At 44.8% G+C, this 144179-nt stretch overlaps 5 protein-coding genes across 6 annotated transcripts in view; 4 read left to right on the forward strand and 1 right to left on the reverse strand.

The window, feature by feature from the left end:
* Positions 1-29983: 29983 nt before the first annotated feature.
* On the forward strand, positions 29984-40177 carry LOC136580388 (ribose-phosphate pyrophosphokinase 1). The gene is made up of 7 exons (XM_066580928.1): positions 29984-30225; positions 34322-34505; positions 34626-34724; positions 37451-37575; positions 37738-37911; positions 38130-38289; positions 39709-40177. The coding sequence occupies exons 1-7, from the start codon at positions 30104-30106 to the stop codon at positions 39799-39801; spliced, it is 957 nt and encodes a 318-aa protein (XP_066437025.1). The 5' UTR covers positions 29984-30103; the 3' UTR covers positions 39802-40177.
* Positions 40178-64663: 24486 nt separating this feature from the next.
* SLC25A53 (solute carrier family 25 member 53) lies at positions 64664-75910 on the forward strand. Its single transcript, XM_066579792.1, has 2 exons — positions 64664-64845; positions 74588-75910. The coding sequence occupies exon 2, from the start codon at positions 74698-74700 to the stop codon at positions 75547-75549; it is 852 nt and encodes a 283-aa protein (XP_066435889.1). The 5' UTR covers positions 64664-64845; positions 74588-74697; the 3' UTR covers positions 75550-75910.
* An 11892-nt stretch (positions 75911-87802) lies between these two features.
* Positions 87803-92816, forward strand: LOC136580389 (thymosin beta-15A homolog). Its single transcript, XM_066580929.1, has 3 exons — positions 87803-87892; positions 90205-90309; positions 92630-92816. The coding sequence occupies exons 2-3, from the start codon at positions 90210-90212 to the stop codon at positions 92665-92667; spliced, it is 138 nt and encodes a 45-aa protein (XP_066437026.1). The 5' UTR covers positions 87803-87892; positions 90205-90209; the 3' UTR covers positions 92668-92816.
* A 16211-nt stretch (positions 92817-109027) lies between these two features.
* Positions 109028-116830, forward strand: RAB9B (RAB9B, member RAS oncogene family). The gene is made up of 2 exons (XM_066580931.1): positions 109028-109192; positions 114393-116830. Exon 2 carries the CDS (start codon positions 114472-114474, stop codon positions 115075-115077), a length of 606 nt encoding a protein of 201 aa, XP_066437028.1. The 5' UTR covers positions 109028-109192; positions 114393-114471; the 3' UTR covers positions 115078-116830.
* Positions 116831-131566: 14736 nt separating this feature from the next.
* PLP1 (proteolipid protein 1) overlaps positions 131567-144179 on the reverse strand; it is a 21462-nt gene continuing 8849 nt past the window's right edge. The window contains exons 3-7 of one of the 2 annotated variants that reach the window (XM_066580932.1): positions 142597-142861; positions 142254-142422; positions 140041-140114; positions 138180-138245; positions 131567-132159 (exon numbers count right to left, since the gene is read on the reverse strand). In XM_066580932.1, the coding sequence (XP_066437029.1) occupies positions 132013-132159; positions 138180-138245; positions 140041-140114; positions 142254-142422; positions 142597-142861 (721 nt within the window). In that variant the 3' untranslated portion in view covers positions 131567-132012. Of the gene's footprint in view, positions 132160-135371; positions 137601-138179; positions 138246-140040; positions 140115-142253; positions 142423-142596; positions 142862-144179 lie in introns of those variants that run through there. The other variant, XM_066580933.1, reaches the window with a different exon arrangement.

The following is a 144179-nucleotide window of genomic DNA, read 5'->3' on the forward strand; positions in this document are numbered from 1 at the left end:
CCGGTTTGCAGAGGTGGATTCGCTGTCCCGTTTCTGAAAATCTTGTCTACATGGCTGGCTAATCCCGGGAATAGTGTCCGCAGGCGGATTTGCCGCTGCGAAATTTCGGACGGAATTTCCGCGGCAAATCCGCCCCGTGTGAACCCAGCCTAAGACTACCAATGCACTATGCCTGTTCTCTGATTGGTCATAGCTGCTCATGTGATCAGCATCGGCAAATCAGAGAGCACTGTAAAGACTGTATTAGGTACAGTAGTTAGAAAATTTCTGCAGCTATCTGGGACAAGTGAAAATAGGGCCTGAAATCAGCAGATCAGAGGGGTGTCGGAGAAGAACAACTCCAGATATTATACCCCCCTCCCACCCCGGGACAGAATTTTGTCCTAAAACCGGAGAGTTGCTTTAATGTTCTTTATACCTGCTACCTTTAGGGGGTACATGAGTGAGCTTAGCTGTTGAAACGGAGAGGATGTTGGAGAACATCTGACTTCTGAACTCCTGGTAAATAACGTCTTGTAGTAAGCTTACATTCCTTCTCACAGTCATTTATTTCCATCTGTATGCAATATGTGTTGTGTATGTTGTACTCACAATGCATTGCGAAGGAAGTCACACTTCATGGACACATGTCATTTGGAAACTAATCATACAAGTGTTCAGGAACTAAATTGGTCCTAGAAGAGTCTTAGAAGTTCTAAAACAAAATATATCTATTTGCTCAAACATCATAGACAACTTGTCTTAATGAAAAAAGTTTGGTGCTGTGTTGGCCAGTAGAGCAAAGTGTGAGAACTTGTCTTCACCCAATTCTAGTGATGCTGGATAAACTCTAATGTAGATGAGATATGTATATGTTCTTGAAGGACGTGTCCTGGCTATAGACTCTACATATGTGGATGTAACACATGTAAGCAGAGAGCACATCCACCTTTCCTTCATGTAGGTCAACACAAAGGATATGGCCAGATGGGGTGGAATTCTGCAGCAAAATCGATAATGAACCAGACTGTGCTGTGGATTTGCCACGGAATTCAACTTTGCTTATTGAAACAGGTGAATTCCAATTGACATGCTGTAAATTTGAAAATATGCAAATAAGGCAGATGGAACAATACCTCTGCAGCGCCACCTATTGGAAAGCAGCATTCCTGCAAGTCAATGTTAGACTCTTTATTATCTAAAAAAGATAATTCCTGACCCACGTAAATTTAAACTCTGCACAATTGGTCAGTTCCACTATGGATTCTGCAAGGATTTTTTATACACAGCATGCGGATGAGATTTGTTAAAATCTCAATCACTTTGCTGCAACTGTAAAAAACATAGATTTTCTATTTGCAATTCTATTGTGGCAAATCCGCTGTGTTTACACCCTCTGTGGCCATATCCTAACTGTAGTACCACTTGTACTACATCATCATGCTATTATAAAAAGTAAGAAAAAACTTTTTAAAAACAGTTTAATAGGACTAATGAGAACTTGTTACTTCTAGTATTGCTCTTCTCTTTATTGTTCAATAGGAAGCTAATATTAAAGGGGTTGTCCCATTTCTTGCTGTTTTGCTGCATGAAGCAGACAGCTCCATACATTGGGTATAGGCTTGGGTTGGTACTGCAGGCTGGATTTTATTGAACTAAATGGGACTCAGCCTGCAGTACCAACCTAGGCCACTGCTCAATGTACAGCTGCAAAACAGCTAGAAGTGGAATGTATTTGATTATGATACTTGAGGCCTAGGATTGTAAGATACTCCACATCACTCTAGCAGTCATGGTCTGGCACATAAGAGCTTTCAATATAAGACATGCTTTACAGCTTTTAGCCCCGTAACGACTAATGTCTTTGTAGAGCCTCACCTTTTAAAGCTGACCAACAATGGTCGTGATTTCTCACCTACACCTAAACAGTAGCTGGTGAGACATCTTCCACTCTCACATCACCCACTGTGCTAGTGGCGACACCATCACAGTAGGGGGTTCAATGCTAACTCTTTCTAGGAGCAAGGTAAAGGACTGCGTGATTGCAGGATTTCCCAGTAGTGTACAGTATTTCTAACTACCTGAAAGCTCCTGATTCATATTCTAAGATTCTCCTAGATTCCCAACTGTATTACTGCTTTGACTTGACACATAGCACTATGATATATGCTGTAGGCTACAATATTTTATTAATTGATCTATCAGGTGCATGATTGTAACATACTAATAAGGGCACATTCACATGTGCAGAGAAAATACAACCCATTATTTATTATGGGTGTATGCGCATGAGTAATTTTTCTCCCTCAACGACGCTGCGAGATGGAAAAATTGCTGCATGTTCTATTTTTATGCGATGTCATTGTTCTGTGCGATGCAAAATGCGCCTAAGAATGTTGGGTGAAACTCGCTGCCGCCCATGTGAATGCACTCTGAGGCTTCATGCCCACGACGGACCGGGATACGCTCGCTGATTTCCGCCGCAGGGGTACGGCGTTTAAAAATGCAAGTGCCCGCAAGCAATCATGTAACTCCACCGCGGAAATCCCTAGGTCTCCATTAATACTATATTAGTGGAGACCTTCCGCGACGGAAAAACAGGGTAAATTACAACATGTCGTGGCGGAAGTGTGCGGCAGAATCTCGCATGTGAGCATTGAGCTATTAGGTTCAATAGAACCTAATTGCAGCGGAATTCCGTTGCGGATTTACGCTGCGGGAACCACGGGGAAAATCAGTTTGTGGCATTAGCTCTAATACAAGTGTGATCCAGTTCATGGATGACACTACACTGCTGGGAGACGTTGCAATCATTTTCCAGTAGTCACGCATTGATCCAGTCTGATATTTTGGATCCATTGTCTTTAGTGAGCAGCATGTTACACACTTATCTCATGGTCAGGCCAGTGATAACACAGATAGTTTACAGGGACTTGAAAGAGAGACAATCAGATGCTGATAAAATGGGGACTTCTCTACAAAAGTTTTGTTTATCTCAGGAATGTCAAAGGTTCAGTAATGATCCAATATCATGTCTGGTTTGTATTTGAATAGGTTATAAGGATATCCCTGGCTGCATGTCTTTACATTATGTGGTCGGCCAAGGAAACTAAGTGCAGCAGATGAAAGACACAACCTTTGAAATCCGAAGATGTCCAGCATGTCCATCAGCTCAGAAAGCAGTGTGATCCAGGTACACCCATCTACTGGTTGGAGACGTCTGGTCAGACGTGTTCTTTATGGAAGAACCGCGGCCAAAAAGTCATACCTTTGACATAGAAAACAAGGCCAAGCAACTCAACTATCCACAAAAACATAAGAAGCAGGGTGCAGAAAAATGGTAGCAGGTGCTCTGGACTGATGAGCCAAAATTTGGAACATTTGGCTGTAATAGAAGGCAGTTTCTTCACTGAAGGGCTGGAGAGCGGTACAATAATGAGCGTCTGCATGCAGCAGTAAAGCATGGTGGAGAGCCATACAATAATAAGTGTCTGGAGGCAGCAGTGAAGCATGGTGGAGAGTGGTATAATAATGAGTGTCTGCAGATAGCAGTGAAGCAAGGTGGAGAGCGGTACAATAATGAGTGTCTGCAGCCAGCAGTAATGCAAGGTGGAAAGTGGTACAATAATGAGTGTCTGCAGGCAGCAGTGAAGCATGGAGGAGAGTGGTACAATAATGAGTGTCTGCAGGCAGTAGTGAAGCATGGTGGAGAGCGGTACAATAATGAGTGTCTACAGGCAGTAGTGAAGCATGGTGGAGAGCGGTACATTAATGAGTGTTTCACTGTAGATCTTGGCCTAGGAGACAGCGGGGATTAGAGTAGGGCCTTGTCACGGTGGCACTACCGTCTCCCACCCGGAGGGTAACTGGAGAACAAGTCCCAGGGACTGAGGGCAGGCTATTAAATTGGGTTGGTTGCTTATTTGCTTCTGGGGTTGTCACGGGTGATGCCACCGTTCCTTCCTCCATGGTGAAACTGACGGTGTAATAGAGTCCACACACACGGGTAGTAGTGAAAAACATACAATTGCCGTGAACGGTCGACAACTGGAACTTTACTTGAACAACTCACAAAAATTACAGTATAATGGATGGAAGTCGTTGTAATAAACATGTCAGTGCAGGCAGAATTAGTGATCATGGGAGGCAGAAACAGGATGATACCAGGCCCACAGTCCAAGTTATCTGTGCGGCACCACTCCTGGAAAAATATACTCCGTAGGAGAACACGAACTCTCTACCGGTCACTCACTCGTTTAGCCAGACTTGAACTCTGCACGGCGGACTCCACAATTCAGACACACTCCTTAAGTCGGGATCCTAGGGAAAACCTTCTAGGCCAGCTCTCTGCTTCTTCCATCTTCTCCAAATGCAGGTTAAAGGTACCTGCATGTAGCCAGCACTCCACAGCAAGCTCTCTTGTCACACTCCACTCCAAACTCCAGGCAAAAGACAAAAGACCCAATCATTCAGCTTGCAAAGACATATATGAAGCATGGCCACATGACTTACAAAAGATACATTTCCAGACATGACCCAGACAGTAACCCATTCAGTGCTGCAGCTAGGCAATACACTCCATATGCATGCAACATAAAATGTATTGACAATACACATAAGCACAAGACTACATAGACTACCCTGCAGCTTCCAGAAACTTCCATACATGAACTTCTGTACACTACACAAGTGCACCTCCAAGAATTGAAGGCAAAGGCTGGTCACACCAAATATTGATTTGATTTAGATTTTTCATTTGTTCATTCACTTTGTGTTTTGTTAATTGACCAAAACAATTTATGCGGAAAAAAAACAAAAACTAGTATCTTGGCACTACTCTCCAATGAAAGTCGTAAGACAATATGATGAAAAATCCAACTTCTCTTTTATTAAATGGATTTAAAAGCTAGACGATATGTGTTTTAGGGTGAACCCTTCATCAGTCATCTGGGTAGTACATCACTCTTGGGACTACAGCGATATGGAACCAAAAGTGCTGGTGTCACCAGAATCAGAGAGGACCGGTGCTTTGACACCAGGAGAAGCCAAGATACCAGTTTTTTGTTTTCACATATCTAGTCCGCCCACCATAGGTGGGTCCACCTGGTTGGTAGCACATCCATTGTCTATTTTTATAACCCTTTTCAAGGCTTTCTGATCCCGGGTCACATATCTGGGACTCAGGACTCTGACATATTGGGTTTGCTCCACCCCTTTCCTTTCTCTCTCTCAAAAACTAACTATTAACACTTCTATTCTTGAAAGCATTCCTACTTTGCAGCATTTTTCTGACATCTACCTAAAACTTTTGCACAGTACTATGTATTTGTTTGGTTTTGTTAGTGTGACAGCTGTGATTAAGGACGGTCGTCCAAATCACGTCAGCAGTCACGGTGAGTATTTTATGTGGTTCCACTTTTTAATGCTTTAATAGAGGTTTAACATTTTTCTCCATCTCGGTGGTATGCCGGATCACCTGTATTCTGTTACAACCTCTGAACTTACTATGAACTGAAGAAAACATATTCTGAAAGTTACGTTAAACAGGCAGCAATTGTACATTTTAATAACTAACAAACAAGGAAAATCTTGGTGTATGTCTAATGTTCTGGAAGAGAAGTGCCTGTCTTGGACCCACAGATGTAAGGAGGACCTTTAGTCATTTCTTTAACTACTTGTATTAGGTACTTTGTTACTCCATATTTACACAGACACCATCTGAAGCTGCTTAAAACACCTAAGGGCTCCTTGTGAACCTGACCTGCGTGCGCAAAACGTACAGTACTATGCGCCGATACGCACACAAATCTACCTCATTCACTGCACAAATCTGCGGCGCATAACTGCACATACGATCGTCTAAAGCCGCCTCAAGAGACATTGGGAAGACAGAGGGAAGACCAAGGGGCTTTGGGATTATGGGGATTATTAGCTCTATTAGTTATAGTTGTGTGATATGCTGCTTGTCAATGTACAAAGACGACTTTTTGTGTTGTAAAAGTGAAGCCATGATCCATGAGAAATCACCCTCCATTTCATCCACATTCTATAGTACATCTAACATGTGGAGACTGAGACAAAAGATAATAAACCGTATTATTAAAAGGGTGGTCCAGTTGAAAACTTTGGATGACCTATCATCAGGTCATCAGGACTCCATGTGCAGGCGGTCTTAGGCTTCTTTCACACGAGCGCATATCGGGTGGCCCTCTTACAGCTGGCTGATATACGCTGTGATCTGATGCATTGAATTCCAATGCATCAGATCACATGGGCGTATTACTGAGACATAAAAGCACCTGGCAAGGCCAATATAGCGCCGGGCATTTTTACGTCAGGCTCAAAAGATGAAGTCCTGGAATTATCTTTTGGGCCGGAATCTGTCTGCTGCTGCATAGGCTCCTATGGGAGCCCATAGCAGCGCCCCCCCCCCCCCCCCCCGTGCAGGCTCACCTCTTGTCTCCTCCCCGTTTGTTCTGCACAATAAAAATGGGGCAGTGGTGGAGCTAGGCACCAGCCCATCCCGCCTCTTCCCATTGATGGCTATGGACAAGAGGCAGGATGTGGGCGGAGCTAAGCGGACGCCACTTGGCTCCGCCACCACCCCGCCCCCTCCCATTGCAAAGAACAAGCGGGGAGGAGACGAGAGGTGAGCCTGCAATGGGGAGGGAGGGGAAATGGGTGACGGCATGGTGAGCTCGGCACATATGCACCGGACCCCTGCCGTGTGAACGGGCGCACAAACGTTAGATTTGTGCGCCTGTTCACAAGCTTTTACGCCCCAGATGGAAGTGTATATTAGCCGGCCATGAAAACGCCGGCCAATATTCGTTCGTGTGAAAGAAGCCAATGTGACAAAAAATTCACACACACACACACACATATATATATAATATGTGTGTGTGAAATAATGATGTATCGTGCAAAAGTAAACAAATAGAATTCTAAAAGTAAAAACTGTAAAGAAATAAAAAACAATGGGGGAAAATCATGTCTGTCATCTTCAAATTAGACACCACAATGTCTTCCAATTTACATACACCAAATAATAAATCTTCTCCATTGGATTAGCGTCTTTTTCTGTGACATCCATTGTTATGCTTTCAAATGATGATTTAATAAAGATTTTTGATTTCACTATAAGGTGATCTTGCATCGGTGTTTTTGTAGGTTAATACAAATATTGTTATGATGCAGTAGTTACAATATATGGCATATGTAGCCAGTAATGTCCCCTGCAGTCTGCATATCCATAGGCTCTTTTGGTTTCTCATCAACATGAATATGCAGGCTCAGATTTTCCTTTTTATTTGGATAGGGAGAGGGCAATGACTATTGTCCTGGGCAGATTAAGAATTGGATATGTTGAAATCCAGATGTTGGTGGTCAGTCTTGTTGCCTTCAACAGATCCAGACATTTATCTAATGTGTACGGCCAGTGTTGTTGAAAATGGAAGTTGGAAGCCAGACCAAGCTGGACATCTGTGAAGAAGGTGGCTCTGAGAGGTCGGAGTTGTGGTAGCCACTGCTGAAGATAAATAATTGTATTTTCTTTACAATCACTCTCCTCCCCCACTCAATCCTTCAAGTCATCTCCAAGACAGTCAGCAAAACTGAAAGGAGGAGAAGGCTTTATAAGAAGCTGTCAGCCCAGGAGCCACTGGAGGCAGGATAAGACAGCAACTCACTATTGTGTGAGTTTAATGAGTGACTAAATTGACAGCCAGCATAGTAAAAACTCACATTCCTATACGCCCCTGACACTATCCCTATTACCTCTTTCATTGCGTCACCCTCCCCCTGTCTGTCAAATTCTTGCAGATACTTTGTGCAGTACCCTGTGCCTACATACCTTCTACTACATAAGACGTGCCGCCACACCTTGTCTTGACACGGTGCCTACAGGTCACATGAAATGCACCTTTCCTATTTGGAAGGTATTTATTAAAGCAGAAGTCCATTTTAAACATTCAGTGATCAAACAATTATTTCATTACCTCCAATTCCAGTGATTGGTTTAATTTCATCCCTTAATGCTTCCATGAAAATCACAGCCACAAAATAGGCCGAAATGAAATCATTGATTTCAATGAATGGCTGTGATTGGTTCATCAAGTGCCACAGTGATTGGCTGGGAACCAATTAGAGCAATCGCTTGCTGGGGGCGGGGTTTACAAACCCCTTTACCAGCAAGCAATATTCTGTCGGCACTGAGAACTGCATGGAAGCCTGCAGAACTGCGGAGAATAGTGGGAGGGACCCAGACTGCGCCTGCTAGGTAAGTATATAAGACATCGCCCCAAAAGAAGACCCTGTGCCTCTTTTGGGGCAAAAATTAATATAAGACAGGGTCTTTTTTTCTGGGAAACATGGTAGGACTTGCCCTATCTTTTTCACACTTAGTTTTTCTATCCTCATGCTTTTTTTTTTCAAACTCACGCACAATAGCGTGGAGTTTGAATAGTCAAACAAAAACCCCAGTTCATGCGCTAATACACTGCGTACTGGCGAGCGTTTTAGCACATGTACCCATCAGTTTAAGGCCTAAGAGTCTATTTCTACAGGCTGATTCCCAGACCAATGTAACAAGTGTTGATGGGCAAGACATGTCGATTGGTGATTGTTCACATTTATTTTCCATGGGCCAAGAACTGCTCACATGGGGAGGAAGATCATTACTGCACTCGATCATAGTAACATAGTTTGTAAGGCCGAATGAAGACAATGTCCATCTAGTTCAGCCTGTTTATCCTCCTGTGTTGTTGATCCAGAGGAATGCAAAAAACCCCAAGAGCAGAAGCCAAATAGCCCTTTTGGGGAAAAAATTCCTTCCCGACTCCCTAATGGCGATCAGACTAATCCCTGGATCAACCCCTAATAGTTCCTACCTGCCTGTATACCCGGATTAACAATTAACCTAAGATTTATATCCTGTAATATCCTTCCGCTCCAGAAAGACATCAAGTCCTCTTTTAAACTCCTCTATGAATTTTGCCATCACCACATCCTCAGGCAGAGAGTTCCACAGTCTAACTGCTCTTACAGTAAAGAATCCCCTTTCTGTGTTGGTGATGAAACCTGCTTTCCTCCAATCATTTGTCTCCATAGAACAGGCTGCTCACACAGGGAGATGTACATAAGGCCAGCAATCATTTTTATGCTTGCTAAAAGGCAAGAATTAGCTGACAAATGAGCATTCGCTTACTCATCAACTGATTGCCGTCCATTTTACATAGCCTAATGATCTGGCGAACTTTCATGTCTGATCAGGCTGTGCGCAAAGGTCTTAAAAGAGCCAGAAAATTTGTAGATATTAAGCCAGTATGTTGGGAATGTGTTGGAAAATTTCAGCTCTGAAGCCAGTGGTGTTCTGGACTATATTACATGCTGTAACTCCAAATCAGTACAACACACGGCAAAGTTCAGACTTGCGAAATTTGGGCAATACAGTGATATAGGATTGTACTAGGTTCTATACAAACCTAGTAATACAAATATAATCCATTGTAACACAAATTCTATTTGTATTACAATGAATTATATTTGGTTGAATTGTTTGTACTGTCTTTACTTATATGGTCAGCTATGCAAACAGCATTGAGTAAATGGTTTTCAGAAAACAATTTATGGGTAACTTTTATAGGTAGAAGTCACAAGGAACCCTGGTACATCGGAGACATTCTTGAAGTAGCAGTAGGGGCTTAAATTATACCCTATAATACTTGCCCTCCTATTTAATGGATTAGCTCACCAGTATTTAGTTGCCCGAGGGTTTGCAATGCCTTAAAATAACTGTCTGTAGCACCTAAATCAAATGTCACAGAATCAGGTCTAGGTAACTAATAGGTAAAGTCCCCTGGTGTAAGTACTGAGTCATGACCGACGTTTTCTTGGCAGACTGTATTTGCAGGGTGGTTTGCTATTGCCATCCATGACCAACTTTTTATCTTTTACCCCCAGCAAGCTTGAAAGGTCCTCTTTTTCCACTCATCTTTTACCCCCAGCAAGCTTGGTACTCATTTTACCGACCTCAGAAGGATGGAAGGTTGAGTCAACCTTGAGTCAGCTACCTGAACCATTGAACCTACAACCTTAGGACTGGGTTTCTGCTGCCTTAACACTCTGTGTCACATGAGGCCCTAGGAACTAATTTGGGAAACAGTAACAGAAGAGTTTGCTTGGTATTTTCAATCTTGTTATGGTGGTTGCGGCTCTCAACTTTAACTAATAGGAAAGAATCCAAATGACGGACCTCACTTTAATAGCTCAACATGGCGTAATAGGGGTTGCTAAAAAATATCCTACATATTGTTGTGGCCTCATATGCCTAATTAATTAAAAGGATAACTTGTCATTGCTTATTCTACACTATTCTAATGCTAACATGTTGATGTGTGCTGACAAGTACTCCACCCAACGGTTTAAAATACACCCCAAATGTGACATTCTCTTCATACGTAAAGGTCACCACATTTTATTTTTAAGGACTTTCTTTTTGGTTTCTACACAGCACCTGTTGGTCATCACAGAACCAAGTGAACCTCTCCAGCCTTTGATCTAACAAGCCTCTCAGCTTTCAAGCGCCAAGGCTAGTGGTAGTCAGGACTGTAGGAGGCCAGAAGGGCTAAGCTCAAGTGACCATCCTAGCACGGCCAGGGGTCTGACATCAGAGGGAATCTGAAGGCCGAAAGATTCAGACGAAGTGACAAACATATGTCAAAAAATACAGTAGCAAATAGCTGGTCAAGACAAGATGCCCTGCACTATCTATTAGGGAAGGCCATCTTTAAAGTGCTTCATCCATAACAAAACTATGCCTCTCATCCTAGTTGTGTCATGCTGGGTGGTTTCTCATGTTCCTCTCCAACAAGAACAGTGACCAATCACAATTCTGACTTTCGTGACCTTGCTCTTAGTGTGGTCTTCATAGTCATGGGAGGCCATAACTTTTACCACTGAGAGGGGAGAGATCCTATTTATGTATCTGAACAACAAAGTACATTCAACAATTCAGTTGAGTTCTTATGAACAAAAAAAGTCTTCAAAGGTTTGGCTTTTATGTTAATGTGTAATAACAGTAATTAGCAAAATAAACTGGAAATCGGTTCAAGGATACCTCCTGTTATAATGATCTGTGAAGGAAGCAGCCGGAGATATCATTAGAAGCCTTTCCCAAAATACTTCATAAGCCTTCAGTCAAGAGCATAGCTATAGGGGGTGTAGAGGGAGCAGTTGCACCTGGACCCTGGTGACTGAGGAGGTCCAGATGCCCTTCTGCTACAAAAGAAGACATCAATATAATAAAGGGCACATGGTAGGTAGGGGCACTGTTAGAGATTCTGCATTGGCATACAGAAGCTTCACACTATGTTGCTGCCTTCAGTAATACTTCACTCACCAATCCTCAGTTTTCCAAACAGGCTTATCTTAAAAGGGTTGTCCAGCCAATAATTGTTACAGTACTAGTGGGGTGCATAGGTACGCACGGCGTGAGGCTCCCTGACTCTCACCCACGCCCAATGTCCCTTCCTGGAGATAGCCCTGAAGGTGGACACGTCCAGGCTGCCAACTCTGACCCTACTCTGCCTAAAGGCAGGACAGGCAGGAACCACTGTACCTATGCAGGTGACTACTCACTAGTAGTGACAGGCTAGGCAGATGGAATAACCAACAAGAACAACACCACAGAACAGGCAGAGCTGGATCAGGACTGGGTAACTTCCACCCGAGAAGGACTGAGGTCGAACACACAGAGAATGGAACCAATAACTGACAACTGCTATCAGCAACTGCCAGACTATATTCAGGAGTCTCTGCCCTTAGGGCGGAGACCAATCAAGCCGGCCGACCGCAGCTCCCAGCCAGCCACTATAACTCACAGAGATAGGACAGCAGGTGTGGCCGCGTGCGACATGCCACACATGCACACCGGAGCACGGCACCGCCGCTCGCCAACCCGAACACGGCCGCAACGTCATCCCAAGATAATGCTTAAACCTTGGCAGCAGGGTTCTTTTACCAGTGTTGTACACTGGATAACTCCCTTCCCCTCCCTTTTTTCCAGCTTCCATTGAAGTATATGGGAGCTTGCTGCGTATTTCGGCAATAGATAGGGCAAGACCTATCTTTTCCCACTACGTATAAAATCAGCGACCGAAACTGTTCACGTGGGTGCTATTTTTCCATGCGCGTTTTTTTTTATGCACCCAAAAATCATTCCTCTGAATGAATGCATTGGAATCCATTGCTTTACATGGTCGCAATGTTTGGGTGATTTTGTTTTTTAACACGGCTAAACACCTGCATAAATACGATTGTGTGAATAAGGTCTAAGGCTGATATTACACAAATACTAGTGGCAGCCGCTAACGCTTGTGTTTTCCCGATAATTGCTGGGTTGCACTTAGCACTTTTACATGAGCGTTAATAGCATGTAAAAGCACTAGCAATTGTTCAGAAAATCCAAGCGCTAGTGGCAGCCACTGGCGCTCGTGTAATAGCACCCTTACACAACTTAATTAAGTAATTATGAGAAATTGTGTAATAAAGTCAGGATATTTAAATAAAATTAACCATGCTTAATCCACTATACGGCCCCCTCTGACTTTCCACTCCTTACTTACTGCTTATCATTTTTTCTTCTGTATAGCTACTCGCCTAGCCAAATACCCTGTTTCCCTGAAAATAAGACATACCCTGAAAATAAGACATATCATGGTTTTCCAGAATTTTTGAGGATGCAAAATGATTTTTCAGGCTTTTTGAGGATGCTTGAAATATAAGCCCTACTCCAAAATTAAGCCCTGCTAACAGTTAATTAAAAAAGTCAATTTAAATAGTGTCCAGGCAGCTATACATGTAAAAAAGTTAAAAACTTTTGAACAAAAATTAATATAAGACACTGACTTATTTTTGGGGAAACACGGTAGTAGTTCTGTAAAATTTCCAAGTTGTATGAAACTAATTCTGCACCCGTAGAAGAATATAGGGCTTTACTCCACCTCTTCAATTTCATATGAAAGATTTTCCTCTTGGATTCCGTATGACTCAGACAGAAACAAAACTGGCCATGCTCCACTGTTTTAGAAAGGTGTTGTTGCAATCAGCAGGAATTTTCCTGCTGTTTTCTCATCTCCTGTCTTCTAGTTTGTTGTTTGAGCAATTGCTCTATAATTGTCGGATAGTTGATGCATTAGAGTGGGTCAGCTGACCACATTGCTGCAACTCAGGCTTCTTTGGAGAAAAGTTCCTCATTGGTTAGTCTCTCTTTAAATATTTCTGTATTCTGCAGTATGTTGCTGGTTATAGTGTAAACTATATTCATTTCAACCCAGTATTCCTTTCATCCTATTAGTACCTTGTTCCTAGTTTGGCATTTGTTTCTTGTCAGTGTAGTTTTGTTTTTGTTGTTATTCCTAGTCTAGTTATTGCTTCTTAGCCTAGTAGTTTGCCTTTTTTCCCTGTTTTAATCTGTCTTGCCTTGCTTTCTAGTTACACTCTATTCAGTTTGGTTTTCTTGTGTGAGTCTTAGTGCCCTCTCATTATTTGTCAGGGTCAGTATTTCAGAAAGTGTTTCCATTAAGCACATCTTTAGGGTTACTCAGAGACAGTTGTGTCTGGTGTTAGGGTAAGCATCAGGGATAGATTAGGGGAAGACTTGGGGTAATTTACAGTTAGGGTAATGTTAGACCAATGACAGGTCGCCATTGTCTTTAATGTTTTCGTCTGATAGTCGTTGGTACTTAACTGTATAGGGTGTAGTCAGCTACTACATAAATGATCGTTCTGTGGAAAAACATTTCACAATGACAGATTTTTGGGCCTTTGCGCAATGTAATTGGACATGCAAGGCCAGTCTGAAGGATTGAATCAGCCAAAGTAGACTCAAATGTTTATAACTGCATCTGCACTGGTTTGTTCAATAGCTGCTTAAACGAATATTCCGGCTATAGGATGGTTTTTTTTTCAGGTCTTCACCCATGCACGGGGAACCCCACTGATCCCGAAAATTAGGGACCAGTATTCCCCCTATCTCACAGTTAAAGATGCAATCTTCTATTTCTGTAGTTTAATGGGGAATGGTCGCACATGCAGTGCAGCATCTCCATTCCTCTTAATGGTGCAGACGCATAGCCAAGCGATCTATTAATTTTCTCCCATCCAGTGCATGAGTGAAAACTTGAAAAAAAGTGACCTATAGCCGGAATACCCCCTGAACTATCAACCTACAGTACTTCTGTCAAATATGTATGGCCACCTTAACAGTTGTTGCCTCCTTCTTGGATTAATCATCTGAAAAGTAATGTATATTCTATAACCGCCCTTGTAGTATAAAGCATTTTTCTGTCTGGGTTTCTTCATTCCTCTCTTGCACCTGTCCATGCCATACTGCAGTAAAATACGCCTGTTGTTAAATGGAGTTTATGATTGTGAGAGTTGCGGCACGGATCTTCATCATACTGTAGGCTGACTAGTTTGCAGGCCATGTGGCCAGTGTTTTGCTTCCATGTAAAGTGGTCTTTTCTTTTTTATAAATGTACAAATGCATTAGTTAGAAGTGCGATTGTAATTGGTAACATCTGGGGGGATTCATTCTGAACCCCTTCTGTAATCTAAACCCTTCCCTAAAAATATAAATATTGAAAACAAAAAGAAGTTACACATATGTTTGGAAGAAAACATGTAACACATGCAAGTAAAAGTTTTTAAAGAAGTTTACATGCATTAGCAGAGCCCAGAACTCTGAAATTGCCATGAGTGTAATGTTATTGTCATCCAAGTTCCCCACTGGCGATTTTTTTTCCCTGCGAAATTCGCAGCATTTTTTTCTCTGCAGGGGTCTATGGGACTTGTAATGTTAAAATCGCGATCGCGCAAAATCGCGATTTCGCGGTAAATTGCAATTTTGCGCGATCGCGATTTTAACATTACAAGTCCCATAGACCCCTGCAGAGAAAAAAATGCTGCGAATTTCGCAGGGAAAAAAAATCGCCAGTGGGTGGGCGCCCTAATCGGGTGGGCGCCCTAATCCCTTGAGGACTGCCCCATTTTTTTCATTTTTGACGTTCCCTCTCTATTTTTAAAAAAATTATAACTTTTAATTATCCATCTACGTAGCTGTCAGAGGGCTTGTTTTTTTTTTGCGGGACGAGTTGTATTATTCACTGGTACTATTTATTGTACCATGAAATCTACCGAAAAACTTTAAAAAAATTCTAAGTGGAGTGAAATGGCAAAAAAAGTGCAATTCCGCCATCTTTGGGGGGAGGGAGTGGGTCTTGTTTCTCCGGTGTACACACTGCAGCAAAAATGAGGTGATAACTTTATTTTATGGGTCAGTATTAGAGATGAGCGAGCACGCTCGTTTAAGGCTGATGCTCGAGCGAGCATCGGTTTTCTAGAGTAACTGAATACTCGTCCGAGCAAATGCGGGGGGGGTGGGGGTGGCGGGGGGGAGCGGGGAAGAGCGGAGGGGAGGGAAGGGGAGAGTGAGAGAGATCTCTCCCCCCCCCCCCCCCCCCCCACCTGCATTTGCTCGGACGAGTATTCAGTTACTCGAGAAGACCGATGCTCGCTCGAGCATCAGCCTTAAACGAGCATGCTTGCTCATCTCTAGTCAGTATGATTACTAAGATACCAAATTAATATCATTTTTTTTGCTATACTGCTTTTAAGAAATAAAATATCTTCGGACAAAAATGTAATTATTTTCTGCTGCCATCTTCTGACATCCATAACTTTTTTATTTCTCTCTTGACATAATTGTTCGATGGCTCATTGTTTGCGGGGCGTCCAGTAGTTTCTGTTGGTACCGTATTGGAGTACATATGACTTTTTGATCGCTTTTTATTACATTTTTTCTTGGAGATGGGGTGACCAAAAAAGCGGAATTCAGGTGTTGTTTATTTTTTTCTGATAACGTTAACCTTTGCAGGGTGAATAATGCGTTACTTTGATAGATCGGACTTTTATGGATGCAGAGATACATATTTTTTATTTAGATTCTTTATTTTAAATATGGCAAAAGGGTTTCCTTTTAAATTTTTATTGCCTTTAATTTTTTTTAATAATTAATAAAACTTTTTAAAATTGATCTTTACATTTTTTTATTTAGTCCCCATACAGAACAGGAACTTGCGATGGTTTGATCGCTTCTGCAGTATGATGTAATACCCAAGTATTAAATTATACTGCAATCTGACAGGAAATCAATCAAGCCACACCACAGGAATGGCTTGATGTGCAATCTGCAATGGCAGCCCTGGGAGCTTTCAGAAGGCCCCTCCCCCCCAGCTGCCATAGCAACAGCATCAGTCAGGGTATTTAAATAGTTAATATCTACAATCACTGGTGGTACTGATCTGAGCAGTTATGGCAGGTGTCAGCTGAAAGAAACACCCTGCACTCGAATTGTATGGAGCGGGATCAATCCCTGATACCCCTCCATACAAACCCCAAACCTCCAGGATATAAGTGTACAGGTGTGTCGTTAAGGGGTTAAATACTGTTGGTTAAACATATAATCTGATAGCAAATCACAATCTGAAATTAGTGAATGCAGTTAGTTCTATTTAAGAAGTTTATTTAACATTTTCCTGATGATGCGACTGTAAGTTGTGATTAAAGAGGTTTTCTGGGCATAAACTATTGATGACCTATCCTGATGTTTTTAAACGCTGTGTGTCACCCATTGAAATGAATGGGCAGCGTTTTCAGCGCTGGTACCACCTTTTTGACAGTGCTAAACACCCTAGTTACACTACGTGAAAAAAAAAGAAAAGCACTACTCAGCTAGCAGGCGCCGTCCGGGTCCCTCCCGCTGTTCTCCGGTGTTTCTGCAGGCTTGCTTGCAGTTGTCAGGGCTGACAGAGCATCTCCTGCTAGTAACGGGGATTGAAAACCCTGCCGCCAGCAAAAGATTGCTCTGATTGGTTCTCGAGCGCTGGCTCATCCAATCAGAGCCAGAGTTCGGTGCACCAATCACAGCCATTCAATGAATGGATGCATGTACAAGCCACCAAAGAGTACGCTCCCAGGCATCAGATCTATCCCAATTATCTAGAATTCATATACCTGCGGCTGAAACAACCATATTCATATGTATGGAAGAGATTTTCATTTGCACAACTATGGGATTAGGGTTAAGGATGGGATTAGGGTGATTTCACATCTGCGTTGGAACCTCCAGTCAGAGGTTCTGCCACAGCTCTGGCTCAAAATACTGGAAGAAAAAGCACTGGAGACGGAGCGGGCGGGGGATCGTTTCAGGCAACCCTCCTTGATTCACAGTAAACAGGCAGTGGTTCATAGATGAATGACTGCCTGTTTACATGCATGCAGAAACTGAACGACGAACAAATTTATTGTTCAGGCATGACCAATCACAGAGTAGAACCTAAGACATAACTTTTATTTCAAATATAGATAGAAACAGAGCAAGTAACCAAAAAGATACATAATGATACTTTCAACCTGAAAACACAACTGTTCCTACCATAAAGAATAAGGTGGCAACAGTGTGTTTTCCCAAAAGGGGATTACAAGGAGGTAAGATGAGTATATATGTAAAGGAGGGAAGATATGAGTCCACAAAGCACCTCATCGCCACCACACTGATAGTAACTCTCCAAGCTGAAGGATGCATTCTTAAAAATTATTCCACAGCCCAATATATTGGCCAATGTGCAATATGAAGTCCTGCCTAGCAAAAATGAAGACCTCCAAAAAAAGGATAATAAACACTAGAGGAAAACAGAATCTAAAGGAACCACCCAGGCAATTCTAGCCCAATGGCGTATCACTACCCTGTTTCCCGGAAAATAAGACATACCCTGAAAATAAGACATAGCATGATTTTCCAGAATTTTTGAGGATGCAAAATGATTTTTCAGGCTTTTTGAGGATGCTTGAAATATAAGCCCTACTCCAAAATTAAGCCCTGCTAACAGTTAATTTAAAAAGTCAATTTAAATAGTGTCCAGGCAGCTATACATGTAAAAAAGTTAAACCTTTTTGAACAAAAATTAATATAAGACACTGTCTTATTTTGGGGAAACAAGGATATATCCGTGGTTCTATATATAATCCTATACATCGGAACGGAGCCTGTTGCCCCACCGGCCAGAATAAAACTGGCTTGGTATGCTGAGAATGGCCCTAAATGTCTATTAACACATGCATTTAGGCTGAACGATAATCATTCAGGTTCTCACTGATCTCTAAGTAGTAAAGCAAAGCGACTTCACAGACAGCAATCGGCTCCGCAAAAGTGCAGCAATGACTCATTTCCACTGATACTGAAAATGTTTAGTAGTTATTGCTAGCGGAAATTTAGAAGGTTTCTCCAAAAGTAGAGAGAAGCATAAAAATAATATGTGAAGGCGTGAGACGTCAGACTAAACAAACAATGGGGATGATACATTGCTCTAAAGAAGGCGACTGCGAGTGTGGGGAAGTGAGTAATGCTACATTGTTTGCGGACAACCTGTTAGGGTTTTACAATGTATCAGAGGAAATGTCAGCAAAGTGTGAAGGTTTGTAAATACACTGTGTGATGTCAGGTGCAGGAAAGAGGGGGTCGGGGACGGTAACAGGTGACTAGGACAGGTTACTTCCTATAGCCTATACCGCAGAGCTGAGGTGTCAGTTCCCCTGCTGCTTTGTTGCTGGTGTCATGTAATTACTCTACAACCTGCTCCTCTTAAATTCCCAAATTTCTTTATGCTGGATGTTTTGGGTACAGGACGCTCACTGTCACTTATCTAATAGTTTCTGCTCAGTTTCTATTTTGGTTGTGGATCTTATGCATCTCCGAAGAACAGCCATGGAGGACGCTGGGATCTATGGGATAATGTTTTCTTAGGGCCCACACTATGTAACTAGGCTTATAATGGAGTGAGATGATAATATACATATAATGTGCACATTGACAAATCCAAAGAGTAATTCAGTGTGCAAGGATGGTTCAAGGGAATTTTCAATTTCTTTTACTTTTCTATCACAAGATTCAGTCAACTTTCCCAGAGTCCTGAATGGTCAATCTGTATTTTTGATAGACAGTAGAAACGGGAAACATGCTGTAAGTTGGCAGAGTTGTGATTCAGGAGTCCAAAAGTTGAGTGACAACTTTTATTGGAACTTTATAGATAATTCCCAGAATAGAGTATAACCAAGAAACCACAATTACAAACCACTTCACAGAGAACGCAAGATTCTATTTCTATATTTAAAGGGCTTGTTCCACTACAGTAAGTAATCCATAGGATAGTGGATAATTTGTTTATTGATGGGGGATCAACCACTGGGGATGAAGCCCCGGCACCCTCTGAAGTATGGGCAGCAGAAGACACGCATGCAGACCTCGGCTCCATTCACTTTAATGGGACTACTGGAGATAGCCAAGTTCAAGCACTAAGGTATCTCTAGTGGCTTTACTGAAGTAAATGGAGAGCATTTGTGCATGTGCATCCTCCACTGCCCACACTTCAGGACATTCCAGGGCTGCTTTCTCAGGATCAGTGGTGGGGTATTAGTGTAATATGTCTCCACTAGGGATGAGCGAACGTGTCCGTTACGGACACATCCGCACCCGGACACCGGCTTTGCCGAACACTGCAGTGTTCGCGCGTAAGTGTCCGGGTGCCGCCGGGGGGCGGGGAGATGCGCGGCGGCACGGGCGGCAGTAGCGGGGAACAGGGGGGAGCCCTCTCTCTCTCCCTCTGCCCCCCACTCCCCGCCGCACCCCCCCGCGCTGCCACGGCGGCCCCCGAACTTTTTCGCCCGAACACTGAAGTGTTCGCAAAGTTCGGTGTTCGGGCGAAAAAGGGGCGGAGCCGAACGTGTTCGCTCATCTCTAGTCTCCACCAGATGTATGGGTGGAGACATGGGTTGGCTGGGCTTACTGTCTGGTAATGGACAGGTCACGCCCACAGCTTCCTATTGGGTAGCACACACATCAATCAATGTAGACATACTGCACTGCACACAGGAGCTGCGCATCGGGGATGGGAGAGCAGGGGTAGAAGCAGTATCAACCCCATCATCTACTGCACCTTCGGGGATTACTGAGTAGAAGATGGGGAGTCTGTTCTAGCTCTTCCTGTGCATTGTGCCAGCCCTCTTAATCTGCTCTACGTTATATGAGCCATGTGCTGCAGCTGCCCTCCCTGTGTCTTTGGTGCCAGCTCTCGTCATCTGCCCTGTGCTAGGTGAGCCATGTGCTGCTGGTGCACTCCTGCTGTGTCCAGTGCTTGCGGTCGTCATCTGCTGCCGGCTCTCTTCATTTTTGTGCTGCCGCTGCCCTTCCATTGTGTCCGCTGCCGGCGCTCGTGATCTGCTGTCAGCGCTCTTCATCTGCCATGCCCATTGGATGAGCCATGTGCTGCCGCTGCCCTCCTGGTGTCTCCAGCATCAGGACAAAAGTTTCCACTGATACAGTACATCTCCATTGATTGATATGTGCAGGAGCCACAGCCAATTGGGAGCTTTGGGCGAGACCAGGGCTGAGCCCAGCCATGGCCGCACTTCCGGTGGCGACATATTACACTAATACCCAGTGGTGGTCCCAGCAGCCTGAGACCCCTACTTGCTGCGTTGCGAATGACAGACAGACTGACTGACTAGCTGGATTTTAAAGGGGTCTTCCCATTTCTGCCAAACACCTCTGATTATGTGGTGGCTTGGAAACAACCAAGCTAATCTACATTGTTTCTGCACCTCTCAAGTTACAGAAATAGCATAGCTCACAGTGCTAGGCTGTTTTTGTAACTCCCATTGACTTCTATGCACTTGTCTATTTCCATCCTGCTAATATAAAATTCAGAGTCACCAGAGGCGGTGGGGCCCTAACCTATCAGACTTTTCTTGGCACTTATCAGACAGGTAATGGGCGCCGTGAGACCAAATATCCTTCAGCCAAGCAAATTTCGTAAAAAAAACTTTGCAGTCAGAATGCTCACTACACACTTAGATAAATGGGCTGAGGGGTCTAGATTTCAAAATGGGGTCACTTGTGGGGGATGTTCTATCATTTTGGCAGCTTGATGGCTCAACAAGTGAGCAATGGGGCCTGGAATTTATTCAGTTGGGCCCTGAAAGCCAAAGGGACTTTCCTCCATTACAGGCCTAGCCATGTGTCCTGTAAGCAGATAGGGGCTACAATCGGTATATTTCTGCACACAGGACAAACAGGGGTATCCATTTTGGGGTGCAAGTCTTCATTCATATGTGTGCCGTACAAAAAAAACTGTTTTTAAAATGACACAATGCCCAAAAAAATGAAGAGCCCACGGGATTTCCGCCCCATTGGAATGCAGCCTGATGGCACCTTTAGGCCTTCTGCACACGGGCGAATTTGCATTGCGAAATCCGGAGCGGGATTTCGCCTTCGGATTCTGCAGCAAATCCAGCCCATAGCATGCTATGAAAATACGCGATTTCCTGCCCACAAGCAGAAATCGATTGCGATTTTCTGCTCGCGGGTGAGCAATCGCAGTGTGCTGTGATTTTGTGTGGGATACGCACGATCGGTTCCTGTTGAAGTCAATATAAGCCGTCCGGCTCTCGGCCATTCTGCAATCATCATTGCAGAACGGCTGCAGGAGCCGCATCATCGCCATAGTGACAGCGCGGCGTCCTCTGTGCTCTGCATGTGCCGGCCGGCTGATTCGCAGTAGAGGAGAAGACGCCGGACAGGTAAGCTGGGGTCACCGGCCAGGCACTGGGCCGAACTCCGCTGTGGGAATCCTGCATCTGGGGTCCGACCCACCCGTGTGCAGGCGGCCTTACATGGAGCAACTATTGTTCAGCTAGTTGCTCATAAAAGTCATTGAAGCGTGTGAATAACAGGCGTTTATCTGCTTCTACGGAAAGCGATGCTTTTTCCTTCGTTGTTTGCCAAGATATTGTTCATAGAGTGATCTCTGTGCGAATTCATTTGCAAGTCGTTCAAATACAAACCACTGGGACTTTATACTAGGCAGCTTTTGATCAACCAGCGACTAATATCTTGGTAAGCCGAAATGAAACTTGTAACTTTTTGCCTTGTGTGGCGCAAAGTGTCAAGGCAGCAGAGAACGGTCCTAAGCTCTCCTCCCGACCTGAAGGTTGTGGATTCAATCCCTGCATGGTTCAGGTAGTCGGCTCAAGGTAGACTCATCCTTCTGAGGTCGGTAAAATGAGTACCCAGCTGGGAGGAGGCCCCGGTGGTGGTAATAAATTACCTGAAAACGCTGCAGAATAAGTTGGCACTGTACAAATAACAAGTCCCTTCCCCTTTTGGTGGCCATGTTTACACTGAACGACTATCATCTGAATATTATAGTCATCCCATGTAGAGGAACTTAGAGTGATTAAGCATATTTGATACAGTGGCCTGAAATGTAGCTGTAGGTGCTCTTTTTGAATAGTGTTAGGCCTCCTATCCACGAATGTATTGGTATTTTTCTCCTGCCCAAGCTTTTCAAACTCCACACCATAGTGCAGGAGTTTGATAAAAAAAAACACAGTGGGAGGATCGTAGCTCATCTTTTGCATCCGTTGGTGCACATGTGCAGATTTTCCTGTGCGTTTCAGTTGTGCAAAAAAAAAAAAAGCAGCACGTTCTATTTTCCTGCACATTTGCGCACCCAAAGTCCCATAGAAGTCAATGAAGATGCGTAAATGCCTGCACTACACTAGGAGAGAGAGAAACACTACAAAATTGCGCAGGAAAAATAACTCAAGTTTGTGCTTTCCGATTTTTGTGCGATGCATTTTTAACATTAGAAAGTCCTATTGACATTTGCATTAAAAAAACGCAGCGATATCACGATCGCAATTGTGAAGCCACCCTTAGGCAGGCAATGGTCTCATCAGCATTCGGGGCATTATTCAGAGCCTCTGTTGCTGATTTCCATTTAAACTCTTAGGCTGTTTTCGCACGACCGAGGAAGTTGCGCAAGATTTGTGCGTTGAGAGGCGCACGAATATGAAACCGGTTTGAATGGGATCACACACATGATTGATTTTATGAATCATCGCAGTGCAATGTGATGCGGGAAACAAATTGCAGCACGTCTTATCTTTGGGCGTGCCCTTGCATCGCCCATTGTTTTCAATCGGGCCGGCGGCAGTATCGCACCACATGCTAGGTGCACACGGTGCGATGTGATATCCCCCCATTGAAAACAATGGGCATGCGAGGGTACGCCCAAATATAGAACGTGCTGTCTTTCATGACGGAGGATCGCTAATTTCCCGATATAAAAATGCCTTGCATCTGCAGGGAAATCGCATGTTGACGAGCGCGATATTGGGACCAATCGGTAAAAATAACATGACAACCTATTTATGTAGATCAACACGATTACTGCATGCCAAGTTTATAGAGATTTTATTTTGGTTTTTACTATTTTTGCAAAATAAAAACACATTTAAAAAAACAAAACAATTGAATCTGCATCACAGATTCTAAAACCTGTAGCATTTTTATTTTTCCGGTAACAGAGCCGTGTGAGGACTTGTTTTTTGCAGGAAGAGTTGTAGTTTTTATTGGTACCATTTTGAGGTACTTGTGAGTTTGAGGCTGCATTCACACGAACGTATATCGGCTCGGTTTTCACGCTGAGCCGATATACGTCGTCCTCATCTGCAGGGGGGGAGGATGGAAGAACCAGGAGCAGGAACTGAGCTCCCGCCTCCTCTCTACCCCCTCTTCGCCCCTCTGCACTATTTGCAATGAAAGGAGGCGGGACGGGGCGGGGCTAAATTCTGAGAATTAGCCATGCCCCCGTTCCATTTCTCGCCATTGCAAATAGTGCAGAGGGGTGGAGAGGAGACAGAGAGGGGGCGGGAGCTCAGTTCCTGCTCCTGGCTCTTCCATCCCCCCCCCCTGCAGATGAGGACGACGTATATCGGCTCAGTGTGAAAACTGCCATGGGTGCCTATTGGTACTTTGCGATCACATTGCAGGGTGCTGATGGGTGACAAAAGAAACCGTCTCCCACTGTCATCTACTTGCATGCTGCAGTTGCTATTGATTGTGACATGTAAGGGGTTAAGCTGCCAGGATCTGAAGTTTCTCCACTACTGACTGTTAGAGCAGGAGCCTGGCTGTCAGTATTCAGCCAAGACACTGTCTTAAAAAGACATATGTTCAGGTTTAAGGCCTATTTGTGAGGTCAGTAAAAAGGTGTATTGCGGTCTCTAACGGGTTAAACCCCAAGTTAAATTGTGCAACACGCTATGTTATTGCGTGTGGTAAACTACTGGACAACTAGGCAGAAACTGAAGTGACCCGTTATAATCATTGGGGTCTGCGCAGTACCACTTCATTCCGTCATACGATGGATCCTTTCAGCCGGGGGATTCTGTTATCCTTGTCTCATAATGGAGCAGAAAAACGGAACCCACAACAGTTATATGAACGCAGCCGTAATATATTCGGAAGGTCACATATTCACGTGTGTCCCTTTTATCTTATATTCAGGATTCAGGAACCTTATTTGTGCCAGCTCCAGGGAAAGTCATGGAGTGAGTCTGGCTGGAATAGTGTGTGTCATAATAAAGCAAAGCTGCCCTCTACTGGACAAAACCTGCACAAAACCCCGGCTTCTGCACATTACTGCTGGATGCTGAATTTATAAACAATAGCACTGTCGTGGGAAATAAATATTTTTCATACAATAACCATGTGGGAAACAATGATGTCCTGTGCCCCTGCAGTGGGGGGATGTGAGCTGTGCCCCTGCAGTGACCACTGCGGCTCACCTGCTCTGCCCGCTCCTCCACTCTGCTATGTGCTGGCTGCCACCCAGCCGGCGCATGCGCAGAGCGGAGCCGGCGTTTCCCTAGTGATGTTCTTTATGGGCCTCTGCGAGCCTCGAACAGAAATAGGACATGCCGCGATTTGTTTACCGCGCAAGTTTTCGCACGGTCAAATCGTGGCTGCCTGCAAAGGATTGCATTATTTAATGCAATCCTATGGCAGGGGGCACGGGTAGAAATTCTGCGGGAAATCCTGCCGCGGAACTTCCGCCCGTGTGCATTTGGCCTTAGGTCGCCTGCACATGGCAGAGCTGGAGTCTGCATGCGGGTTCCCACAGCGGATTCAAGCTCTGACCCTGCCCGGCGACCCTGCATATCTGTATTTTCTCTTCGTTTTCTGTACTGCAGATGGTCGCGGCGAACGGCCGTCAGACGTGCGCAGTACAAATTTTTTTTTCAAACTGTTTATTTTTCCCGCAACATGTCTGCAGGTCAGATGGTTTCTATTGACTACAATGGAAGCCATCCGCACGGAATCCGCACAAAAAAGGAGCATGCTGTGATTTTTCCTCCGCGAGCAGAAATCGCAATTGATTTCCATTCGTGTGCAGGAAGAATTGATTTCCCATAGCATTCTATGGACTGTATTTGCTGCGGATCCGCGGTGCGGACACCTGCTACAGGTAGTGCAGCAAAAATCTGTCTGTGCCTTAGGCTGCTTTTATACCTGCATTAGGGCTCAGTTTATGGGAGGGGGCGCACATGGGAACCTGAACAGAATAACTTTTTTATCTGGCAAGTGGACTTCAGTGGTGGGCACCGCAGTTACCAGGAAGTGGGTGAGTATAAAAAAAATATATCAGCCGACTGACTCCCTGTCATCGCACCTAACTCCACCATAAGGGCTTATTCTGCAAGAGGAGGAGGCGGGATGGGGCGGGAGCTAGTGTGCTGAGCTCCCATCCCCTGCCGCTGTTTGCAATGAGATTGGGCCGGTGGAGCTTAGCTCCGCCCCATACCCCCCCTCCCATTGCAAGGGGCGGAGAGGAGAAGGGGGAGGGAGTTTAGCAGTCACATTGCTAAACTCCCTTCCACCTCCCTTCTCCGGGCGCTGTCATTGGCTCCCATAGGAGTCTATAGCAGCGGCCATTGTCCAGCCAGGAAAATAGTTCAAGGACTACCTTTCCTGCCCAGCGTACAAGCGCCCGGCCGGGCACATTTACTTTGCGGGAATACGCCTGTGTGATCTGCTGCATTGGAATCCAATGCATCAGATGGTAGCGTATTTCGGCCGTCCGTGAAAACGCCGGCTGATATATGCTCGTGTGAATAAGCCCTAAGGCTAGCTTCACTCGGCTGGATTGCAAATAGACCTCAAAATCAACCAGGAGACAGTCCCAGCAAGTTGTTGTATCATGACATGTCAGCAAATGTTGAAATCTCTGAACCCGAAAACATACCGAATAACGTGTGCAGAAAGTGAAAGGCAAAGCTAAACACATAAATGACTGTATGTGGTTGCTGACTATGATTGCCCAACGGACTTTTGGACCTATTGTTGTACTTTATGACAAACAAAGCGTGGTTTTATGTATCAGGTCACATGAATTCACGGAACACGAAATACTGGTCTACTGGAAACCCCACCTGACTCACGAAACACCGCTGCTCAACCAGAAAATTGGCATTTGGTGCACCATGTCAGGAACACGAATAGAGGGCCTAATTTTCTTCAAATCAACTATGAATACCGCATTTTTTCTGGACGTGTATGAACAGTTTTATGACCAACTAACACCAGAAGCATGTACTGCTTTTTCCATCAAGATGGGCCAACATGTCAAACCTCCCGCGACTTACTGACATAGGTTCATGAACTGTTTACGGAAGAGTGAACAGTGAGCAAAGGGTTACTTATGACTGCATGCATTTTTATCTGTGAGGAATTTCTAAAGCAGAAAGTGTATGCCAATAACCCACATACCCTGGCTGCTCTCAAGGAAAACATCATCAACACTATCTGCAGCATCACCATTGAAGAGCTGCAGGCAGTATCAGCCAACATGTAGCGATGTGCCCAGGGGTACATAGATGTAAATGGACACCACCATCTTTTGTTAACATGGCTAAATCAATAGAAAGTTGGAAAAAACAATCCAGTTGATTGTTCTACCTGTTGCAGTATTATCTAAGGTAGGCTACTTTTCTGTGGCCCACCCTGCATAATATATATTTTTTTCCTATTGGGTGAGTGGGGGGGCCAAATCCGAGATTTGCTATGGGACCTTGAGAGTTCTATGTACACTCCTAGCTGGCACTGCTGAGGCATTACATCATCTTTCATTTGCATACAAAATTTCCCAGAGTATTGCATGACCTCCTGAAGCCTACTTGGCTCTCTCCACAAGGAGAAACAGTTCCCATCCAGACCCACATCACAAACCTCTCACCCAACCAGCCTACACTGATGAAGAGCAAAAAACCCTGAAACAGCTGTCTGTACATGAGGATCTTTTCCTTCTGGAAAATAATCTGGTTTACCTTATATTCGCAGTGGCGATACAAAGCCTGTTAGAAAGACAGACATGGACTTACAAGATAGTTACCTTTACAAGGGAAAAGTGCATAAGTATGTGAGAGCTGTTCCAATGATTATCACTTCTGTGCTTTAACATAGAATGACACTCATTCAATGAATGGCGGCGGAGTACGCTGGAAATCTCAGCCTATTTGCCAGAAGAGCAGAATGATAAGCCCAAAGTGAACCACAGTTGCTGTCATATGAGAGGTCAAACAGCTTTCCTAGATTCCAGTAGAGGCTGGGATGGTCTCAGAAGGGTTTTGGTGAATCCACCGATAGGCTGTGAACCTGCAGGGGGCGCTCACACCTTGTACAAGCAGTGCATAGTGCAGCGTCCTGTAGGGTGACTCCGGACACAGGGCATACGTTAAGGAGCTGAGAGGGTAGAGTGGTCACTTGTCACGGTGGCACTTACCAGGCTCCCTCCTGGAGGTACAAACGTAGCCTCGGCCAGAGCAGTGCTGGGCCTCTTCCGGACACCCCTAGGAGAGGAATGGCCAATAAACATATGAACGGGAGACAAGGTTGTCACAGGTGACGCCACCATTCCGTTACCCACTGGAATGACTCTCGGCGGTAAATAAATGAGCCGCAGACTGTGTAACGTACCTCAGGTCCCTGAGAACGGTCAGGGCCTGGCAAAACTTTACTTGCAACTTTATCAGGATACACTTAAGAATACACTGGTGCAGGTAAACAGAAGATTAGAGGTCAGAGAGGAAACTCAGGATGAAACCGGTCCTGCAGTCTCAGTTATCTGACAGGAACCGCTCCTAGAAGGGGAACTCTCCAGAGGATAGGGGTAGGGTCACTCCATAGACACTCTCATGGAACAGTACAAGATTCAGATGCAGAGGGACCAGCTTTCCACTTTCACCGGTGGACGCAGCCGGAGCTTGGAAGAGGAGGCTTCATCAGCAGAAGGAACGTGGGCCATCTTGGATTGTGAATTCCAGCAAACACCTCCACACTGCTCTATGCAGTGACTCACAGGTGGTGGCACAGCTCTGCCAGATCTACCCGGGCACCCTAGCCACCCTCCAAGGTAGGAAGCTCAGGGGTACAGAGCTGGAAGGGAAGAAACGCCATCATAGTGCATACACTCTTAACCCCTTGCCACTATATGACATATATTTATGTCCTGCAGCGTCGAGGTATGTATGAAGAGAGATGGCGGGGCGACCTCTCTTTATACAGTGCAGGCATCAGCTGTTTATTACAGCTGATACCCACGGGCAATAGTCGCAATCGGACGCTCGGCCAACTGTGGCTGTTAACCCTTTAAATGCTGCTGTAAATTCTGACAGCGGCATTTAAATCCCCCGTACAGGTCCTGTACATTTCCCCCACAAGGACATCGCAGGGAGCTGTGCGGGTGTCATGGCAGCCGGGGCCCAGGGCTGCCTTAGCAGACTGCCTATCAAGCTGTCCCTGCTATGGCATAACATCACACTGCAGGAGCGATCAAAGCATCACAAATTGGGGTCCCCCAGCGGGGCTAAAAAAAAAAAGTAAAAATAAGATCAATAAAGTTTTATTAATTGTAAAAGAAAAAAGTAATAAAAGTTTAAATTACCCCCTTTTGCCATATCTATAATAAAAAAATCTAAAAAATACATGTTTGGTATCGCCGCATCCGTAAAAGTCCAATCTATCAAAGTAATGCATCATTTGGGGCTCATCCACACAGGCGAGAATGTGCGCGCACTCCGTATTTGGACCATTTTGTTTTGTTTTTTTTGCACACGAATTCACTGTTTTTCAGGTGCGCAAAAAACGCAAGAAGGTCCCTAAGATTTCACTTGCCTTTGTACGTATTTATATGATACCCCAACATGGACCAAAAGCGAACATCCTGCGATTTTTTTAATGTGCGTAAAATACGCATGTTTGAACACCCCAATGCTAAATCAATGGCATCCAGGTTACCCACATAATACAGAGCACAAATACGCCCGTGTGAGTAAGCCCTCATGAACGGTCTTTTTGAAGGCAACCATTAGGCTAGATTTGCACGGACATATTTGCACGCACAAAATTTACACGCGCCATACCCGTTGAATAGAACCCATTTATTTCAATGGGTTCGTTCACGTTTATTTGTCAAGCGAAAGAAAAAAATGCAACACGCTCTATTTTCCTGCGAATTTGCGCAGCAAAGATCCCCATAGAAGTTAGTGGGGGATGCGCAAATGCAGTATGCTAGGTGATGCGCGATACGCTACGTAATTCCACTGAAAAAAAGAACACATCTGTGTTCTAACAACGGCTTGCAATAATACTGTCTTCCAATAGGTGGCGCTGCAGAGGTATTGTTCTATCTTTCCATTTGCAACTCTCGCTCGGGAGGCAAGCGTCTTCAGCCCACGTGACTTTGGGGCGTCACCTGATGTAGTGACGTCATGCAACGCTTATAGAGAACGTCACTGCTAGCAGGAGATCTGTCCCCCATAGCGCCCCTCGCCCCGTGATGTTACTTATAACAAGCACTGCGTACATATGATTCCAGCGTGGCCACGAAGGGGGAAACTCATTTACCATTTTACCGTGCCCTGACCAACACCCTAAGGTCTGATGTTATTCGCCAGAACTCAACATGGCGGACACAGCCTCATGTAAGAAAGCATCCAATCAGAGAGCCAGGGGGTGTGTTCGGACGGTTCCTCATTGGTTGAACACAGGAATAGGCGGGGCAAAGAGTTTCGTCTCCGTTAAGCAACAGGACATCGTCCAGGCTCCCCCCTTGCCCTGCATCCTCCGTTCCAACGTCTTAGCTGCTCAAGGACCACCAGAGAGAAGATGCCGAACATCAAGATCTTCAGCGGGAGCTCCCACCAGGACTTGTCCCAGAAAATCGCTGACCGCCTGGGGTTGGAACTGGGGCGAGTGGTCACCAAAAAGTTCAGCAACCAGGAGACGTGGTAAGAGGGCTGAGACTGCGTAATCCCGGGCTGGCGGCTCCCAATAACGGCGGCCGTGACCCTGTAATGTGGGGGTGGAAGTCGCACTTCGCAAATAGATTGTAGAGCGTGACTATCTAAAATGGAAAAGCCGGGCGTGAGGGATGCCGGGAATTGTAGTTCTATTGACCTTCGTCTGATCGTGGAAGAAGGCTGCTGAGAACTACCAATCCCGGCATGCAATTGTGTAGGCAGCAGAGAATAAGCTGGAAGCACGTGGGAACTAATAGCCCAAAATGATGTGATGCCGGGAACAGCGCCCTCCGGAGCTCAGAGCGGACATGGCAGCCACGGCCTATAGGGGGCCTCATGTTATATAGCTCTATATGTCCGAGCACGTGTGCGGGAGGGCGTGGGGGTCCACATGGCTGCAGTGCAGAGGGGGGTCGTGCATATTGTAGTTAGGACCACCTTCATGTATGTTACCCCTCCTTGCAGATCTAGAAGGATTCTTCCGCTCACCCTTTCTGCGTATTTTAGTGCCGCATCTGGTCCGTATTTTAGGAGCCGCGATAAAAGCGTTAATCATGCATTCGCATGGCTGTATTTTTTACGCCTTTTTTAATTAAACGCAGCATGGCCTATATTTTGTGGTTTTTGCCTTAGTTTTCGGGGTGTTTGACTATTTTTGTTATGTCTATGTTGCTGCGTTTTTCGTGCATGCTGAAAAACCAAGGAGGACCAATTTGGTGTATTTTCTTTTCCTCGCGGTCTCCCGCAGCGTGCCTGGGCTCCGCACGGAACGTCACCTTTTTACACTTCCGTAGACAATGTTTATTTACTATGATACGGACCAAAATAGGACCCGCTGCGAAATCCTCTGTGCGTAAAACCTGCACGCCTGAATAGAGCCATTTAATCCGATCGTTCGGTTTTGTGAGCACAGACTGCCCACGCTGATCATGTCCGGGCGCCAGCGGGATCCTCTGCTTTATTTGCTACTGAGCCGGTGTCATGTCTTCTCTGCGGGGCGTACTGGTTGCCCCTTGGAGGTGGTGATTATTTCGGGACTGATTGTGTATCACAATGGTGGCTGGCAGCGAGATTTCTTTCGAACTGTGCCAGTGGTGGTGAGGCGGGGGGCTCCCTACCCTGCTCACCCTGGCTATGTAGGGGGTTATAAGTGCAGAGGTGGTCCGTTCTTCTATATTACCAGAAGGCCTCATGCACACTGATTCCATGTGGGGAATCTGGTGGTGACTGCTGTGGGTGACCCTGTGTGCGGGCCACGGTGACCATGCGGACCTATTCTCTCGGGTTGTCTGTACTGTGGATGGGCCGCACGGCTCGCCGTCGGACTTGCCTTGCGTGGTACAGATTTTTTTTCTTTTAGGCCTCATGTCCACGGGCAAAAGATTATTTTAAATCCGCAGTGGATCACCCGCATGCGGATCCGCGCCCCATAGATAAATACCCGCGGATGGTCAATAAAAGTGATTATTTTTTTTAAATGGAGCATGAAAAAATCCGGACCATGCTCCATTTAGGTGCGGGTCTCCCGCAGGCTTCTATTGAAGCCTATGGAAGCCGTCCGGATCCGCGGGAGACCAAAATCAGAATTTACTCACCTGCTCCGGATCTTCCCTTCGCGGCTTCATCTTCTCTCCGTCGCGGCCGGATCTTTTTTCTTCGGTCTGGCGCATGCGCGCGGCATGCAACCGATGTGCCATGCACATCCGCCGGGCCGAAGAAAGATCCGGCCGCGACGGAGAGAAGATGAAGAAAGGAAGATCTGGAGCGTGCGGAGAGGTGAGTAATTGCTATTTTCAGCCCTCATGTCCGCAGGGCAGGAGGGACCTGCTGCGGATTCTCTGTAGCGGGCCTGATTTTCCCCATGGATATGAGGCCTAAAACTTCTGCTTTTCCCGCTGATTCTGTGGCCCATCTGCAATGTCAATTGCGGATCGGACGGCTTCCATTGACTTCCTGGGGGTACCGCAGGAAGATGGAGCAGGCTGCAATTTTCTTTTTTTCATCTGTGGGCGGAAACCGCAATTGGTTCCCGCTCGTGTGCATGAAGAATCTTTTTGGGTGTTTGCTGCAGAATCTGGAGGCGAACGCCCGCGTGCGTGAGGCCTAAGGAAGAATAAAGCATTTCAGGAGAACGGGGCGTTTCTGTGAATTGTCACCCCGGCTGTCGGTGCAGAAACCCATGTCCACCCCTTCTCTGTAGGCTGGACCACCTGCTTCAGACTTGATGCCCAAGAAGAGCCCGTATGCCAACATAATGGAGGATCTATTGATGGCGCTCACTATGCCTACATCTATGCCACCTTATGGCTTTGCAGTTAAACCTGACAAGGATGTTCCTTGCTGGGAAGAGCTAAGCCTCAGATGCCTACAGACAGCCAGGCTCCTGCTCCAACGGCCAGGAGCGGGGAAACCTGCGATCCATCCGTTAACCCCTTCCATATGGTGATCGGTAGCTCTGGCTGCATGGAAGCGGATGAAAGGGAGCGAGTTCCCCTGTCAGACATGTGCAGTAAAGTTTTTGTTTTTTTTTTGTTTTGGGGGGGGGGGGGGGGGGGGTTGGGGCTGGGGGAAAGGTTCTTCTAAGACAGACACATACCCCAAATTTCTTAAGAAATGTGGCACATTTTAGCCCAACAAATTTCAGTTTTGCTGACTTATGAAGTTCCTGTCTTAAAGGGGTGGTCCTGCGAAAAGACCTTATCCCCTATCCACAAGATACAAAGGTGATGAAGTACAGTATAGAGGAAAGGCTGAACCTTCTTAGCTTTCTATCCACCCTTACATGCGTGTTAGATTCCAGTCAGGAGAGGTATCAGCACCAAGAAGACGAGTGAGGAGACTTATAAGGCCATCCATGCTCCTGCAGTCAGAAATGACCAGCCGCAGAACTGGCTGTTTGAAGTAGTGGGCACAGAGGTGCAGTACCTGGGTACTGCAGTGTACATCTGTGCTTGACGCCCTACTGTACACTAATACCCTGTACTCCTGTATGTATGAAGCTTAGACATTCTCTGAGACTTTTACTATTGATGACCTGTCCTTGCGATCAGTCATCAATAATTAATCAGCGGGGGTTGCTGCCAATTAGCTGATCGTCATTACAGACAGCGCTGTTAATGTTGCCTTGATCCAGATTGCTACTACAGACAAGATATCTAACTCTCAGCTGGGACCAGCTGTGACGTGACGCCATTAACAAATACCAAATGCAACATTGCATGTGACATGTCTCCGTGTAGCCTTAAGCCTAAATCAATGTTGCGGGTACCTGTCCAGTTTGTAGGGGCTCTCCGCTATCTCTGGACCCGAGCGACTCGCTGTATATGGTGGGTGGCAGTAGGGAGCAGGCTCTCTCATGTTGTTGCTGTGACTTCCATAGAAGAGCTACGACTGCTGCATAACTCGCCGCGCTGCTTCCGTATCTCCCATGTGCAGCTGTGGAAATTCTGCAAAACAACATAAGACAGGTCGGCTGTTTCCATCCACCTAGCCATAGCTTACAGAGAGGTATTTGTCATCTGAGCTGCCATGGGAATACGTCTTTAAGGTCCAATCACACGTGGGGGATTTGCTGCAGCGAAAAAATCTGTACTAAATCCTGGGCATTTTGGTGCAGATCCACAACAGGTTTCAACTCCTTCAATTGGAGCAGTGAAATCCTCTGCGCCAAATATCTTACTTTTCTGCTGCAGCAAATCTGCCACCCCTGAACCCATCCTTGGGGTACGTTCACATGTAGCAAAGCTGCTGCAGATCTCCCGCATCACAATCCACACCAATGGTGTGGATTTTAATGCCAAAATGTGCATTTTGCCACGGAAAATCCTCATGATTTCCGCTACGTGTGAACATACCCTAATGAGCGGTTAAGAACGCCATTCACATTTCGAAAACAAGTGCAGATTTGCAAACCCCATCTTGGCCCTTCAGCAGTGTAAGCACGGAGCGGTGGGGGTTGTCCGGGCTGACCGACTAGATTCTCCACTGACGGTCGCCGCTGTCCTCGGCCCTCGTTATTGGCAAGAGATGAAGACGCAGAGGAGCTGCGGGTGTCGTACTAATATTGTGTTTCACTGACTTGCAGTGTTGAGATCGGAGAGAGCGTGCGAGGAGAAGATGTCTACATCGTCCAGAGTGGCTGTGGGGAGATAAACGACAACTTGATGGAACTTCTCATCATGATAAACGCCTGCAAGATAGCGTCCGCCTGCCGGGTCACTGCGGTCATACCTTGCTTCCCATACGCACGACAGGACAAGAAGGACAAGGTAAGAACTTGTGTGCTTCCTGCAGAAACTTAGCAATGATTCAGTATGTGTTTGCTGCATGTAAGGCCTTGTGAGTAGTTTAATAACTCTTTTATGTTTTTTGGTTTTTTTTCTCCCTAGTCAAGAGCTCCAATCTCTGCTAAGCTTGTTGCTAATATGCTGTCTGTAGCTGGGGCTGACCATATCATCACCATGGACCTTCATGCCTCCCAGATCCAGGTATTTCACTTCTTGTCTTATTAGGGCCGCTAATATTGTTGCAGTCTTAGGCCAGCTGCACACGACAGGGTCGGGTTCTGCATGGCCAGCTGGCATGTGCTCGTACCTCACATTCTTCTTTTTCTGTACTACGGATTGTCTGCGCAGTACGGGGTTTTTTCTTTCTTAAATCCCTGCTTTTTCTGCGTAGGTGTGTGGGTACCTGTGACCTTTCAGCAATATCATTGCGAAAGGCTGCGTGTCGAATGGCTTCCATTAACTTCAATGGAAGCCATCCGTGTGGAATCCGCACTGAAATAGTCTTTTGGGAAAACTTGGGTCCCTCTGACTTCACTGCCTTTTCCAAATTAGTTATTGAGAAGTGCATGCACACTGATATAGCCAAGGTCACACAGCTGTATCAAAAGCAATATGCTTCTAATTTATTAATAGCATCATGTTACATATATATTCCAAATGACGTAGCAATAGAGATACATGCCCTTAAAGTCCTAAGAATTCATAATAGGCTAAAGGCCCATTTCGACACAACGATGATCGTTCAAAGCCATCTTTTGAGGGATAATCGTTGTGCTTAAATGCACTGACATCGTGCAGTTTTCATTAAACCATCGCTCATCGTTGTCTTTCAGTGTGTTGAAAGACAACATTGAGTCTTATCAGGGATACAGCTGATACTATTGTTTCAGCTGTATCCCGCTCCCTGATGACTGGCTAGGTATGAAGAGCACAGCTGTCCAGCTGCGTTCTCTATGCCCCGCACGGAGTGCTCTGCTGTATAACAGCCGGGCGCTCTGTGCAGAAAACAGCTGGATGCAGAAGACAAGCGAGGGCACCCCACTTGTCTTGTGCATCCTCTGCTCAGAGCGTTCAGCTGTATGACAGCCGGGCCCTCGGAGCGGGGAACAGCTGGATGCAGAAAGCAAGCGGGGACGCCCCGCTTGTCTTCTGCATCCTATGCTGGGAGCGCTCTGCTGTATGAGCGCAAGGCGACTGCTCAATGTTTAAGCGGTCATCTTGCAATGTAAATGACACAACTATTATCACTCAAAAGACCTGTTTTGAGCGATAATCGCTGTCTAAATGTGCCTTTAGTTTCCAGTGATTAACATGTTAATGTCTCAGGGTGTGTTACTACTAAAACACATTATTTCCGAGAAACAGAGAAAAGTGAAACTTAACAGGGAAATAACTTATTGCTTGTCCTGAGGAGTGCAAAGGGAGGGGGGAAATAAGGAGCTTCTCTTATCAGAATGTAAGTCTCATGAGAAAAGCCTGTAGGAGGGCAGCCTGAACCTGAGACTTACCTGCTGCCTATTATAATAGGAGGCTATAGATCTAGCTAGAGAGATGGCTATATCCTTACCATAATATGCAGCTATTTTTTTTTTCTCTCCCCCTCTGCGAGTTGAAACTGCAATTTATTTCCGCTCGTGTATAGGAAAAAACGCTTTTCCATACACGAGCGGAATCCGGAGGTGAACGCCCGCTCCGCAATGCAAATGCAATTGTGTGCAGCTGGCCTTAGGCCTCATCCATACAACTAAGTAACTGTCTGATCCACATCGGATCTTCCTGATGAATCTGACAAATTGAGCCTTGGAGTTCTAATACAGATCCGCACACAGATGTGGCCCCAGTCAATGGTGCAAATGTGGTTACTGCTGCCCGATGGGAATTGCGTTTGATAAGCGCATAAAGAGGACGTATCGCTAAAGCATCGGCGCTCCATTCACTGCAGCTGGTAGTGGCGGCATTGAGTATATCACTGCCGTTTGTGGTTGGGGATTGTGCTGCGGTCAGCAGAGACAGTCATATGATCGGTAGCAGTGATGTTTGTCACAACTGGCAGTGATGCACTCAATGCCGTCACCATCGGCTTGGTGAGACTGACTGTAGCAGAGTGCCAGGGCTCCGCTACCTCTGGCAGTCACATTAAGTATGATTGTTGCAGTACTGCGCATGTGTGAGCACCGCTTCATTCCCTGCAGGGGTTGCAGTCTCAGCGGTGAGACCCCCAACCAATCAAAAACTTTTATCACCTATCCAATGAATAGGTGATAAAAGTAGATTCTCATACAACCCCTCTAAAGGAGTTTTCCAGTAAGAATACTACTGATGACCTTTCCTCATGATAGGTAATCAATAGTTGACCAGCTGGGGTCTGTCACTGAAGCCACCAACTGATCAGCTGAGCGGGCGCATGCAGTCAGCGCTACAATAACAGAGGTCAGGACCGAAGCCTGCGCATTAATTTCAATGAAAGCCGTGCTTGCAGTTACAAGCGCCGGCCACTACACAGCAGTCAGCGCCAAGGCTTCCGCTCCGACCTCTGTGTTACTGCGCCATTGACATGCGCCCGGGGCTTGTCATGAGGGCGAGTGACCACCCAGACCAATGCATTTATGCATAATTTATGCCAGAAACGGGGTGTAAACTATACCAGAAATCTACGCCAGCTTCTAGCTGGTGTCATTTCTGTCATCGGAGTTGAGATGCAGCGATTAATCTATAAAGATTGCGTTCCTTGTCTTAGAGGGAAACGTGGCATACTACTCTGTTCTACACGGCGGGCCACCACAAAAAGGCATACCCCATGCAGTACATGGAGGGGGGGTTTAGGTTTAACAGAAGGCTTAAATGCTGTGTGCACAGAGCCTTGTTACAGCCAGCATAGACTTTGGACCTGCTCAGAAGGTGCTCAATAACTACTTTATCTATTCTAGGGTTTCTTTGATATTCCTGTGGATAACTTATACGCTGAACCTGCTGTCTTAAAGTGGATTCGAGAAAACATTGCAGAATGGAAAACCTGCACCATAGTGTCACCAGACGCCGGCGGTGCCAAGAGGTAAGACAAGTATCCTAATGACACTGCTTACCATGGGGAGATAGAAATATATTAGAAAAAAGGGAAATAGTTGAAACTTCTCTCTTGCGTTACAGATGTGACTCGTCTGCGGCTGTATGCACTCGCGGGTGGTCAGTTACTATGTGTGTTCTTTCCATTTAGAGTTACATCAATCGCTGACCGACTGAATGTTGACTTTGCGTTAATACACAAGGAAAGGAAAAAGGCCAACGAGGTGGACCGCATGGTTCTGGTGGGGGATGTGAAGGATAAAGTGGCGATTCTAGTTGATGACATGGCCGACACCTGTGGAACCATCTGTCATGCAGCAGATAAGTGAGTGGCATTAATATGGAATACCTAAAGTTGTGTAGGTCCAACCCCTCCTGCGCCCGATCAGAATTCGTGCTATATGATAGAAGTTCATTTTAGTTATTTATCTTTCGTACCATTTTCTGAGCGATAAGAATGGTAAGGCTTGAAATGTAACTTTTTTTCTTTTTGGCTTATGGTTTTATGCTCAAATGATTTACAGTTAGCTTTTCTCTTCGTAGACTTCTGTCTGCTGGAGCCACTAAAGTCTATGCAATACTGACACATGGTATATTTTCTGGCCCTGCCATCTCTCGGATCAACAACGCATGTTTTGAAGCTGTGGTGGTGACAAATACTATACCTCAAGAGGAGAAGATCAGACATTGTTCTAAAATTCAGGTATTGACACCTAAATGTAGAAGGTCCTTGTATAGGAAGCCATCCTCTAGTTCACTCTGTTATTCCCTTTACTTTCTGCTTCTAATGACAAACCACAGCAGTTTTCTTCTTACCAGAGTAGTGTAAAGGCCCATTTACACGCAACAATTATTGCTCAAAATTTGTTCTAACTGCCGTAAATGAGCAGTAATCATTGGGTGTAAATGCTGCTATCGTGCACTTCTCATCTGAATGATTATTTTAAGGTGAAGTTTAAATCCATTGTTCAGCTGCAGAGAGGTAAAGTAACTCTCGACAGACCATATGCTGTCTTCTCAGGCGCCGGAGATTACTTTGTATTCTGCTGGCAGCCCCTGAGAGAACAATAGAGCTATGTGCAGAGCCCAGCCCACATGACGTGCTCCGCAAACCGTGCCCAGAGGCCCTTTTACATGCAAATGAAGATAGTGTTAATGGACATTAGTGTCCATTAACACTTTATGCGAAATGATCATTAAAACTTTCAATTTTCAATAGTTTGAAAAGTTGCGTGTAAATGGGCCTTTAGAAAAAGAAATCTTTCAGGGGATTTTAGAGGTCAGTTTGGGCAGATATGCACAAACTACCCACAACAGGTTTTTATAAAAAGTAAAAATGACTTTCCCATCAGGTTTTTGTTGCCCCTGATAAATGGTAATCTGCTTCACTGTTCTTCCAAGAGCCCTATTATAACTTAACATGATTCCACTAACTGAATATCTCCTTCATAGGCCATCAGTTCTTTACTTTATGGGGTATGAGTAGTCAACTGATTAATAACTCCTTTATGTAGTCATCAGTTTTGTGTAGAGATTGGTCTCACTTACGATGGGGCCTGTCTCCACTGGGGCTCACAATCTGAATTCACCTATTGCGGTACGTTCACACGTAGCGGAAATAGTATGGATTTCCCACAGTGTAAAATGTGCATCATTTCCACTTCAAAATTCGTATCATGAGTGCTGATTCACAGAAGACTTCACACCTTCTATTGAAAGAGTGAAATCAGCAGTGGATCCACACCTTTTGTGTGGATTTTTGACACTACAGAAAAATCGCAGCATGTTCCATCTTTTGGCGCTCGCCTCGCCCATTGATTTCAATGGGACCTTAAAAGACATTGCATGACACTTGCATGCCGTGCAATGTTTCTTATTGATATCAATGAGAAACACTTGTGATCCTCTGAGGATAGCAATTTCACAAAAGCGATGAAGTATTTTTGAATGAAAAACTCCCTGCATCGGCGCGACAAACGCACGTTGGCAAGCGTGATATCTGGGTGAGATTCGCATCCCAACATCGCACTCGTCCGTGTGACTGTTGCCTTACTCTTTGTCTTAGTCCTATAACATGTCTGTAGATCTGACTACTTTCCATGTTGCCCGCTTCTCCCAACAGGTCATCGACATCTCTATGATCTTGGCAGAAGCCATTCGACGAACACACAATGGGGAGTCTGTCTCTTACCTGTTCAGCCATGTTCCTTTATAGCACCCTCACTTGCTAATGAGGTGTTCCCTTTCCTGTGGTCCCATATGTACACCTACCGGGGGCACGATGTAGTCGGCTGTTTTTATTTTGCATTCCCACTTTGCAATGAAGCCTGTTGTGAAAGACATGGGAATGGTATTCACTCTGCTGAAGAGGCCCATCTATCAACTGTAGCTGCATCGGAAGGCATGAAGAATCCGTCCGTCATTTTATTTGTTGTGTGTTTTAATGAACTTTCTGAATGAAGATGGAAAGACGACCATTCGGATGTCTTTAATGTTTTCGTTTTTTTTTTCTTTTTAATAAGAGGCCATTTCGCAGTGATTCTACTGGGGATGAATGACCTCAATGCTAATAAAGCAGGCGTTTATTTACATTTTTTTTTGTACCTTTTAGTAATTGACAAAATGCTTCTCCAGACAAGCCGAATATAGTCTATATATTAACCAAAAATCTACCTTCAAACCAAGTCATCAATATGTATAGACATTCGACTTTAAACAATTTGTGCCATGATGCACCGCCCCTATGAGAACATGGGGAAAACAGGAGCCACTATGGGACATGGAGAAGGGGGGTATATAATCAGGGGGTGCCATCTTGGCGCAACCCCTTTTAAGGAAGGGGCTTAACAAAGAAATTGCTGTAAAAGTTGAACTGCAGCCATATTTTACAAAGTTCCTCAATTTTCACATGATCAGCACTAATTGGCTGATAAGAAATGACATGTTCTGGGGTGCCCTTTATTTCATGACAAATTAAAAGGGAATTTCTGGGTTTTAAAAAAATTTGCTGGGCAGAAAATAATTGGATAAAATAAAAAAAAATATATATGACAGCCATGTGCCATTAATGTGACCACTGTAATCATCGGCCCAAGCAGCCATGTGCGTGTCAACAGCACATGAACACTGAGCCCAGTGATTGGCTGCAGTGGTCACATGACTGCTGTAGAAACTTCAAGGGGACTTCTTTTTTTTTTTCTCCTTCTTCTAAACTTTGAAAAGACTCTAGACTTGTGTCATTGAGGGCTTATTCAGATGACTGTATATCGGCCGGGTATTTACGCCGGCCGATATACGGCATCCCTCTCTGCAGGGGGAGGAGGCTGGAAGATCTGGGAGCAGTGCTCTGAGCTCCCACCCCTTGGCACGATTTGCAATGAGAGGGGCAAGGCTAAGTTTCTGCAACTCAGCTCCGCCCCTGTCCCGACCCTCCCACTGCAAATAGTAGCGAAGGGGCGGGAGCTCAGAGCACTGCTCCCGGATCTTCCAGCCTCCTTCCCCTGCAGAGAGGGACACCGTATATCAGCCGACGTGAATACCCGGCCGATATACGGTCGTCTGATAAGCCCTAAGGGTGTGTTCACACGTCACTGACTTGCCATAGATTTTGATACAGGTCTGTAGCTGATTTCATTCCTTTAATTTGAATTCTATTGCAAGGATGAAAGCTGCAGATCTGCACCAAAATCCATGCTAAAATTTGCAGTAAATTGGTAATGTGAATGTAACCTAAAAGGATCTTCCAAGTGTCGAATTTGCACTTGAAATGTGTGTCCAAGGGAGTGTCAATGGAAGTGAAGGAGGCCGTCCAGCAACCAGAGGGAGAGCAGACAGTTTAGGAATGACCAAATGAACAATTTAACACAATAAAACTTTGTTTTAAAAACCTTTTTAAAGGGAAAAATAAAAGTTCACTTCTGAAGCAAGAACCTTTTAGACAGATGAATTAAAGGTTAACTGGTATAAGAACGATAGAGCAAAATGGTCTTCAGTGTATGTCCTCCGTCAAGCATGGTGCAGGGCAATATTGGGTCATGGACACGCATGGCTGCAAGTTGAACTGGGTCATTGGCGCTGATACTACTGCGTATAACTCTAGCAGGATGAATGTTGGAGGGGTGTAGAGGGAAACTTTCTGCTCAGATGCTGCAAAAAAAAGGATAGGATGCTGTTTAATAGTATAGATGGATGATGCCCCATAACATAAAGGCAACACAAGAAATTAGGATGTTCTTGGATGGCTGAGCGTGCCTTTCACTTAAGGCAAAAGATCCGCAAGCAAGCAGCACCTGAAGGCAGATGCAGTAAGGACCTGGCAACACAATCTTGAGGGAGGACGCTTATTTGGTGACGTCTGTGTGTTTAAGACTTCAGGCAGTCATTGTCTACAAGGTATTTGTAGCCAGAAATTGCAAATTTGGCCAAACTATAAATCTAATGAATATTTTAAGTCTGTGAAAATGGAGGGACTATGTAAACAGTGGCTGATATTCCTAAATGGTTAAAATATATATATATATATATATGGTATCAAGTGGAAAGTCTTCATTTCAATCATTGATGACTGTTTGAAATCCGATGTGGTGTATAGAGGCTACAGTATGGGAACTGTCTCATTTCTGGGTCCGACTGTATACATTTCTTAGGCAGAATAAACTATGAAAAATTAAATGGGTTGTCCAGCTTTTATACTGTTGACAGCATATTCCCAGGTTGGGTCATCAACTTGTCCAGGCATGGGGTGGGGATGCTGTTTAGGACCTCTGTTCACCAGGTTGATGCACGGAGCTGATGTGTACCGGAAACAGGCGGCTCTGTTCCATTGTAGAGGCCTGGCTGTGCTTTACTGGCACTATTCACAACTTTGCATGTAATACCAAGCCAGGCCACTATGGTAGAAATGGAGCTGTCTGCTTACTGCAGATATCTGCTCCGTGCCTCGCCTGTCCAACAGCTTGTGGGCAGTGGACCCTGCCGAACTAATGTTGATGGCTGATCCTTTGGATTGACTGTCAATTGTTCAAAGCTGGATGGCCCCTGTAAATTTTCAGCCCACTCTTATGCATTGTTTACACGTGACAAATCTTCCAGGACTCTATCTTTTTAACTACTGTTGTAGTTGTTCCATGTTATAACGAATAAAATCCTGGTGGTAACGTGAAGATATACTGCTGTCTGACTGCAGGGGCAATGGATGGCAGCGATTTAAACTAAATAAAAATAAAAAAAATGGCAAAATGGATTCCGTTGTGCTTTATCCTTATAAAGGCTCAGTTCCTCCATAAAGCTACCATTTCGACAAGTTCCCTGGCTTTGTAGCTCTTGATCACTTTTTTCTACTTTCATGTTAACCCATGACAGTCTGTGACCATGGAAGGCAGTAATATCCTTTGCCTGATAAATGCAAACAGGAGGTGCTAATTAGTAGCAGAAGGGATTATTACATGTCAAGTAGAAAAACTGCCCTCCAGAGTCATTTACATGGGCAAACGCAGCATCTCGCTTGTAAAGCTGTGATTTTTCTACACTAAGGGCTTATTCAGATGACTGTATATTGGCCGGGTATTCACGCCGGCCGATATACGGCGTCTCTCTCTGCAGGGGGAGGAGGCTAGAAGAGCCGGGGGCAGTGCACTGAGCTCCCGCCCCCTCTGCCCCCTCTCTGCCTCTTCTCTGCTCCTTGGCACTATTTGCAATTGGAGAGGGCTGGATGGGGTGGAGCTAAGTCTTGAAATTTAGCTCCGCCCCTGCCTTTTCTCATTGCAAATAGTGGAGAGGGGGCGGGAGCTCAGTGCACTGCTCCTGGCTCTTCCAGCCTCCTCCTGCAGAGAGGGACGCCATATATTGCCCGGCGTAAATACCCAGCCGATATACAATCGTCTGAATAAGCCTGCAACCGCTAATTCCAGGATTAGCCAGCCATGTGGATGAGATTTCTCAGAAATCTTGTCCACATGGGACGGCAAAGCAGGCGTTGCGGCGCGGATTCACGGCCGCAGCATGTCCTTTCTTTTTTTTTTTTTTTTTTTCGCTGCTGCCGCGCTCTCCTCTATGGGCGCGCCGGCCACAGCGGAAAAGCGTGCAGCCAAGCAGCTCTTCTACTGGTGGAAATCTCATGGTTTTTTGTTGCGGACAAACTGCGAGATTTCCGCCGGGAATACGTCTCGTGTGACCCCCAGCCTAATTGTGAGAATATCAAATGTATTTGCAGTAGGAAAATTTAAATCCCACTCGCATGTGTATGTGAGTGCGAGGTGCTTCCCCTCACCCATTGGAAACAATGGTTGAGATTTCTTGGGACTTGCAGGAAAAATCGAACATGTTACCATCTTGCAGCGTCGCTTTTAAAAAAGAATCACACACGTAAATAGATACCGTGAAAACAATTGCTTCTATTTTCGTGCGCCTTGAAAGGTGCAAAACTCGCACAGGAAACATGCCTGTATAAATGCACCCTAAGGGCTTATTCACATGGGCGTATATCAGCCGTGTTTTCACGCCCCGGCCAATGTACGCTGCCCCTCTGATGCATTGGTTTACAATGCATCAGTGCACAGGAGCGTATTTCTGTGGCGTAAGAACTCCTGGTCGGGCGTTTATATGTTGGCGGCAGCTGCGTGGATTCCTATGGGAGCCTATGACAGCTGCAGGAGAAAGGAGGGGGGAGGGAGTTGAGCAGTGTAATTGCTAAACTCACTCCCCTCTTCTCTTTGCCCCTTGCTGCTGTCTTGACCCTCCCATTGCAAACAGCAGCAGGGGGTGGAAGCTCAGCACAGTAGCTCCTGCCCCGTCCAGCCTCTTCCCCTTTGCAGAGAGACGGGAAGGGTTAGCTTAGCAGATGGCACTGGATGGTGTATACTCTGCCCTGTGTATCACACAGTAGCGTTTTCACAGCCTGGCTGATATACGCTAGTGTGAATAAGCCCTAAGGCCTTATCAATGCACCCATGTATATGCAGGTAATTTAGCTGCGTCAAAAAAATGCAACCATCTGAAGCATTGTATTTCAGTGTATTCTTTCAGGTGAATGATAATTTTTGGCGCAGGGAAATAGCACATCAGCGACTGTTTTCGGTTGCTGATTTTAATGCGCAGCGTCAAAAGATAGGTCTTACCCTATCTTTCGCCAAGATACACTGGAAGCTCCCATAGACTTGAATGGAAGCGGAAAAGAAACGGGGAGGGAGTTTACCTGCATCCAACGCTGGGCAAGCACAGTTGGCCCTGTTTAACCATGAGTAGCCAGTCCTAGGATTTCTGCAGTTGGATGGGTTTCCGCTCTGCAGCGTATTATTTTGCCAATACGCTGCAGTCGCCTGTACGAATGGACCATAATTCGCTAGTTAAGATCAGGACTCGATCGTGGCAAATGTTAAAATGCATCCAGTTGTGTGAAAGAGCTCTAAGGTTGCCTCCACACGGCCAGCAAAAGACTGGACTCATGCATCTCACAGCACAGATCTTGAACGATTTTCTCGGCCATGTGCAAGCGGGCTTAGTCTACCATTGCGCTATACTTGCTCTCTGATTGGCTAGGGCTGATCATGTGATCACAGCAGTGCGCTTGAGAGTAGTTAGAAACAAAAATGCTGTGGCTATCTTGCACAGGACCAAATACTGCCTAAAGAGCTAGGTAAAGTAAAGTCCAAGTCATGACTACTAGAGTGATGTCACATTATGGCACCTTCTTGCTGTTGCCTTCCCTAGTCATGTTTTACCCCCCAGCAAGCTGGGTACTCATTTTACCAACCTCAGAAGGATGGAAGGCTGAGTCAACCTTGTGCTGACAATCTGAACTAAGTAGGGATTGAACTTGCAACCTTCAGGTCATGAGTAAGAGTTTAGGACTGCTTTAACATTCTGTGCCACATGAAGTACACCTAAGGAGGTACTACATATAAACTTAAAACAATAGGAGCAGCTTGTGCTTAGTTACGGATCACAATCCCTAGTGTGAATTATAACGCTGACAGGTTTCGGATTGATGATGTGGGATATTGGTACTAAGCTGGACATTCGTTATCCAAATATTAGCTAGTGATGATATCAGATTATAGAGGAAGCTGTAAAGTAAAGGGATATTCCGGGCAAATCCTATTGATGACTGTGAATCTCCAGCGATCAGCTAAGCGCATGAGCCACTGCAGAGGTCATCATCAGGGTCATAAAGCGTCATTCAGGGCTTCACTCCCTTTTAAAGCAACGGGGGCCGTTGCCTCCTCTTCCTTCTCCAATACCAGGGTTGGAAGTATAAGTGTCACCAGTGAAACATTATTTCAATGGGAGTAAAGCCCCCTATGATGCTCCCACCTCCACACTGACAGCAGGCCGGGTGATCAGCTGATCGCCGGTGCTCAACAGGATTTGCCTGGAAAATGCCTTTAAGGGCTTATTCACACGGGCGTATATCGGCCGGGTTTTTCACACCCCCGGACGATATACGCTGCCCCTCTGATGCATTGGGTTACAATGCATCAGTGCACAGTAGCGTATCTCAGCGGCAGCAGCTGCATTGACTCCTATGGGAGCCAATGACAGCTGCAGGAGAAGGGAGGTGGGAGGGAGTTAGCAGCGTGACTACTAAGCTCTGTCCCCCTTCTCTTCTCCTCTCCGCCCTTCACGGCTGACCAATATACGCTCGTGAATAAGCCCTAATACCCACTGAAACTGAGGAGGTATGAGAAGTACTGAAACCAATCCACCTTATATATTGTAAATCCTGACCAAACACACAGATGTAGCTGCATCTAATAACAGTTTAACTGAAGGATACCCCATTCTACGGGAAGTTCTTTGTGAACAGAACCTTAGTTTTTCCTTGTTTGGGGTCTTTGGGCCCACATATAATAACAGTGTTAAGGACCGTTACACATGACCGGTCACATTAACCTTTCAAGCCTTGGGTTCCAAATTAGTTCATACCTGGATGCATCAGAGAGGACAAAAACTATATGATTTATAGTAATTAGCTCTCACAGATTTGTAGAGATGAGCCGCGGCAGGTATTCAGCCCACCCTGCTTAAGGCGCGTACACACTGAATCTTTATTGACTGAGAATATTTCTTAATACAGGAAAGCAATACGTCATTAGTCACGAGGTTAATCTTATTGGGTTAGAAAAAACATCAAGAATTGTGCTTTGTTGAACAATCAGCGCAGTGAGAATAAATATGTGAAATGTCCTTCAAATGATTATTCTCTCTTGTGAGTTTGGATGATCGCAGCGTCTTATCAGCACGATTTGCTCTTTTCCAGAGCTCAGCACATGGGGGAGGTTTTTCTGATAGCGGCTGTACCAGGCAAATGTTCTCGGATGAATAGAAAGGAAAGAAAAAACAAACAAATCATTAGACAATGCACCGAATACCCTGCTGTAAAGTTATTTTTGCAAATTTATTGTTTCACTACACACAAGCTTATTTACATCTTATAATGCTCCATTTTGAATCTAGCGGCCATTTTGAGACAGATTCTTCCATTTTATGGACCTGTACCTTCTCAAATCCCCCTAGAAACTGTCTCAAAATAAACAATACCTTATAACTTCTACTGGGCGGGGTAAGGTTTGCTTTCCCTATCTCTAGTTTATTATCTATGTCCTACCTATCATTGTTGGTCAGCTGTCCAAGGGCTAATCCCTTCCCCGACAACTAATCCTAGCTAACTAAACGCGAAGACCTGATGGACACAGAAGGGATCTACAACATACATACTACTCTATTCTAATGGCTGGGAGACTAGAGTGGTCACCCCTGTTTCTGCTGAGACAGATCCATAAGGGGACAAATCGCTCTGTTGTATCATAGGCATATAGCCATCGCCTGGGGTCTCTACATTTACATATACGGGGGCGACAGGTACCATCTGATCTGTAAGCTTAGCACAGGAGCGTTTTATGCAGGGCACAATACAGACAGAAAGTAGCAGGAGTATGATAAGAGTAACCAGAATCCCTATACCTATCTGCACCAAGAATTGTTTCCATTGTCCGGTCCATACAAACCACTCATCCCAGGGGTTAGTTATCCCAGAATTACGCTTCAGCTCTTCTGACAATGTGGCCAATTTCTTTATTGCGATAGTCACTTTACCTGTGGGGCCCTGTGTTATCTGGAATATATGTACAGCAAGTTTTCACCAATCATTTTACAAACACCACCGTTCTCGGCTAGCATCATATCCAGAGCCACTCGGTTCCGGAAAGCCATGGTGGCTGTGGGGCCCAACTGATCAGCAAGCCCCTAAAGTGCATCTCTTGTATAGCTCACGAACCCCTGCTGGTTGTAATATATATACAAACATTCTTATTGATGGTTACTATTCCAAACAGGGACTCAAATCCGGCCTTAACTTGATCCCTGGCCTCAAACCCATCCGGCACCCCCCTTGGCACTCCGATTGCATCTATATATATATACACATGTGGATCAAACCTGCCACCTGGTTTCAGATTGTGACGCTCGTCTGTAGGACCTGAGAGAGAAGCAGAGACCACAGAATGCGTTATTGACAATTCCTTGGAGAGACCTATGACAAAATTAACAAGAGAATCATTTCCCAAACATGGCTACTATGGCATGTATCCTCTGGAGAAAAAGAAAAACTAATGGAAGACACTCAGTTCAAGATTTACCCGTTTCATTCATTGCCCATGGATCTACTTTCCCACTACTCCGTGGACGGTAGGGTGTGTGAAAAGCCTGGAATATACCCAAAGCAGACATGATGTATTGCATTATTTCACCTGTGAAGTGTGTACCTTTGTTTACTTCCGGTACCCCATATCTGAAGGTTACCTCATTCATGAGCTTCTGTGCGGTTACCTGCTTATTTACTTTGGTAACAGAGTAGGTCTCCAACCTGAAAAGAAATCAACAACAAGCACATATTTATGCTTCCCAACAAGTGGGAGCTGAATGTAGCCAATTTGCAATCCCTGAAATGGGTAGCGTGGCCCCGGCAAGCGTTATGTGGCAAATTTACTTCTGCCCTGTTGCTTACGGCAAAGATCATGCAAAATTGGACAAATGATGCAGCAGCTGCAGAAAACCCAGGAGCCACCTGTCCTTGTTCAAGCGCCGAAATCATTGCTGCTTTGAACGGGGGGCTGGATGAGGCAAGCATCGCCACCATGCTGAAGGAGGTGCTAGAAGGCCTGGAGTACCTGCATAAGAACGGCCAGATCCACAGGGATGTTAAGGCTGGAAACATCCCCCTGGGTGAAGACGGCTCAGTGCAGATCGCAGATTTTGGCGTCAGCGCGTTTCTAGCCACAGGAGGCAACATTATCAGGAATAAAGTCAGAAAGACCTTTGTGGGCACGCCATGTCGGACGGCACCGGAGGCGGCGGAGCAGGCCAGAGGACACGACCTCAAGGCAGACTTCTGGACCCCCGGTAGGTGTGTCTTTCCGTGCATTCGCTGGGCCATCATGGGGCACAGGGACCGTGGTGGGCAAGTTCTGTTGACTGTTCGCCATTCACCGTCCCATTTCTGCTGCTCCCCTATTTAGTCCATTTGTCTTTTTCTTCATTGCTGGCTTGTAACTGTAAAGTCTTTAGCATATCAAAGTCCAAGTTTGTATTAAAGTCCAAGTTCATATCAAAGTAGTCAAAGTCCAAGGTTTATATCAAAGTCCAAAGTTATTGTCAAATTCTTCTTTTCTTCCACGGCTTCAGGTTTGTGATGGCGTTGCCTCTTGCTTCTCCGGTGTAGGAATTGGTGTGAGCTTTCCACTTTGTCAGGTAGCAGTAGGGCTTCCATGAGACTTTGCACCGCTGCACCATTCTTAATTGGCTGTCCTGCTGAGGTAACAAGCTGTCTGGCCTTCCATGTTAGGCCGTACTCATGAGCTATGCCAAATGCATACCGGGAGTCAGTGTAAATGTTTGCCGTCTTACCTTCTACCACTCCACACGCCTCAGTGAGGGCCTGGAATTCCGCTTCCTGTCCTGGGACATGCGGAGGCATTCTGCTTTTAGGACATCTTGTTGCGTGACCACTGCATATCCAGCGTGGAATCGTCAATTACCCTGGTACCATCTACAAAAACAACTCAGAATATACATTATTAACAAGGGCTTTCAGTTAACATTTATTATGGCCACCTGTTCTGGCAACATGATGGCTTCCATTAGTAAACTTACAGCTTTTCTATTCTTGATGGAGGAAACACAAAAGGCTTAGTGATACATTGAGGTAACTATTTGGGTCAGGAGTACATAAAAAAAAGTAAATCATCAACATATTACAAGAGGGTGGTGCCCTCGGAAATTGGCCAGGCGTCTAATATCAGCTTCATGCATCTGGTAAACTGGTTTTGGGCTATTCTGTGCCCCTTATGGCAGCACTGTCCAACAGTACTGCTTTCCTCTGAAAATAAATGCAAACAAATACTGACAGTCTGGCTGGCCCTTTAAACTCTTTCTGTTAATGTGGAACAAAAAGGGGTATTGGCTGGGAAGACACATTTCTTAAGGGCTTTAAGTTAACATAAAGAAGAGACAGTGTCTGCAATTGCATCTTCCTGGACATGTGCCAGGGGGTACTGACGGACCAAGGGGGCTAAGAGCTTGGTCCTCTGCGTACGTAAGAGTGAGGACAGGGAGAGGTGTCGCTTGGTCTGCTGCCATCCGACATAAGGTCGGGTGACTTTCAGACCCGGGGTGTATACGAGCCTCACCAGACGGGTGAAGTTTGATACAACATCCCAAGGGTCCCATCACGCAATTCTCAATACGCTTTCAGGACCTTCCAGCATAAGGAAGCGAGTGAGGTACCATGACCCTTAAAACATTACCTCAAGCGGTTCAGTTTCTGCCAGCTGAATTGGCACTTCTGAAACCCCTTGCACCGATTACCGCTAGACAATCAGGCTGGTATTCTATTTCAAATAGATCATAACCTTGTTGTAAAAAGGAAAAAGAAAAAATTAAAAATTTAAAAATAGCTGACCTGCAATACCTAGATCACCTATATCTTCTCTCCCCCCCCCCCCCTTTGAACTAGGGTACTTAATTGGGAGAGTAACCGAGTTCAAGGTAGTAGCAACAGTGAGAAGAATGACAAGAGCACATTGTAGCTGGATTTGACAGGCCAGAGATAAGTGCTTGGGTTGCACTTGCGTGAGTATGCTCCGAATGACATGAGGGGTGAGGACCACTAAGGAATGGGGATGGGGGGGTATAGTCCAATACCAACTCAGAAGGTTTGTTAACCATTGCCTGTACTGCTGCCACCGCACAAACACATGAGGGAGCTCCTCGAGCCACTGGATCCACCCTCATTGAGTAGTATCCAAGTGGCCGTGGTTGTCCTCCGTGCTTTTGTGTCAACACTGCCGTCACATGGCTGGAAAGTTCAGTACAGAAAAAGGGTAAAGGGTAAAGAGTAGTTGGGAATACCCAAGACTAGAGGGCTGCTTCAGAGGTGAGAGAGAAAAGAATAATTGGAAGACAGTCATAGAGTAGTTGCATAAGAGAGGAAACCGAGTGGATTCATGGGCAGCAGTATGAAACAAGGCCCAGAAAGGTGCGGAGTTTGGCAACACATATAGGTACAGGTATGGCCTGGAGAACAGCCTTTTGTTCCTCTGTCAGATGTCCAGTTCCTTGGCCTGACCAATGACCCAGGAAAACAACCTTTATTTTGCAGGACTGGAGTTTGTCATTTCTGCAAGAAAAATTAACAGTGAAATTGTGGCCTGTTGGCAGGCTTCCAAATTATCAGCACACAGCACCGACATGCCGTAGGTGGCTGACTGACACCTCATCAGCACACAGTGCCTACATCACACAGCGCCGACAGCACACAGCGCCTACATGCGGTAGGTATCTGGCTGACCCTTCAGCGTCTTTTCTGGACTGGAAAAAGAGGGGTGTTTGTTGGAGCAGTTAGTTTACAAAACTCTTCTGAACCGGCACCTGAGGTCTCAACCCGTACTGATCCATCTGGTGAGAATTTGATGGATGCAGATAAGGCCTGTAAGATATCAGTGCCAATAATAGAGACATGAATATTCTACAAACATCTATCCACATTGGAAATTTACAGTCTGCATATGCAGGGGGGAGGAGGGGAAATTGTATTCCCAGTCAATATCTGCATCGTCTGAACACGGGTCATTAACTCTCATCCATCCATGCGGTCAAGTCTGTCTCTCTCATTCAAATGCCTATGATTCACCACACACACAATGTTTGTGCCGTTAGAGTTCAGGAAATTGTGGATACATTGCACTAGGATGCACACCATTCACACCAGGAGATAACGCGTATGATGCAACTGTCCTCATCTTGCAAACAAATGCATTCAATCACTACCACCTCTCCCTGGAATCAGTCAAACTTTAACTGTCTGTAATACTAGAGATGTACAACAGATCCCACAACACTAATATTTCCCACAAAAGGAGCACACATCTAGCAATTATGCACACGTCCAACCAAAGCAAACTTCTCTAATCTTTGGCCTTGAGAGTTAGATGAAGAAAACCAAAGGGAGGGGGGGGGGAGATCCTGCTCCGGTCTAGCTGCGGCTTCTAATAGATCAAGCATTAAAGGGGTGGTCTCGCGAAACAAAGTGGGGTTATACACTTCCGTATGGCCATATTAATGCACTTTGTAATATACATCGTGCATTAAATATGAGCCATACAGAAGTTATTCCACTTACCTGCTCCGTTGCTAGCGTCCTCGTCTCCATGGTTCCGTCTAAATTCGCCGGCAGCTTGCTTTTTTAGACGCGCTTGCGCAGTCCGGTCTTCTCCATTCAGCACGAGCCGCTTCAGTGTGCTCCCCCTCTACAGCTCTTCTGCGCATGCGCAGACGAGCTGTCACTGCTCGAGAGCGCGCTGGAGCGGCCATTCTGTACCTTCCTCTGTTAGAGGAAGGTGCAGAGCTGCCGAGCTGTCCGGAGAAGCCGCCCAGCTGTCCCGCCGTCCAGCTGTCCTGGTAAGTGATGAGCCGGGGGGGCTGCCACTGCGCTGGGCTGCGCCGGGGGGGGGGGCTGCCGCTGCGATGGGGGGGGGGGCTGTCGCTGCGCCGGGGGAAATAGCGCTGGGCCGGGGGGGGGCTGTCGCTGCGATGGGGGGGGCTGTCGCTGCGCCGGGGGAACTAGCGCTGGGCCGGGGGGGGGGCTGCCGCTGTGATGGGGGAACTAGCGCTAGGCCGGGGGGGGCTGTCGCTGGGCCGGGGGGGCTGCCGCTGTGATGGGGGAACTAGCGCTAGGCCGGGGGGGCTGCCGCTGTGATGGGGGGGGCTGTCGCTGCGCCGGGGGAACTAGCGCTGGGCCGGGGGGGGCTGTCGCTGGGCCGGGGGGGGCTGTCGCTGGGCCGGGGGGCTGCCGCTGTGATGGGGGGGGGGGGGCTGCGCCGGTTACCTTCTGCCTGGCGGTGGGTGACAGGTCGGCCGTGTTCACTCCAGGGGTCCGGTCGGCGGCTGCGGGGCGTCTGGTTGCCATGGAGACACAGCTGGTAGCGTCTCGGGAGTGCGCACGTCGGGCTACAGCAAGCGATGCGAAAAGAGCTGGCGGCCATCTTGGGAAAAAGTTTTATAAGTTGCTGAAACGCTGGAACGGTAAGTAGAAACCAGCTAGGAAAGTAATTTACAGGGGTAATTAGTAATGTATGTTTAATTAGGGGGACTGGGCAAAAAAAAAAATTCACTGCTTCCTCGAGACATCTCCTTTAACCCTCTATGTACTTCTATATATATTATCCCATATTAACCCTCTCCTTCGTTCTGTAAGCTTTCCTACTGCCGTCTGCGATCCTAGCACCTATAGTGACCTTTCTTCTCAGCAGTATCTGACTTATGAGGAATGGACAACACGTACAGCAATGACACAATGTTATGACATTAAAACATACAGGACAGACAGCACGGTGGTTAATTGTCACATAATTGTCTGCAGACTCTGCATGAACTTGCTTCATGTCATAGGGGGACACAGACTAGAGGATTCCCTTTCTCCTCCATTTTTCCCCCTTGCAAAGTGGAAAAGATTTTTCCAGCAACAACTACATTTATGGGAAATTTTAAGCACAAACCTACTTGGGATGGGGGTGCTAAACACAGACTGCAGAACAGATAATCGGGAGGAGGCTGTTTGCAGGTGGGATGAGGGGACTTGAATGTTTCTATGCAAAATTCAGAAAAGGCACTCGTCATTGCAGTTCAAAGAATTGGCATGCCAGGTAAAAACATACATAGATGGGAGTTCAGAGGCCAGCTCATTTCTGCTGCGGAGCTAAGATGACGTCTGAGCGGCAGCTGAAGGTATTGTTACAACAGATGCTAAAATGGCCGCTGGGCCATGGCTGGCACTGAAATGGCCACCGAAGGCGTGGCCTAACTGGGCGATGGTGACGGGAGGGTCCAGGAATACTACATACTAGACACGTATCAAGATATATCGACTGGTATTGGCCCCAATAACAACACGGCCATCTAGGGGCAGGACAAAGGGAGAAAAACATCGTCCATGACACGGCCGGGGCGGTGCTCTCAGATGGTGAAGGACTGCCTTCCTTTGTCTTCAACTCAAAGCATATGAATAATCGCCATCTTGAATCTGCACCTTCTTACTTCAACTTTACGTTACTTACTGAAACATCTTTCTCTGCAAACCTGAGCAATCGTCTATTAACTACAATTCCTTCATTATCAGCTAACACACTTTCCAAGCCTTCTCTGACAGCCCCCACCTTTGTAAAACGGCTGTCCGCTCTCTGCGAATATGAACTATTCCCTGCATTTAGACTCATAGATAAACACATATGCTGGGTTTTGAATTCCACACCTTGTGCACATCCAATGTGGAACATCATCAGTCTTATCAGAGCCCTCGTATGGAGGCGGTCTGACAGGCTTAGGGTACTTGTAAGACTTTACATGTTCTTCAATCCATTCAACTTCCTCATAACCTTCAGCTTTCAACTGTACAGAAACCTTATGCCACATTTCAGTGTCTTTCAATAAACCAGCATCATTCAGTGACCCTCTACACTTACATTTCTGACCACAATCCAGGTTGTAGCCTGCCACCAGACGGCATACCCACTATCTCACATAACTTCTTAACCTTCTTCACATACTCCTTCCCTCCTCTACATGACACCAAGTGGACAGGATCCAGGAGACCAGTAACACTGGACTTCTTCTTAAAGAACTTCAACATGTTTCTAATATCCGAGCCCTTTTTCCACTGGAGGTCTGACGCCCTATGCTCAATCACGTGATGTTCAAAGACTTTCACGTCTGATGCCCTATGCTCAATCACCCCCTGGAACCTATACTCATGGATATCTTTAAATACACCTAATATCCGAGCCCTTTTTCCAATGGAGGTCAGAATCGCCCCCTGGAACCTATACTCATGGATATCTTTAAATACACAATAAATTTGCAACAACAACTTAGGTACCTATATCTATTGATTCTGTCCCTTGGTGTCACTTAAGATTACCCAAGACCTGAGGTAACAATGTCTATTGATGACAGCTTAACAATTGTACATTGAAATAACGACTGACCGCAGGACAGACTACAATCAAACGTACCAAAACAGACCACGGTAGACATCATATATATGTATATATGAGACTTACCGCGCTGTATGGGGTTGATCAGTCCCCGGACTTTGGCACGGCTGATATCATCAATCCAGGTCTGTGTCGCAGTCCAATGGTTATCATCAGCGCCAATCAATAATCCTGCGGACTACGCCAGTTGTTAAGGACCGTTACACATGACCGGTCACATTAACCTTTCAAGCCTTGGGTTCCAAATTAGTTCATACCTGGATGCATCAGAGAGGACAAAAACTATATGATTTATAGTAATTAGCTCTCACAGATATGTAGAGATGAGCCGCGGCAGGTATTCAGCCCACCCTGCTTAAGGCGCGTACACACTGAATCTTTATTGACTGAGAATATTTCTTAATACAGGAAAGCAATACGTCATTAGTCACGAGGTTAATCTTATTGGGTTAGAAAAAACATCAAGAATAGAGATGAGTGAACATCAAAATGTTCGGGTGTTCGTTATTCGAAACGAACTTCCCGCGATGTTCGAGGGTTCGTTTCGAATAACGAACCCCATTGAAGTCAATGGGCGACCCGAGCATTTTTGTATTTCGCCGATGCTCGCTAAGGTTTTCATGTGTGAAAATCTGGGCAATTCAAGAAAGTGATGGGAACGACACAGCAACGGATAGGGCAGGCGAGGGGCTACATGTTGGGCTGCATCTCAAGTTCACAGGTCCCACTATTAAGCCACAATACCGGCAAGAGTGGGCCCCCCCCCCCTCCCAACAACTTTTACTTCTGAAAAGCCATCATTAGCATGGCATACCTTTGCTAAGCACCACACTACCTCCAACAAAGCACAATCACCGCCTGCATGACACTCCACTGCCACTTCTACTGGGTTACATGCTGCCCAACCGCCCCCCCTCCCCCCACAGCGCACACCAAAGTGTCCCTGCGCAGCCTTCAGCTGCCCTCATGCCACACCACCCTCATGTCTATTTAGAAGTGCGTCTGCCATGACGAGGGACCGCAGGCACACACTGCACAGGGTTGGCACGGCTAGGCAGCGACCCTCTTTAAAAGGGGCGGGGCGATAGCCCACAATGCTGTACAGAAGCAATGAGAAATAGAATCCTGTGCCACCGCCATCAGGAGCTGCACACGTGGGCATAGCAATGGAGAACCTATGTGCCACACACTATTCATTCTGTCAAGGTGTCTGCATGCCCCAGTTAGACCGGGCTTTTTAATTCATAGACACAGGCAGGTACAACTCCCTATTGTGAAGTCCCTGTCGACCGACAGCATGGGTGGCTCCCTGGAACCCACCGGCGGTACACAAAAATATCCCATTGCATTGCCCAACACAGCTGAGGTAGTAATGTCGTGCGTAATACAGATGGGCTTCGGCCCACACTGCATGCCCCAGTCAGACTGGGGTTCTTTACAAGTGGACACATGTAGGTTACACTCCGTGTGCATCTACAGCATGGGTGGCTCCCTGGAACCCACCGGCGGTACACAAAAATATCCCATTGCATTGCCCAACACAGCTGAGGTAGTAATGTCGTGCGTAATACAGGTGGGCTTCGGCCCACACTGCATGCCCCAGTCTGACTGGGGTTCTTTAGAAGTGGACACATGTAGGTTAAACTCCCTGTGGACCCACAGCATGGGTGGGTGCCAGGAAGCCACCGGCGGTACATAGAAATATCCCATTGCATTGCCCAACACAGCTGAGGTAGTAATGTCGTGCTTAATGCAGGTGGGCTAAAAATTTATTTGATTACACTGTAGGCGAGGGCCCACAAAAATTGCTGTATCAACAGTACTAATGTACATCCCAAAAATTGGCCATGGCCAGCCAAGAGGGCAGGTGAAACCCATTAATCGCTTTGGTTAATGTGGCTTAAGTGGTAACTAGGCCTGGAGGCAGCCCAGTGTAACGAAAAATTGGTTCAAGTTACAGATCCAACGCTTTTAAGCGCATTGAAACTTTTAAAAATTGTTTAGAAAAATTATTTGAGTGAGCCTTGTGGCCCTAAGAAAAATTGCCCGTTCAGCGTGATTACGTGAGGTTTCAGGAGGAGTAGCAGGAGGAGGAGGAGGAGGAATATTAGACACAGATTGATGAAGCAGAAATGTCCCCGTTTTGGATGGTGAGAGAGAACGTAGCTTCCATCCGCGGGTGCAGCCTACGTATTGCTTACGTATCGCTGCTGTCCGCTGGTGGAGAAGAGAAGTCTGGCGAAATCCAGCCTTTGTTCATCTTGATGAGTGTTAGCCTGTCGGCACTGTCGGTTGACAGGCGGGTACGCTTATCTGTGATGATTCCCCCAGCCGCACTAAACACCCTCTCCGACAAGACGCTAGCCGCAGGACAAGCAAGCACCTCCAGGGCATACAGCGCTAGTTCAGGCCATGTGTCCAGCTTCGACACCCAGTAGTTGTAGGTGGCAGAGGCGTCACGGAGGACGGTCGTGCGATCGGCTACGTACTCCCTCACCATCCTTTTACAGTGCTCCCACCGACTCAGCCTTGACTGGGGAGCGGTGACACAGTCTTGGTGGGGAGCCATAAAGCTGTCCAGGCCCTTAAAGACTGTTGCACTGCCTGGGATGTACATGCTGCTCGATCTCCGCACCTCCCCTGCTACCTTGCCCTCGGTACTGCGCCTTCTGCCACTAGCGCTGTCGGCTGGGAATTTTACCATCAGCTTGTCCGCAAGGGTCCTGTGGTATAGCAACACTCTCGAACCCCTTTCCTCTTCGGGAATGAGAGTGGGCAGGTTCTCCTTATAGCGTGGGTCGAGCAGTGTGTACACCCAGTATTCCGTTGTGGCCAGAATGCGTGCAACGCGAGGGTCACGAGAAAGGCATCCTAACATGAAGTCAGCCATGTGTGCCAGGGTACCAGTACGCAACACATGGCTGTCTTCACTAGGAAGATCACTTTTAGGATCCTCCTCCTCCTCCTCCTCCTCCTCAGGCCATACACGCTGAAAGGATGACAGGCAATCAGCCGGTGTACCGTCAGCAGCGGGCCAAGCTGTCTCTTCCCCCTCCTCCTCATCCTCCTCATGCTCCTCCTCCTCCTCCTGTACGCGCTGAGAAATAGACAGGAGGGTGCCCTGACTATCCAGCGGCATACTGTCTTCCCCCGCCCCCGTTTCCGAGCGCAAAGCAGCTGCCTTTATGCTTTGCAGGGAATTTCTCAAGATGCATAGCAGAGGAATGGTGACGCTAATGATTGTAGCATCGCCGCTCACCACCTGGGTAGACTGCTCAAAATTACCAAGGACATGGCAGATGTCTGCCAACCAGGCCCACTCTTCTGAAAGGAATTGAGGAGGCTGACTCCCACTGCGCCGCCCATGTTGGAGTTGGTATTCGACTATAGCTCTACGTTGTTCATAGAGCCTGGCCAACATGTGGAGCGTAGAGTTCCACCGTGTGGGCACGTCGCACAGCAGTCGGTGCACTGGCAGCTTAAAGTGATGTTGCAGGGTGCGCAGGGTGGCAGCGTCCGTGTGGGACTTGCGGAAATGTGCGCAGAGCCGGCGCGCCTTTACGAGCAGGTCTGACAAGCGTGGGTAGCTTTTCAGAAAGCGCTGAACCACCAAATTAAAGACATGGGCCAGGCATGGCACGTGCGTGAGGCTGCCGAGCTGCAGAGCCGCCACCAGGTTACGGCCGTTGTCACACACGACCATGCCCGGTTGGAGGCTCAGCGGTGCAAGCCAGCGGTCGGTCTGCTCTGTCAGACCCTGCAGCAGTTCGTGGGCCGTGTGCCTCTTATCGCCTAAGCTGAGTAGTTTCAGCACGGCCTGCTGACGCTTGCCCACCGCGGTGCTGCCACACCGCGCGACACCGACTGCTGGCAACATGCTGCTGCTAACACATCTTGATTGTGAGACAGAGGAGAAGGAGGAGGAGGAGGAGGGTGGTTTAGTGGAGGAAGCATACACCTCCGCAGATACAACCACCGAGCTGGTGCCCGCAATTCTGGGGGTGGGTAGGACGTGAGCGGTCCCAGGCTCTGACTCTGTCCCAGCCTCCACTAAATTCACCCAATGTGCCGTCAGGGAGATGTAGTGGCCCTGCCCGCCTGTGCTTGTCCACGTGTCCGTTGTTAAGTGGACCGTGGCAGTAACCGCGTTGGTGAGGGCGCGTACAATGTTGCGGGAGATGTGGTCGTGCAGGGCTGGGACGGCACATCGGGAAAAGTAGTGGCGACTGGGAACTGAGTAGCGCGGGGCCGCCGCCTCCATGATACTTTTGAAGGACTCCGTTTCCACAACCCTATACGGCAGCATCTCAAGGCTGATGAATTTTGCTATGCGGACGGTTAACGCTTGAGCGTGCGGGTGCGTGGCGGCGTACTTGCGCTTGCGCTCAAACATTTGCGCAAGCGACGGCTGGACGGTGCGCTGAACTACACTGGTGGATGGGGCTGAGGACAGCGGAGGTGAGGGTGTGGGTGCAGGCCATGAGGCGGTAGTGCCTGTGTCCTGAGAGGGGGGTTGGATAGCAGTGTCAGGTTGGGGCACAGGGGGAGAGGCAGCGGTGCAAACCGGAGGTGGTGAACGGCCTTCGTCCCACCTTGTGGGGTGCTTGGCCATCATATGTCTGCGCATGCTGGTGGTGCTGAGGCTGTTGGTGTTGGCTCCCCGGCTGAGCTTTGCGCGACAAAGGTTGCACACCACTGCTCGTCGGTCGTCAGGCGTCTCTGTGAAAAACTCCCAGACCTTAGAGCACCTCGGCCTCTGCAGGGTGGCATGGCGCGAGGGTGCGCTTTGGGAAACAGTTGGTGGATTATTCGGTCTGGCCCTGCCTCTACCCCTGGACACCGCACTGCCTCTTGCAACCTGCCCTGCTGCTGCCCCTGCCTCCCCCTCTGAAGACCTGTCCTGAGTAGGCGTTGCAAACCAGGTGGGGTCAGTCACCTCATCGTCCTGCTGCTCTTCCTCAGAATCCTCTGTGCGCTCCTCCCTCGCACTTACTGCCCTCACTACTACCTGACTGCAAGACAACTGTGTCTCATCGTCATCGTCCTGCTCACCCACAGAAAGTTCTTGAGACAGTTTGCGGAAGTCCCCAGCCTCATCCCCCGGACCCTGGGAACTTTGCAATGGTTGGGCATCAGTGACGATAAACTCCTCTGGTGGGAGAGGAACCACTGCTGCCCAATCTGAGCAGGGGCCAGAGAACAGTTCCTGGGAGTCTTCACGCAGCTGAGCAGGTGTCATTGTAGTGGAGTGAGGAGGCTGGGAGGAAGGAGGAGCAGCAGACAGAGGATTCTGATTTGCAGCAGTGGACGGCGCAGAACTGCGGTTGGACGATAGGTTGCTCGAAGCACTTTCTGCCATCCAGGACAGGACCTGCTCACACTGCTCATTTTCTAATAACCGTCCCCCGCTACCCCTCAGCATGCTGTATTACCAGTGATTTGATTTCACAGGCAGGAAATAAATTGGCGCAAGACTGCAGGCCAAATATAATTTTTTCCCTTTTTTGAAAACGAAAGGCCCCACTGCCTCTAGTGAATGAATAATCTAAGTTTAATAACTGTGCTGTGGCCCTGCTAATGTGTCACAGAACTTGAGGGTAGCAGAGTTATTATAACGCTGGCAGAGCAGGTATTTTTTTCCCAATTAAGGAAAGCAAATGGCGAAGCCAGGAGTAAAACGTAGCTGGGTGCGTCTGATTTTTAAACGTTGCACACGCAGCCAACACGTGTCCACCGCCCTTAGGACGGACAGAGGCAGGACAAATAGAATTTTTTTCAGTTTTTTTCCACCAAAAGGCAGCACTGCGTATATTCAATGAACATGAGAAGTTTAATAACTGTGCTGTGGCCCTGCTAATGTGTCACAGAACTTGAGGGTAGCAGAGTTATTATAACTCTGGCAGAGCAGGTATTTTTTTCCCAATTAAGGAAAGCAAATGGCGAAGCCAGGAGTAAACCGTAGCTGGGTGCGTCTGATTTTTAAACGTTGCACACGCAGCCGACACGTGTCCACCGCCGCCCTTAGGACGGACAGAGGCAGGACAAATAGAATTTTTTTCAGTTTTTTTCCACCAAAAGGCAGCACTACGTATATTCAATGAACATGAGAAGTTTAATAACTGTGCTGTGGCCCTGCTAATGTGGCACAGAACTTGAGGGTAGCAGAGTTATTATAACTCTGGCAGAGCAGGTATTTTTTTCCCAATTAAGGAAAGCAAATGGCGAAGCCAGGAGTAAACCGTAGCTGGGTGCGTCTGATTTTTAAACGTTGCACACGCAGCCGACACGTGTCCACCGCCCTTAGGACGGACAGAGGCAGGACAAAAAAAAAATTTTTCAGTTTTTTTCCACCAAAAGGCAGCACTGCGTATATTCAATGAACATGAGAAGTTTAATAACTGTGCTGTGGCCCTGCTAATGTGGCACAGAACTTGAGGGTAGCAGAGTTATTATAACTCTGGCAGAGCAGGTATTTTTTTCCCAATTAAGGAAAGCAAATGGCGAAGCCAGGAGTAAAACGTAGCTGGGTGCGTCTGATTTTTAAACGTTGCACACACAGCCGACACGTGTCCACAGCCCTTAGGACGGACAGAGGCAGGTCAAATAGAATTTTTTTCACTTGTTTTACAAGCAAAAGGCCGCACTGCGTATATTCAATGAATAATAACTGTGTTGTGGCCCTGCCTACACAATTCTGTCCCTGTAGTATCAATAGAGGGTGCAATGCTCTGCAGAGGCGATTTTGAGAAGAAAAAAAATATGCAGCACAGCTAACAGCAGCCTGGACAGTACTGCACACGGTTAAATATGGCCCTAGAAAGGACCGTTGAGGTTCTTGAAGGCTACACTCACTCCTAACACTCTCCCTGCCTATGCAGCACTTCTGTCCCTAATGCCGGGTGCAACGCTCTGCAGAGGCGATTTTGAGAAGAAAAAAAAATTGCCACTGCTAACAGCAGCCAACACACAGCTATCAGTGGCCCTAATAAGGACCTTTGGGGGTCTTGAAGCCTACACTAACTACCAATTCTTTCCCTACAGCAGCTCCGGTACAAACAGCACTGTCCCTCATCTAACTCACAAGGCATCTGAGGCGAGCCGCGGGAGGGGCCGACTTTTATATTAGGCGGACACCTGATCACCCCAGCCACTCACAGCAGGGGGGTGGTATAGGGCTGGAACAACACAGGAGGAAGTTGTAATGCCTTCCCTGTCTTTCAATTGGCCAGAAAAGCGCGCTAACGTCTCAGGGAAGGAAGTGAAAGTAACCCGAACACCGCATGGTGTTCGTTACGAATAACGAACATCCCGAACACCCTAATATTCGCACGAATATCAAGTTCGGACGAACACGTTCGCTCATCTCTAATCAAGAATTGTGCTTTGTTGAACAATCAGCGCAGTGAGAATAAATATGTGAAATGTCCTTCAAATGATTATTCTCTCTTGTGAGTTTGGATGATCGCAGCGTCTTATCAGCACGATTTGCTCTTTTCCAGAGCTCAGGACATGGGGGAGGTTTTTCTGATAGCGGCTGTACCAGGCAAATGTTCTCGGATGAATAGAAAGGAAAGAAAAAACAAACAAATCATTAGACAATGCACCGAATACCCTGCTGTAAAGTTATTTTTGCAAATTTATTGTTTCACTACACACAAGCTTATTTACATCTTATAATGCTCCATTTTGAATCTAGCGGCCATTTTGAGACAGATTCTTCCATTTTATGGACCTGTACCTTCTCAACAGCACATGTTGCATGGCATGTATATTTGTTGTACATCACCTTTGGCACTGTAATTGGGATTTAATCGTTTGACTTCCAGCGCGATTTCCACACTTTTGTCGCACAAAATCTGAATAGTAAAGCAAAAAGAAAATCCTATTATAAACCAAAGATTTTCTAAAAGTAGACCCAAGCGCATTAAGATGGGGTTCACACGGGGTGGAATTTCCCCCCAAAATTGTGGCATTTCCCATCTTTGCGCGCTCCCTTGGAATGCCTCGCTACGCCCATTGTTTTCAATGAGGCTTGCAAAGCATCGCACGGTCTGCGAGGTGCACCGAGTGCGATCATCCCCATTGACAACAAGGGGAAACACTCCGCAATGATCCGCTACGGAGGATCGCTACTACCCCGAAGTGGTGCAAGGCGGTTTTAACACAAAAGCACCTCGCATCTTGCAGGGACGTCGCGTGTTGGCGAGCGCAATATTGGGCAGAGTTTCACGGCCGGAGTATTTTGCAGTGTTGTAGCATCGCAGACCATTTGCTCTGCCGGCAGAGATGGCGTACAGGATGTGATTGGCACTGTGCGTGCCGTCACGGACATGCGCAGTGTGATTTTTTTTCCTAATTCCCCGCTCTGTGCAGAATAAAGAGCATTTAATACGAAGCCCTTCAAGGACTGCGAGTGATACACGGAGAAATAGAGCATGCTGCGACTTATTTCTCCTGCGCATTATACGCAAAGCCCTTCGCAGCTCCAACGCAGGTGTAAATGGAGGAATGAAAGTCCACAGATTTTCATTGCCTCCATCGACGGCGTGTTACGCATGTGAAATACGTGTGCATAATACCCCGTGACTATACGCCCGTGCGAATGAGCCCTTAGACTGCATGATTAACGCGGTAAAAAAACAAAACAATGGCAGAATTCATGTGTTTTCTCTCCCTGCCCTCCAAAAAAAATAATAAAAGTTTTACAATACGTTATATGGACCCAATAAAAACTACAAACACCAGCCCCCCATACCGCTATGGCGACAGAAAGATAAATAAGTCATGGCTTCTGAAAAGTGAAGGTGAAAATCCCCCAAATAATCCTTGTCCAAATGGCCAAAATAAGCTGTGTCCTTAAGGCCGCCTGCAGACGAGCGTGTCGGATCCGGCAGCGAGAAATCTCGCCGTGCGATCCGACCCCAGAGCCTGCAGGGACGAGCGTGTACTCACCCGCGCCTGGCGGCCCCGGCTCTTTCATGTGCCGGCTGCCGCGCAGCCAGCGCATGCGCAGACCGGAGCCGGCGGCCAGGTGAGTGCGTGCCCCGCAGAAAATTAGAACATGCCGCGGTTTGTTTGCCGCGCGAGATTTCGCGCGGCCAAACCGCGGCCGTCTGCATAGGAGTGCGTATTGTAATGCACTCCTATGCAGACTTTCAGCGGCGGAAATCCCGCGGGAAATCCCGCGGCGGGATTTCCGCTCGTCTGCAGGCGGCCTAAGGGGTTAATCGGACATAAACCCCCATTGTCCGGTTAGAAATTCCAACCCTGACAGCATCCATACAGTGTGAACATATCCCCATGGGGTCACACAGATCACATAGCCGGGGGTGAGGGGAGAAGAGCTGGTCAGCACCATGGAGCGGCGCAGGGCTTCAGGAATGCCCGGACCCCCCTGACCGGCTCATCTGCACACAACAAAGGATACATAGAGGAAGTGATGCCGAGCGGCTCAGCCAATCAGCGCGCGGCTCCGGGTGTGTCCTGCGCTCCAGCTGTGGACCAGAGGAGACAGGTGACGCCTGACATCGTGCATCCTCACCCGGTATGTACAGCGCGGGCGGCCGCTCATCTGCTGCATGCTGTGCTCATCCTGCCGCTCTTGTTCCCGGACTGCAGGCTGCAACGGACCGTAACGTCCCCCTCAGCTCTCGCCTGTCTTTAACCCCTTAAGGAGCAGAGTCTTTCGGTCTTCCAGGAGAAAAGAGCTCTAGATGGTAAAAAGTCTTTACTTCTTTGCTTTAACCCCTTAAGGACCAAAGTATTTCAGTCCTAAAGGACCAGACACCTTTTAAGTATGTTTTTTTTTTTTACCCATGTGTTGGTGTTAAAGACCTATTTTATTTCCTGGCCTGCCCAAATTATTTTTACTGCGCCCCCTTCTCCTCCCCCATCACCTATAGGGCTATTTTTAATACCTTTATTTTATTAGAGATAATGCATAGAAAAAAGTTTTCAAATTTCTAGTTTTTTATTTTTAAAATGATTATAGCTATGTAAAAATAAAGTTCAGGAATGGCTGCGCCATTTTGTTTCAGACGTTTTGATACGTAATTTGTATCATCTCAGATGACGGGGTGGATATTGTGATGTTTATGTTGGCGTTGGGTCGGGGGGGGTTTTTTGCTTTTTTTAAATATATTTTTTTGCATTTTGTTCTGTGATTTATTTTTAACTTATTTTTGTAACTTTTTTATGTTTTCACATGACATGATAGAAGACCTCTGGGGGCATTCACGCTGTATTTTAACCAGAAGCCCTAGTTACATGAGAAATTATTTTTCTAGTGCGACAGCAGTCGCTGTCAGACTTGGTCAGGGGTCTGGCAAGACCCCACAGCTCTGATATGCTGGGTGTCGCCGTCAGTCACATGATTGTTGGGTTGCATGCAGGAAACGGCAGTGCTGCTTTCTGCATTCTCTATATAGCGCCTATTTAGTTCTATGTAGCCTGAAAATAAGAAGGCATAAGTAGTTACAAACCGGTTCTTCCTTCTCCTCCGGGTCTTGGCTGTGTCTGACAGCCGAGGCCCCGACCTGCTGCTGCTAGATTGCAGTAGCAGGGGCTTTAATCCCGTGCTGTATATTTACAATTGGCCTGGAATAAAGCCCAGGACCAAGCATAGTATATTTACAGCACTTGGTCCTTAATGGGTTAAAGGGGTTTTCCGGGAATTTATTATTAATGATATCCTGAATAGTTGATCGGCCGTCCTCCAACGCTCAGATCCCCACTGATCATCTGCTCCGACGACCCGCTGTGAGTGCAGTGGAGCCGGACATCTGCACTAGATCGCCTCTTGGAATCCCGATCAGCTGGTATTGGGCTGACTGTTATTACCGATAGAGCTGGAAACAGAAAGTTCTGTCCATAGTGCAGCGGCTCGGGTTGCTACCTGCTTCCGGCTCCGCCTGTAATGACAACTGGCCCAATGTCAGCAGATTGGCAGGGATCCCAAACAATGAACCTCAACCAATCAACTACTCTAAGGATAGGTGATCAATAGTAAAGTCCTGGACAACCCCTTTAAAAACGATTCTATTCGGGCTTAGGCTGCTTTCACATCTGCATCAGGGGTTTGTTGTCCTGTTGTGTTCGGGGAACAGTAAAGGGGAATCCCCTGGCCAAATGGATCCGTCCTATGATGGAATATAATAGCAACAAGCGGTTTTCGCTCAGCTGCCCGGCATTTTACCGGAAGAAAAAGTGCTGCATGTAGCACAATCTTTCCAGGGTTTTGTGCCAAATCTGCGATGGAACCTCTAAGCAGCCTTATACATATATTATTACTATAAGTGCTTCATGAAAGCAGTGACCGGCCGGCTACAGAGTACAAACTATCTCCTCATTTCAACTACATTTCTGGTCTTGTAGTTAGAGGCTCAGTATTTGGCTTCTAACTGTTCATTTCCTGCAGCTACATAGTCATTACAAATGCAGTTGTGGTTTTCTGCATAGAAGACGGAACCAGCCCTAGATTGTAAAAACGAGGTGTATCTTTTCTGTAGCAGAGAGCGCCCCCTATGCGTTTGGTCCTCTGTGCAGTTGGTATGTCTGCCACTGCTACAGGTTCTACAATAGTGCCTGTACACTCTCATAACAAATCCGCTCTCCGCTATGCGCACAGATGGTGATTACTGTACACATAAAATTTGTGCAGCATCATTGGACTTCAACGATACGAGGAGGGAAGGCTGTGAGTTATTGTAAAGTTCTAATGACTGGTTAGTAAACTGCACTTAGAATCATAGAATGGTAGAGTTGGAAGGAACCTCCAGGGTCATCTGGTCCAATCACCAGCTCAGTGCAGGATTTACTAAATCATCCCAGGCTATTGTCTGTCCAGCCTTTGTTTGAAGAATTCCATTGAAGGAGAACTCACCACCTCCCGTGGTAACCTGTTCCACTCATTGATCACCCTCACTGTCAGAAAGTTATTTTTTCCATTGTCTAATCTGTGTCTCCTCCCTTTCAGTTTCATCCCATTGCTTCTAGTCTTTCCTTGTACAAATGAGAATAGGGCTGATCCCTTTGCACTGTGACAGCCCTTCAGATATTTGTAGACAGCTATTAAGTCTCCTCTCAGCCTTCTTTCTTATAAGCTAAACATTCCCAGATCCTTTTACCATTCCTCATAGTACATAATTTGCAGACCACTCACCATCCTGGTAGCTCTTCTCTGAACTTGCTTCAGTTTGTCTGTCTTTTTAAAATTGGGGTGTCCAGAATTGGACACAGTACTCTAGATGAGGGGGAGGGTGATAATTACTTCATGTGATCCAGACTCTATTCTACTTTTAATACATCCTAGGATTGTGTTTGCCTTTTTTGCTATTGCATCACTCTGTTGACTCATGTTCAGTCTATGATCTATTCGTCCTTTTCACATGTGCTGCTGTTTAACCCAATTCCTCCCATTCAGTATGTGCTTTTTTCATTTTTCAGGCTCAGATGTAGGACCTTGCATTTCCCCTTGTTAAATACCATTTTGTTAGTTGCACTCACTCTTCTTTAGTGTTCGCTATCCCTCCTAGCTTTGTATCGTCGGCAAACCTAATCATTTTCCCTCAATTTACACTTGGATGTGCAGCCATTTATGACCACTTTTTGAGTACGATCACTCATCCAGTTGTGAATCCACCTAACTGTTGCCTTGTCAATTCTATATTTGGTCATTTTTCAATAAGTATGATACGAAATATTTTGTCAAATGCTTTACTAAAGTCAAGATAAACTATATCCACCGCATCTCCCTGATCAACCCAGTCAGTGATACTGTCATAGAAGGAAATTAGATTAGTCTGACATGACTTCTTTGTTACAAACCCATGCTGGCTCTGGTTAATTACTTCATTCTCACCCAAATTCTTGCATACATGCTGTTTAATAATATGTTCAAAGATCTTTCCCGGTATAGAAGTCAGACTCACAGGCCTGTAGTTTCCTGGATCCACCTTCTTCCCTTTTTTGAAGATGGACACAAAATTTGCCCTTTTCCAATCTTCTGGGACTTCTGTTCTCCAGGAATTTTCAAAGATTATGGCGAGTGGCTCAGCAATTACCTCTGCTGCTTCCTTTAGTATCCTAGAATGTAACTCTTTATAGTAACAGGATTTCATTAAGGCCGGGCTCAAGCAGCCGTAAGCGTAAAACACTGTAGGCCTCCCACAGTGTTTTACAGTTGTGGAGCCGGCCGTAACCCTGCGTACGAATGCGAAATTATACTTCACATGATCATGTACTTGTGCATGCTGTTATATGCAGTACACCTGTTTTTTTATTCTTGTTTATATTTTCCACGCCGTTGCTTAGCAATGACACGTATACCCGTCATCCATACGTAATGTAATTGTGTAATGGCATGTGTATATACATGACAGTAGAGCAATGGGCTCTATCTCACATATATCTATTTTGCGCTCGTATACTACACAATTCTGACACGCTAATGTGAGTGGAACAGCATAAGGCAATGTAATTGATTGCCTGCGAGTAATAGGTGGTAATCATACGGTCTTGTGAGCCGGGCCCTAAAGGTAATCCTTATATAGCACCAACATATTACACAGCAATTTATTATTCAGAGGGAACATGGACAAAATAAGACGTAACGTACAGTATTACACCAATAGACAATTCTCACAAGAGGAGTGAGGGTCCCACTCGCGAGAGCTTCCAAACAGCAAGGAAACAGGGATGACACAAGAGGTAAAAGGGCTTGTTCTGTACAGTGGTCCAGCCATCTGTTATATAAATAGGGTACAATACATAAGGGCAGGCTCACACGATCATAATTTAATTGCGTATTACACGCGGGATGTACACGCGCATAATACGTGATGAATGAAGTCAGCGAAAGTACATTGATTTTCATATATCCATTTACATGTGTATATATATATATATATAGTGTCTAATCCGCGTGTAAAAAAGAACACAGCATGTACTATTTTACAGCGTATTACACGCGATAGCGATGTATTGTTCTCTATGGGTGCATATTAAATGCTGTAGATACGCAATTACATATTGTGCGGCATCTATACGCAGCGTCGCTACGTGACAAAGCAGGAAACTTTAAAAAAATTAAACAAGGAATATTCTGCATATTCTATGCTGCCATGCGTGGTCAAAAACCGCTGCCATACGTGGTAAAAAACACTGCATGATATCACATGCTTGTATGCGCCCGTGTGACCACTGCTATGACTGGCGAAAGGAAAGCGTACTCGAAGTACTCCATCTGCTACAGTAAGAGATCATCCAGGATGTCATCCATGATCGCCTACGGGGAATGAGCGCAGGTCCAGCAACGGCTCCATGTATGCATCGTCTGTGTGAATGGATACATAGATCTATATTATCTCTGTATTACGGTCCTTAAAACACGGGCAAAATCTGGAGTAAAAATACGCTTGTCTGAAAGCAGCTAACTTCACACGGGCGAGCGCGAAATGGGGCCGTGAATCCCGCACGCATATTGCGGTCCCCACAATGTAAAATCCCCGTGGATGCGAGGCGTTTTCATGGCAAAACAGCCATGGGGATATAGGAAACCTCCACCGCGGCTGTGACAGGTTCGCAGAGCTTCTCCTATTGCTTTCATCAGGTCAGTTCTGCTGCTGCCGCCCCCATTGGAAGCAATGGGGCGGCGATGCAAGATCACGCAGACAGATAGAACATGCTGTGATTTGTTTCTCGCATCGCAGTACATGCCAGATAAATATTGCTCATGTTTTATACTTGTGCGAGGTTTCTGCCGGCCTGACATGTGCCTAAGTGTATTTATGCATGCATCTGTGCTGCATATTTGCGCGATCGACGTTGCCTTTTTGGGTGCATTTGTGCGTATTTTATTATGTTTTTTTGCGTGCGCATGCCCTGCATATTTTCGCGCACAATTAAACATGCAAGCATGCTCCCATTGATTTCAATGGGCAATTAAATTTAACCCCTTAGTCACCACCCTATCGTGTTTTTACGTCCTGCCATTGCAGGTGTCAGCTGTTTATTACAGCTGACACCTGCAGGCAACAGCCCCGTTCGGATGCGCGGCTCATCGGGACTGTTAAGCTTTTAAATGCCTCTGTCAAGTCTGACAGCGGCATTTAAATCCCCCGAACGATGTTCTGGGGTCCTGTACGAAGCCCCCCCCCCCCCCCGTGGTGAGATCTGGAGAGCCGTGTGGGTGTCATGGCAGCTGGGTGCCTTCTGAAAGATCCCAGGACTGTCATGGCAGAGTGCATATTAAGCCATCCCCGTGGAATGGCTTGGTAGGCTACCTGTCAGAATGCAGTATGCTGTAATGCTATGGCATTACATCATACAGCATAAGTGATCTAAGCATCGCTAGTTGTTGTCCCCCAGGAGGACTTAAAGAAAAAGTAAAAATAAGAACAATAAAGTTTATTATGTAAAATAACAAAAAAAAACACCTTTTGCTATATTTACAATAAAATAATAATAAAGTAATTAAACAAAAATACATAATTGGTATCACTGCATCCATAAAAGTCCGATCTATCAAAGTAACACATTATTTATCGCGCAAAGTGAACGTCGTCCAAAAAAATATTTTTAAAAATGCCGGAAATGCGCTTTTTTGGTCACCCTGTTGTCAAGAAAAAAATCTAATAAAAAGCAATCAAAAAGTCCTATTTATTCTAAAATGCTAATAACGAAAATGTCAGGATGTACCACACAAAATGAGCCCTCACACAACTATATTGACGGAAAAATTAAAAAGTTATTGCGTGCAGAAGATAGAGACGGAAAATAATTTTAAAAAATTACATTTAAAAAAAAAAAATATATAAGTAGTACAGCAAAAAAACCTATACGTATGGTATCATAGTAATCGTATTGACCCATAGAATAAAGTTATCATGTCATTTTTGTTGCATTTTATGCGCCGTAGAAACAAGAGGCACTGAAAGATGGCGGAATGTCATTTTTTTTTTTCATTTCTCTCCACTTAGAATTTTTTTTAAGTTTTTCAGTACATTATAAGGTACAATAAATAGTACCATTGAAAAATACAACTCATCCCACAAAAAAGAAGCCCTCATACAGTGATGTTGATGGATAAATAAAGGAGTTATGATTTTTTAAAAGGGAGGAGGAAAAAACGAACATGGAAAAAAAGCAAAAACGAGTGGTCACTAAGGGGTTAATTAGTTTAATATGCGCTAGATTAATGCACAATACAAACAAAAAATAGGACATGCTGCGCTGGGGGGGGGAGTTGTGCAATCAAAATCCGCGAGCAAAAAATGCATATGTGACCAAACCCATTGAAATGAGTTCTATCACTGCGTATTGCGAACGCAAATTTTGCATACGTAATACACAGCGCAAACGTAGTAGTGTGAATAAGCCCTCAGGGTGCATTCACGCAGGTGTTGTCAGGGTGTGGTAAGAACTGCACAAAAAAAACGCATCAGCAAAACCCACATGCTGTTTTAATGTGTTTACAGTTTTTACAGCAATCGTGGCAAAACTATGAAAAAACATGGGTTTGCAAATGCAGTTTTCATGGAAGTAAGCATGTAGAAACAATTTTGTTATTTCCTTAGTTTTTTCATTTCTTTTTCACAGAATTTTTTGAGTCTGCAGTTTGTCATTACTCACATCCAGCTCTGTCCACATTCCTTCTCCACACACTTGGGTCAGCCTCTACATACAGGGTTCTGACTCTATTAGTGGCTTTCCACTGTTTGCTGTAGATTATGTGACCTTCAACATGTTGCATTTTAGTTTCCTTTTGAGAATGTGTCAGATTATCACTTGTGTAAGACTGTTCATACAATATTGTCATACTGTGTTCTCTGATGCAAGAAAAATGAAGAAAATACATGCAGAATGGGAGGAATTGAGCTAAGCTGCAGCACATGTGAAAAAGACTTGGGTATATTAATGCCGTAGATCATAGACTGATCATGAGTCAACAATGTGATGCAGCAGCCAAAAAGCCAAACACAATTCTTGGATGTATTAAGAGAAGCATAGAGTCTAGATCACGTGAGGTAATTATCCCCCTCTACTCTCCCTTAGTCAGACCTCATCTGGAATACTGTGTCCAGTTCTGGGCACCCCATTTTAAAAAAGACATAGACAAACTGGAGCAAGTTCAGAGAAGAGTTACCAAGATGGTGAGTGGTCTGCAAATCATGTCCTATGAGGAACGATTAAAGGATTTGGGAATGTTTAGCTTGCAAAAAGGAAGGCTGAGAGGAGACTTAAAGGGGTTGTCCCGAGGCAGCAAGTGGGTCTATACACTTCTGTATGGCCATATTAATGCACTTTGTAATGTACATTGTGCATTAATTATGAGCCATACAGAAGTTATAAAAAGTTTTATACTTACCTGCTCCGTTGCTGGCGTCCTCGTCTCCATGGAGCCGACTAATTTTTGGCCTCCGATGGCCAAATTAGCCGCGCTTGCGCAGTCCGGGTCTTCAGCAGTCTTCTATGGAGCCGCTCGTGCCAGAGAGCGGCTCCGTGTAGCTCCGCCCCGTCACGTGCCGATTCCAGCCAATCAGGAGGCTGGAATCGGCAGTGGACCGCACAGAAGAGCTGCGGTCCACGAAGGTAGAAGATCCCGGCGGCCATCTTCAGCAGGTGAGTATGAAGACGCCGGACCGCCGGGATTCAGGTAAGCGCTGTGCGGGTGGTTTTTTTAACCCCTGCATCGGGGTTGTCTCGCGCCGAACGGGGGGGGGGTTAAAAAAAAAAAAAACCCGTTTCGGCGCGGGACATCTCCTTTAATAGCTGTCTACAAATATCTGAAGGGCTGTCACAGTGCAGAGGGATCAGCCCTATTCTCATTTGCACAAGGAAAGACTAGAAGCAATGGGATGAAACTGAAAGGGAGGAGACACAGATTAGATATTAGAAAAAACTTTCTGACAGTGAGGGTGATCAATGAGTGGAACAGGTTACCACGGAAAGTGGTGAGTTCTCCTTCAATGGAAGCGTTCAAACAAAGGCTGGACAAATATCTGTCTGGGATGATTTAGTGATCCTGCACTGAGCAGGGGGTTGGACCCGATGACCCTGGAGGTCCCTTCCAACTCTACCAGTCTATGATTCTATGCGAAGTTCAGGCCGGTTTCACATCTACATCGGAACCTCCAACACAGATCCAGCTCAAAGTACTGCATGCAGTGCTTTTTCTTCCATCCAAAACCTAGGCAGCTGAGTGGAAAGTGGGCAGATCCCATTATAGTCAATGAGGTATGTCCGGCACTGTTTGGTTCTGTCCGGAGACGGAGACATTCAGCCGTGGGGATTCCCCTTTCCTGCTCTCCAAATTGAGCAGAAAAACAGAACCCCAAGCGCAGATGTGAAACCACCTTTACTTACCCTATTATACATATTATTAAAAGTGCTTCCTGAAAACAGGGCAGTTGCCTCCTCACTCCAACTTCACTACTGGTTTACCAGTTATAGAGTAACAGAACTTTTGTGAAACTTTTGACATGTCAGAGAGATATGTCAAAAGTTTTGATCAGTGGCAGTCCCATTGCTGAGGGGTCCCTGCTGCTGATCGCTAGAATGAAGCACTGCAGCACTCCACCCAAGGGCTGTGCCCTTTCCATTGACTTTGCTGCTTTTTGGCTTTTCACGGCGGCACAAGTGTCATCTGTTCAGAGCATAAAATCATCCAAATCTTTATTCTTCCATAATTTAAAATGTTACATTTCGACCTAAAAAGGTCTTTATCGGGTCTTTTTAGGTCGAAACGTCGCTTTTTAAATTATGTAGGAATAAAGATTTGGATGATTTTATGCACCACAACTATGCTGCCGCTGCACCTTCTTTATATTGGCTGTTGATGTGGAATTTTGGTTTATAATTCTGCAGTGGCTGTCCATGGACTCTGCCTCGCCTGAAAAGGCTTATCATTGAGTGCTGTTGGTAAGCCTATTACCTATCTGTTCAGAGCATGTCAGTACCTCCTTATGATTTCTGGCAAGTACAAGAAGCTATCTTGTTCAAATGGGCCAATATTCCTACAGAACGATTTCAACATCTAGACGAATCTATGCTATAATGAATTGCTTTGGTCTTGAAGTCCAAAGGAGGCCCAGTGTGCTACTAGATGGGGGTCTCTAAGGCTAGGTCCACATCTGTCTCAGAACCTCCGGTTGGAGATTCCAGCACATAATACCGGTAGAAGAAGTGCTGCCAGGCAGCTGAGTGGAAACCAAACTGACCGAATTAGGGGTCCTTTCGGTGCTGTTCGGTTCAGTCATAAGACAGACCCATTCAGGCAAGGAATTTCCCTTTACTGTTCTCCAAACAGAGCAGGAAAACGGAACCCCCGCCGCAGATGTGAAACCATCCTATTACAGTGGTCATTCAGTGTATATTAGTTTTATGTGTCTGTTGTGTTACTTTAGTATATGATATCAGTGGAACTTCTATTTTGATTATTTTTAACTATGCTTTTTGCAGCGTTCCATAGAACAGAATTCCCACATATTACATAGAGGATGGACAACGCTGATCTCTAACTCCGAAGTTCTCCGGGGAAAATATATGTCAACATTTTATAAGTAGACACGATGGAAAGCAAAGATGCTCCAAGATGGGGCAGCTGGAGTAGTAGTTACTTTGTGGGAGCAGCCTCAAGCTTTCTATCCACTGTTCTTACCTTTCCTATCTACAAGACAATATTTCGACAGCAGCTTCACACATTGACCATCCGAGCTGCCACACGTCAGTTGGGCAAAGAAGGCGTCAGACATCTCTATCGCGGCTTGGCACCACCTCTCATGGCAAAAACAGTTCAAGGGACCTTACTTTTTGGAGCCCAAGGAAGCCTCCAGCATCTGTTTTCTACGGGAGGTACACCGGGGGCGAAATCTCGTGCCCTTTCTGGGTGTTTATCTGGGGCAATAGAAGCTGTTCTATTAGTACCATTCGAAAGAGTTCAGAACATTCTGCAGGATGGTCGCAATAATGTACATTTTCCTAACGCACGTTCAATCGTACAGGAGTTCCAGACCTACAATAAGAGAGACTGGCTATCATGTGGAATGTACAGAGGGTTCAGTATAATACTTGTTAGAAACATGGTAGGCAGCGCCATCTTTCTTTCTTGCAAAGAGCCATTGAGAGATTTATTGACGTATCCGGGTCTCCCTGCCTGGGCGCCTTCTTTAGGCTCTGGAGCAGTTAATGGTGCCTTTACCTCACTGGTACTTTATCCATTGAGTGTTATACTAGCTAATATGCAGGCAGAAGTTAGTAACCAACTACCTCATGTACGGAAAGTAGCGCAGCGAGTTTGGATGAAATGTGGAGGAAGAGTCTCCCTGCTGTACCGCGGAGCATCGCTCATTATCCTGCGCTCTTGCATTACTTGGGGAGCTACAAACTGCATTCATGATACTTTGAGCAAGCAGCTTCTATAAAACAGAATGCATGGACCATAGATATGTTATACTATGCCACAGTAATCATTCCCTTCCTGCAGGTCAGGTGCCTCTGCTATTTACTACGACCTGACGACATACCTGTCAGGAAGCCAATCATGACGTATTAATTGTTTTACGGATAAACTATGTTACAGGCAATATGTTAAAAGCAGGCATTGTGTAGAATGCCTAGGAAATATATAGGGTTTGTGGGGTTTTTAGGCAAAGTACAAAATGTTTGCTTAATTTAACCCCTTAAAAACCTCAGTGTTTCAGTTCCAACGGACTAGAATCATTAAGTGATTTGACTCATAGTGGTTTCGTGGCCCTATTTTATTTCCTGGTCAGTAAAAATTATTTTTGCTGTGGTTTTCATGATATATAGGGCTATTTTTTATAGCTTTTTTCACGGAACATTTTTTCCATTTTTTTATCTTATCGGGGATAATGTGTACAAAAAGTAAAAGAGATTTTTTTTTTTAAATGTATAGTTCTTTATTTTTAAAATTATTATAGTTACGTTAAAGTAAATCATGGGAATGGGTTCCCCGTTTTGTTTCAGACCTTTTGATATATAATTTGTATAGTCTCGGATTATATGGTGACGGTTTAGATTGGCATCGGCACCGAGTCATTTTTTTTATATATATATTTTTTATTTTATTTTACAATTTTTTAAACTTTTGTAGCAATTTTTTACCATTTCGGGGACATTTACACTATTTTTGTTTTATTTCACCCTTTTCCACTGTAACTTGGGCATCCATAGGAGCCGCAGTTACAAGGGAAAACATCCTCTATCGTGACAGTAGTCACTGTCAGAGACTGCTAAGACCTAGCAGCTCAAACATTCTGGGGGGCACTGGCGATCATGTGATCTTCAGGTCCTATGCAGGAAATGGCACTGCCACTTCCTGCATTCTCTACATAGTGCTCATTGAGTGCTATGTAGCCTGTAAAAGAGAAGACTGAAGTGGTTAAAAAACTGCTTCTGTCATCTCCCTCAGGTCCTCGGCTGTCTGTTGTGAACCCAAGCTGCACCTGCTAGATTGCAGAAGTTTTAATTCCACGTCATATTTTTACTATGGTGCAGGATTAAAGCCCAGGACCAGGACTATTTATGGAGTTTGGACCTTTTGGGGTTAAATATGTTACATACTTTTCCTAGGCATTGTATAGAATACCTAGGCATCATACAGAAAGACAAGTAGTATTTTAAGCAAAGTATGAAAGGAAAGTCATGAAAAAGCCTTTATTGCAAAAAAAAGAGATATATGGAAATACAAAAACAAAACTAAAGTATAGGACTTTTACAGAAAAAAAAACAAAACAGTATTGACCTAGCGACACTTAGTGCCTGCACCTCCGAGTCCTACAGGGCCGCGCAGCAGGGGTATGGGAGCCCTCCTCTGACCTCCTCTCTCTATTTCTAAGTGAAGTCAGATTTTCAAAGCAGTTGCAGCCAAGGGAGAGTGAGAAGCTGGATGAGTCCTGACTTCTGTCCTAACGAGCCCCAGCAGCAGATGCGGCACCACCGAAGAGACAGGTCCCTGTATTGGCATAACTTGCAGAAGCACATAGGGCACCGAGTTAGGAAAGCCCAATAGAACCCGTGTTGCGACACCATGCAGGCGACAGCATCACGCTGACAGATCGAGAGCCAGACCTGTCCATGCTAGCATGCAAGCCTGCCGGCGCTGTGGTCTCTGGAGGATGGACTTTCTAACAGTGTGGGTGCAGTGGAGGAGCGAGATAGCAGGGGGTCCGGCTGGCTCTGTCAGTGGTCACTAGCTGTGGGACTGTAGTACTACACCTTAGAGGAGGAGGAGGGTTGGATTGTAGGACACTGCAAGTAGACCATGGGGGTTGGATTGTGTAAACTGGAATGTTTTAGCCCTTTAACGTTGTGTACATTTATATCCTGAGCGTGCGGGGTTTGTATTGAGTGGGATCGGGAGCTGTGTTCCTATAATGGGGGATGGCCAGGAACCAGGTGACTGCTACCAAAGGGGCTCTGATGACTCGGGGGCGGCCAAAGATGACAGCGATGACTTTGCACCTCATGGAAGGAGAGGGAGACTCCTTTCCCGTATGGGACTTGGTCCTGGAAGAAGTGACAGCTCCTTGGAACCCAATACAGGTCAAGCTGCTATACACATGAGACCGGTCTCTATTGTATTAGTGTGCACACACTAGTGGGGCAGTGACGGACATGCATTAACTGGGGGAGTATCTCCCCAAAGGAACTGCAGTTAAGCGTGGATTGTGATGTAATGTTTAGAGTTAAATAAGCTAGTAAGTGATGCTATGTGTAGCTGAGTACGTAAATGATGCTGTGTATATGTATTATTGTAATGGGGTGTTAAGTTATGTTAAAAACTCTTAAAGTTTAAGTCACTTGGGCGCTCCTATCGAATGAAACCAAGCATGTCAGTAAAGTTGATTTGTTTGAGAAAATTCTGCCTCTGTCTCTGTCAGCCGCTGCGCCATCATGAACCTGCAACTCAGATGCCCAACCTGCCACCCGTTTCATAATGCTGCTCTGCCTTTAAGTGGATCAGAAGTTCTTAATAAACTGAAAATTTTAACTTATTACTTTTATTAATTACATTTTAGATTCATCCAACTCTTCTATTTGCAGCAACTATAGCTTTGCCTCAACTACTACTATTTTATTCTACAACTACGGCAGCTCAGAGGTATGACTTTTACTTTCTCCTAAGGGTATGTTCAGATTTCACCCTTTGCTGATCACTGGTCAGCTGCTGCTTCAGAAGTTTTAAATTCTTCTCTGCTTATGAGAAGAGATGCTGCATGCATGATGAGCATTTCTTCTGACAAGCAGAGCAGATGCTGCAGCTTCAGAAGCGGCTGACTCTCCAATAGAAACAGCAGGTGGCGCTATTCTAACATTATTTCTGAAATATCTGGAGATAGAAGCATTTTTTTATAAGTGTAAGTACAAGAAAATGTTAATAATTAACAGACGGATTTAACTATATATTTTTTGTGGGACAGCCAACTTAACCCCCTCACGCCCCAGGACATACATGTATATCCTAGATGCACAGGCTCAGAACCCGAACCCACTCCATACAAGACCGGTGGGGACTGTCTTTGACAGCTGACACCCAGCCATAATCAATGTTCCCACCGATCGCGGCTGGTACACTTTAAATTCTGCTATCAATTCTGAGAGCTGCATTTAAATCCCTTGATCAGCAGTCAAAGATCCCAAGTGCCCCCCAATTATGCTCTCTGCAACAAGATCAGAAGATGACATCCGTGTCATGTCAGTCAGGGCACTTTTGAGGGTCCCCAGGGCTGCCATGTATTTCTGTCTATTAAGTCTTGCCTGCGGCACATCTTAATACAATGCCAGCAGAAGTATAGCAATATATGATAAAAACAATCAAACAATGGCAAGTCCCCATAAGGAACTTAAAAATAAAGTGAAAAAAGTTTCATTATTGTTGTAAAACATAAAGGATACTAAAAGTTTTAAACTCATCCTTTTTGCCTATTTGTAAAAAAAATATAACAAAAAATATAAAACAAGAAACAAACAAACATGTTTGGTATCTCCACAGTCCGATCTATCAAAGGCCACCTGCTGACGGCCGAGTCGTATTCTCGCAGCGGAATCCGACCCGCACCCCTGCAGTGACCAGTGCGGCTCACCGTCTTCCGCATCTGCTGTATGATGTGATGTGCCGGCTGCCACCCAGCCGGCGCCTGTGCAGATCGGAGCAGGCGCGTCGGGAGTGGCATTTCTGTGCGGGCCTCTGCGAGACCCGCACAGAAATAGAACATGCCACGATTTATTTTCCACGTGTGTTTTCACGTGGACAAATCACAGCCGTCTGCAAAGGATTGCATTTTGTAATGCAATCCTATGCAGGCGGGCACGGGCAGAAATTCTGCGGGAAATTCCGCTGTGGAATTTCTGCCCGTGTGCAGGGGGCCAAAATAATGCATTGTCCCACATGGAAGAAGCTGTCAGGAAAAAAAAGCACAGTGCCAGAATTGCACGCCATTTCCAAAAAAAAAAATTAAAAAGCGATAAAGTTTAAAGCACTCCGAAAATGGTAGCAATAGACAAAAAGTAGTATAGCTAAATGAATTTGATATTGTAAGTGCACTGACCCACAGAATAAGGTTATGTTACTTTTGCTACAGTGTACACACTATCGTTAAAACAAGACCCCCCACCCCCACCAAAAATGGCGCAATTGCATTTTTTTCCATTTCACTCTACTCTTTTTTTTTAAATGTCAGCATATTATATGGTGCATTAAGGGTGCTTTCCTACAGGACGGGATTATTCCACAACCTAAATCCTCAGCTCATTCCGTTGCTGCGAATTTCGCACCAAAGCCCACAAATCTCAATGCGGATTTGATGCAGAGTTAGAGTCTGATTTATGCCATTTTAGTTCTGCATCAAAATCTGCACTGTTTTTGATTTGTTAAGTATGAATGAAGTGGGGGCATTGTGTAACACTAGGGGCATGACCACAGACTGGAACCAGGAGCACAGATATCGGCGCCACGGACAGGATCTGGAATTTGGTTACAAGAACATAATCATCACATAAGAACATGGGTAAGGAACATAACCACAGCACAGGAACAAATGCAGACTTGAATATGCCATCAGAATCCAATGGCACCATCGTCGGAATCGGAGCTTATGAGAAATTGCAGCCTTCAAACTGTAAGGAAGTGCTAGTGCTTCTTCTTCCCCTGAGAGCACATTGAAAGTTATATGAGCAGGAGGAGAGGAAGCCCAGGCCCTTTAGATGACATGGACAACGATGCGATTAGCAGAAGAGATGCTAAGCAGGTACAATTGCAGTAATGCTATACCGGTCTCGTATCACTCGCTCAGCATTTAGTCACCCCTATGCAATTGGTTGATATTATTTTTAAAAAATATGTCAATGCAAAATGCATTGGATATTCAAATTCAACTGCCTTTCACCATTTGGTCTAAATGAAAGTTTGGAACATTCAAATTATTGAAATTATTTCACATTTAATATATTTTTATCAACTTTTGACCTCTTTATAAACATACATATGGATTAATAGAGATGAAGACACAGATGTCTGTAGAAGCATGAAGAATGTTACTATTGGAGGCTTATTTGGATTTAGTGTGGTACCATCAAGGCCACACACCCGATGGCTTTGATTCTATTTCTTACCCTGTTGTTATCCACCATCACAGGTGGTGCTATTAACCCTTTCCAATCCAATTTTGGATTCAGGGTTTCCTAAAAGGCTTTCTCTTTTTGCTGTTATACAACGGTGCCATCTGCTGGCTAAAGCCAGTGTGTGTGCGCCAGAGAGGCTCTGACAGTGGAGTGGCTGGCAATAAACGGTAAGAATACTCTGTCGGACTTCTTTTGACATTGGAACTGTACAAGCTTCAATCAGAACGTAGGAAGATGTCAGACAGTGGATTGGAAAGGGTTAATATTCTTGCTATATGTCTTCAAAACTGTAAGGGAGTTATAGTGGTTCTTCCCACCATGAGAGCACATTGGTAGATATATGAGCAGGAGGAGAGGAAACCTGGCCCCCTTAGATGACCCAGGCAATGATGTCATTAGCAGAAGAGATGCCAAGCAGGTATCATGACAGTAATGCTATACCGGTCTCTTACTTGCTTAGCATTTACTTTTACAAGCAGAGAAGACGCTGAAGCTTCAGAAGCAGCCGCTCACCTCACCAGAAGATCCCTCATTCCCAGTGGAGCAAAAGCGAGACTAAGCATGTGTGATGACCTTGGAACATTTAACGAGGTGAACACAGAAGGGTTATATAATGCAAACAGCAGGTGGCACTATTCTAATGTTAGTCCCGGAATAGCTGGGGATATAAGCATTTTTTGCAGTAAATGTAAATACAAAAAAATGTTTATATTACTGGGCTGCATGAAACTATAAAGAATATTTTTTGTGGGACAACCCCTTTAAGAAGATTACTTTGCAGGATTTGCATTACTTGCTTGGTTACTGCCGGAGTGATTTATTGTTTTGTACTCGAGCAGTAACTGAAGGAGTATTAAGAAGTCTGGGTGTCCTTTCCGGACCATTATAAGGCTTGCGAAGCAGGTGGTGGTGAGACTTTTCTAGTTGCCATTTTCATTGGCCTTTTAGGGCAGTAAGGTTAGGTGAGTTAGTGAACCCTAGCACAAAAAGGGCAGGTGTCTTATGTAGAGAAGTTGTGGCTCTCTAGATAGGGTGGAGTTTTGGATACTCATTCAAAAATAGATTAAGAAGGTCATATAGCTGTTTTTGAAGTGCCTGGTTTTGGTTTGTGATGTTCATAATGAGAATATTGTATTTTTGTTAGCCATTAAAAGGTATCATATCTACAATATTATTTGGTTTCTCATACTGAGAACAATCACATAAAGAGAATATCGAAAAGGATGTGAAAAGAACTGGTATGGAGGCGCAACACTCTAAGCTACTAGAAGATGTAGATCAAAGTCCAATGTGTGATGGTGAAAGCACTTCTTTTTTATTATTTTTTCAGAAATAAAAAACCAGCAATGGAATACGCGTTTCGGGGAAGAACCCCTTCGTCAGTTCGGCTGGATAGGACAACAGGATGCCTAGGGGTGACACGATTCCAAAGATGTATAGAATGTGTCGGAGGTCCTGTGTGCAGGAGGACAGGGGAGAGAAATATGGCACTGATGAGTTAGGTCTTGGCCCACGCTGTTGGGTTGTATTTTTTGTATTTAAAAATTTTGGCAATATCTTTTAACGTGTTTCCCCAAAAATAAGCCCTACCCTGAAAATAAACCCTAGCTACACTACAGGAAAAAAATAAAAAAGCAATACTCACCTAGCAGGTGTCGGTTGGGTCCCTTCTGCTGGGCCACGGCGCTCCGCTTGGCTTCCGTGCCGACGGGGCATCTCTTGCTGGTGATGGGCTTGAATACCCCTGCCTCCAGCGAGCGATTGCTCTGATTGGTTCAGGAGCACTGCCTCAGGCAATCAGAGCGCTCGATGAATTAATCACAGCCATTCATTAAATTACATAATTGTCATTGTCCGTCTTTTTACAGGCTCAAATATTTTGCACCTGTAAAAGATGTTTTTTTTTTTTAAAAAACCTCTTTTTTATTGGCATTTCAAGGAAAACATGCATGAGTAAATTGCAATTGTTACACAAGGTTTTGGTCATATCTTAACAGTTTCTGTATACAAAGTATTGCCAATCTCATATATATATCTTCCCTTTTTTCTTTATTTATTCCCCCAAATTCCCAAAGTCCTAATACCTTATTAGAAAAACAGAAACCTATAACTGGTAACTTGCTAAACGAACCCGCGATGCATCCTCCAGCGATCACCTCCCCTCCTTAATGTGTCATGTGATCTTTAGAATTCCCAGCTGGTTCATATCTTTTGTCCGTAGTACCATGTCATATTAGTGAATTGGTGCATGCACTCCTTAATTTCGTTAGGGTCAAGAAATTTTTCTAGAAACTTTCTCCATTTTTTAAAGGATTTTGGGGCTTGGGTCTCCGCACGTCTTTCTATCTCCACTCACTCCATTTTCATCAGGTATTTTAATTGTTGGATAATATCTTTTACTCCCGGGGGTTTGGCTAGCAACCAGCTGTTCAAAAGACACCTCTTGCTGATTAATAAAATATTGTGAATCATTTTGGCTTTTCTTGTGTTGTCTGGTAATTGGTTGAGTATGACAATTTGTGGAGTCAGTTGCAAGGTCTGTCCCCCTATATCTTGAATCAGTTTATGAGCCCCCTCTCAGTATTTTTTAATTTTGGGGCATTGCCAGATGCCATGAAGAAAATCAGAGTTTGGTAGGGAGCATTTGGGGCAGCACTGACTGATCAGCTCCCCTTTTGCCTATTCCTCTGCTACTGTGACAAGACCTCCTGATATCGGCTTCTGGCTTTCCATCTGACTATGTTACCCGCCTCATCCTTTGCTCTGCAAACCGAGACTTCCTGTTGCAGACTCCTGTCTTTTCACCAACTACTCTTCAGACCTGGGTCTGGGTGTAGATATATACCCCAGCCCTTCTGCAATGAGGAAGCTGTATTTCCTAAGTCTTGTCTGCTGTGTGAGTAGTGTCTGGTCAGCTTGCTGTGTGTGTAGTGTCCTGTGCTGCCTGTTTAGTGTCTTGCTAGAGTAGAAACTGCAAGACACAAGGAGCCTTGTCGGGGCCTTGCAGCTTAAGTTCATTGGCCAATGTACGAACTAATCTCTTGCTTTTATATTCAGCTTTACCATCTGCTTTAGTGTGTGAGGTTGTGTGGTAAGTGGGTTTGTGCATTTAATGAGTCAGCTCCGCCTGGTTGCGAGTGTCACCCTTTCAGGGAGAGGAGGGTCGAGGTTCCAGCGTGGGGCCGCCTTTATTGAGGTGATTGCTCTGCTTGTAGGTAGGGCCAAGTCATCTTCCCTGCAGCACAGGGTCAGTTTCCCCTAACCCATGTTTTTTCGGTCATGTTCGTGTGGCCCTGGTGCTTAGTTGCCCACACAAACGTAACACCATAAGCTTGAAGCTAATTTTCATTATTTTAGGGGAAAAGTTCCTTTATGACTCCAAATGTGGCAATCAAAATAAACCTTTTGACCGACAAACCTTCAGAGGCAAGCTAGTGATTACAATGTAATCATCTGCTGAACCATCCTGCGTAGGCTGGTAAAAGGTGCTGCATCAAGCCTAGAAAGAGTTCTATCTCATCTAACAAATACGTTTATACTTTGCTTGCCGTGGATCATTCTATGGGCTTTCCCCAGGTCGAAATGTTCATTTCACTGAGCAAATACACAGGCTGCGTGCGACAAGGTCATGGTGTGGGCCAAGCCTTACTGCCATTCCATGCTCCACCAGTCAGGCATAAAGCCTCGCCCATAAGTATTCACCATCCTGGAAGAACTTAACCTTTCCATTCCCCTATCTGGAAGAATTGAACCTACCTCGAAAAGTGTTAGCAACAGCAACCAATTAGACTTTTGTAGGCTGCTATCTTCCCCTTGTGAGCTGAATGAAAAAGTTGTTCCGTCAAACACACAAATGATCCGGCTTCTGCAGCTTCTCTATCTCCTGAACAGCCCCCTGCAGTGAGATCACAGGGTGCCATTTGGGTGTCATGGCAGCCTAGGGAACTGAGAAGGCCCAGAGGGCTGGCATGTATTTCTACCTATTAAGATGTGCCCGTGCCAGAACTTAAAAGGCATCTGTCATCAGCTTGGGGCTCCATAAACTGTTATGGGGGAGGCTCAAAGGTGAGGGAACATGGAGTCTTTGGGGCCCTTTTCAGTCGGCTCTATGCGCCTCTCTCATAGAGATGAATGTAAGAGTGCTTGCACAGAATCAGCTGAAAAAAGTCCCACTGTGTGCACACCAACTTTGCTGGGACACAGCATAGGAATGTGGACTTGGGTGAGTATGAAGCACTCCAGTACACCCCCTGATCTCCTGCACACTCTGTACTGCAGGGAAGGAGTCGTTGTGTAACAGTAACATAGTATGTATGGCCGAAAAAAGACACATGTCCGTCCAGTTCAGCGTATTACCCCCCCCCCCCCCAAATGTTGATCCAGAGGAAGGCAAAAAAAGCCCAATGAGGTAGAAGCCAATTTTCCCCATTTAAGGGGAAAAAAATCCTTCCTGACTCCAGGAGAGGCAGTATTGGAGAGCTCATAGGATGTTTGGCTATTATTGGTTGTGTCTGGAAGTGTGAAATACCTCCTCCTACTGCCAGAGATTTACCAGCATGGTGCTATAACTGAGGGGGGCTACAACAGAGGGGGGTACTGTATCTAAGGGGGTTACACAGTGGGAACAAAGGGTGAAAGTGTATCGTAAAGGGGGCACAGAAGTGGGAAAATATCTAATGAGGGGCCACTGAGGGGTGAACTTCAACTTACGGGGACCAAAGAAGGGGAAGTACATCTAAGTGGTGATACAGAAGGGAGAACTATATCTAAAGAGAGGCAATAGGGGTTATGGGGGGCACAAAGTAGGGAAGGATATCAAAGTGGGGCCAGTGAGGAGGAACTATATCTGAAGGAGAGCCACGGAACTATTAGTTTGTAAGGCCACACAAAGGATGCTATTATTAAAGTTTGTGAAGTCGCAGAAGAAGACACTATTACTATGGGGTATATTGAGGGGTAGGGTCAGGATGCAGAGAGTGTATAGAAATGAGTTTTTACTGGAAAAAGTCTTCATGGCAGTCTGGCCCTGAATAGACAAGGAAACGTGAAAGTGAAGAATGCCAATCATTGAAGACATTACCTGCGATCACTGGCGGTAATTGCACTGTAATCACTATCACAGTGTAGAGCTGGTATTGGACTATTATATTGGGACTACATTATAGAAATCTACCTTTATATTTGATTGGTGCAGGGGTCTGGGAGGCTCCAATTCTGAGTTATGCTAAGGGGCCTCTGAGTTCTATGTATATCCCTTACTATAGCAAGTCATGAATAGCCCCTGAACACCCCATGCATTTTTTTGAGGGCATCACAACCCCAAAATGGAAGAATTAAAAAAATTATGGTAGCCTGAAGATGGCAGTTTTAAAAAAAATATATTTTATTTTTCAAAGTAGTATAGCAAAAAAACTGTATGAATTTGGTATCATATGGCTATGTTCATGGAAAAATAACAACTATTTATGATTTTTTAAGAGTGAAGAGCAGAAAACACAGATGAAAAAAGCGGAAATGATCGTGTTCTGAAGAGGTTATTAACCCAATAAGGACCAAGTGCCATAAATTTTTACGGCAATTGGCCCTGGGCCTTAGGCTTGTGAGAGCGCAATATTAGGGCTTTTTTAGACGTCCGTATATCGGCCGGGTTTTCACGCCCGGCCGATATACGCTGTCCCTCTCTGCAGGGGTAGGAGGCGGGACGGGAGCAGTGCAATGAGCTCCCAGCCCCTCTATGGCCCTCACCACTGTTTGCAAAGGGGCGGATAGGAGGCGGAGAGGGGGCGGGAGCTCAGTTCACTGCTCCCGTCCCGCCTCATCCCCCTGCAGAGAGGGACAGCATATATCAGATGGGCGTGAAAACCTGGCTGATATACGGATGTCTGAATAAGCCCTCAGTCTGAGAAACTGTCTGATATCGCGCTTGCCAACATGTATTTTCCACACCAATAGAAGACGTTTTTATTCAAAAACGCCTTGCATTGGTTCTGTGAAATTGCGATCCTCAGGCACGTATTTCATGCACGTCAGAAGATCGCATATGTTTTCCATTGACTTCAGTGGGAAACTTCGCACTTGCATGTACATCGCACGTCATGCGAGTGCCATGTGATGCCTATTAATGGGCGAAGCCTTCTGAGGGAACGCCAAAAGATAGAATGTGCTTTGATTATTTTTCCTCATGTGAACAGGTCCATTCACAGAATGGATTTCCTATTTGTGTGAGATTCTTGCCTGTGTGAAGAAGCCCTAATTTCGGTTGATAGTACAAATACGGTGCATGTTTACTTCCAATGTAGCAGAGGATCCAGAGGAGATGGTAGAAGCGTTTTTGGAGTGCCACTTCTGCTATTCGAACTGGCGAACACATGAACGCCGGGTGCCCCCTGGCAAAGCAGAACTGCAGTGCTTTGGCAGACCCAAACATAAACCATTGCACCATGTGCTCCCTGTTATCCGAATCTATACAAATTATATATCAAAACATCCAAAACAAAATGAGGAATCCATTCGTGTACTTTAATTTAGCGCAAATATAGTGATTTTAAAAATAAACAACTATAAATGTAAAAGAATCTTTTTTTATTTTTTTACTAAAAAGCTGAAAAAATTTCAGTGAAAACAAATATGAAAAAATAGCCCTATATGTCACGGGTAGAAAAAAACGCAGCAAAAATACTTTTGGTAGCTAAGGACAAAAAAATATAAGGCCGTAAAACCACCACATGGGTAAAACCCTAAAAAGTGTCTGGTGCTTTAGGACTGAAACGACCTGGTCCTTAAGGGGTTAAAGTCAAGAAATAAACGCTTTTTACATCTATGGCTCTTTTCTCCTGTGAAAATATATGGCTTCAGGCTCTGTTGTGTAAAAATGGAAGCCGTGATACTACTGAATATATTATTGCCCTATGCTCCCTTTATGCCGGTGTCTGCAGATGTGAAGCAAGCCTTCTAGATCTAACCAGTCTGCAGACAGAATGTGATAAGTCTATGAGGGCGGGCTTTACTTGGGTGTGTAAGTGTGATCCAATGAACATTGGAAGGTGTGTATTAAGCACTGTATATAAAAGTGACGCCCAGCACTCGGTGTGCATTTGGGCTGGGCACTGAAGGTAGCACTGGGTAAGTTGCTCTATGCCACTCTTTCAGTAATAGACTCCTTCTACCTGCTGGCATCTGCATTCAGTCTGAGGGCACCGGCTGTATTTATCGTGATAGTGTTATTATTGCATATGTCCAGAAAGACGTTATTATCTGCAGTTACTGTAGACTTGTCATCCAGCAGGGAGATATATGCGCAGCAGTAGGGTGCGGCCGCCACGTGATTCTGGATCTGTCCGTGCAGGCGATTGTAGTCAGGTTTCCAAATACCTGGAGCAGTTCGCATATGTACGGGCACATTACAGTGAGGCAGGTTTGCCAGAATGACCCGCAGACTCATTATTTCCTGGCTTTAGATTATTTCTTCTGCAGTGCTGTGATGATTGTACATGATGGGTGTTGTAGTTAAGGATACAGAAGCTGCAGAGTACAGTTTTCTGAGTTTGTAATAAGCTGTTTTTACTTACGGTTAGAACTTCACTGATATTCTAGATATTTGTCAACAATAATTGCTTATTCTATAAACAAACTTTTTGGGGGCTGATATCACCTGTCGTGTATACGCTTCATTGCTATAACACAGAATGTTCTCTTTACACGTGACGATGAATGTTACATAGTTGCACAAACATTGTCTTGTAATGTTGCATCTGTTTGATAAATATGGAGTTTAGTTTTTGGAAACATTTTGCAACAGTTCTTCATATTGATAAATCTGCCCTTGTGTTACAATGTTTCTTTCAATGTCTGCTATTGCGTGATCCTGTACAGAACGGATTTCAGAAGGGCGTAGTACAGCACCGTGAGAAGACAGGGTTCAATTCCTTCCACATAAGGGTGTGTTCACACGTCGCTGTGGATGTTGGCACAGATCTGCAACAGATTTCACCCCTTTAATTTGAATGCAGTTGAAAGGGGGAATTCTGCTGCAGATCTGCACCAAACTTCATGGCAAAATCTGCACCAATTCAACCATGTGTGAACACACCCCAAGGGCTTAAACAGAGGACCGTGATTTCATCATGTTTTAGGGGGTGTGGAATCACACCCACAAAATGGAATGAAACAAAGCCATTGATTTTAATGGTTTCGTTTTCATGGCCGTATTTCTCGCGTGATATAATTTTTCTCGCACGTAGTTTTTCTATGTGCGAGAAAAGATAACGCAGGACTTATCTCACGTGCAATAGTACTGTAAAAAAAAAAGACTTTTGACAGGTTCATGCACTAATACGCTCCATAGCACTGAGTGTATTTGCGCATATGCCCATATGAAGAAGTCCTAAGGCTGCGTTTACATGTTGTTGATTTGCTGTGGATTTTGGTGCAGATCTGCAGCAAGTTTCATCTTTTCAACTGAATTCGGATGAAATGGTTTTCCAGCCAAAGGGAGGAAAAATGCTGCAAAAGAAATTGTACTGTTTGTAGTGAACTTCAAGTTTCTCTACTGACTTACAACTTATATCTGGCTGAGGAGTTTTACTAAAAACATATGTGAATCCAGGCTCCAGCATTTTCAAGGTAGTGCGACACTATGGTCTTCAGTTGCGTGTATTGCATACAAAGTCTCCATATGGTCCTTGCGTTCTTCTAATAGGATCCGATCCCATGTTCGCCACTGTACTACGCCTGTCTAGTAGCATCCTAGCCTCCTAGGCATCTTTCAGGGCCCTTTCACACGTGTGGAATATTTCTGCAGGATGCAGCTAAAGATGCAGAAAATTCTGTACTAAAATCTGTATGTATGCATTGCGGGTTAGGGTGGCTTCACACGGACATAGGCGTTTTTGTGCATAACTCAGTGCAACGTACTTGTGCTATGAACAAGTCTTTATTTCGGGCATACCTGTGTATTTTACTGTTCTTTTTGGTTCACATGGCATGTTTTTTGTGCACAGGACACTACCACACCCCGATTTTAAAGCTTAATGAGTTCCAGATGTGTTCTATTTCTCACGGAATTGCGCATCGTATTGCACACTCTATTTCACATTGCGTGAACATTTGTGCACCCAGCAAAGACTTCTATGGGGACCTTCAGTGCGCAAATATGCAGAAAGATAGAGCATGATCAATTTTTTTGTGGGATGGATGGATTATATAGATAGAGAGATAGATAAATAGATAGCAAGATATGAGAGAGATAGATAAATGTAAAAAAGAGGCTCAAGCAGATGTGGTCGCTCTCTGTTCTGCCAGTTTCAATCATTTTGCCCATAGGCACAAATAAAATACTGTATGTGCCTTTTCTGTCCTTATTTTATTAGATGGTACAAAATCTCTACACAAACCAAACCGCGCCATGTGACTTCTTGTGTTTTCTTCTTCTACAGTCACAATGGCTGATAAACCTGATCTGTCAGAGGTGGAGCAATTTGATCATCGGAAACTCCGCAAAACTAACACGGAGGAAAAGAATACACTTCCATCCAAAGAGAGTGAGTATATCTGCATGCAAATTCTCTTCACCAGGACTAAAATACTGATTTATTTATCCCATAGTGGAGAACAAAAAAGGCTACTGGATGGACATTTGTCTTTTTTCAGCCCAGCCTACAGCATAGCATACTATGTTACAACATTTTTGGCTTTTAACTTATACAAAGAATTTAAGTGTGTCCCTAAGCAGAAGCCATGGGGCTTGGGGCTGTGTGAGCAGCATGGGGTCTGCCAGTGTCGCTCTGTGGTCACGCACTTAATACTACATACATAAACCTCACCTAATGTGTTCCAGCCATACACCAGTGTTGTTGTACACCCAGCTAATGCTATGTTCAAACTTGTTGTTGCTTCTGTTCATGCTTTAAACCATGTTATATAAACATTGGTCGCCCTATGGGATCCCCGACTATGCATCACACCCAATAGCATCATCTTGGTCACATGCTGTCAGAGACGTAGCAAGATTTTCCTTCGTTTGGGGTATTGATTCCGGTCACTGCCCTAGCCCTGTGTCTATATACCCTTCTGCCCCGTATAAGCTCCACTATGCAGTTAGGTTTATTGGAAAATTTGATCAAAAGTAATATTTTGTTAAACTGGGAAAAGAAGACAAAAACAAATATTCTCGTGCTGTAAACTAAAATCCCATGGAGAACATATACTAAGACTCGCGTTGCATTCACCAATCTTAATCTGAAGTATGTTGGAGTAAAATGTGCATCTTGAGCTGTTTTAAAGAGCGAAAATGATGTTTAATATAAGCAGGCGTAATTATGCACAAATTTTTTGTGCCATTTTCTGTCTTCAAGGCGTATTCCGGTTGTAGAATGTTTATTCAACTTTTCAGCCATTTACTGGATAGGTGAAAACTGATAGATCGGGGGGTTGCAACCACTGGGATCCTGGAGGATCCCCAGAATGGGCACCCATGTACTCCCTATTTCACACTTGAAGATGCAATATCCCATTGCAGCTCCATTCATTTCTATGGGGCAGACAGAGATAGCCCAGTGCAATGCTATGTGTCTGCGCCATTGTGAGGAATGGAGCCACTGCTCCAGCATCTCCATTCCTCACTACACTACAGAAATGGGAGCCTGCATCTTCAACTGTGAAGTAGGGGGGGCACGGGTCCCCCATTCTCGGGATCAGTGGGGGTCCCAACGGTCAGACACCCATCAATCTATCTGTTTTCCCCCATCGAGTGGATGGGCGAAAACTTGAAAAGAACGACCTATGACCAGAATACCCCTTTAATACATGTATGAGATTGCTGTTAGCCACTCCCCTCCGAGTAAAACTTGACCACCTTTGGCACATTTTATGACAAGGTCACATTAATAAATATGCCCCAATATGATATGCCTATAACAAGAACTGAGTGGACATGATACAGGGCTTCTTTCTTTGGGTCTCTCTCTATCCCTGCGTCTTGCACCATCCTCCACTGTCTTGCGCTGTTTCTCTGTCTTGCACCATCCCCTCAATTCCTGTATTAGGAATAACAAAGTTGATCATATTTGTTTCTTTAAAGGGTTTTTTTGAGATTTGAAAAAATATATACAGGGCAGATAACAGTGGAGGATAAAGAAGAAAAAAAACCATGCTCACCTTTTAAAACACCCCCCACTCCCCAATCCCCCCGAACAAGCACTCTTGCTGCAGACTCTGCCAGCTCAATCCCAGAAGCAACTGCAACAGTCATCTACCTGTCACCACTCACCTGACTGCACAACCAATCACTGACCTCAGGGGGCATCTGTGCATGAACTGCCGTTGCCTAAAGGAATGGTCTGGAGCAGCAGTGCTGGATATGGTGCCATGCACACATGCCGCACGGCAACTACCCACACTGGCCGTGCGGTGGCAACATCCACAGGCCCTGGTGGCATCAAGCCCATAGAGAGCGAATTGACTTTCGCCAAACGAGACACTAGAGGATGCATTACATCCCAACTCAGAGTATATGTTAGTCCCAACAACAGACTGGGTGGGTGCTGTGTCCCCCCATGGGTGGGTGCTGTTTCCCCACCGAGATTTTACAGTAATTCCCTATAGAGTTACAAGCTCTCCCGAATGATCTGGTGTGCATTCGCTGCATATTGCACGTACAAATTTTGCATGCGCAATACACTGCACAAATGCATCTGTGTGAATAAGCCCTTAGTTTGTGATGTAGTATATGTCATTGCTACCCCCGTCAGGCTGCTTAGCTTTATTTGGAGACCTTTCACTTGCATTGTGTTGATGGAGACCTGTATTGTGTCCTATTCGTATTTTACCAAACTTCTAATATATTATTTCATATGTTTACAGCTATTGACCAGGAAAAAGAAGCATGTAAGAAGAACTAAAAACCAAGTGGCTGCACCGCTTATGATCGCCTCCCTACTGGCTGTAGAAAGAATTGCTGAGCAACATGATTTTCTATTCCTGCCGCCTGCCAGGATTGATTACTATGTAAAGTTTAAACCTTTTTGTGATTAAAATGTTTTATATCCAACTTATTTTTTGTTTGCTTTTCCTTTAGTGGTATTATTATACTTAGGCCCAATGTCCACTTGCATGCGCAAATTCCATCTGCTGAATCTCGCAGCAGGATCCAGCCATGCCCACGGACATGGACAGGAAAATACAATTTCTTACCTGTCCAGATCCATCGCAGGTCTCCTCCGTGCCGGACGGATCTTCTTTCTTCAGCACGGTGGATGCGTCCGGACACTCTGGCGACATGCTGGACGCATGCGGAGTGCAATTGTTTATTTTTTTTAATCTCCTGCTTTCTCGTGGATCCGCGGCACGTCCACAGGCAGAGCTATGGCGGTGCCGCGGATCGGACGGCTTTCATTGACTTCAATAAAAGCTGTCCCGCAGGATCTGCAGAAAAATGGAGCATGCTGTGATTTCTTCCCACGCGTGCGTACCACACGCTGGGGAAAAAAAATCAAATCCCCATGCTTTAAATTGCCTTGGGCAGCTAGAGGTGCCGATCTCCCGTGCAGGAGACTCGCGCGGATTTTATAATTAAAATCCACCCGTGGACATTGGGCCTTAGGCCTCATGCAAACAGATGGATTTTTGCTGCAGAATCCGAAGTGCACGTCCACCTCCGGATTCCACAGCAATAACCCTCCACTGGACGCTATGGAGAAACGGTTCTTCATTTACACAAAAACCATATGTTCCATTTTACTGCGGCTCCCACACGGACGTCTTCCATTGCAGTCAATTATGTTGTGGAAGGGCCGCAGATTCCGCAGGAACATGTACTGTGGACATGACGCCTAAGGGTGCATTCACAATTGCGATCGCCATATCGTTGCGTTTTTTTAACGCAAATGTCAATAGGACTTACTAATGTTAAAAACGCATCGCACAAAAATCGCAAAGCACAAACTTGCGATTTTTGTGCGATGCGTTTTTAACATTAGTAAGTCCTATTGACATTCACACAAAAAAAAAATGCAGAGATCTCATGATCGCAAGTGTGAAGGCACCCTTAGGCCAGTTTCACATCTACGTCGGAACCTCCAGCCGGAGATTCCGTTGCAGATCCAGCTGGAAGTACTGGAAGAAAAAAACATGCATGTAGCACTTTCTATTCCGTCCCAAAACCGGGCAGCTGGACAAAAACTTGGTTGACCCCATTAGGGTGCCTTCACACTTGCAATAAAATCACGCGATGCGAGAGTGATTGAAAACGCAGCATTATGAAACCAATGATTGTCAATGGTTTAATTAATTCCCATTTGCGATGTTTTCACTTATGCGATGTGGAGTAAAAAATAAAATTCGCGGCATACTCTATCTTTTGGCATTTTGCTTTTTTTTTATCTCCCGTGTTTCCCTATGGAGCCTCCTTTTTATGGCATCGCAAAGCACAAACTTGCGATTTTCGTGCGATGCGATTTTAACATTAGAAACTTCTATTGTCTATCGCGGGAAAATTGTGCGCGGCATAGATATTTTTGCAAAAAAAAGCATCGCTAGTGCTCTGATATCTCCAGCAAAATCGTGATCACGAGTGTGAAGGAGCCCTTATAGTCAATGGAGTCCGGCCAGCGCTGTTCGGTTCCATCTAGAGACGGCGCCATTTGGCCACGGGCTTTCCTTTTCCCGCTCCTCGAATGGAGCACGAAAGCGTAATTCCTGCTACAGAGGGGAAACACCTTAATACAGTTTGTAACCCGCTGTTCCCTTACATTAGTGAGGGTGAAAATACTCTTAAATTTCACAAAACTCAAGTATCAACACTAGTTGACCGTCTTCTGCAGGAAGTTGACAGTTTGTGGTTAGAAGAGGAACTACTGTAATTTCTATCTCTACAAAGAGGTCACTGAAGAACAGATCAAACATATATAAAAATGACTGCGAAAGGCCATTCCTACTGATACAAACACCCGTGCCCAACAGCATGCAGAAAGGCAAAATGCTATATGGGGGAGGTAGCAAAAGTGCAAAACAGTGCTGAACAACCACTCATACTCCCACTATACATTGGGGAGGGCGGCTGCTCAGTTTTATACTTGCACATAGATAAAGCTTGCCTAGGGTGCCAGTCACACAGATACATGTAGTGCACCGTGCAGGCTTGCAGCCTACTAGTGATGCCCATACTATTAAATCAGTCTTGCTGCCCTGTACCATACAAAACACTCAGTTCCCCATCCTCTCAGGACCAGACTACTTCTAATAAATATAAGATATTACTGTGTTTCCCTGAAAATAAGCCTTACCCTCATTTTCGGAGGAGTGGGGGTGCTTGAAATATAAACCTTACCCCGAAAATAAGCCCCAGCTACACTACATAAAAAAAGTAATACTTACCTAGCATGCGCAGTCCGGGTCCCTCACGCCGCTCTGCGGAGTACCAGCATCTTGCTTGCAGTCCTCAGCAGCCGACAGAAGATTGTTTTCTGGTAGCGGGTTTCGTTAATCCCGCCTCTAGGAAACAATGGCTCTGATTGGATCTAAAGCGCCACGGCTGAGCTAATCAATGCAGCGCTCGATGAACCAATCACAGCCATTCAATGCGATGGCTGTGATTGGTTCATCGAGCGCTGCATTGATTGGCTGAGCCGCGGCACTCGAGAGCCAATCAGAGCCATCGCTTCCTTCGATATGTTTCTATAGGAGGAGTCTTGGCTCTATGGTTCCCATAACCTATTCCTACAAAAGATTCATTGGTATGGGATATATCTAGACAACCTCTTCCTTATTTAACAGGATTCCCCCCTTTGGTTTCTGATTTGGTTTCCTATCTCAATAATAATAGTTTTGGTCTCTTTTACTTTTCAACAGCATCCTGTCTCTCTCTTTTCTTGATGTCTTCTTTATTGGAGACCCTTTATCAAAGAACATTAATACTAAATTATAGAGGAAGCCTCCTCTGGCAACTCCTTATTACATGCACCCCCATCATTCAGTAAAAACTCTCCCAGTAGGAGAGTTTATTAGAGCCAAAGGGGAAAGGACTATAATCGAGAGTGTGGTGTTATTTCTGACAGATTACGCCATTGTGGTTACTGCCATTATAAAGGGGGTCAAAAATAAAGCAGCATCAAAAACGAGATGTGACTATTTGGCACAATCTAAACTACAATCCAACTGTTTGACACCGCTTAGACAACACCAGATACACCCTGATGCCGTATCCAATCTTGTTTTTTTATCTACAAGCTTTAGTATGGATTTTTTTTACATTAAATAAATCATACAAAAAATCCACCTATTCTTCTGCAGGCTGATATCGCCCAAATACCAAACTTTTCACCAAGAACATGCGTACAATAGGCAACATGATAGCTCCTAGCTTATACAACAATATTTTACTGCCCTTCCCCACTAGCTCATACAACAATACTGTTTTGACATCTCAAAAACAGCTTATGACAAAGACGGGATCCAGATGGGGTGGATTTGCCACAGAATTTACATTATCCGGGAAGGCCAGAGTACCCTTTGCTGCAGCTACCCCCACCAATAATGACAGACTCAAATACTTTGGATAAAATGACCACAGCAGCCAATTTATTAACATACTTAACATAAAATTAAGTAACAGAAAAACAAACATACGAGGGGGAGTCCTTGGAGCCACAAAATCTGGTGCTAAACATAATTAACCAATGTACCTTGCCCCCAACAGTACCAACAGGCTCAGGGGCACCACAAGCCGCCCTTGGGTGGCTAATAACTGTAACTCGCGGACGGAAGGGATTTACTGCCCCTCCCCACTAGCCAACTCACACAGCACCAGACACTAATCAAATTACACCAAGGAGGGAGTCTTAACAGGTGAGAACGTGCCCACCCAACTCCCCCCTAACCAATTGAAACCGACTCCAAGGACCCCTCAGCCACCAACGCTGCCATGACAATACAAATTCTTCTCCCCTACTAACTCCCCATTCTCCTTGCTTCCTAACCTTCCCTAAAAGATGGCGTTCCTGCTCTTTTCTCCCTCTTTTATATCTCCCCACCTATTCTACTCCCCACCAATCCGATCTATCCCTACTCCTACCTTCCAGTATCTTCCTAACCTCTCTCCCTTTCATTAACCCCTTCACTGCCAATCTCCCAGCTACCTGACCCCTCGTGTCATGCGGGGCTTTCTCTTAAAGGGGCCCCTGTGGACCCTTTGCTCGAGCCCCATACTGTAGCAGTAAAGTGGATGAGATTTTGAAAATCTTATCCACAAACTGCGTAAATAATCTGCACAAAACTTGTGCAGAAATTGACATGTGGTGCGGAATTGCATTCCACAGAATGTCAATTTTATTGCTGTTTCCGATGCAGAATTCACCTCTTCTCAATGAGGGGGTGAATTCGGCACACGAATACGCGATAAAACCGGCTTCAAAATCAGCACCAAGGGCAGTGATGGCGAACCTTTTAGAGACCGAATGCCAAAACTGCAACCCAAAACCGACACATTTATGGCCAAGTGCCAAAATGTCAGGGGCGGAGCTTATCACGACATATGTTTCTAACCCGCTCGTTCTAAAAACAACAGGGCCGCTTCAAAATAGACAGGGTGTAGATTTTAACTGCTTTTTGGATGCAGAAATGTTGCAGAATGTCCTAAGCAGAAATTTCTGTGGAAAATTCTGCAGCAATTCCGCATCCAAAAGCAGTCAAAATCTGCACCCGTTCTATTTTGAAACAGCCCTGCTCATTGCTGCCACATGTAAACATACCCCAGCAGTAATAATGACCCCCTCCACAGCGGCTCCAGCGATAATAGTGACCCCCCCACAGCGGCCCCAGCGGTAATAGTGACCTCCCACAGCGACCCCAGCGATAAGTGACCCCCCACAGCGGCCCCAACATGACAGTGACTTCCCACAGCGGCCCCCAGCGTGACAGCGACACCCCAAAGCGGCCCCCAGCGTGACAGCAACACCCCACAGTGTACCCTAGCGTAATAGCGACACCCCACAGCGTACCCCAGCATAACAGCGACACCCCACAGCGTACCCCAGCGTAACAGTGACACCCCACAGCGGCCCTCCAGCGTAACAGCAACACCCCACAGTGGCCCCCAGCGTACTAGCGACACCCCACAGTGGCCCCTAGCGTAATAGCGACACCCCACTGTGGCCCCCAGCGTAATAGTGACACCCCCTCCCGCCTTCCCTGAGACCCATATATCTACCGGCTCCTCCTCTGCTCGGCGTTGCTTCTGGCACTGATCCCGGTGCACACTGTGACATCGGTGTGCTGCCGGACGCCTCCTCCCCTGCTCTCGCGAAACTAAGTAGTAGGAGACGTCGGGGGAGAGGGGAGGAGGATCCCGGCTGCACACTGACGTCACAGTGTGCGCTGGGATCAGCGCTGCTAGCAGTGCAGCTGAGTAAATTCCGGCAGGGGAACCGCGGCCCCTGCCAGTATTTACAATTGGTGAGCGGCAGATGGCGGTGCGTGCCAGCAGGGAGGGCCCTGTGTGCCGCCTCTGGCACGCGCACCATAGGTTCGCCACCACTGCTATAGGGGATGCAGAGGATGCAGTTGCACCCGGCCCAGGAGCCTTATGGGGCCCATAAGGCCTCACTTCTCCATAAAGGGAGCCCAGTACTATGAATAAAGCATTATAGTTGGGGGCCCTATTACAGGTTTTGCATTGGGGCACAGGAGCTTCAAGTTATGCCTCTGAGGTTAAGAGAAGATAAACTTTTGCACCCGGGCACATGAGCCTTTAGCTACGCGCCTGCTTCCCACTGTTGGTCTGTAGCTGCCGACATTCAGCCTAACGATTGTTTCAGATGTGCCCAATCAGGATGTGGTCTGTGCTCTTTATTAAAACAAACCAAAATATTTTCCTCCCCAGACTTTGCATATTAATTAGTTATGTCATAGCCTGTCACCTTTAAATTACTTGCTTCATATCCAAGCTATATGCTATTATTAAGGCTTCATTTTTTGCCGAAACGCGTAGGTCCTTGTTCGCACATGTGAGCGTTTTTACCTTTCTATGGATATATTCTAATAAAGATTGGTTTTTATGAGAAGCGCTGGAGCTATATACATCGTTTTTTCCACATTGCACCCTTAAGATCCGGCTTGGCGTTGTTCTTCGTGTTCTCCTATCGGAGGTTGGCTGTTTGGCATAATACTGTGGAGCAAGATTTTGGGTGAGCTGTATTTTACCTTTTCACTGTTTCTATATAGAGGCAAAATAACTGTGATTAAAGAAACATGTTGGTGCATATTTCAACACGTCCCACAGAACATGCCATTACCAGTCCAAGTTACCTGAGAAACAAAATATCGAATGCACAGTAACACCGTTCAGTTCTGATACATATCTTGTAAAGCAAGTTGTACTACTAGTAAAGGCAGCTCTCAAAACCCATCCCCTTACATCCCAAGCACCATGCCTCACCGGCACTAATCACTATGGATGCTGAAGAAGCCTTTGACTATATATATTGAAGCTGACTAGGCATGGTGCTGGACAGGAAGAAAATCATTGGTAGCTTTGGACGGTTTTAAACCACCTTTACTTCATGCCCAAGGCAATGAGCTATAGTTCTGGGCATTTGTCTCCCCCTATCTTGTGAAAAAAGGGAACACGCCAAGGGTGTCCCCAATTTCCACTGCTCTTTAACCCTTTCCAATCCAATTTGTATCCTGGTTTTTCTAAGGGGTTTACTCTTTTTCTGCTGTTATACAATGGCGCTATATGCTGGCTAAAGCCAGTACTGCATGAGGTGACACGTTGGATAGGCTCCGACAGCAGAGAGGCTGGCAATATACAGTAAGAGAACCCCGACGGACGTCTTCCAACATCGGGGCTGTACAGCCTTAAATCAGAATGTCTTCCGACATTAGACAGTGGATTCGAAAGGGTCAATATTGCCCTGGAGTCCCCTGCCCGACTACTAGATACTGAAAATTTCTTTCAGGGCATTCACATGAGAAACTAAGTAGTGTGGCAAGGTAGTTCACAGAAGGGCCTGTAGAGGGCGTAAAAGCAGACCTTCTGTGTACCAATCAGCTGGGACAGCTGTAGGGGTGTGGTTGGAGGAGATAAAACTTCCAGGCATACTCCTGCAAAGGGGAAAGATAGCTGAAAACCAGAGTCGTAGGCTTTTTTACATGGTCCCGCCGCGGCCGTAAAAACGCCAGAACGGGCACACAAATCTAATGTTTGTGCACCCGTTCAGACGGCACGGGCCCCGGTGCATACACGCCAAGCCCGCAATGCCATTGGTCCTCCCACCTCGCCGGCTTACCTCCTCTCTCCTCCCGTCCGGCTGTGTGCGATGGGATGGGACGGTGGCGGAGCTAAGCTCCCACCCCTGTCCACAGCCAGCAATGAGAGGGGACAGGGCAGGGCGGAGCTTAGCTCTGCCCCCTCCCATTGCAAACAGCGAAAGGGGAGGAGGAGAGAAGAGGGAGGGAGTTTAGCAGTCACGCTGCTAAACACCCTCCCACCTCCCTTCTACGGCCGCTGTCATTGGTTCCCATAGGAGCCCATGCAGCAGTCGAAGTATTCCAGCCGGAAAGATAGTTACAGGACTATCTTTGCAGGCCGGCATGAAAGCACTCAGCGCTATATTGGCCCGGCTGGGCACTTTCACGCTGCGGGAATACGGCCATGTGATCTGATGCATTGGAATCTGTGTATCCGTGAAAAGGACGGCCGATATACTTTAGTGTGAAAGAAGCCTCTGTCTGTTTGTTACAATACTGTAGTAAAAATGGCTGACTGAGAACAATATGGCTAATTCAGGCCAAGCCTGATTCTCCTACAGATCTATTGGTTTATTTTACTAGGTGGCTAGTTATGTGTTATTAGAACAGACTTCTCAAACAATATACTGGGAATGAGTGACCACATGAGGAGATGCTGAAGTTCCACAAAAGGTAATCCAAGGCTTGTGAAAAGTTAAAAGAGCCTCACAGAGTATTAAAGCAGCAGAAATGCAGTCCTAAGCTCTCGCTCACGACCTGAAGGTTGCGGGTTCAATCCCCATGTGGATCAGATAGTCAAGGTTGACTCAGCCTTCCATCCTTCCAAGATCGGTAAAATTGAGTATCCAGCTTGCTGGGGGATAAAAAAGATGACTGGGGTGGGCAATTGCAAGCCACCCTGCAAAACAGTCTGCCAAGAAAGCATCATGATGTGACCTCAGTCATAAATCGTTGCTTGCACCAGGGGACTTTACCTTTAAAAGTCAACTGTGATGAACTGTGGGGAAAATCCATATTCAATTCATAGACAAGGTAATCTATGCTTTCATCCATCCAAACATCTCATCAATCCTAAACGCTTGCCCAAAGTGCAATACGCCTAAGATGGATACTTTTTACTGTATGTGGACCTGCAACCACGTGAAGCTCTTTTAGAAATCAGTCCCCGATAAGTGTAGTAATTGTGTTTGGGCAGCTGGACAGCCTGAAAGGATCCATATCTGGCCAGTGAGCAGAACCTAGGTGGCTGACCTACCTGACAGTAAACGGTCAGTGATGCAATGAAATGTTTTCAGGGCATGCAAGACCGTATCTGGGTATGATTTAGGCTTCATCATGCAGGATCCAGGAATAAGTCAACCTTGTGGTCTGCCCCTGTGCCATGTGTCACACAATATGCTACTTATAGAGTGAATTGTATTATGCCTGACGGTCTCTGTAACCAAACATATTCCAGGATCACCATTAATGCAGTTTCTAGTATTTTTATTGAGAGCATCTCCAAACATGGTTACACTTAAATTAGGAATTAGAGATGAGCGAGTATACTCGCTAAGGCACATTACTCGAGCGAGTAGTGCCTTAGCCGAGTATCTCCCCATTCGTCTCTAAAGATTCGGGGGCCGGCAGGGGGCGGGGAGGAACGGAGGGGAGATCTCTCTCTCCCTCTCTCCCCCCCTGCAACTCACCTGTCACCCGCGCCGGCCCCCGAATCTTTAGAGACGAACGGGAAGATACTCGTATAAGGCACTACTCGCTCGAGTAATGTGCCTTACCGAGTATACTCGCTCATCTCTATTAGGAATACTTCTTTCTTCTGCATCCTGGCTCCTTGAGATTTTCTTCTTCTTTTCCCTGCCACTTTTTTCTTTATCATTTTGTAATGGGGTGAGGTTAGTATTGTAATTGCTTTTTTCCCTACATATATATAATTACACATACGTGTTAGCACAGGTTTTATTATCAAATCTTCGTGTTGCCTAGAAGTTGCTAACTCCTCAAGTAATAGGGTGTAATAAATAATCTTTTGGTAATTTAGGTGAATAGCAGCTTGTGGCAAGTTTCCGACGGAGTTCTGATATAAAAATATCCTACGGTGGCAGATAGAATAATACAAATGAGAATTTCTTCAAACGTTCACTTTAAGGGTGTGTCTATCAATATTTGCCAGAGAAGGGCGCACCTGAACGTTTCATTGTTCCATATTAAGGCAATGCTACAATAAACCACGATAAAAACTGCAGCTCAGTTCTTAATCAAATACGGTATATTTGTTGTACTTTTTTTGCAAACCGGATAATGTAAAAAAAAATACCAGGATCACTTATGTCCATTTTTGTAAGAAGCAGGAAAGCGCGGCACAGTTTTGCCTCTCCATGACACTAAAAAAGCAGAATTACTTTCTCTTATCTCTCTGGGCATTCTTTTTGTCCTCATCAACGCACCTTCCAAAGGAATGTAAGTTTTGACAGAAGATACCGCGCCTTTAATTTCTACCTGCTCCTACAAGAAATTGCCTTAGGGATAAAAAGTATATCATCACCAAGTTGTGTTCTGGATACATCTGCTCTGCTTAGGAATGCCTTGTAGGCTTGGTTAGAGCAGGAGACAAGTTGCAGCATTGACTTTGGGAGTTTTTTTTCTTTCTATTACCGAACGCACTAATTTATGACACTGCAATACGTGAGCTCTTCGTGCGTCGAGATGACTTCTCCTCTGAGTTTTATGATTTTTTTATGGTATGATATCTGATAAGGTGGTTAATGTTTACAGTCAAGGAAACAGTTGGACAGACTGCAAGATTCCTTTTATCAGGCACAGACAGAGCACTTTGCCCTAAAACAAAAAGTAATGCAATATGTTCTTTCAGCACATGAGAGTCTGAAAAAATAACTCTTTAACATGAAAAAAAAAATTCTAATGTTGTAAACTCGGACAACCCCTTTAACTAGGACCAACTTTCAGTTTTAGAACATGTCTGATAAACTTTCTGATTAGTTACATTGCAAAAAAAAAAGGTTTCTTGGTCTTTAGGTACGTCTTGCAAAGCTCCAGCTTGTGTTTTAGGCATTATCCTTCAACAGAGGGTATTGCATGCCTTTGATGTCTGAAGCGCCACTCTTCCTGAGGCCGGTTGCACACTAGCGGGGCAGATTCCGGGATCTCCAAGCAGAATCTTCCTGTGCCCGGCTGGTGACTTCACGTACCTGTCTTCTTTTCTTCTTATCTGTACAGCGTATGGTCCGGACAGCTTGCCGCCAGACATGGGTAGCACAGATTTTCCCACGCCGTCACTAGGCGATGATGTAGAATCTGGGACCTGTCTGCAATGTTAATTGCGGGTGGCCTGCGGGTCGGACGGCTTCCATTGACTTCAATGGAAGCCCTCTGTGTGGACACTGCATAAAAATAGAGCATGCTGTCATTTTTCCTCCACAAGCGGAAAATCACAATTGATTTCCGCTTGTGTGCAGGAAAAAGCGCTTTTCCATAGCATGCTATGGAAAATATTTGCTGCGGAGGCAGACGGCCGCTCTGGATTTCGCAATGCAAATATGCCCGTGTGCAGCCGGCCTTAGTCAGGGTGTAGTCGACTTAGTGATTGCAGTAGATAAAATCTGTGTTGAAGATCCAAGGTCTTTCCACAACAGATAAAGCAGACTGCAGATTTGATCATCCTCATCATGCCAACAATATGCTGCAGACGGTCTACTCTGAATGAATGGAGTTTGTTAAAACTGTGCTTTATTGTGGAACTTTAATGTGGAGGCCAGCTTCACACGAGCACGAGTGCAATTGCGCACGCCTTAGCGCGTCTTTCTTGAGCAATGAATGAGGCTTCTTTACTCGTCTCAGCGTATTTTACTCAACTTTTTTTGCTCATTTGCGTGCAGGATGCAAAAACACACCGATTGAAATGGCTAATTTGTCTAGTGAGTTCCAGATGTGTTCTTTTTCCAACGGCATTATGCAGTGTTTCATGTATCTCCTTGCGTATTGTCTGCACATTTGCGTCCCCACCCATTGACTTCTATGGGGACCATTGATGTGCAAATATGCAGAAAGATAGAATATGATCAAAATGAGCAAACTAAAATACGGTAATGTGAGCAAACCCATTGACATAAATGGGTTCTATTTACTGCGTATTGTACATTCAAGTACACACGCAAATACGTCTTTGTGTAGCCAGCCTAAAAATCTGCAAGGCCGGCACTTGAACGGATTTGCATTGTGGAATCCGCAGTTGGAATCCACACTGCAGATCCGCAGCAAATGCTGTTCCTAACATGCAATGCAAAAGTGCTTTTTCTTACACACTCAAAGAAACGAATTGGGATTTCCGTGAGCGGAGGAAAAATTGCAGCACGTTCTATTTTAGTGTGGATTCCACACAGACAGCTTCCCTTGAAGTCAATGGAAGCCATCCGATCCGCGGCTCATCTGCAATTGACATTGCGTATAGGTCGGGGCACCCGCGTCATCGCCAACGACGGTGCGGGAAACACAAACATTTTTAAAAAAATCTGTGCTGCACATGTCCGATGACAGCTTGCTGCAGCCATCCACAATACAGATTCAGAAGAAAAGAGACATGTATGCGCGGACGCTGGACGCGATCAGGGACAGATTCCACTGTGGACTCCCGTATACAGAATCCGACTCAGTCGTGTGCAGCCGGCAATATGTAAGTCTGCATGAACATTACACACATAGCCTTTATGAATGCACAGTACACACAGGTCTGTTACTTACACACATGCTGCATAGATGTCTCATACACATAAACCTCTACTTCATGCACATTAAGCCACCTGCACAGAATACCGCAGCGGAATCCAACCCTGTGCACAACCAGTGACTCCGGCATCAGTGCAGATGGCCTTCTGTACTGCCGATGTTCCGGACGGCAAGCCGTCGGACATGCGCAGTACAGATTCTCCCGCACCATCGCTAGACAATGACAAGGATCCCGCGACCCTTTTGCAATGCTCATTGTGGAAAAGCCGCAGCACAGACGACTTCAATGGAAGCTGTCCGTGCATAGCCGGCACTAAAATAGACCATGCTGTGATATTTCCCCCACAAGCAGAAAATCACAATTGGTTACCGGTCGTGGGCAGGAAAAAGTGCTTTTGCATAGCATGTAACTGCCAGATATTTGCTGGATTCCGCAATGTAAATCCGGCCTTACTCATATACCCAGTTTCCCTGAAAATAAGTCAGGGTCCTATATTAATTTTTGCTCCAAAAGATTTTACCTTTTTTCATATGTAGCTGTGTCGACAGTATCTGAAATTGGCTTTTTTATTACCTGTAACTGGGGCTTTTTTTGGAGTAGGGCCTACAGTTCAAGCATCATGAAAAATCCTGAAAAATCATACTGCATCCCCCAAAATTTTGAAAAATCATGATAGGGCTTATTTTTGGGGTAGGTCTAATTTTCATGGAGCAGGGGTACATTCCTGCTGCGTGCACATTAAACAGACGTATCACTCTTCTGCAACCACCATAAAGTAGCACCTACAGCTCTTATATACTTCTGATTGTATGCAATCACAACAGATAGAGCTCTGCTGCATGCACACCTACTTGGGCCCGGTGAGACACTACTTCATAGAGTTCTCTTGGATGACGCGGCAAGGAGACACAGAAGGAACTGCAAGACAACTCACTTTACTTCAAGAAGCAAACTAATGTAGCTTTTGCAACAGTTTTTCTAGTGTAATTGTAAGCTACCCATTGCTTTAGGCCTCATGTCCACGGGGAAAATCAGGCCCGCCGCAGTTTCTTCATGTAGAATCCGTAGCTGGTCCCTTCTGCCCCGCAGACATGAGGCCTAAAAATCAGAATAAACTCACCTGCTCCGGACGATGCGGATCTTCCTTCTTTCGCGGCCGGATCTTCTTTCTTCGGCCCGGCGGATGTGCTCGGCACGCTAGCAGCGTACCGCGCGCATGCGCCGAGCACGTCCGCCGGGCCGAAGAAAGAAGATCCGGCCGCGAAGAAGGGAAGAACCGCATCATCCGGAGCAGGTGAGTTTAATTCTGGTACGGGTCTCCCGCTGATCCGGACAGCTTCCATAGGCTTCAATAGGGAGACCCGCACTAAAATGGAGCATGCCCATTTTTTTTCCCGCACGCAGATCCGCGCCTGACGAGAAAAATTATATCCACAGGTATTTAACTACCTGCGGGTGTCCAATGCATCCCTATGGGGCGCGGATCCGCGTGCGGGAGAAACGCTGCGGATTTTAAGCCCGTGGACATGAGGCCTTAAGGTTTCCCTATTGCTGTCTGTTATGTTACCATAATAAAAACAGATTTATAGCCTTTTCCCAAATATCTGGCCTGGACGTGGGTTACTGAGGTGCGACCACCCATCTAGGTGGAGGGAAGATGGCGATCCCGTGATAACAATACCTCCAAGTAGGCAAACAATTTATAGACATCGGGGTGTCCCAGGTGGACTGCAGTGCTACTCTGGCCTTGGCTGCATGTGTTGCCTCCAGGAAGGAGCCTGGTCAGTGTCACCGTGACAAGTCAGCACGCTACACTCCCAGCTCCCCACGTATGTCAGGTGTCCGGGGTCTCCCTATGGGACACTGCAGGACCCCAAATTCTGGCGTCACATAGAACAGGATCAGAGCTGCTGCGCCACTCATGTTTAATGGACTGTTACTTATTTTTGGTTGGGCTACCCAAAAAGGCGCCCACTTCACAAGGCTTAGGAAAGAGGTGGTAAGGCATCCAAAATGTCCTTAAATGATCTCATGGTAAAAAAACAGGTCTTTATTGAAGTCCAAACATACACAAATGCGACATTTCAACCATTAAACTATGGTCTTTGTCAAGCTCATGTTTAGAGACTCCGGATTTATACACTATGCTTTGGAGGCGCCGGGGTCGGCTTGTTCTTAAGTAGGGGGGAACTGTAGTGGCCCAGTACATCACCATGGTCACCTCCATAAATGTCATACATGTATGTATTATGTTGATGCACTGTGCAAAGCTGTCTTGTTATTTCCAGTATGTGTGTTGCACAGCTGCGGCGCTTAAGAGGTTAACGTCTGCAAAAATCCAAAGCCTGCATGTAAAGGGCTAATTGGGTTCTGCCTCTGGTTTTTTTTTTGTTTTTTGCCTTCCTCTGGATCAACAAGGAGGTTAAACAGGCTGAACTAGATGGACATTGTCTTCATTCGGCCTTACATACTATGTTACTATGTATGTCTGGGTGGAGGTACTGCAAGATAAGAATCTCTGTTCACACACATGCGTCTTTGAGCTTATGAGAGGCGTGTGGAGGTACTATGTTCCGAAGTCTAATTATTTGCCTGCACTGTGAAGTTTACAATTGAGCTACCTTGTATTACTGTATCTGTTTCAAGTAAAGTCTATGCGGCTCTAACTGCGGTACTCAAGAATTGTCTGTGACTGAATTTATTATCCTCCGAGGGTCATACCGGTGTGTGAAGGAACGGTGGCGTCACTTGTGACCATTAACTCCTTGTTATCCTGTTTAATGGGCATTTCCTTTCCTAGGGGTGCCCCAGGTTGCCTGCAGTGCTTCTCTGCGGTTGGCTACGTGTGTCCCTCCAGAGTCTGGTAAGTGCCACTGTGACAAGTCAGCACTCTACCTTCCCAGCTTCCTACGTATGTCAGGTGTCCGGGGTCTGCCTATGGGACGCTGCACCTACTTATATGTAGTGCAATGTAGTTCAACACTAAGGGCTTATGCCCACGGTCGTGACGGGCACCGCAAGCGGAATACTGCAGCGGAGTCAGTCACAGCGCCCCGCCCCTCCAAAGACCTTATACTCACCCCCAGATCCGCTGTTCAAGTTCCGCATGACGCGCCGGCAGTGTCATATGACGCGGTGGGCGGGGCGCGTATTCACGCTATACTTCGGAAGTATAGTGTAATGGCCAGCTTCCATTGGCTACAATGGAAGTCGGCCGCGCGTAAATAGGACATGCCGCGGGTTATTTCACGATGCGGAATTCCGCAGTGTGAAGATTCAGCTATTATCTTCAATAGAACCTAATAGCTGCGGTGTAACGCTGCAGATTTCTGCCGCATTTCACGTGGCAGAAATCTGGTCGTGGGCATTAGCCCTAACGCCAGTGACCCTACGTACCTGATTAAACTGTACTGTGAATGACCGCAGCGGCTCGCAGGCGGTCATGAGCAGTACAGTTTTTCTTTGTTTGTATTTCCCGCACCATCGCTTACTGATGACACGGATACCTGCAGCCCGTACGCAATGACTTCAGTGGAGGCCGTCTGTGACAAAATAGAGCAAATTGTAATTTTTGTTCGAAACATGCCTTTCAATGCCTGTGTTATGCCGCAGAAAGTCAACGCGCACGGCGATCGTGAATTCTGCAATTAGAATCCGTTTGTGTGAGACCCCCCCATAGGCCCTTCTCACAAAGGCTAAAAACACACAGAGCTCTCGCGCACGACGCACACCGTTAAGCCCCCTTCACATGGGCCCAGGCGCTTTTGCACACGCCTTAGTGCTACATATTTGCGCTATGTACAAGGTGTTTATGCGCACATGTTGGTGTATTTTACTGTACTTTTTCCGCACACAGGGCAGGTGCATTTGCGTGCGGCAGACAAACACGCCACGATTTACAGGGCTATTTAATGAGTTCCAGATGTGTTCTTTTTTTATGGGATGGTGCAGCGTATTTTTACATCCCATTGCGCCATTGTGCAACGCTCATAGACTTCTATGCGAACCTTTGGTACACAAATGTGCAAAAAGAGCAAGTATAAAGAAAGAGTGTATAAACTTTACGCCCGGGGTGAAGTGGCCTGAGGGCGCATCGACACAGGCTATTCTATCGTTGCTATCGGACAGAACTCGCTCGTGTGAATACGCCCTTACAGCCACGATAGAGGCTTCTGTTCGGTGCTGATGAACACTTTGCACTCTGAGACGCCTCCCATATATACAGGGCTGATCACATGACCATGACATCATCAAAGGTCCTTTCGCCCCCTAGAATGTAACATCCTCCATGTACTACACATAAAGCACCTGAGGCCCCAGGACAGGCGGGCACATGACCCACCTCCCCCAGTAGTCACATGACTCAGCACATGACTGCTGCCCCCTAGCCCCCAGGAGGACCTGCGCTCAGTCCGTGTGTTGTCATCCTCTATGGCCGGGTGAGTGATGCGTCTCCTTCCATGTCAGCCCCTGTCTCTGCAGATGTCTACGGATTGGCGCAGGTGCGAGCTGCGGATACACGATGCGTTATACGCCGTACGAGCGGATTATAACGCGCCTGTAATACGTCTTTATTTCAGCTCTATTTGCTTTCATTGTTTGTTTTTTTTGCCTAATGGAAAATAATACCAGCATACGCAAATACGGAGACGAGTACTGCTGAAATACGGACGCATCTCTAGTTTATTCACCTTCCGTAGACTAATATAGGCGCATTTTCTATAAAAATGGACTAAAGTAGCGCATGCTGTGTTTTTATGAAATAGTCGTGAAAAATTTGTCCGCACGCTGCCTCAGACTGTAATTGCGATTGCGATTTGTACAAATCGCTTGCCATTTCCGCTCGTGGAGGAAGAATCGCAGCATGCTCTATTTTCACGCGGGAGTCGCATGACAGCTTCCGTTGCAATCAATGGAAGCCGTCCGACCCGCGACGATTCTGAAATCTCAATTTTCAAAATCGCAGAACCGTGTTATCGCCAGCACGACGGCGTGGCATTCTGTGCATCGGCTGGCACATCCATACCACACAGAAGACAGGTACACGGGGGGTCCGCGGCCGGCACAGGGTGTGACTCCACCAGCAGATCCGGCCGGCCGCGTGCATTCAGCCATACAATGTTTTTTGGGTTTTTTTAGGCTACATTCACACGGATGAGCAATGGGTTTTTAAATCAAAAATGCTACATCGCCGTGAAAATAGCACATTGGCAAGCATGATCTCGAGCCTCTGCGTGTATTTAGTCGCATCTCAGCTCCTCCGTGCCCATAGTCAGACATGTACGCTAGGTCCGACCTGATGTACATTTTTGGTAGAATTTACACTAGCTGCTGGCATAAATTATACATAAATGTGGTGGTCTGGGGAAGCCACGCCCCCTTTCTGCAAGCCACACCCTCGTTTCATAAAAGTGCCATGGAGGAACTAAAGTCGCAGAATTTAAGCGCAAGCATTGTGCCAAATTCTGTGACTTTTTTTACGCCAAAAACTGGCATAAAAAGCTTTGTAAATATCACTGCAATAATAGTGATCAGGATTAAACTAGAGGTGTTCATAGTCTATAGTGACACAACTATGGGGCAGAACCCAATAAAGCTGTATACTCAGTGGGGATGGGGGTTCAGATTCCTCAAAGAAGAAGAAATAGTACCAAATATTGCCACCAGGGGAATATGTGGCGCTGTTGAAGTGTGAGATATAGGAGTACATCACAGTTTACGGTTAAGGACCATCCGAAAGATATTATGGTTTTAGCTAAATAGCTGCAGCCAAACATATATTAACATCGTTTGCATGGCATGGTACCAAGTAGGTAATGTTTCTTCTTATGGAGAGCACCACAAGGGTATAGGGAGTCGTATAGACCATGCAATGCCTCCTGGGAAAAGGGTATGTAAACGAGTGATGGCGTAATCCTTCATAGCACTACTTACTTTCCTGTGGTGTTCTTCATAAGGAGAAACATTATCTCTTTAGATTGATGGCTTCTCACCCAGCCAAAGAGAACCCTACTGTGCATTAATGAGGGGCAAGAACCAAGAAACAGTAAGAAATCCCAAATGTATTTATTAAGGTAGGTACAGGAACAACAGGTTTTGGTGCGAGGCTTGCACCTTCTTCGTCCCTTTGACTTCAGTTTCGTGTTTATTCCTCCTACATCTTTGAGTGCTTGGATATATACGTTTTTTTTCTTGATTATCTTGTGACAATGGAACCTGTCGGGGCTGGGATATATTGGGAAGCAAGGGAACAGTTGGTCCTTCAAGCTGATGTGTTGAAAGCAGGAAAAATGGGTAAGATCTGAGATAATTTGAGGAGTGCCAAATTATGATGGCTATACAACTGGGTCAAAGAATCATCAGACGCTTGCTGGGTGTATGCAGGGGTTAATACCTGCCAAATGTGGGCAAGGAAGGAGAATTGTCTACCAGCGAGAGGGTCAAGAGCGCCCAAAACGTATCCATGCATTGACTAGCGAAAGCTAGTTTGTCGTCTTCCATCCCACAGAAAAGTACCTGTATCATAAATTGCTGAAAAAAGATGATGTTGGCTATGATTGAATATTCTCACTGATTTACCACTAATGTAAGCCCGTGATGGCACAGATACCTATTACACACACAAAAATTACTAGCGTTTAGTGATGAGTGAGCATACTCGCTAAGGGCAATTACTTGAGTGAGCATTGCCCTAAGCGAGTACCTGCCCGCTTGAGAGAAAAGGTTCGGGCGACGGCGGAGAGCGGGGAGGAACGGAGATCTCTCTCTCCCTCTCCCCCCCCCCCCCCCCCGCTCCCCCTGCTCACTGCCGCAACTCACCTGTCACCTGCGCCAGAAGCCGAACTTTTTCTCTCGAGCGGGCAGGTACTCGCTAAGGGCAATGCTTGCTCGGGCAATTGCCCTTAGCGAGTATGCTCGCTCATCTCTACTAGCGTTCACAGAAAAGTGTACTGTCAGTAGCAATACTATATAACCTTTAGTAATAATAATGTAAAACAACCTTACTGCACTCTAAGCTATCCCAAATACTAGTCTAAAGATGAGAAAGCAGAGAAACCACCCCGAAAAGGGCAACCCCACACAGGAACCTAACTCTACCTCACCCTGCCATTCCTATCATTGGAATGTGATGGAACACACGTGCATCCCAGCATGCTCCATATGAGGGTGCATAGCACAATTGGTCAGGGTGGTCATTCTAACCCCATGCCCACTGCTGCAAGTGCCTCTAATCGGTCCATGAAGCAATGGCATAAGGTGGTCTGGTTTAAAGAATCACATTTTCTTTTACAATAGGACAGCTGCACACAACCAGGTCAGATTCCACATGCAAGATCCTGCAGCGAATCGACCCTGTGCTCGTCCGGTGACCCCATGTACCTGTCCGGATTCTTCATATTCTGTATCGCAGCATGCTCCATTTTTCTTTCCCGCACGGACGGCTCCCGCAGGCTTCCGTTGAAGCCTATGGAAGCCGTCCGTATTCGTGGCACTACCGCAGCTTAAATTCTGCTCGGCCGCAGGAAAGCAGGGATTCAAAAAAAAAAGAGTGTACGGCACATGCACACGGCACGCTGCTGGCGTGCCGAGCACATCCGCAGGGCAGAAGAAAAGAAGATCCAGCCGTGACGGACGGGAACCTGCAGCGTCCGGACAGGTGAGTAATATCAATTTATAGGCCTCATGTCTGCGGGAAAGGAGGGACACGCTGCGGGATACTGCATGGAGAATCCGCGCAGGCCCGAATTTCCTAGTAAACAGGAGGCCTTAAAGGGGTTCTGTCAGCAAAAAAAAAAATTCTATACTCCCCTGTACCTCACCGCGCCGTTCACCAGACACCTCCTTGTCTTCCCATGTCTGTCCTGCAGGCTGTATAAGGCAGTGCAGAAGCTGGCAAAGTTGCAGCTCCGCAACTGCTCAGCCACTGCCAGACGGCAAGTACTTCCGCCCGGGTCAGTGGTCGGCACGTGACACGTCACTCCTACACCGGCCGCGTCTAATCTCCGGAGTCGATGTCGAACGTGCATGCGCCCCCCTTCCCGGCGCACATGCGCACTCACTGTTGACTCCGGCGGTTAGACACGGCCGGTGTAGGAGTGACGCATCGCGTGCGCCTAGCGTCACGTGCCAACCACTGACCAGGGCGGAAGTACTTGCTGCCCGGCAGTGGTTAAGGGAGTTGCGAATGCTGGAACTTTGCCAGCTTCTGCACTGCCTTATACAGCCTATTCACAGTTTAGACAAATCTAAAATGATAATTCTTTATTAATTATATTTAAAAATTACTTGAACGAACACGGGGCACAACACAGAAGCCACTGGGTTGATGGAGATATGAGAGTCTATTCAAGGACCTAGGTGCCACATCCTAATACTGCTTCCCTCTGTATACAATCATAGCAGAGAGGAAGAGCATGTTATGGGAAGTTGGCAACGTACAGTGGCTTTAATCAACGAACAATTAAAAAGAACTCGGACCAAATTCTATACTAGTGTCCCTCTCTTATGCTCTTAGTTCACTATCAAAGTAACAAACAACTCAGCTACCATCACTAGATGGACTCAGCAATGAAGCTTGAATAGATGAGCATAGTATAGTTTTAAACAGAGGGAAAATAAGTTTCTAGAGAGCTGTGTTGTAATAAAGGTTGATTGAAATGTATCATGCAGTGGTGCGGGTCTTCATATCATTATTCATAAACCTATATGCCTCTCTAGAAACCCTCTTATGCTTGAATTCATGCGAGCAAAAGAGAAAGGATATAAGGACAAGTTGTGGGCCCAGTATAAATGTCAGTGAGCACACTTCTTCTCCTTCCAGGGCCTGTTTAGTAGTCCTGGATTCTTAATTCATTCAGATTACTAATATCGGCATTGATGCACTCATAGTTAGCTCTCTCAGTACTGTATAATCTCTTTCCATTTATTCTCAACGCGTTTCTCCGCTAATAATGGCGGGTCATCAGGAGATCAATGAGTTTAGTACTAAAGGATCAATTTTATATGTTTATTAGTACACAAAGCACGAATCATTGGTGCTTGTTCATAATGTATTTCCGAGTTTACTCCGAACCAATATCAAGCATATACTGCCAAGTAACGGTAATATCTCGTGTTTATATAGAGGGAGACTCTTTGAGGTATTAGAATAGAAGTGGCATTAGAGATGTGGGCTTATACAGCCTACAGGATGGACATGGGAAGATGAGGAGTTGTCTGGTGAACGGCCCAATGAGGTACAGGTGAGTATAGAATTTTTTATTTTTTTTTGCTGAGAGAACCTCTTTAACGGTAATAATGTTCCCTAATGGCAGTGGCGTCTTCCAGCAGGATAATGCGCCTGACACACACTGCAAAAGCTATTCAGGAATGGTTTGAGGAACATGACAAGGAGTTCAAAGTTTTGTCTTGGCGTGAGTACATGGTCCTACACAGTACAATTTCTCCACCATACACGCCCGTACACGGGGTCAACCCGAAACAGGGTTCTACCGTTTTGGTTCACTCAGCACTACTCCCCAGTGATAACACTTAGCAACCATCCACTATATTTATAGTAGGGCTATATACATATTTGACCAAGTAGTTAAAAAGTAACTGTTTAACTATTTCACTGTAGTTGTTTTTTCTTTATTTTAGGATATCCCATCATTTTCTGTAAGGATGATTTTGTCGAAATCCATCAGTAAGCTATAGAACATCTTCAAATCCAACAGCAATGAGCGGGAAGTCTTTACTGCTCAAAGTCATACTATTGGGGGATGGTGGCGTTGGAAAAAGCTCTCTTATGAATCGTTATGTAACTAACAAGTTTGACTCTCAAGCATTTCACACTATTGGAGTTGAGTTTCTTAACCGGGACCTTGAAGTTGATGGCAGGTTGGTGACTCTACAGATATGGGACACTGCAGGTCAAGAACGCTTTAAGAGTCTTCGCACTCCCTTCTACAGAGGAGCGGACTGTTGTCTACTTACGTTCAGCATGGATGACAGGCAGAGTTTCCATAATCTCAGTAGCTGGAGAAAGGAATTCATATTTTATGCCGATGTTAAAGAACCTGAACATTTTCCTTTTGTTGTGTTAGGTAACAAACTTGACAAGGAAGAAAGAGAAGTTAGCACAGCTGAAGCACAAGGCTGGTGCAGTGACAATGGGGGCTACCCCTACCTAGAAACAAGTGCCAAAGATGACACAAATGTTACTGGTGCATTTGAAGAAGCAGTAAGACAGGTTCTAGCAAAGGAAGAACATATTGACCATACAGTGTTTGGTCATACTGTAGACCTTCATAGCAGTGACCACTCAAGGTCAATGTGCTGCTAAAGCAAACGTATTGCAGTTAGGGCATTAGAAGTAAGTCAGAAGAATACAAACTGGAACTGGTATGAGGAAGTTAGTGCACTGTTTCAAAAGTACGAGCAAAAGTTCCAAGATGTGATGATATTATAAGGATTGCTAATTAGGGTTGGGTCTACCAATGCGGAAAGGGTGGTGGTTAGAGATGAGCGAGCATACTCCCTAAGGGCAATTGCTCGAGCGAGCATTGCCCTTAGCGAGTACCTGCCCACTCGAGAGACAAGGTTCGGCTGCCGGCGCGGGGAGCGGTGAGTTGCGGCAGTCAGCAGGGGGGAGAGAGGGAGAGAGAGATCTCCCCGCTCTCCCCCGCAGCTCCCTGCCCGCCGCCGGCACTCGAACCTTGTCTCTCGAGTGGGCAGGTACTCGCTAAGGGCAATGCTCGCTCGAGCAATTGCCCTTAGCGAGTATGCTCGCTCATCACTAGTGGTGGTCTTATTGTGAGGTTTCTGGAGGTAGTATGCATCAAATTCTAAAATGGTTAGTCGAATGCACTGTAAATTACAATGTCACATCCTGAAAGTGGCACTTGTAGCCAAAAGAACTATTACTTAGTGATATTTTTGTAATTTCTTGTAGCTAATGACATTTAACTAACTATATATAATTATTTATTGCACATCCTAAAGGGTAAAGGTGTTTTCCGAGAATAAGAAAACCCTATGAAGCGCCCCCATAAAAAAAGCCTTCAGGCTTTTTCGTGCACCACACTTTGACCCCGTTGCGTGACCTTTGGTGGATGATTTTGGTGTCATTAGATTTGTGACATCCTCACCACCGCCGTAAAATCATAAAATTTGAGTTTGATACATTGAGTGACGTGTCAGGCCAGGTCAAAGTTCCTATGTTAAGTCTAGCGGCGCTGTTGTGCTTCAGCCAACAGCGCCGCTAGGGAGAGTCAAGCATTGCTGAGCGACATTCATATTAGGGTGATGCAAAGAATAGTGCTTACCAGTTTGACTGTTGCCATGTCCCCAAAACGTGGAAGACCAAGCCATGAAAGGCAAACCACTCAAGACGAATCCTCGGCTCGACAATGTAGAGCCGATAATCGCAAGCAAATGAGTGTCTCCAGTAGGTCAACATCACGCCATACTAAAATATTTAACCTTTTATGTTCATGTAGCGAACATCGACGCAATCTAGTATTGCAAAATAATAAACACGGTAAAATAAATAAACCTGTGAAATTTTGCTCCAATGGTGCACTCGTGACCTTCATCAGTCAGCACTAATCCTGGCTTCACATCCAAGTCACTGAGGTGCACAATCACTGCCATCCATAGTGATGTAGCGTCCCATGTCAAACAAGATGGCACTTCTTTACTCCAAGCTTAGAGAGATTTCTTCTTCTCGGAAACTCCTTTCAGTATTTCATATAAGTGTTTCATGTAGGCAACTTGAGACTTCCTCAAATCAGGTACACAAGTTCAATCACAGAGTTACTTTTGTGTAAATGTTATTAATATCCACTTGTACATTTATGGTATTTTTAGTGCATGGCTACATCCTGTTGATCGGGGCAAAGACAGAAAGTCAGTCGCTGCCTACTTGCCAGTATTAAACATTTCAGTAGAAAAAGTTGTAACAGTGTAGTTGTCTTTTAAAAAATGACTAACCTTTAGGACTAGTTAATCCCAAATGGTGCTCAGACAAGATGATAGGGCTTGCTGAGTAGCTCTGGGAGTGCAGACGTAGTCAATTGTAATGAACATTTCTACATAGGGGCATAGCTGGGGGGGGGGGGGGGGGCAGCAACTAGGCTCGAGGGGAAGGGGGTGCCGGACCAAGCCAGGAGGTGTTGTGGGGATTTTTGTGATGCACACTTCAGCCTGAGACTCACACTTTATTCTCAGACCCATATACAACAATATGGTGTCACACTGCTCCATGTAGCTTCCTCCTCCCCAGTATCTTCCCCTCCTGTGACAACTGTCTTGTCATGGCAGTGGGGCTTCTCAGCATGGTGGAGACAACGAAAAGGTGGGACAGATTACATGAGACTCTTCCAATCTACACAGATACGCAACAGACAGCCTCCCTATAGAACTCCCCAAGGACCAAGGAGGATATCCATTCTGGTCGTACATAGTAGTATTATGCCAGTAATGGAGGCACTATGACGTTTAAAGGGAAGGTACCATCCTCTTACAAGCTGCTTTGATAATCTTCATGCACACAGGTGTATGCATTTTTTGGAGTGTGTGCGTGTTTTTTCAATGTCCATGTTCACTGCGTTTTTCACGCGCACGCAAAAAAATCTGCAAGAAGTTTCAATGTCCATGTTCACTGCGTTTTTCACGCGCACGCAAAAAAATCTGCAAGAAGGCCAAATTGATCTCACTTTTTTCCCACTGTCTCCTGGCAAGATGCATAAAAAATGCAGTGAACACTCATACAAGTGTATATTTGCCGTGTTTTTACGCAATCCCATGGATTTTAAAGGGAGGCTAGTGTAACAAAAAAATAATGATACGGACAGAAAATACCCAAGTGTGCATGAGGTTCCTTTTTTAAAGAAAGCAGCTGATGCGGTAACTACCTAGCATGGCGCATGTACATGAGAACTACCTTCCAATATTTCTCCCCGGAGGATTTCCATTAGCCAGACCGGCATGTGTGGTGGAGTCTGGCTTGCATAGTCATATAGATATAGTCATGTGAAGTCATATCTGTCCTGCTTGTGTGCTCGGAACCATGGCTGCCTCGTTGTCCGCTTGTAACACACACCTATGTGACCATATAGGTCAGTGTGTACACTGGTCCGTATGTCTATAAGGCTCCGCTCACACTTGCAGCCTGATTTCCATTTAAAACGGAAACCGCTGTATATTGTGTGATATGTACAAACCTTTTGTATTGTGGCTTATGTTACATAAAATAATGTAAAAAACGCTATGCTGTAGGGGGTGTAGCAAGTTTCAGATAGAGGGGAGAACCAGAATCAATCTTTGTCCTGGCTGAAGGAAAACCTACCATGTTTCCCCAAAAATAAGACAGTGTCTTATATTAATTTTTGTTCAAAAAGGTTTAACTTTTTTTTACATGTATAGCTGCCTGGACACTATTTAAATTGACTTTTTTAATTAACTGTTAGCAGGGCTTAATTTTGGAGTAGGGCTTATATTTCAAGCATCTTCAAAAAGCCTGTAAAATCATTTTGCATCCTCAAAAATTCTGGAAAATCATGTTATGTCTTATTTTCAGGGGATGTCTTATTTTCAGGGAAACAGGGTATTGTACATACACCTCTGTCCTTACAGGTAAAGCAAAGCTTGGGCAGTGTCTTCAGTCGCAGATCTCCCTATTTATAATGTAAAAGAAACATAAAATGTGTAAAGTGTAAAAATAAAATGGTGTAATAAAAAAACACTTAAAGTTGTGTAAAATAAGTAAATAAAGTTCTAAAATGCACATCCTATTACATTAAAGAATCATATTCAGAATCTCAACTGTAAAATTATTTATATATATATTAGATGATCAGTAAATGGCATAAAAATGGTGAAAACTAAAATAATCTTTGTGTTTTCTCTTTATTAAAAATGAAATGAAATTACTTGGCATTCCGTGACATCTACAACTCCTAAGTATACGAGGATTCTAAACTATGTTCCCCTTCAAGTACAACAGTTTCAGTCCCACACGGGTCTGTACTTTTCTGACCTGTCTTCCTATAACGTTCTCCTGACTATTATGCATATCACTCTCCCCCACTTTTTCTATTCCCTGCCCCCCTTTTTTTTTTCCTTTCCCCTATCCTTTTTCTCTCACCTATCTCTTTCTGTTTTCTTCTCTTTACCATGTCTCCCCATGTTATTTGAATCCCTAGTGAGGGCATTGCTCTCCTTTATGGGAACACGTGTGGTTCGTGGACAGGGGGCAGGTTTCCGAATGGGGAGAGGTACTTGGTGAATGGAACATATATCCCACTCTTCGTGAGGTTCCTTTCCCCCTTTATAAGGGGCTGTCGGAGGTGTCCCCTGCATATTGTGCATGGTAACTGCACCGTGCCGTATTCTTCGGCCGGTAGATCCCACCCCCTATGGTTTTGTTAAATGGGTACTCATGCACTGTTATACACCAGAAATGCATTCTTTTATGCCTCTAAACCTGTATTGTTGGTTATTATCATTTCACTGTTGTACATTGACAACCATGATGTACTGGAAACTTAAAAATGCATAAATAAAGAATTAAAAATTAGATTAAATGCTGACAAATATGATGTTCCTAAAGAGTACCTGCACTTTCACTTCGGAGTGCTCTCTAAGTGCGCTATAAGTTTCCGGCAGCTTATAGAGCGCTACATGGGGCCATCTGCACCTGCCGGAAAGAGACGAAAGTAACTGATAGGGCAGGAGCGCTCCGAAGTGAAAGTGCAGGTACTCTTTAAAAAAAAAACAGGTCTCAACCAGATACATTGATAGAGGGCAAACCAATCATTGCAGCCGCCTAACGAGTATCATCACTAAGCCTTACATTTACGCCACTTGACTCTAAGAGCAGGATTTCAGCGCTGTAAATGCACATCTTTATCATGGATCATCAGCCATAAAACTATTTTCTTCATCTCCCCCATACACATGAACATTCGGCTCAGCCAAGTTTGGAGGTAAGCCGCAGCCAGACAGCTCCAGCCCCAGCTTATCTCCCAGGGAAGAAAAGATTGAATGTTGAAATTCGATGTCCCCGATCTTTCTTTACCCCAACATCATGTGTTAGGGCAAAGTTGAGTGGTCCTCATACATATTAGAAGATCATCCAGCCCCTCCATTATCAGCGAGTTCAGACTACTAAACACTTATGTGTAGGGCGGGGGGCTTAATACTTGAGATGCAAAAGATTTGGTGAACAAGTTAGAGGAAGATCTGAGAAAAGACTTTGAAGTCTCTTTCCCCTAAGTCCTAATCTTCGACACAATAATGGGGTATTTCTCCCTCTGTGAGCTAGGAGGACAGAGGGAAATTTTAGTGAAATAATTAAAGTAGTAAGTAAAGTTCTCCACTCAAACACTAAAAAGGCTGAACTAGCTCCTCTCGAAACTTCTGGACAGTGTAGGACAGCTGGTGTGTTCCTCTTCTTTCCACCAAGAAGTATTGTAATGCATCCTCTTGGAGTTCACATAACACCTTTGACAACCATTAGAGGTTGTATTCTCAGATTTTGAAGGGACAACCTTTTGAGCAGTCTGTCTGGAATTTGATCTTCAAGAGGTCCCTCCCTGTTGGTTTACTTCTTGCTAAATCCCAATTATTGTACTGCTGGTTAGGACTAAAGGAAAGTGTTACTTTTTAATTTAACTTGCTTTCCCTTAGTCCTAATGACGTCAAGGGCTCCTTGCTGTACTTAATGCACAGTGGATAGAGGCGCTAGTTCTGCCTTTATAGTGTGCGTGCTTGTGGCTTAACTCACCAGGGGTGGATGGAGAATTTAAAGGCTTCCACTGCTTCCTCTCTGACCTCTATGTATTTGCGGCGCTGAAAGCATGTGCCTGCTCAGCTGATCCGTCGGGGTCCCGAGCGAAGGACCCCAGCCCTTCAACTATTGATGACCTACCCTGATTATAGCTCATCAATAGTATTACACTGGAAAACCCCTTTAAAATGACCCAGGAAAAAAATCTAAAAGTGGTCTCATGTTGTAGGTGGTCCAAATGACTAGAAAGGGGGGCTACCACAAGTATTATCTGATGCTGGACCTGTGCTTTGAGATGTCATCTGTTCGTTGCTTGTCTTTCTAGGCTAGGTCACCTGAGCACAGTCCACAGGTCAGCTCTTTATCAGGCCAAAAAGGAAGGAGGGAGGGGGGGGGTTAAATGAGAAGAGATACTGCTGCGGACTGATGCTGCGGACTGATGTTGTACGTAAAAAAAATTGCAGAACATCCTATTTTAGTCCATATTCAAGGACCAAAATCTCCCATGAAAGTCTATGGGAATGTTTAAAAAAAATGCAGCAAATGTTAAATGCATATGCGCTGACCTTTTTAGGCATGTTCCAAAGAGACATCGAAAACAAAAATGTGACATCAGTTAGGCTTGCTTGTGTTCATGTGAAAAATAGATGGTACACTGATGTGTCAGCACCTCCAAACTGCAGCCGCACAGCCTTCTGTAATAAAACGTCCCGCATCAACCCTAAAGGCCAAGGGCGTATCTAAAGGCTCAGGGAGCTGGGTGCAAAAGTTCAGCTAGGGCCACCCTCCCCTATTCCCATACCTAAATCGTGTTGCATACAGCTGCAAAATGAATTTCCATACATGATCTGCCCCTTGGTGTAATCTTTCCAAACATGGCTCATTTCCAGCACTACATGACAATTTGCTTGTAGCCCCTTTCACACACACCACTGTTTAGGCCTCATGTCCACGGGGAAAATCAGATCCGCTGCAGATTCTACATGTAGAATCTGCAGCGGGTCCCTCCTGCCCCGCGGACATGAGCGCTGAAAATAGCAATTTAAAAGCATTTACCTATCCGTAGCGGGCGGCGAAGCTCTGCTCTTCCTCACGGCCGGATCTTCATTTTCGGCCGGCGGATGAATTCCTGACGCCGGCGGCATGTCGCCGGCACGTCGTCGACGTGCCGCGCGCATGCGCCGGGCACATCCGCCGAGCCGAAGCAAGGGAGATGCGGCCGTGAGGAAGAGCAGAGCTTCGCGGCCCGCTGCGGGTGAGTAAATGCTTTAAATTCCTATTTTAGGTCTCCCGCGGATCCGGACGGCTTCCATAGGCTTCAATAAAAGCCTGCGGGAGCCGTCCCCGCGGGAGACCCGCATGAAAATGGAGCATGGTCCAGATTTTTTCATGCTCCATTTTTTTTTAAATCACTTTTATTGACGATCCGCGGGTATTTATCTACCCGCGGGTGGTCAATGCATCCCTATGAGGTGCGGATCCGCGCGCGGGAGATCCGCTGCGGATTTTAAATCTCATTTTGCCCGTGGACATGAGCCCTTACCACTATTAGCGTGGCGTCCCGAGCGCCGTGCAAACCGTGGTACAATGTTACCATTGATTTTAATGGGGCTACTCAGAACTGAGCTTGAACGTGGTGTTCCTAGCGCCATGATTTTCGAGAGCTGTCTGTTCTATTTTAGCGTTTTTTAATGCAGCTCCTCACCCATCACATAAAGTGCTGTACCATGCGTTCAAAACCAACGCTTGAAATTACATTGAAAATTCCACAATTTCGAGCTGCGTCTTCTGAACACAGGTGTGAGAGTGGCCTTAGGTTGTGTTCACACAAGCGTGTGTTTGTGCGCGTGTATGTGCACACAAAACCACGCGTCTATTAGAACCATTGTTTTCCTATGGTGTGTTCACATGTCCGTCTTTACAGGCGTGCAAATTTACGCACCTGCAAAAGATAGGACATCCGCGCGCCGCGAAGGTCTGTGCTGCATGCAGATATACCTCACGGGAAGTCCCCTCATCACTGAACGCTGTGACAGCACTGTCACAGTGATTAATGATGATGGCACTCCTCGTGGGGAGTAAAGAATCCCCTGCCACAGCTTTTACAGCTGTGGCAAAGGAACGCAATGTTCACCCATTGCTTTCAATGGGGCCGCCGCTGCTGCCGCCAGCCCCATTGAAAGCAATGGGATGCAGACAACCACTGCATTGATTTTTGGGGAAGGGGTTTAAATATAAGCCCTTCCCTGAAAATTATCCCTAAGTGTTGGAAAAAAAATATTTAAAAATTACTCACCTAGCCACACTGTCCTGGCTGCAGCGCATCTTTGCTCTGGCATCCCCCGGCAGTGTTCTGAAGCATTTTTCCTTGGCGGAGTTTTAAAAAATCCCCGCCTGCTGAAAGAGCTTCAGAACAGTGCCAGAGACAAGACACGCGAGGTGTGTGTGTGTGTATATATACAGTGTGTATGTATGTGTGTAATATATATATTATAGTGTGTGTGTGTATATGTATTATTTTTCAAGCAGCTAGAGATGATTTTTAGTGAAGGGCTTATAGTTCAAGTTCTTACTCGAAAATCTCTGCGGGGGTTGCCTTCATGCCTTTGCTTTCAATGGGGCAGCAGCAGGCCGGCCACATTTAAATCAATGAGAGAGCTTTGCGATCCTCTGCCAAAGCTGTGACAGCTGTGGCAGGGGATTCTTTTGTCCCCGCTGCAGTCCTCTCATCACTGAAAACTGTGACAGTGCTTTTATGAGTAAACTTTGCCTGTTCACGCATTCTCTGCATAAGCAAGGAGCGCATTTGTTTTCGCACACGTGCAGAAATACACAATTGTGCACAAGGCCTTAGGGTGTGTTCATGTTTTTTGTTGTACTTTTAAACTACAATAAAGAAAAACACAAAGAAAACTGCATGCAGTATTCAAAGGCCATATACATTTTTAAGAAACTACATACACTATTAAGAGACGCATGTGTTTTCGGTGCATTTTTTTAATTGTGTGCAAGTATATACAGGGAGATGTATGATTTATACCAGCCAGAAAAAAAAAGATATGAGAGCAATAGATAGATATGAGAGAGAGAGAGAGATAAATAGATAGAGATAGATAGATATATAATAGATGATTGATATGAGATAGATGTGATAGAGAAAGACAGACAGAGACACACACACACACACACACACATACCCTGGGGCCCGGATCACTTCTCCATATAATAGCAGCAGGGCAGGTAGACGCAGCTGCCGTACAGTAGAAGCAGCACGATAATCCACTCCCTGCCGGGCCGTTAAGCTGCCTCCCTCCTTCTCACTTCTTGTCTTCTCTGCTTCTGCTCTGGCTGGTCGCACTGCTGGTTGCATAATCCGTGCGGTGCTGCCGACAGTGCGACCAACCAGTAATGCACTGATTGTGCATATGTATATGGCGGAAGGCGGCCTCTGGGCCCCTGAGCGCAAGTGCCTGGTTGCCATTGCGACCCCTGATGGTGTGCCTATGCTAAAGGCTCATTCACATGGGCGTATGCAATTTCAGTCTATAAAAAAAGAAAAGAACCGATTTCACTATGTGTATGTGTGCTTTTTTTTTACATAAGTGCTGCACATAAACGCAAGAAGGCGCAATTGATACCACTTTTTTGTTTTCACTGTCTCCCTGCAACATGCGCAAAAAATGCAGTGCACATGCATTTAACCTTGGTATTTGAAAAGTTTTTTTACACTACGATAGATTTTCATGGGTGATTTTGGTCCTTGAATATGGACCAAAATAGGATGTTTTACTTGTTTTTAAATTTTTTTTTTATGCGCAACATCAGTCTTCATAAAAAATGCACATCTGAAAACATCAATTTATATTTACCCGTTCTGTGTGCTCTAGGTATTCGGTCAGTAATAAATACGGGCAACATACGGACAGAAAATATGACCGTGTGAATGGCCCCTAATTCAGCTGTAGTGAGTCCACTGGAGTGGCATCTGCCCAGGTGCTGATGCGAGGTCTGCCTTACCAGACCAACCTCTGACTTGACCAGCCTATGGCCAATCTGCCTCTGTTACTCACTAATTTAATTTATTTCTTTAAAATTTCCTTCTGTCCTACCAACCAACATGGGCAGAAATTCCCCATCACAATGTTAGAACTTAGAGCAAACAGGTTAATGTTATAAATCAAGAGTTGTGTGTCTGAAAAGAGTAATTAACCCTTTGCAATCCAATTTTGGATTCAGGGCTTCCAAGGGACTTCCTCTTTCTGCCATTTTACAATGGTGGCTAGAGCCAGTACTGCAGTATGTGACATGCCAGAGAGGCCAGTAATACACAGTAAGAATACCCTGCCGGACGTCTTCCGACATCGGAGCTGTACAGGCTTCAATCAGAATGTTGTAAGACATCAGACAGTGGATTGGAAAGGGTTAAGGCAGTTGTACCAGAATTTCAAGTTATCCCCTATTCACAGGATAGGGGACAACTTGCTGATCAGTGGGGGTCTTACTGCTGAGACCCCTTCTGATCTAAAGAACGGGGGTCCTCTGTCCCTCATCCTCCTCACTGCGGGCTTACTGCACCCTCCATAGTGAGGAGGAAACTGAATGAAGCGCTGATCAGGCGAATGCACCAGTTCTCCATTTACTTTCAATGGGACTGACGAAATACCGGAGTGGCACCTGCTAGGGTATTTCTGTCAGCCCCATTGAAATAAATTGAGCACTGTCCGCTCATGTGTGGCCATCGCTCCATTCAGAGTGATGTCACTTTGGGTGGAGAAGGAAAACCCAATAGTTACAGGAGAGCAGAACATGGGAGTCCCATTCTCGAAATCAGTGGGGGTCTCAACGTTTTCCTGCTCTTTTCGGAGAGCAGAAAATGGGAGTCCCCTGGCCAAATTGATCTGTCTTATGATGGAACCGAACAGCGCAGAATGGACCTCATTGACTAATAATTGGTTTCCACTCAGCTGCTCGAAGAAAAAGTACTGCATGCAGCCCATTTCTTCCAGTATTTTGTGCCGGATCTGTGACTGAACCTCAGAGCGGAGGTTCCAGCACAGATGTGAACCCAGCCTAATGCTATGTGTACACATACAGTATTTTCCATAGCAGGATGTCCTTAAAATCTACATGTTGAACATTCAGAATTTGCCATGGATTTGGTAAATAATTTGCTACAAATTTCACTTTGCATAGTAACAGGTGGGATCCTCAACAAAGTCAAAAAAGTGCAACATGTAGGGAAGGAATGCAGCTTTTAGATCCTGATCCCATTAAAGGGCGGTGAATCCCATTTTTTACCTGACCGAATCTTGGTGACCTTCACTAGTTGCAAAGTGAAGACAGGTCTATAAAGCTTCCATTAACTTCTATCGCTTCTTCTCTTGTTCACATCTTCCTCTGTTGCTTTGGAGATCTTGCTGGTTCTTATTATTTCTATAACTTGTTCATGAGATTAACTTTTTATCCAGTAATATTCTTTTGATATTGTATTTGGTTTACTACAATGCTTCCCAGTGCGCATATAAAGTCGGATGTACGATGGTATAGGAACACATAGCAGTCTGTTTCCACTCATATTTAATATGATGCAGTACTGTTTGCATTAGATTGGATTGCCCTAAATGACTAAGATTGGAAAATATGGAGTTCCCAAATGGCCCAACACTGGCACATATTTTGGCATGGAATGCAAAATATCTAATAATGTTCAACTTCGTATTGTGAAATTTCTTTGAAATTTGTCTGCTAGGGGGTGGTCTTCAAACAAAAGATGGCTAGTATGTACAATATATGACTTAACTGAAAATGTGTCGGGGGAAAACCTGGTCTGGCTAAGGGTGGTCTTCTCAAAGTGGTCGTCTTCTAGAGAGGCTTTACTGTACCTTGAAATAAATGCTCCGGAGAACATATTCATTATATGGGTACTAGTGCAAAATGTCGACACCGGAACTAAGGGTAGTGACATGGGTTGGCTGGGATGAGTGAGGGGGAACGCCCACGTAGCACCTCAGCTGTGATCAGCCCCTCCTCCGGTGCTCTGGTAGGTGGCCCTCTCGAGGACTGACAGCCCATGTTCCGCCCCCTCCCCTCCTGTGGCTTCAGCGGACTCTGGTCCCTTATCCCCAGCTGCCAGCTTCCACAAGGTCGGCCTCTACTGCTGAAGAACTCTGCTGCTCACTCCTGGACGAGGAACCGACATGCACCATAAGTAGGGTCAGTGTCACCCCGCGCACGTCGTATGTGCGCCCGGCAGGGAGCTCTGAGAAGATTGCCATGTGAGTCTCTAGATGTGCATTGATACGGGCAGGAGGAGGAAGCAACAGCACCGGCAAGGAGCTTCCACCCCCCATGCAGGAGGAAGCAACATGTGGCATCAGTCAAGTGATCGGTGCAGCTGCCGCTATACTGTCCGCTGTTGTCACTAAGCTAGTCACCACTGCATGTGCACATCTGGTGCTATTGCAGAATCCACTGATGCAGGGAATGGAGGGACTCTACTGTACTAGGCTCCACGACGGGAGCTCAGAGGAGCGTGCCCTGGGAGTTCCCTGTCACTGAGACCGGCCAACCCATTTCTCCACCCATGTCTCCGGTGGATACATATTGCACTAGTATCCCATCACCCATTGGCTACCATGACAAAGTATATGTTTTCTTACTGGACCCGAAAAAATTAAATAAAGGTATCTACTACGCTATTCCGTACCTTTTCTTTTTGTGGTATACTAACGCATATCAGCCAGATGCAGGCTAAAAGGAGAAGGGAAGTCAAAGTAAGGGTAGATACATTAGTATATGCAGTGAGCATTTCCCAGTGTATACACCAATATGAACGTAAGTCAGATGTTTTGGTATATCTCTTTTTTTAGCTGTATTGAAATTATAGTTGACTACACTTTTCAATACAATGAGTTTCCCCAAAAAATGTAAACTTTTTTATTTTTCTAAAGGAGGTTTATCACCAGTGTATACAATTCTATATGTATACAGTTGCTTGGCCCTGGGGATTTACATATGCCTGCCAAGCGTGTATCCAGTCATGGTGTTATGGCGTGCTGGCCACTATCAGAAAGTAAAGCTGGAGTAGCGTCTCTACATCAGCCTGATCCACGTGATCACACATATTAAATGAGTATTTATTCTGACCCCACCCTCCTGAGGGCACTGGTTATTCTCCTGTCCTTCTGGTGTGGGCATGCATGCTGTCCTGCCTATTCGAGTAAGTGTTGTCGAACACCCGAATCCTGTCTAGTCTGAATTTTATCCTGCCTGAGGTGTCTGGTTTGTCAGTGGTCATCAGCAGCTAAGTACTGGTGGTTATACTTTTTACTGTGGGGCTTAATCATCTTTGCCTAATTCTGTATTATATATACACATATACAGTGTTTCCATCTGCTATGTATTCTTCCTAATCTTCCATCTAAGGACAGCCTTTGTCTCCTAGGTTCCAGACATGGGGCCGTCCATATTGGGATGATCGCCCCACTTTTAGGCAGGGACAGCATCACCAAAGTAGGTTAGGGACGATGTTCTATTCTTGTTATTTGCCCTCTTTTATGAACCCAAATATATATGTATACCAAATTAATGTATATATATTTATCTTTTTTGGTGTTGCTTGTATTTGTGGTGATAAAATATATGTATATTTCCGTCTCTTTTAGGGACACTGTGTCCATGTAGGATGCTACCCACACATCCTGCACGAATGTGACACATGGTATGAATAGAGCCTTATCGGTAATGCATTTTAATGCAAGTTGATGTTCTCTATAACTGAAGATTCTCTGTCATCCATGTAATAGTATAGAAATAGTGTGCTGTTCACATAGTAACACCAGCTTTTACAGGGTATTACAACTGTTGAGTTTGAAACGGTTTTTGAATAGTTAATTGTATATGTACTATCTTATAGTATAAGTACCTTATTGTACAACACCATACGGTATCAAGGTGATATAAAATGTATGCATGTCTCAAATAATATAGTATTATTATTATTGACGTATTTATGATGTACACTTGTATCACTTTTCAGGGATTTTCTTTTATCACACTTGCTGCCATAGAACAGTCAACACCATCACCATTGAAATATATTAGAAAAAATTGAAACTTTCGGTGAAAGATTTTTGTGTTTATTGCATAAAGAAATGGAATCAGTATCAACTGCAAATACATCAAATATAGATGTAAGAATATATGGGTTTTGCAGCCATGTTGTGAATCTGGCAAGATACAAGGGGGAAATGAAAGCAGTTTGGTTTTGGAATGTTAAATCTGGTTTAACCCTTTGCAATCCAATTTTGGATTCAGGGTTTCCTAGTGGGCTTTCTCTTTCTGCCATTATACAATCGTGCCATCTGCTGGCTAGAGCCAGTACTGCGGTATGGGACATGCTGGAGAGGCCCTCGACAACAGAGCGGCCAGTAATATACAGTGAGAATACCCCGCCGGACGTCTTCCGAAATCAGAGCTGTTCAGGCTTCAATCAGAATGTCTTTAGACATCAGACAGTGGATTGGAAAGGGTTAATAATTTCACAATAAAGAACATTATACAACTTTCTAATATGCAGTAAAATTCATCCATCAATGAGTTGTGATGGGTGCTGGCTTTGGCCATTTGCACTGTTATTTCCGTTTTTCTGTTCCTTTTATTATTGACTATAATAGGGTCGGGCCAGTCAGGTCTCCATCATGGTAACTGTCTTTCTACCATAAAAAAAATGGTACAGCATGCTGTACTTTATTTTTTAAATTTTTTTATGGCTTTTTTTGATGGGATCTGCGATAAGGTTGATAACGTCCACTACTATTTAGCTCACAGAAGTTGTCTATAATTATAGCTGTGAGAAGTATTAGGATTTTGCCTATATATTAAATCATAGCTCCAGTGATCCGTTTTAAAGAAATCCCTTAGAGCTCGTTCACATCTGCGTTTGCTATTACCACTTGAATTCCGTCTGGCTGTTACGAACAGGCAGACAGAATTCAAGCAGAAATAGAAAATGCAGACAAGAACTAGCTCTAAGGCCGGATTCACACAAGTGTATTTGCGCACAAACATTTTTTGCATGCAATACACTGTAGAACCCAGGGTTTCGTTCACATAAGCATATTTGGCGTGCAGGTTTGCTCCATTTTCCTGCATATTTGCAAAGAGAAAGAGCATATATTGAACTAATTACACTAATTGCCCATTTCAATGAATGAGAGCATTGGTGCATGTTTTCTTGCGTGCGCAATTGCACACAACTTGTGTGCGCAGAAAGTACAGTAAAGTTCGCCAATGTGTTTTTGCAAATATGCAACGTCCATTCTGCAAAAAATGTCACAAAAACACACGCAAAGAGGCCCATTAACATGTAACGATTATCGCTCAGAATTCGTTCAAACAACCGAAAATGAGCGATAATCGGTACATGTAAACGCGGGCATCGTGCACTTTTCATCTGAATGATGATTTTAAAGTGAACTTAAAATCCATCGTTCAGCTGCAGAGAGGTAAAGTGTCTCTCAATAGACCACGTGCTGTGTTTTCCACGGAAGGCGGGAGATTACACTGTAACCTGCCGTCAGCCCCGAAGAGAACAATGCAGCTGGGTGTGGGATTAATCACATGCTGGGCTCTGCAAACAACTCCTGGAGGCCCTTTTACATTCAAATGAAGATGATGAGGTGTTAATGGCAATTAGTGGAAATTAACACTTTATGCAAAAAGATTGCTAAAACTTTCGGTCCTTCAATCGTTTGAAAGATTATCTTTGCATGTAAATGGGCCTTTAGGCTGGGTTTTCAAGCTGCAGCCAAAACCATACCCACCCACAGCAGGCAATGACTGCACGATCTTGCTGATACTGCTAGCATAATGGTGCTACCATTGGCTGCCTCTGGTGGATGGAGTTTTGGATACATGTAGTCACCACAGCATGGAGGCCCAGCCTTAGGTATATAGGCAACTTAGTGTTTCAATTAAAAAATTCCAATGTACAATTAAAAAATGAATGATCTGTGGCTGTACTCTCTATTCATTTTAATATAGGCAGAGAGACAATAGACTTGGACTTCAGGACTCCTGGAGACTTGGATTACATTTACTTCTTCTTGGGTGAGAGAAAGTTAGAGACATTCAGTGTAGCTGAGTCCTGTGATTACAGCAGCCTTGTCACTGATTCAAGCAGTATAAAGGAATGCACAAACAGGGAAAAATAGCAGAATGGCATACACTAAGTGTGCTAGCAGACCTGTAGAAATAGTGACCCAGACCGGACTCCACTTTACTAGTACTATTCCAAGGAATGATAACCTCTACCTGTAAAGGTCCCTTTATGCAGGACAACTGCCGGATGCATAAGCGCCCAACAGCCGTCCCACAGACTATGTCTTCTGTGCCTTCACACAGGTGCAATAGTGGCTCAGAGAATGGAGCCGGAGTAGATCTTGTTCAGCTATCTGCCCCCATTCACTGCAAGCAGGCAGTTGTGCATAAATGAACAACTGCCTGTTAACACAAGTGAGCGATTTCTTGTTCAGTGCCCTGTTGGCAGCCTTATGTACATGGGGCAACTTTGCCCAAATTTGCGGTTTCCAACAATTATGCGGTCAATAATTGCCCCATTTAAAGGAACCTTGAGTTATTTGGGAAGAAAGAGAGGTCTTCAACATAAATGACTGGGCCTTAAAGGGAATGGCTGTAAAAAGTACTGTACATGAGGATCGAAGAGCTTTGTGAAGTTCAAGGTTTCCACTGGGGATACACGTTAAGCTTTCATGTAAACCGTAACAGCAAATGGAGGCCTTTTGTATTTTAATTCCTTCCAATTTCAAGCATTTTAGACAGTTGTATAACTTTTTTATTGCACAATGATTAAGCTTATAAAACCAAAAGTGTCGTTTTTCAAACTCTACCAATACTTTACCATTTTTCCAAAATGTACGTGTATGGGTAAATCATCACAGTTAATAGGTACAATAATTAATGCAACAACAATAGAAAGAGTATGGGAGTGTTTTTATTTTTCTTTGTCATACAACCTTTTATTTGGAGTATCTTTGTGAAGCCATGACATCAATCTACCAGAACACAAGGATAAGGGGATAAGAGGTCATTTTCAGTGTTCATTGTATTCTTAGGTCATAAAGGGGTTTTAGCTACAGGCAATACCTTACTTCTACAGTTGGGAAAAACTAAAGTCCTAGTGTCAAAATATCTATAAAAATGGGTTAAAGAATCACAACTGATAAATAGAATGTACAACAATAGTGATGTGGTCAAATTTGGATGTAGTAGTTTCATAGGAAAACAGATTATTCACAATAGTAACTAAAAGTAATCAAATGATCATGGAGAAAAATAATTATAAATCAACAGCATTGTCGGAAACCCTCAAGAAAATTGCTACATGACAAAACATCCCTATTCAGTAAACTGTAAAAAAAAAAGGCATGCTTCCAACCTGGGACACCCCAAACTAAAACAGGCGTTTTACACCAGGTTTTCTGCGCTTCTTTGTGGGAGCTCCATCTCAGTGAGTTCTGAGCCCTCAGCTTGTTGAGTCTGCCGGCTTTTCCCAGTCTCTAGGGCTTGCTGGTGATATACCCTGTTGGCTGACAGACACATGAGGGCGTTTATCTGAAAGAAAAGGGAGACTAGTGTCTGCCTTTGGGTTCGAAAATCTCCTATTAAAAAGTCCCCCTATTTTATTAACTTACCCAAAGAGGTCCCAGAAGAAGAACATTTTACTAACTTCCTATCACTATTTTTGGAGAAATTCTCCATTTCATGACCCTTTCAAATTTTTTTCTGTTAACTGAGTTGCATGTTATAATTATGATTTTCTTCAAATGGAGCTACAAATGTAGTAATCCCTAAAGAGGTTGTACCACAATTGCAAGTTATCCTATGGATAGTGGAGCACTTGCTGATAGGTGGAGGTCTCACCTCTGAGAACAGGCGTTACTGCACCCCCTGCAGTGAGGAAGAGACTGAATAGTTCACTGATCATGCAAGTACTCCATTCACTTTCAAAGAGACTATAAAAATACCCAAAGTCACTTGGGTGTTTCCACCAGCCCCATTGAAATGAATGAAGCACTGACCACACATGCTTGACCAGTGCTCCATTCACAGTGATGTTACCGTGGGGGGAGAAGCAACTGAGAAGGCAGAGGGGGACGCAAATAACCCATTCTGGAGATCAGCAAATTATCCCCTAACCTATGGATAGGAGATAAACTTGCAATTGTGGTACAACCCCTTTAACATGACTGACAAATCGTGATAACTCAATGTACAGCATTGTAGTTAAATAGTAACTGCACTTTCTAAAAACACTTGACATGTCATTGGGGGACATTTCAAAAGTTTTGATTGTTGGGGGTCCAGCTGTTGAAACCCCCTTCGATCCCTAAAACAAGCAAGCTGAAGTGAAGCTTTATCACTACTCGCAGGCTAAAGGCAGATTTACTAGAAATTTTCTGGGTCCATCTTCAGCTAGTGAGCAGTGACAGTGCTCAGATGGTCACTTTAGCTGGTTGTTCTAGCAATCAGTGGGGATTTAGAACCTGGACCCCCAGCGACCAAAACTTTTGACATGTCCCTATGACATTTGAAAAGTTTTTAGAAAGTACAGTTGTACTTAAGTTATCGTAACATGTTAAATGTCAAAGCTAACGATTGCTGCATCTGTAGGTCTATTGTAAAATGAGTTGTTTCCCTCCAATACCAGTATTATTCAAAAAGCTTTTTAGGCATACTTCACAATACGTTTGTTAGCTGCCCATGTGAAGGGCTTGTTCCTAGAGAGAGACCAGGTGCACCCAAGTAAGTTACTCTGGTTGCCCACTAAAGTCAACACTGTTAGATTAGGTACAATGTAATTAATTGATGATATGTTACTGTAACTAATGATAAAGCTAGAAGTTCAGACAGATACTTACAAGTGTTAAGTACAAGACAGTCTTGGTGAAACATCTCGTTTATTAAGACTGTGTAATGTTCCAATTATACTGACACTGAAGGTCAATGCAAAAAAGCAGTCATTAAATAGCCCTTTACATTGACACATGGTTCTTATGGTTCAGTATAACCAACTTGTAGGTACTCCATGGAACGCCCTATGGTGTGCTCATGAAGCACTGCTTTCTCCCTTAAAAGGCAATACCTCTGTAATGTGGTGTATGATGGTGTTGAGCTTTTTCCTCATAGCTTCCATATGAATCCATGAAAAGTAAAAACCTCTCTGTGGCCGGAGTATAACACCAGTAGCATGCAGAAGAACATTGTGGGTCTAGGAACACCATATTATAGGCATGGTTCCTATAAAAAAGGACTGTTAGGCTTTATGTGTACAGCAGAGCTCTGTAGTTCTATACTGTGGAGCCATAGGTAATCCATGTGCCACTATATGGTGCTTTGTATGGCATTGTATTACAGATATAGTCTCTGCTAGAAGAAATTCTTCTGTATGTCTCTGGATGAACTCAGAAGCACACAGAGGAATAGTAGAGTCCTACAGAAGTCTATGCATGCCCTATTACAGCTCCTTACAGCTTGCAGGTTGTACAGAGCTGTAATTTGGTCATGTGCATGAGAATTTAGTATAAATCATTAAAAAAAATCTATAAACTGACACATTTATGATCTGGTTAGAGATCTGAAATAAAGTTTTGATTATGCAGGCTGGTATAGGAGGGCCTCAGAAGCAGAGAAGATTAGTTCTATTATTACAATTTTCATTTTATCTATTCAAATCAGCTCTTAAGTGAAGCATTGTTTAACAAGATTCTGTCACCATGAACAATGACCTAGAAGTACTATAATGTGTGGATAGATGAAGAGCCATGGATTACAATGTAATTCTTATCTCTGAACTCACTTCCACAGTAAGACAACAAATGACCAATACTCTGTATGATAAAAAAAGGCATCTAGCAGTCCTGCTGTAATGTTCTTTAGAGCTTAGAAGCCCTGGGAATGCATAACAATGCAGAGCATGGACCATTCGCCAGCTTACTGCATGGGACAGAAAGTGAGCTCAGAGACAATAATCAAATTATTGGAATCTGTGTCCCTTTTGGGACCAAGTAATCTTGTAGATATGATACATTTTAATGGCTAACAAAAATGCATGATGTTATAACTAGCTTTCGAACCTCTCAGGGTCCTTCTTCAAGCATAATGGAACAAATCTAAAGACATGATCACATTCACATTCCTTGTCACTGGACCAATTATTTACTGTTATGCTCATCCCTCCCTGGTATTTATCTAAGTGCTATTAATCCCAACATGTTTGTGCCTGTTTCTGGTATTTATCTAGTGCAAATTAGGTACACCATTTTCATGCCCTACCATGTGATCATGTGTATATATTAAATATCTCTTTAGATTTGTTCCATTCTGCCTGAGGAAGGACCCTGAGAGGTTCGAAAACTCGCTATAACATCATGTTTTCTTGTTAGCCTTTGGCTACCCATACACTGTAGTAATTCAGGGATATTTTTCATGGTGACCGATTCTCTTTAAGTTTTCTTACAATTCTATGTGTCATTATGAGATATTTTAAAATTTGAATAAAAAGAAATATAATTCTTACTACTTTTATGTAATATTTCATGACAGCCATAAAAAGTAACTTGCAGCAGGCGGCCTAATGCTTATGTGCAACATATTTACAAGGACATGTGTCTCATACAGAATGTAATTGGATGCTTATGGTTTCATAGGTTATCTGTAATGTCCACTTCTGATAATTTCATACCATTCCATATTTACTGTCCACCTACAGATCAATGCAATATGTACTGCTGACACGTCAAAAAATTCACTCAGACAGACACGTCTGAAATTTGATAAAGAAACATTTAATTGCTTTTTAAGCTCTTACATTCCATAATTAGTGATTCACAGCAATACCAAAAGAAGATGAAAAATTATACTTTAAAACAAAAATAATACTCTTTGTCTGCTGGATCAAAACCACTTTCTTTGTGTGGGGTTGTGGGTTTATGTTTTCTCTACTATATAGAGATGAGCGGCTCCTATTAGAACAACATTAGTGGAAGAGGATAGATGAGAGGAGATTCAGGGCTCATCTGTACACAGATTCCTGGCCCCAAATTTGTAAACCCCCTTAAAAGGTATCTAGACTGCACTAAATGTACTACATATGTGTCTGCCCTATGTCTCTCTTATCTTAACATTACAATAAATAGATAGTATGTACAATCTGGGATTAAGATTAAAACAGAATTATACTAACAGGGATTTTGCTGTTTGTTTTAATATATCTGAACTATCCCGTAAAATTAAGTTCTGGTGTGCAGGGGTGTGACTATAATAGGTACAGGGGTGTGGTTGTCCCCGGGCTGTGGAGCCTTAGGAGGACCATAAGGTTTCTCCTCCCCATAGGAGACCAGTAATATAAATGAAGCTTTATGGCTGGGGGACCCTACAACTACAGAAGTTCTGCCTATGTGGATCATAAACCAAAAATGTATATTCTGATTCAGTGAAGAACCTTTACCAACGCACAAACTAAACTACGCTTTTTGCTCAAAGTGTTTGAACTCACATAGAATGAAGACCAGCACCAATGTGAACAGAGCTTTATATTTAATAAAACTTACAGATTCAAGCTAAGCCATATTACCAAAGTATAGACATGTTTTATTGCAATATATTACCATGTGCTATTACGCTAAAGGCCAATTATGTTCCTTATTACTTATAACAGGCTGGTTGTAGTATTCTTGTAGCATTGTGACTAATAGTAAATTTAGTGTGCATAGGAATGTGTGTCTATAGACCATGTCATATCAGGTTCTGAAATGTTTACATATTGTATATACTTCTGTGTGCTATTAGATTCTCATTAAATTTAGTCATAAATTTCTGGATCTTTTGACGTGCTGAAGAAATTAGGCAACAAGAATAGTCTTCTCTAGTACAAGGTAATGCTGGCCATACACTAAGGTCTGGTGATTCGGGCTGACCAGCCAACAAATTGATCACTGTCAAATTTGGCCACTTACTCCCACCCTAGTGCATGGCTAAGTCTAAAGAAATCTGGTGTTTTTATTACCTTTAGTGAAATAAATTAAATCATTCGGCAAAATGATATGATTTATTCATGATTCCTACCTTTCGAGATCCAGTAGCTGTTAAGCCAAGCATAGACTACAAGCATGTATATGGGCATAACATAAATGACTGTCGGATTTGTCTGTTTAGTGATGTTATGTCACCATGCAGGTAAGTAACGGGGAAGTGGAGATATATATTTTGGGCCTGAAATACCCTTTTACTAAAGTATTGGTGTGATCTATTATAATTGCCTAAAATGCTACATTTTTAGTGCACTAGTAAATATAGTCTACTTCTACATACATAAATAGATTATGGCAACTGTAGACTAAAGAGAATTCTAGACAAGCCAATTGGTTGTATGTGTGATACATATTATGATTTGTATCTTTGCAGTTTCCACCTGTGTAGTTCTTTCACTTTAGACTTATTCTATCAGTACTGAGGATAACAATATACAGTAGCACCATTTCCTCAGGTAAGTAACACGCTACAATTTAAATGGATAAATAGACCATTTTTTTTATGATATTGACTGGTAATTTTTTTTTTGTATTTCCCCCCAAAACTTAGATTTTTGTCCTACATTGGATTAGAATATCCTGACATATACATGAGACATGACTGTCAGTCTTCTAATGTGACTACATGCAGTAATTTATAATTATGACAGAGATCCTTTGTGTTGGTAATCACTCCGTGACACCAGTACTTATACTGTATGGCCACCGTTACGGGAAGGCATCTGCAAGATAAAGACTAAAAATTGGATACAAAGGGCAGACCAGCTAAAGAAGCTACCAGATGCGTTATTAAAACGTCAACATTAAAATAAAGAAGGATAAAAAAATATGTTATGAACATAAAATGGTGAAGACATTTTTTTTTTTACTCAGTCCCCATCTTGGAGTCTAAAACTTTCGATCGCTTCGGCCAGTAACTCGAAGCACAGCATAGTTGAAAGATGCACCTATCATATATGTGAGCTGTAAAGGAACATACAGATAAGAGAACACGCATTGTATAAACATGGACATTAAATAATTGTTTAGATGATAATCTGACTCACAATACTGAAGCGCTACAATACAAATTGCACTGCGGAGCTGCTATTTAGGTGTGCCAAACCAGGCAACTGCCCAGGGGCACCATATTCTAGGGGTATGCTGAGGATGGGAGCCCCAGGAACAACCTGAATTTATTAATGAATATTTCACTGCCCCAGACTGAAAGGAATGTAGAATTTATCCTTTACTGCCTTAAACTATCAAGGAATTTAGAATTAGACCTTTCACTAGTACAACTTTTCAGGGGTTCCTAAGATTAGATGGCTCAATGGGGCTGTGTGACAGAGCTCTGGTCTAGTCTGCTAAACTCATCTGTCCTGTCTTCCTTGTGGGTCTTAAACAGACCTGATGGGATGCTATTTGTGTGCTAACTATGGAGTAGCTGGAAAATGAACATCTATTTCTGAATCCTTTCATATCTACAAGATTAGAGTAACGGGAAAATATGGCTTTGATATTCATTTTTGCTCTATGATTTATATCAGCACTTTAACTTACCAGAGCCACAAGAGTTGCACCAGCACCCACAAAGGCGGCAATGAAAAGGTGGAATGTCATCTGAAACTGTAAAAGAAGAATGAGGTGAGTTAGACCAATTTATGGAAGTACAATAAAAAAACGTGACAAAACGTTCTTTACACATAGAGGAGAGCCGACTCAGATATCAATATAGGAAAGAGTTCTTTACAGTTAAAGAAGATAAACTTTGGAATGTTCTACCCAAGAGGTAATGATGGCAGGTAAAGTTACATAATTGAAAAAGAGCTAAATTGTTATTAATGAGGGTTACAGTTAATACAGCAATGAAAAATGTGGAATTCATCCAATGAAATTATTCAACAGCCGAGTGGGATCTGGAAGGAATATTTTCCGCTATCATGAGGCAAATTTAGCTACAGTTATCAAGTAGATTTTTTTTCTTCTTCTGTATCAAACATGAAGGCTAAAAAAAAAAAGGTTTACAGTACTCTAAAGTATCATTTTTTCCACCCAAGAATCTGTGACCATGTGTATAAGGATGACATCATCAATGGTATTTTTTCATGAATAATTAGTATTGATCAATTGTGGGAGCCGGCTACTATGAGCCCCGGCAATCCTAGGTAAACTAATTCTGGTTAAGAGTTAGCAGCATGTATAGGGCCACTTCCCTTGAAGTCTGTAGGAGGTATTTAAACAGCCAAATGAGTGCACAATAAAATAGGCAAACTACTAGAGGAAAAGAACTTGAGAAACACCTGGATTCATGACTGTACACTTGTTAGACCGATGACTACATTTCTGCGTGCACAGGCAAATACAAAATCTAAATCCAGATATAAAATGTCAATTTCTTATTTTAAAATCCATTTGACTAAAAAAATATTAGTGTTGCTCCACACCAGTTGCAATCAGGAAGTGGAGATGGGGTGGTGTCATGGTCGCACTTTCAGTGGATGTCCCATCATTCAGTGTTTAGTACTGAGGAATGCCTCTTTCCTGTCACTGCAGAAGATGCCTTAGGAGTCATCTGTTGGAAATCCCCCTTTGTTTCCTGTCATTGCAGAAGTTCCCTTAGGTGTTGTATGTCAGAAATCCCTCAGTGTTTAATGTTCCCTTCCTCTCTTTCCTGCTACAATATCTCCTGTGGTGTATGGACTGATTGACCAACAGGGAAGCGTTTCCTCTAGCTGGCCAATCATCCATAATGGAAGTGTATGTATTCTGGGCCTCTAAATTGTTGCTGGTTATTTTCCGTGTCTGGTAGGGCAGCAGTCATCTGCAGTTAAGTACCGGTGGTGGTGATACTTTTACTATGAAGTTTATTCACCTTTGCTTAGTTCTTTTTTATAGATAGATAGATAACATTTCGATCTACTATATATTCTTCCCTTTCCTCCAACTAGGAATAGGCTAGACTCCCTAGGTTTGAGACGCGGGGCCATCCCTAGCGGGACGATAACGCTGCTTTTAGGCAGGGTCCACCAAGCTGAAGTTGGTTAGGGAGAGCGTTCCTACTCCTATATTGTTGTTTTCCATGTGTTGGTATCTTAAGTCATGTATATTGGTCCATTGTGCATCAAGGTTTGATGTATTTGTGACATCTGTGAGGGTCACTGAACTTGCGCCATACACGTACGTAACAATTAGGGTCTGTTCAGATTAGAGTTATACTCTTACCATTTTTTTTTTTCAAACTTTCACTAACTTTTCACTTGGTATTGAATCTGTTTATTTATTTAATAACAATATGGTAGGATCTGATGTTTTGCTAGATTAGGTTATACATTATACTTGTGTTCATGGAAAAAAAAAGTAGGTTTCTAAAGAATATGCCAAAGAATTGGATAAAGAATATTTCATTCATCAAGAAACTAACCTCACTAGTTTTGCAGATTGCAAGTAAACTGGTTCCACACACTTTCCCAGGGAATGAATTCCATGGTAGGATTCCTGAGAGGAAGGAAAGAAAAAATAATAACTTTAAGGAAAATTCAACCTAGAAGTAAATGAGAAAAATAAACAGGAGATAATCTCGCCTGCACTGTTTGTCAGTCGGCCTGATATTTTTCATGTTTCTAAGATAAACATTCTAGTAGAATTCCCTCAGAGAAAATGGGTTACTTTTCTCCTGATCTGTTTCATATTCAGCTGGAGACTGCCTGGAGGCGGGTTTGGACCGCCCCCCTTTGAATGCAGGACAGTGAGAAGGAGGAGGCAGAAGTGGCTAAGTTCCTGGGACACATAGAAAAGATTCCTTTACATATTTCTCAGTTTTAACTGTAGTATGAAACCATCAAAGAATGGAGAAGAGAAAAGAAGTTCCAGGATATTTTTGTTGTGCATCTTCTAGTGTTCCATTGAAAATCAACAGAGTTTAGAAAGCAAATGTGTGATTTACAGCTTCACAAACATTTATCTTACATTGATGGGAAATTGTTTAAAAAATAATCTTGAGAAAATAAAAATCTACTTAAGGTTTTGTTTACATGGCGGATTTTGCTGCAGATTTTGAGCAGAATCTGTGCCAGTTCTTCACCAATTTTCCATCAAATCTTTGGCAAATCTGTTTATTGTATTCCTCTACTGATTGTAATTGAAATCTGTGTTGTAGTCTATATAGCATGGATGTGAAATTCATGTGCAGAAAAAAAGTGAAATATCACTTTTTGATGCGGAATCCACATTGCATGCAGCTGTGTCCCACTGAGAATCCAACATGGATTCCACCATGTGAACACAGCCTAAGTGTGTTTATTAAAACAGCCCCAGTCCAATTTATCTTGTAGATAGATGTGAGTGTAAGGCTTTGTTCAGACCTTCTCTTACTCTACGTCCTGGGGTTCCATCCTAAGGGTTATGCCTAAATCCTCAAAAATGGGATTCAAACAAAGTCAAAGTCTCATTGGTCAATCGTAGACCAATAAGGCCTCAGTTTGATAAGGTTTTTGTTCTTTTCTGGCATTTGTGGTGGACAGAATAGCATAGTCGACTACATTATTTTGTCCAGCACAAATGCCAGAAAAGAACGAACACCTACTCAAATGGAGACCTTATTAATCTTCATTTGAATAAACAAAGCCTATGGTTCTGTCCAGATTTCGTTTCAGATGGAGACCCTGGACCTAACCTTGGAATGTAGAGTAGAACAAAGTCTGAACAGATCCTAAGTTTTGAACTATACTGCATTTTCATTCTAGGGTTGATCCTATACCAGATATCATTAAATATCACTATAGCATTTCAGTGGCATACATAAGAGTATAGACTCCAAAACAATTATCAAAACACCCCTTCCTCCATTATGCCACAAGGTTTTGCCACCAAAACAAAATGGTCTCGTGTTTTTTTTTCTACGGGCCACACACTTTTTAGGACTTTAATTCCTTATTTGCTAATAATCTTTTTCTGAATAGGTGAGTCCTGCACAGTTTCTCCCATACCATGAAACATTAGGTTAGACCAACCAGGGCTCGGCACCCTCATCAAGGGCATCAGAGCAACATTATTGGCTTTCTCTTAGGTACATGTGCCTTTGCAGTCAAATACATTTTTTAGCAATAGTTCAAATTGAGATGTGATGTCAAAATAAGGACATTGCATCATGGTTTTTGAGCAGCTAGATACTTAAAAGGTTTTCCGTGACTTAGATATTGATGAGCTATCCTTAGAATAGGTCATCGGTATCAGAACAATGGGGCTCCAATCCTCAGTCCTCTGTTTGAAGGGGCTGCAGTGTTTAGGCAAGTGTGGTTGCCTCTTCCTTGGCCTGTGATGTCACCTTCCATTAGTCACATGGCCTTTTTGTAGCTCAGTTCCATTCAAGCTAAAATATGTATGGCACTATGCTTGGTATACAATGAAGAGCCAACAGTGCTCACCAGTACACTGCAGCCTCCTCAAACAAGTTCTTCAGTGCAGGTGCTGACAGTTGGCTCCCTATCGATCTACTATTGATGACCTATCGTAAGGATAGATCGTCAGTAACTAAGTCTCAATAGCTTCCTTAAATTAAGAAGCAACAATGATATAAAACCTAATCACTGTGATAATGGCTTCAAGGCCTACAGCTTGGAAACCTTTCACACTTACCATACATGCGTGCATCAGCACACAAATTACTGATGCCAGCTGAGGTCTTTGCTGGAACTGCAATAGACTGGCAGGTGACCCACGTGTTGAAATAAATGTAGACAGGAACGGCTGAGCAGGCAAAGATTAAGATCCACAAGATGGTGACAGCATATGTAACACCAACAAACTACATGGAAAATACCAACACAGGCCCGTATTACTACACAGAACACAATAGTGAAACACATTGAAAATTGCAGAAGCCACAATAAACTGTAACACATGTTGAGCAATCAGGCATGTAGCAAGATTTAACACACCCTGTAAGATGGAAATTTTCCTAATGTTAGACTTTAATTACCTTGTCGGGGTGTCCCAGCCACCTCCCTAAGCAACGGCAAAGCAATTCTAAGGTGTGGACTGGATGCCTTGATCGGGGACCTCTACTTTTGGGTGGTCCACCTGTGACAGTTGATATAAGACCCCCTTTTATAGCATGTGGCTTAAATTCTCCCAGGATGTGTTTGATTGCAGTAGTCGTGTAAAATCCCTCAGCCAGGAGTAGAATGCCAAACAGAAAAAAGAAGATGGCAATTCCATAAATTGCATACTGGAAGGCATTGACCCTGTACAGAGAGAAGAATATTAGTTACAACTGATTTGTTGACTTCATCAAAAAAATAGACATGAAATACTAAATGGGTTTTTTATTTCATCTTGAAGTAGGACACTTAATTTAAACACAATTTGTGGGCAGGCATATCTGATCGTTGACAGATATTCATAAAGGGGTTGTCCGAAACAGTTGGCCGTGCCTCAAAATGACACAAGAAACTATACTGACCTCTCTTCTTCCCCTGGCTCCCGTGGCAATCCTGGTCCAGCCAGGTGACTGCTGCAGTTAATTGGAGGCTGCAGTATCACCCATCTGAACTCCTGGCATCATGGCGCCCAGGATGTGAACCTTGATGCCAAGAGAACGGGCGGTGACACTGGCTGGTTGGTGTCTGTCATGAAGGCAGTTCTTTATCAAGTCAGATCTTACATCTCAATAAAGCAAACATGGCGAGCAACGTGGTCCTAAAGTTTTTTTCAGTTTGAGTGGTTATTATGGGCATAAAAGCAGATGCCTACAATATGCTAAATACATATATACAAGAGTTTATCAAAATAATGGAAACACCTAGATATTTCATTAATTAATAAAGTTAAGGGTCATCTTTGGCATTTAATACAGCCTGGATTTGGTTGGGAATGGACTCATAAAAGCACTGAATCTTGTCTAATAGAATATTAGACCATCAGTCATGCAGTAACTGTTCAAGCCTCGGTAGAGATGTTGATGGGCTTTAACATATTAACAAACTCTCATTCTTGTTTCCAGAACAGACCAGGGTAGCTCGATGATGTTCATGTCTGGTGACTCCAGAGAAGATGCTGAAGCTGATCTTTATGCTCCAGAAACCACACCTGGACATAGCGAGCTGCATAGATGGGGGCATTATTATTCTGGAAAATCCATCAAGAAACAATGTCTGCACCATTGGGTAGACCGGATCAGCCAAAATGTCAGTAAAATCTTTGACAGCTACTCTCCCTTTTAAGGTGACAATGGGTCCTGTAGAAAAGCATGATGGATCCACCACCATTATTGGCTATGGGAGTCAGACGGGCTGGATGATAGGCTTCCTTTGGCATTCACCAGGCATAAACACGCCCTATGATGGGAAATACCGTAAAGGAAGATTCGTTGAACCAAACCACATTTCCCATCCAGGATTTGTGCTCATGATAACATTGTAATTATCTTTGTGAATCTGTTTATTTGCATAGAAACTACACATTAACGACAAACGGAGGCGTCAGGGTCCACCTGCGTATTATTACTGTATGCATTACTAATGGCTTTATCAATCCTGCGTTTCCATAATTTTGATAAACCCT

The sequence above is a fragment of the Eleutherodactylus coqui genome, chromosome 10 (genome assembly GCF_035609145.1).
Source record: "Eleutherodactylus coqui strain aEleCoq1 chromosome 10, aEleCoq1.hap1, whole genome shotgun sequence".
In the NCBI taxonomy this organism is placed as follows: Eukaryota; Metazoa; Chordata; class Amphibia; order Anura; family Eleutherodactylidae; genus Eleutherodactylus; species Eleutherodactylus coqui.

Coding starts and splice junctions, on each gene's coding strand:
- LOC136580388 (XM_066580928.1), top strand. CDS start 30,104: ATGCCGAACATCAAGATCTTCAGCGGGAGCTCCCACCAGGACTTGTCC. Junction 34,506..34,625: donor GACAGGACAAGAAGGACAAG/GTAAGAACTTGT, acceptor TTTTCTCCCTAG/TCAAGAGCTCCAATCTCTGC. Junction 37,576..37,737: donor GACGCCGGCGGTGCCAAGAG/GTAAGACAAGTA, acceptor CTTTCCATTTAG/AGTTACATCAATCGCTGACC.
- LOC136580389 (XM_066580929.1), top strand. CDS start 90,210: ATGGCTGATAAACCTGATCTGTCAGAGGTGGAGCAATTTGATCATCGG. Junction 90,310..92,629: donor TACACTTCCATCCAAAGAGA/GTGAGTATATCT, acceptor ATATGTTTACAG/CTATTGACCAGGAAAAAGAA.
- SLC25A53 (XM_066579792.1), top strand. CDS start 74,698: ATGGAAAGCAAAGATGCTCCAAGATGGGGCAGCTGGAGTAGTAGTTAC.
- RAB9B (XM_066580931.1), top strand. CDS start 114,472: ATGAGCGGGAAGTCTTTACTGCTCAAAGTCATACTATTGGGGGATGGT.